Below are 113,972 nucleotides of genomic sequence, written 5' to 3' on the forward strand. Positions count from 1 at the left end.
GTCATTTGCTCCTGTGGGAATGCGGTGGTATGGAGCACAGCTTCTGCTCTCACCTGCCTGCATGCTGCTTGTGTTGGGGGCCACATCTGCAGGACCCCAGCAGCTCTCTTGGGCTGCTTCTCAGACCTTGTAACTGCAGCCCAGAGAGGCTGTTTTGGAGCGTGACTTGGAGGGGATGGGGCTCCGCTTGTGGACCAGTGTCTGAGGACCTTGGTGGAGATGGCAGTTCTCTGGGATTGTAGCTGTTGGTCACTTCTCTCTCACAGGTGCTGGAGCAGGGGTCAGGATACAGGCAGGCAGATGTGTCTTTTGCAGCTGCATCTCTTGAGAAGCAAAAAGTGCCCTTGTAGGAGGGGTTGGGCTCTGCTCACCGGGCAGCTGGGTCCTGCTGGGGTTACCTAATAAGCTCATAGCTTCTGTGTACGTGTGAGGACTGCCCCAGTGATGCAGAACTGCCCCTAGTGCCCGTTGCTGAGTGTCACTTGCATGGGGTAACTTGCATATTACGACAGTATGTGCACCCTTGTAGGTGGGTGCTCATTCACTACATGGAGAAACGGCTTCAAGTTATGCCAGGGGAGGCTGAGATTGGATCTGGGGAACAATTTCTTCCCCAAAGGGCTGTGGGGCATTGGAACAGGCTGCCCAGGGCAGTGCTGGAGTCACCATCCCTGGAGGGTTGGACAGATGGACATGAGGTTCTCAGGACATGGGGCAGTGCCAGGGCTGGGGGAACGGTTGGACTCAGAGATCTTGAGGGTCTTTTCCAACCAAAATGATTGTGTGATTCTCTGAGATGGGCTGATCTCAGCAGAAGGCAGATGAGGAGTCCCAAAGACAGGTAACAGCAGAAGCCTCTGGTCTTTTCCCCTTCCCTGTCCCTGTACCTTTACTTAAGATGATAAGCAAGGCATTTCTGGTCTGTTTATAAGCCTGCACATGGGTTGAAGTGAATACATGGGAAGGTGACAGTCTCTCTGGTGAGAAGGAGAGGAGTCCCATGGCCCAGATGTTCAACCTTGGGGGACAGACCAACTGTTTGAGCAGTGGGTGGGGTGAGGGACATCACTGGGGTTTGCAAGGTCTTGAGCCTCACTGTAACATCAACCAGCCGTCTGCCGCCCTTCATCCACACCTTATTCCTTTTCCTGCTTGGTGGGGACTGCTCCTGCATAAAAATATCCCAACAGATGGCTATGTGTGAGTTTTTATTTGGTATTGCTAAGGGCAGACGTGTTTGCCATCAGCAGCGGTCCTTGCTGAGCCCTAAGGCGTTAACAGTGTGCGGCACAACAGATCTCCTTGCAAAGATGACGGATCTGCTTGCAAAGGTGACAGGTCTCCTTGCAAAGGTGACGAGCCAGTGGGGGCATTCCAGGCAGGAGCAGCGAAGCTTTGTTCTCCTGCAAGAGCTGTGATGCCAAGAGAGCTCTGTGAAAGTGAGGAGCAGGAGAAAAGCCACCGCTGCTCTCCGGGACAATGTTTTCCTTGGCTGACAAGGAGGGGACTGATGTCCTTGCATGTGTTGGCAAGAGGGAGGCAGCTGTAGGCTGGAGGGTATGGACAGCCAGGGATGTGTCTTTGTAGAGAACAGTGACTGTGGTCCTGGGGTAGATGGAGAAAGTGCTTCTGGGCTTTGCCAACAGAGGTTGGGGCAAGTCCTGAGGATCTCCTGGAGTGGGAGTGACCCACAGATGTTTCCTTAGCAGGGAATAGAGAGCGATGGAGCTCCTGCTGGAAATGGCTCCTTACTTTTAAAGTCAAAGCAGAACATCTGGAAAATAAATGAAAACTTATTTGTGTCTAAAAGAAGCAGTCGATGCTCCTTAAATTCCCAGTGAAGCCAGTAGCCGGAGGGGGGAAAGCAGAAAAGTCATACCCAGGGTTAAAATTATCCTGGGAATGGCCAGTGGTAAAAATACTGCTGACCTCACATCAGAAGAGCCTGGAGGACCTCTTGGCATGGCCGTGATGGTGGGGCAGAGATCCAGAGAAGGAGCTCTGGGACCTGGAAGGAGGTTGTTGCCACTGGGATAAGTCAGGTATGTTGGACTGGGTCCCATTCCTCATGTTGCTTCGGCATTTTTTCCCCCAGTCTTTATTTCTTCTTGTTTAAGCAAGGACTTATCTTCGTAGTTTTTCTGCCTGCACACAGCCAGTTTGGCCATGCCATTTGTATCCTGCCAGCCTGGGTCTTCCCGTACCTCAAGGAAGGTGAAAAAAACAGAGATTTGTGTTTATAAGCCCCAGGTGCAGTGAGGAAATCAGGGTCTGGGACATCCCAAATTCCTGGGTCTGCAGACCTTCCTGGAGAGAAACTTCAGAGAAGGATGGGCTTTCCCCCATGCCCCAGAAAACTCTTTCTGCAGCTTTTCTGTTTGCTTTTCAGACCAGTTTCCATACAGACCTATTCAGGAAACAACCCACAGTAATTTCCAGATGACTTTTTCTGTGGAATCGAGCGCCACGGCGTTATCAGCAACGTGCAAGTTAGCTTTCTGAGTCGTTCTGCAATCTATCACAGACTGGGCCTCTCCTTCCGCCACTGGGCAGCCCCCGCTCCATTAGCACCTGCCTGGATTGATATCCAGTTAATCTGACACTTGGCAGAGCGAGTGAGGCATGCCGATTTAATTAGGTCCTATTAACTTCAGCAGCTTTCCTGGGACACTGGTGTCCACCTGCTTCATAGTGACGTGCCTGTTGACACCACATGCCTCCAAAAAGATGCTCAGGGCTGATGGGAGCAAGAGAAATCAGCAGCAAAGTGTGGAGAGAGCCCAGCACAGGGCCGGTGGTGACATGTTGGACTGTATGGGATCATTGCTGGCATGGGGACTGTGTCCCCTATGCCAGCACTGGGCAGAGCTCCTCATGGACATGAAGGCTGAAGAACAGCTGGATGCAGTTGGGTTCAAGTGAGAAGCACGATGTTGCTTCTGGCTATATGGTTTTTGGCTTGGGTTGGGACTTTGGCCCCAAGCTTACACTTATTTGTTCTTTAATCTCAGTCACCTTATCAGAAGCCTTTGAACAACCAAACAGGTCTCTGCTCACTTTGGGAACGGGCTTTGCTGTTTCTTTTCGGTTGGTTTTGTTTCCTTGCCAGAGACCTTCGAGAGATTAGTGTGATCCCTCACCCTCAGCTTTGTCTTGAAGCCTCTGAAGCCGGCAGTGCCGGCAGCACTCGGGCGCTGAAAGACCCATATACAGGGTGTTTCAAAAAGATAGATTCAATTTGAAATATCTCTGCAGCCATGAACTGCCAACTATCATCTTTATGTTGTCCGTACAGCAGGTGGAAGTAACACAGAGCATTTATAAAAAGGTTACAGAAACTTTGATAACTTATTAAACCATCTGTAAATTTTTGTGCAATTGTAATGCATTGCGTCCATCTTTTTGAAACACCTTGTGTTTTAGAGTGGCTTTGACATCAGACCAGATCCCTCGAGGCCTCGTAGGATCCAGGATCTTCCGAACAATTCCTGATGTCTGTCCATGCTGTCTTCTCCAAACAAAGACACCAGGTTACATGTTACTGGGAGGACTTGCTGGTCTGTCTGTAGGAAGCAGAAGTGAATGTGAGCATCCCAACTGTGAAGTGCTATGGTGGAGAGAGGCAGGTCCTGTGGGTGAATTGTGTGTGTTTTAGTTTTCTCCTGTTGCCTCTTGTCCTGCCACTGGGCACCACTGAGAAGAGCTCCCTTGTTTTCGTTCCATTGTACCAGATGTTTATACAAATCTGTGAGGTCCCCTCAGGGCTACTCTTCTCTGGGCTGAACAGCCCCAGGTCTCTCAGCCTCTCCTGGTATGAAGGATGCTTCAGAACCTTCATCGCCTTGTGCTGGACTGGTTCCAGTGAGTGCATCTCTCTTGTACTGGACACCCCAGAGCTGGACCCAGCACTGCAGATGTGGCCTCACCAGCACTGAGCAGAGAAGGAGAGGAGGCTGCTGGAGCTGGGAAGATGTGTTTGACCTGGGAATGGCCAAAGACATCTTTAGGACTCTCCGTGGCCAGCCAGAGTCCTGTGTGGCTGCATCTGACCCAGAGGAGAGGGTACGTGCTGGTTCCAGCCCTTGGCCAGCACCCAGTGTCCATAACAAAATAGTGGAAATAGTTTTCAAGTGAAGTGTGTCTAGAAAAGCTGTGTTGACTGAGGGGAACCAGGTGGAGCAGGCATTTACAGAGCAAACGCCTTTTGAAACAAATCAGCAGGCAAACAGGTTGGGGACCTTAGGGTCTGATGCCACCTCCTATTTAAGGTAAGCATGACAGGGCACCCAGATAAATGTCAATGCCTCTCCTGGTGAAAAAGAAACAAAACGGAGTGAAATCGAGGAGAGATTTTATGGTTTCTAGGAAAGCTATAGTATTGATGTGAGAGTACTGAACAGTTGCTCTGAGGTGGAGATGTTTGAGCTACCCTGACCTCACTTCTCACTGAGGTGTATTCCCCAGGTGATGGAGGGAAGCTGAGGGTCATCATCTGGAGATGATGGCCAAGACAGGACGCTCTGCTGGGTCTCCGCAGTGGGTGTCCATTGCATACCCACCCTGCTGACTGAGGTGTCTTTGCAGGGTCAACCAGTGTCCTGTCTTCTGCCTCTGATGACGAGATCAGAAGGAAAAGGTTGGCAGTAGTGGAGGGTGCTTGGAGAGATACTGCGGAGCGTTCCCGTGAGCACCTTGCAAGGAGGACATCACAGCAGGGTGTGTGTCATCTGAATATTTGTTTAACAGCCTCTTAAAAGGTTGGTTCCTTTCATATTAGGGGTACTTGCAGCTGTGATGAAATGTAATCACTGTGTGGATCATGGACAGCTAGTGTTGAAGGAGGTGTCCACAGTTAAATCAGATCTTTCCATCTTCATGTCTAGGAGGTGGACGTGATAGTTTGCTCTCTCCAAGTCCCAGCTGCACACAAGTGAGCCTCAGTTCAGTAAGAGGAAGGAGCTGAAGTCATGGGTTTGCTGTTGTATTTTCCTGTAGATCATGACAGCAGAGCTGCCTCCTCCTCATATAACAAGAGTGCTAGTTCTTGTGTGAGGCTGTGTCAGGTCTGTTGGGATCATGGAGTCCCATGGGCAAGGAGGAGAGGAGGACTAGTGCTAGTATCCTTGAAGGACTGGAGAAGGAAGAGGGAAAGGGAAAAAGCAGTGGCTATGTAGAAGTAGGACCTCAAAAACAACTATCCAGAGATCTGGGGGTTTCAGGTGGAATGAAGGACCTCTCTATGTCAAAGACAGGGGAAAGATGGAAAACATCAGGAGATGTCCTTGGACATGGCCAGCACCACTCTGTGCCATCAGCAACGTGCGTGCACTCACATTTTGGCTCTTCTGCAGCAGTTTCCATGCGGCAGATGCTGCATCTGGTTCCTCCATCCGTACCAAACCCCAGCTGGATGCTGCTGAGAGCAGTGAGTCCTCCCTGCACAAGCACCTCGGACTCCGGGAGCTTCCTGCGAGGGTTAAATCTTTGTTTCCCCAGGGAGGAGCGACCAGTCAGCCCTGATAGCTGTCCCCTACAAAACCTGCCCGTGTCCACCCCACAGCCCTTCTAGGTGAGGAAGGGATTAAAACCTCAGGGCTTTACTGCCTGTCCCTGCAGGGGTCATCAAAGCAGCGTCAAAATGGCAGGTAGCTGCCCAGAGAACAGCCACAACAGAGTGTTTCCTGATCAGAGCTACTTTTTGTAGGAAAACAGCCCCTAATATTTGCATTTTCTATCCCCGGTTGCGATGGAGGAATCTGTTGATATGTCCAAAATGTTTTCAGGGCAAGAAAAATGATTTGCATGCCTTGGAAGCACTCAAAGGAGCTGGAGAAGTTCATGGGAAGCCTCCCTTTGACCCTCTGCTTTTCCACCAGCACATGCTGGTCTGTTCTGATCAACCTCTTCACTCCAAGAAAGAAGGACTTTTGAAGTCCAATCCCCATAGAAAACCAGCCAGGTCTGAGTTGTGCTGGTCCCACCAGCTTCTTGATCTGGTCCCTGGAACTTCCATGAGCTGTGACACCTCAGCTCTGAATGAAAAGCTGATGCTCTGTTCCTACAACCTGCTCCATCGCACACACCATAGGCACAAAGGGTCCCGCTTCTCCCTTTGGCCGGGGGGACCCTGGGCTTGAAGCTTTCCTGCGAAGGGAGCTGCTTCTTTTGGAGCCCCGGTGACTGCTGATGGTTCTGTTTATTTATTCATTTATTTATTTTTGCTGCTTTTTCGTGCAATAACGCTGCTTTGGGGGGTTCATGGCTTAATGCGTAAATGAGGAGTGTTTGCTTAGAGCTGTAGGTCAGGCTTCTGCTCTCTGCTTGGTTCTGCCACAGCTCAGCTGGCACCGAGCCTGTAAATAAACCACATTCCCATCACTTCTCGCCCTCAGGACAGTGTTGAAACTGAAGGTATCCAGGGTTTGAACATCGGCCAAGTCACCGTTGTCTTTTCCAAGACCAACAAAACCCCACTGTACGATACTGTCTGAGGTTTGCGCTTGATTACGGCATACAACCAGAATAATTAACTTAATTTGGATGTTGGTGCCCTCCGTGACGCCGTGGGTTAGCTGAGGAGCGATGAGGCGGGTCGTGGAGTTGCGGAAGGAGTGTGAACCTTCCTCCTCCGCAGCTGAACAGGGACACCTGCTGCAAGCTCCCGCAGGCGCTGGAGCAGAGATGGAGACACACGATGTGGCACTGTAACCCTGCAAAGCCAGGGTGGGAGGAGGTCGTGGCGCTGCCGGGGGGGACCTGCGCCCCGCGCAGAGCCAGCCCCGGCCATTGTGTTTGAGCAAGGGCTGTGCAAACAGCGCTGTGTGCCGGGACAAGGCCGCTGCTCCTTTTCTTGTCGGCAGCGGCAGATCAGAGGTTCAGAGGGATAGATTTGGGTCCAGAGTCTATGTGTGAGGAGAACTGTCACTGGTCAGAGACGCGATGGGCTCTGGGGACCGAGAGCATCATGCCGTGATCTGGAGTTGAGAGCCAGGGTGTAGACCAGTGGGGCAGGAGGAGAGGAGGAGGTAGAGGTGGGTGCAGTGGCCTTGGGGATGTGGAGAGGAAGAGGAGCATAATCAGCTCATATCTTTGAGGATGAATGCTCTGCCCCTGCACCATCTCCTTGGCTGCCTTCGTTCCTTTCTCCTGCCCTGACATCTCTGGTGTCCTTTCTCATCTCGCTCCTGGGCCTGGAGAGCTCTCTCTTTCTTAGAATCATAGAATCACAGAAGGGTTTGGGTTGAAGGGACCTTCAAAGCTGCTCTAGTCCAACCCCTGCCATGAGCAGGGACATCTTCACCAGCTCAGGTTGCTCAGAGCCCCGTCCAGCCTGGCCTGGGATGTCTCCAGGGATGGTTCATCCACCACCTCTCTGGCCAACCTGGGCCAGGCTCTCACCACCCACAGGGCCAACAATTTCTTCCTCATGTCCGGGCTGAATCTTCCTCCTTTAATTTAAAACCATCACCCCTTGTCCTATCACAACAGGCCCTACTGAAATGTCTGTCCCCATCTTTCTTATCAGCCCCTTTTAGGTATGGAAAGGCCTTTCCTGCAGGGTCTGAGGACACATTTGTCCTGGAGGGACCAAGTGCACAATTACTGCACAAACACAGTCCTACAGCAAGCCAAGGAGCTGAAGAAGGTGTGGATGAAGTCCCTCCTGTGCCGTGGGTTTGGACATGGGTGTTTTACCAAGTCCCATGGGTGGACTTTCCTGCCTCCAGCAGAGCAAGGGCCCTCCTGGTTGCACCTCTGAAGGCTGGTGATGGTGGCTCAATGAGGGGAATGGGGCGCGCTGTGGCTGCATGTGAAGGTACAGTCCCTGACAGTTGCACAAGTGGTCCAAATACCAGTTCTTTGCAGATATTAAAACATCCCCTCCTCCAAAACTGCAGCAGTGGGGCTGAGGCAGGTGTGTTTGCTGAGCAAGCAGCCACTGTTTGCACAGAGGGGGGATGCATCGGGCTACGGTTTGGTTGAACTTTGTTCCTGGGATCAAGTGTTACAACTTGTGCCCCCCTCACCTCCGCTGCCTTGGCTTTGGATCCCTTCCTGTGTCCTGGGCCAAGGGAATGACCTTCCTCTGGGCCATTTATTTCTATATTTGCTGCTTTTATGATTCTTCTTCACGCTTATCCTCTGTGTCTTCTGCAATATGCTGCCCCAGGGCAGCTGGCAGGACACCTTGGAGCGGCTCCTGTCCCGCCAGACATGAAATAGGGTTGATGCATCCTTTGGTGCCTCTCCCTGGGATGCTGCATGGAGGTGAGAGCTGATATTTAGGAAAACAACTAATTCCCTGCGAAACAAGGCTGAGGGAAATGCAGACATTACCCAGTAAGGCCCAGCTGGGAAGCAGGGAGGAATGGAATAGAAACTGCTGCAAACAGCAGCAGCGGGACACTACATCCCAGGAGGAGCCTACCCCTGCTCACGTCTGTAGATTCCATCCTTGAAAAGGCCATTTCTGAATAAGGACAATGCAGGTACAGGTTGGGAAGGAATTAAAACATGAGGGATTGAGCCCCAGGACAGAGAGACTAAAGCACTTCAGGCTGTTTGGTATTGAAAGGAGGGAAGGGAAAAGCTGTAGGTGTACATATGGCTTAAAGTGGTCCGGTACAAATTACAGGCATGAGGTCAGTGCACAAGGAATGGAGAAGCCCTGCTGGGCTCTGTGTAGCTGCAGTGGTTTCCATCAGTCTTGGAGAGTCCGAAGAGTGTCTCTGGAGGGTGGTCTGTGTGCTCCCACGCATGGTATCTCCAGGGAGGGGTTGGCATGATGCCCCCCAAACAGCCCCTGTGCCCCAGGGAGTGGATATTAGTGTCCAGAGACCTTTGGGCATTGTCCTTCTGTTGGTGCATGAGATGTCTCCTTCCAGATTTTCTCACCCAGTCTGGGAGCGTTATTTTCCTTTGAACAGCCCAACACCAGGAGGTAGTGCATGGGGCCTTTCTCCATCTTTACATTGCTCCTTAACCTTAGCTAATCTCACTGATCTTGATCTTAGAGATCTCCCCTGCTTTCCCTTTCACCATCCAAGTCCCTGAGCAAGAGATGCCTGAACGTGAGAGTTTGACAACTGTGAGCAGGGTAAGTGTTAAGTTAAAAACCAATCAGACAACCAAACAACAGCGAGATCTTTCCTCAAATCAGGAACCCATCTTGTCATACGTTAGAGCAGCCCCAGGTCAAGCTATATGAGCAGAAAGAGTTGCTGTTCCTGGAGAGAAGGGCTGTGCCTTGTGCCCAAAATGCTGGAATTTGCCTCTTGGCTCAGCACCCTGCTGCTGAAGATTGCAGGTGCAGGAAAGCGAGTTTAGCAGGCTCAGCACCCTGCTGAAAACCTTCAGGAGATGATTATGTTCAAGGTTTGGGTTGGGTCACTGCTCCCCTGCTGGTCCCTTCAAGCCAGGACCGTGCATGCATGAGCTGGGACAGGAGCTGGCTGCAGCCCCAGGTCACCATCACAGTGAACGTCCCTGTCACAAGAGTCCGGCCACAGCACATCCTCTGTGTTTCCCCCCAACCTTTCTGCCCCCACCTCCTTTATTTTTAAGCGGTCACCTGTGACCAGAAGAAATTGCACCGCGGCTGCTGGATAAATGAGCACCCTGTACTTTGGCATTTGTGAGTACAGTCGATTTAACCCTGAGCTGCTCCCAGTGCCTACGTCTCTCCTTAAAACCAGGACAGCTTGACTTGCAATCTGTTAATCCTTTAATTCAGCTTTGATTGCTGAAGGTGGGAATAACCTCCTCTGGGCACCTGGCAAGTGGGTGGCCTCTCTAAGCCACCATTTGTGTCCTCTACCACATCCAGGGGAGACACTGTGTTGCCTCTGCTGAAGTGGGGTGCATTGGTCTACCCTGGGATGACAGATACAGCCCAGGTTTAACTTTTAGAGTGCTAAAACAGAGCAAGATGATCCCTTCTTTTGGCTTCTTCAATTTATTATTGCCACAGGCAGAGCCTGAAAGTGTTACTATTAATAATAGAAGTATTACGCTAGTGAGTGAAAAAGCTGATTGCTCCTCTGCTGTAAAATGCTCCCCTGCACAGCTGTTTGCTGCTGTGCTCTTAAAATCTGTGCTAGCATCCCTCGTGGCAGACAAGAAAGGAGACGTGGGTTGGTAGTTCCAGCTTCCCTGGGGCATGCTGTCATTACACAAGTCTGATGTCCTTGACTAAAGGCCAGGCTGGTCTTTTCATGGGGATTTCCCACCTCAAGAGGAATGTGCGAGAGGAACAAATGTCTTGTTTGTAATAGGATCTCCATAAAGCCTCTCCTGCTGTTTGTTCATGTTATTTCTCCATGGCATGTTTATAGAAGACAATGTTGATGTCACCTCAGGGCTGTGGGACTCCTTTCAGAGCCAGAACTCAGGAGAAACATTTGACTCAAGGGCAAAATCTTTACTGCTGCATACAAAAAATAATTGCCCAGGATAAAGTGGGCTGTAAGTGGGCTGAAATACAGGCTCACTACCCTGCAAGAGAGTCAGGACCTTGTTTTCCGTTCCCTAGTCCAACCAGGAGATGCCTCTGTGTTGTTTTCTCCTACGTCCCAGGATACCACAAGGGCTGACTGGTCGTGGATGAATGGGGAGCCCAGCGTGATGGCACGACTGGGCGTGCAGGAGGCTCCTCCATCGCTATCTCCATGCAAAGTGAGCAGTATGGGCCCTGGGACAGCAGCTGGGGTCAGCCCAGCATCCAGATGCCCTGGGAAGGTGGTGGTGATGAGGCAGGTCTGAGGTTGGGATGGGGTCTGGGGAGGACAGTAGCAGGGTTGGATACAGCCCAGGGACCACCAGACAGGTTTGAGGTCTGTCTGGGAAGTCCATCCAGGGCTCTGGATCAACAGGGACATGGCCAGGCAGGGGCAGAGCTGTGGTGAAGTCGGGGACGGTTGTTCCTCCAGCATTGCTTGGGCAGGGACTGGCGGGCTGAGCATGAACGGCCCCCAGGGAGGCTGAAAATGAGAGAGGATGGGGTTGGAAGAACCAGTGATGCCTTTTGGTGAGGGTTGTCCCCTGCAGCACTGCACAGATGACCAGTGTTTCTCCAAGGCTAGTTCTCACTTTCTGCCCTCGGCATGGTCTTGGTGCCCTCTGGATGTGGTGGACATCCAGGTTTGGTGTGGCAGAACAGTGGTGGGGCTTTCTGCCTGCCATGGACACCACCAACAGATGCAGGTGATGGGAGAAAGGTGCTGGTGATCAGAAGAGTGCATGTTGAAAGGCAAAACCTCTGGTGGAGGGGAGAACAACAGAGCTCAGCTCAGGTTTCACAAAGCTATGGACAATCATAGAATCATAGGATGTCCTGAGTTAGTAGGGACCCACAAGGATCATCGAATCCAACTCCTGTCCCTGCACAGGACAGCCCCAAATTCACACCTTGTGTCTGAGGGTGTTGTCCAATTGCTTTGAGATCCTCATTCACCGCCAGTGACCAGATTCACCGAAAGAGGTTAATTTTCCTTTACCACTGTGATTAGAAGGTCGGTGGCATGAAGCCATTTCTCCCATACAGCGCCCTTTGTCTATAACATGACCATGATACCTATAGAGCATAGCCATGTTCCCCCCACCTTATGCAACTCTCAGCAAAGCATCTGAAGCAAGAAATTTTTCTAGTTTCCTCCTTATTCTGGTGACACTTTCCAGGAGCTGTCGGGGTCACGTCACACTTGAGCTGGGCTTTGCTGTGGCTTTTCCCAACACAGAGGCACCTGCAGCAGCCCTGCATGTGGGCAAGGGGACAATGGATGATGCTGGGTGGCTCTGGGAGTGGGATGCTGAGTCTGGCTGGTCACCCCATCCCAGGACCAACCCCGGCAAGACACGTGCCCTGAATTCCCCACACCTTTACCTGGGATTTCTGCTCCTTTATCCCCACAGCTGGAAACGCTGAGAGGATTAAAATGCCAAAGGGAGTCTAAAAGCTCTCAGGAGGGGGCTTTAAAATCTGTTCAGTTTGGCCTTTTGCTCCCCCCTCTCTGTTCCTCCTCAGAGCTCTGAATAGTCCCAAGACTTTTATTATTTTCCACACTGCAAAACAGTAATTACTGGAAGGGACGTGGTGGTTTGAGAGCCAGGATCCAGCAGTGCCTTTGGGGCTATGCCAGCCCCGGGCAGCCACGGAGAGGAGCGGTGGGGACAGGAGGAGCCGCTCCTCTTGCATCGTATCTCGATGAGAACATCTTGACCAACAACCAGGAAACAAATTCCTCTGTTGTTTGGGAGGAAGAAAGGGAACTGAAAGGTCAAACCTGCCCATGAGCTCCTCAGAGAGCCCTGGGCAGGCGGGGGTTTCTCTGACCCTAGGGTGGTCACCGTTGCTGGCAGAGAAGAGATAGATACCTTCCCACATCCTGGGTTCAGTGTTCAGTCAGTGGTGTTGTTCTCAGCTACAGACCCCCAAAGGGTGAGATGTTTGCACGGCTTATGACTGTTGAACTGGCAGATCTGTGTTTGAAAATCTCAAGAGCAGAAGGAAAATTAATTTAACTAGAGTTCAAAGGGCCTCAAATAAAGACTAAGCCTTGCTGTTATTCCGAAGCCTTCTTTCCATTAATTCCCTTTAAAGCTGCTTTAAAATTACAAAGTGGAAGGGAATGCTGGCCGATGCATTTTGTGGTGGTTTCCAAACAACCACTATTAATCAGCAAGGAAATGTATTGGCTGTAAGAGTGTTTAAATGAGAAGGTGGCTTCAACCAGGACACGTGTAGCAGCGTGCAGTTGCGGTGACAGATTAAAAATTAGCTATTGTGAGACTCCGCATATGGACGAGAGCTTGGTATTAATGATTACCACAAACGAACTAACTGGAAAGGGGTAGAACAGCAAGTGGTAGAGTTCAGCCTGACCCACTGGTGAGCTGACCCTTTTCCCGTACATTTAATGGCCAAATCTCATTTCTGGCCAGAGCAGCTACCCAACAGCTGAACACAATGCTGGGCGAAGCGGCAGGTGGCTGTGCCAGGCTGCCTGTGGAATGCAGAGGATGATAAGAGGTTCTGTTCCTGCTCCTTGGGATGGATCCAGCACCGAGAGCTGTGCCAGTGGCCAACAACACTACCAGGCCCTGGGCTTGCACTGCCGGTGCTGCTCCGTGAACCAGTTTACCGGTCTTCCTTCCTCGGTGTCTCCCCTTGCTTTCCCTTTTTGTGTCCTTCATGCTGCTGGTCTCTGCTTCCTGCTCCCTGCTCATCTCCACCACCATCGTGCCTCTGTCCTCATCCTGGTGACCTGGGCTCTGTGTAGGGTGTTGGTCTCTGCTCCCCAGGAACAAGCACCAGGAGCAGAGGAAACGGCCTCAAGTTGCGCCAGGGGAGGTTGAGGTTGGATGTGGGGAACAATTTCTTCCCCCAAGGGCTATGGGGCATTGGAACAGGCTGCCCAGGGCAGTGCTGGAGTCACCATCCCTGGAGGGTTGGACAGATGGAGGTGGGGTTCTCAGGACATGGGGCAGTGCTAGGGGTGGGAAAACAGTTGGAGTCAATGATCTGAAGGGGCTTTTCCAACTAAAATGATTCTGTGATTCTATAACCGTGGGGGAATGTCCCTGCTTGCACCCCTACTCCATCATCCCTGGATGCGCACACAGGAGCTCGTGTGAGCCACAGCTCCCTCCTCCCCTGGAAATGAGCCACCTTTTCTCCTGTTCTCACCCAGCTCCATCCTTTGGGATGTTCCAGCATCTCCTTCTGGGCACGTGCCCCTGCAAAAACCATCTGGCATGTCCAAGGCACTGGACACAACCATTTTGTGGACAGAATTGTTGTGCAACTCCCTGCTCTGTGCCCCGGCATGGGACCCGGCAGTCCATCGGGAGAGGAGCCACACAGGGAAGCTGGTACTCCTGCCCTTTTTTTCCCGGCTATCAGTATTAATAAATACCACCAGTATTTAACCAGTAGGTTTATTCCCACAGATCTTTGGAAAATACATGGGAAGTGGGGGCGAATGTTGTCAGGCTCCAGCCGCTCTGGCTGCAAGCGTGTCTTCAGCAAGAATGATTAACCCACCGCGTTCTTCTGCCTTCCTTTCCAAAAGCCCCTCAAGAATATCACAGCTCCCAAGGTTGCATGGAGTTGCTGGTAATCCCTTTAACCTTTGGGTTAATTAAGCAAACTGGAATCCTTCATTAGAAGTCAGGGTCTCATGTAGTAGGAGCAGGATAGCAAGCAGAATTGCAACCCTGGATTTCAGCAAGGTAAACTTTGGCCTTTTCAGGCAATTGCTAAGGGAAATCCCATGGGCAAGGCTGCTTGAAGGTAAAGGGGCCCAAGAGAGTTGGTCAGCGTTCAGGGACTGTTTCTACCGGGCACAAGATCAGAGCATCCCGACATGCAGGAAGTCAAGGAAGGGAGCCAGGAGACCTGCGTGGTTAAACAGGGAACTGCTGGGTATGCTGAAGTGGAAGAGGAGAGTTTATAGATCATGGAAGGAGGGGCTGGCCACTTGGGGAGAATATAAGGCTGTTGTCAGGGGATGTAGGGAGGCAACTAGGAAAGCTAAGGCCTCCTTAGAATTAAACCTGGCGAGAGGGTCAAGGGCAACAGGAAAAGCTTTTTCAAATACGTGGCAGATAAAACTAACAGCAGAGGCAATGTAGGCCCACTGATGAACAAGGTGGGTGCCCTGGTGACAGAAGACACAGAGAAGGCAGAGTTACTGAATGCTTCTTTGTCTCTCTCTGCTCTGCCGGAGGCTGTCCTGGAGAGCCCTGTACCGCTGAGGCCCCAGAGGAAGGCAGGACAATGGAGGAGTTTGCCTGGGTTGATGAGGACTGGGTTAGGGAGCAGTCAGGCAATCTGGACATCCATAAATCCATGGGTATGGATGGGATGCACCCGCGGGTGCTGAGGGAGCTGACTGAGGTCATTGCTGGACCGCTCTCCAACATCTTTGCCAAGTCTTGGGAAACGGGAGAAATGCCTGAGGACTGGAGGAAAACAAATGTCACTCCACTCTTCAAAAAGGGCAAGAAGGAGGACCCAGGTAACTATAGACCGGTCAGCCTCACCTCCATCCCTGGAAAAGTGATAGAACGACTTATCCTTGGTGCCATCTCAAGGCATATCAAGGATAAGAGGGGCATTAGGGGCAGGCAACATGGCTTCACCAAAGGGAAGTCGTGCTTGACCAACCGCATTGACTTTTATGAGGACATAACAAGACGGATGGATGATGGCAGAGCAGTGGATGTGGTCAACCTTGACTTGAGTAAGGCATTTGACACAGTCTCCCACAGCATCCTCACAGCTAAACTGAGGGAGTGCGGTCTGGATAGTGAGGATAGTGAGGTGGACTGCGAAACGGATGAATGGAAGAAGCCAGAGAGTCATCAATGGGGCAGAGTCTAATTGAGGTCTGTATCTAGTGCAGTGCCTCAGGGGGCAGTACTGGGGCCGGTATTATTCAATATATTCATCAGTTATTTGGATGAGGGAATAGAGTGACTGTCAGCAAGTTTGCTGATGACACCAAGCTGGGAGGAGCGGCTGACACTGGAAGCTGTGCTGCCATCAGAGACCTGGACAGGCTGGAGAGCTGGGCGGGGAGAAATTTAATGAAATAGAACAAGGGCAAGTGTAGAGTCTTGAATCTGGGCAGGAACAACCCCAGGTTCAAGTATAAGCTGGGGAATGACCTGTTGGAGAGCAGTGTAGGGGAAAGGGACCTGGGGGTCCTGGGGACAGCAGGGTGACCATGAGCCAGCACTGGGCCCTTGTGGCCAGGAAGGCCAGTGGTACCTGGGGTGGGTTAGAAGGGGGTGGTCAGTAGGTCAGAGAGGTTCTCCTGCCCCTCTGCTCTGCCCTGGGGAGACCACACCTGGAATCTTGTGTCCAGTTGTGGCCCCTCAGTTCCAGCAGGACAGGGAACTGCTGGAGAGAGTCCAGCGCAGCCACCAAGATGCTGAAGGGAGTGGAGCATCTCCCGTGTGAGGAAAGGCTGAGGGAGCTGGGGCTCTGGAGCTGGACAAGAGGAGACTGAGGGGGGACTCATTCCTGGGGATCAATATGGAAAGGGGGAGTGTCAGGAGGATGGAGCCAGGCTCTTCTGGGTGACAACCAGTGACAGGACAAGGGGCAATGGGTGCAAACTGGAACACAGGAGGTTCCACTGACAGAGGAGAAGAAACTTGTTTGGGGTGAGGGTGGCAGAGCCTGGCCCAGGCTGCCCAGGGGGGTTGTGGAGTCTCCTTCTCTGCCGACATTCCAACCCACCTGGACACCTTCCTGTGTAACCTCATCTGGGTGTTCCTGCTCCATGGGGGGATTGCACTGGATGAGCTTTCCAGGGCCCTTCCAACCCCTGACACTCTGGGATTATGTGATTCTGTGTGTGAATGGCGCTAATTGCAAAGCCAAGAGGGTGAGTTTTGCAAGGAGCACTGGTTGGCAGAGCAGAAACCACTGCTGACTTCAGCAAGGGGGCTGGGGGGCTACTGGTGACTTGCTTGGGAGAGGAGGTCAAGAAAACCTGTTTCCCCATCAATACTGGACCAGCTGGTGTTGGCTGGAGAGAGGAACATGGAAAGAGGACACATGGCAGCAGCATTGCTGGGTAAGGCAGAAAGGGTCAAACTGCTGGTACCTGACTGTTGAGGTGACATTAGTTTCCATCCTAAAAATGCAAACCTGTAATGGGAAGCAGCTCTGGACAAGAGGTTACTGTCTGAGCTGGGCTTAGTGCTCTGAGCTGGGAAGAGCTGCTTAAAATTAACAGAGAGCTCTTTGTTTGCTGTGTGCAGTTTAGAAATTGAGTAATACTTAGAAGCGGTACTTAGAAGCAAATATTAGTTCAAACAACATCGATGGCCAGTTCAGCTCATCCCAGGTAGAAAACAGAATATTGCAACACGGGCAAAATCTGACACCAAGTTTTTTTTCCTAAGCAGCAGGGAAACTGGTTTGTGGCATTTCCTGAAAAATAGACTAAGTGCAATGATTCTGGAGTTGGAGCACAGCCTCAAAATTGACCTGTAGGTCCAAACAGGGGTGGAAAGCTTGTTTCTGGAAAGGCTGCCACAGCTCTCCAGGTATCTGCCAGGTCTTGGTAGCCACGGGGAACACTGGGCTGGTCCTAGTCTGCCACTGGCCACGGCCACGCTTCCAGGGCTGGCAATCCCATGAGGTGGCTTACAGCTCCTGCATCCCCATGTCACAGAATCACGGAATCCCAGAGTGTCAGGGGCTGGAAGGGCCCTGGAAAGCTCATCCAGTGCAATCCCCCCATGGAGCAGGAACACCTAGATGAGGTTACACAAGAAGGTGTCCAGGCGGGTTGGAATGTCTGCAGAGAAGGAGACTCCACAACCTCCCTGGGCAGCCTGGGCCAGGATCTGCCACCCTCACCAGGAACAAGTTCCTTCTCAAATTTAAGTGGAACCTCTTGTGTTCCAGTTTGCACCCATTGCCCCTTGTCCTGTCACTGGTTGTCACCCAGAAGAGCCTGGCTCCATCCTCCTGACACTCCCCCTTTCCATATTGATCCCCAGGAATGAGTCCCCCCCCAGTCTCCTCTTGTCCAGCTCCAGAGCCCCAGCTCCCTCAGCCTTTCCTCACACGGGAGATGCTCCACTCCCTTCAGCATCTTGGTGGCTGCGCTGGACTCTCTCCAGCAGTTCCCTGTCCTGCTGGAACTGAGGGGCCACATCTGGACACAAGATTCCAGATGTGGTCTCCCCAGGGCAGAGTAGAGGGGCAGGAGAACCTCTCTGACCTACTGACCACCCCCTTCTAACCCACCCCAGGTACCATTGGCCTTCCTGGCCACAAGGGCCCAGTGCTGGCTCATGGTCACCCTGCTGTCCCCAGGACTCCCAGGTCCCTTTCCTTTACACTGCTCTCTAATAAGTCATTCCCCAACTTATACTTGAACCTGGGGTTGTTCCTGCCCAGATTCAAGACTCTACACTTTCCCTTGTTATATTTCATTAAATTTTTCCCTGTCTACCCAGGTCCAGGGGACAAGTGACTCCCTCTTCCAGGAGAGACATGGCAGGAGGGCAGGATTTCCCCCAGGTGTTTGCACTGACCAGGTAAGCCAGCCCTCCAGAACCCCTGGACTTCTCCTTGCCCACCCTGGTAGCTGAACCTGGTATCACAGGATGGTTTGGGTTGGAAAGAACCTTTAAAGGTCATCTAGTCCAACCCTCTGCTGTGGGCAGAGACATCTTTCACTAGACCAGGTTGTTCAAAGCCCTGTGCAGCCTGGCCTTGAACACTCCCAGGGGTGGCGCATCCACAGCTTCTCCGAGCAGCCCGTTTCAGCCCCTCACCACCCTCGTGGGGAAGAATTTCTTCCTTATATCCAATCTAAATCCACTCTCAGTTTAAAACTGTTGCTCCTTGTCCTGTCACTACAGGCACTGCTTAAAGGTCTCTCTCCATCTTTCCTATAAGCCCTTTTTATATACTGAAAGGTCACAAGAGGGTCTCCCCAGAGCCTTCTCTTCTTCAAGCCAAACACCCCCAACACTCTCAGCCTTTCTCCATAGCCCTCTGACCATCTTTGTGGCCTCCTCTGGAAAGGCTGGAACAGGTCCATGTCTATCTTCTGCTGGGAACTCCAGAGCTGAACCAGCACTACAGGGGGGTCTCACCAGAGCAGAGCAGAAGGGTCAATCCCCTTCTTCCACCTGTGGCCACGCTGCTGGGAATGCAGCCCACGGTGCAGTTGTCTTCTGGGCTGCAGTTGCACAGTATGTCCAGTAGTCACCCACCAGTATTCTCAAGTCCTTCTCCGCAGGGCTGCTCTCCAACTGTTCACCACCCAGCAGCATCATTTCCCATCTCCCGAGATGGCCACCATTGCCAGTTCAGTGCCACTCTTGGTCTGATATCCCATGCTGGGCTATCAACAGAGGAGCAGGGAAGATGTTCTGGGAAAGTGGGTTCCCATCAGGCTACTCTTCTTGCCTTCACCTGCTGTGACCTGATCTATGGGGCCAGGCCAGGACTAGAACTTGAGCCCAGCATTTGCAGTTGACCATGCTGATGACTTTCTCGTGGGCAGGCTCCAGCCTTCTCCAAGCCACGGACCAGAAATTCCCAAGTCAACTCCATAGACAAACCCAAAGTCCTGATGCGTGTATATTTCCCTCTGCCCTCAGCCTATCCCACCTCGAGGTTCAATTGATTCCTTTTTTTTTTCTTCCATTTTCAGTGTTTTTTCTCCTTACTATCTCAAGGTGAGCTGACTCTTCATCACAAAACTTCCAGCTGGGTGACCCCTGGGAACAGCAGCATTAGCTCCAAACGCCTCCACCCCTGGATAGCAGCACCTCTACGGAAATAACTGCTCAGACCATTGGGCGAGATGCCTGCGTTGGTGTCATGCCTTGATCTCAGCTCTCCCCGTCCCCGGTTAATGTTTTTCCCGCATGCACACACCACCAGAGCTGGGCTCCAGCCTCCGATCCGCCGCCTTGGCTCTGGGGTGAAGCTCTGCCGTGGGGAGCAGCCAGCGCCAGGACGAAGCCGAGCGCTCTCCCAGGCAGCCGTGCCAGCTCCAACTTTACCCCAGCCCAACTACAACAAATGTCCTTCCCTCGGGACACCACCAAAGCTCCGGTCCAGCCTCGTCTCAACCACAAACCGCAGCGTAGTTTGCAGTAATGAGGGAGACGTAGAAATAAGTGGTATTATTTTACCTCCAATTTTGCTTGGCGTGGGGCCCAGCCCTGTCCTTTTCTTGGGGTTCAGATATGTTTATGCATCACCAGCGACCCGTGGTTGGTCAGAGCGTGTGTTAGTTTTTATTTCCTCATTGTTCGTGTAATTTTTAGCAGCATCGTCTTTCTGAAAACAGAACAGCCGGGATCCGCAGTGTTGCAATACAACGAACTTGTGATGTGTAACAATAATTCAGCTCATGTCCTGAAGATGCACACTATAGAAGGCTTTATGCTTTCTGGGTAACAAGGATAAAGTCCAAGAGGCACTGGCTTAACTCTGTCCTTTCTGGTAAAGTTGCTCCTGCTCACATGAGCCAGAGCATTGACCTCTGGAATTGCCATTGGTAGTAAGAATTGGCCCTCGCTGTTCAGTCTCAGCTTAGCCAGCCACATACATCCATTTGGGCATGGGAGGAGCTCTCTTTTTGCACAAAACTGTGCACCAAGTCACTGAGCTATGGATCTAACTAGAGCTTGAAGAAGCATGTGTGTGTATTTGGTGAGAGGGAGGACCCACAGTGTGAATAGGTATGCATTTTCTAACACAAAATTCGGAAAAGTAGTTGTCTGACAGACATTCAGGGGAAGAAGTTTGTTGCACCAAATTTGTCCCTCCTGGACTCCAAAAGGAAGGCACTTTGCAGCTGGAGGCCACCCAGAATACTTTGCCTTTTCCATCCAAGGCTTCCCTTGGTGGGATGTACTCCTCAGAAAGGAGCATCTTGGAGGTCTGTTGGGTCCTTTGGAGGTGAAGGTCTGAGCCTTCAAGCCCAGGTGGCCTAGAGGACACATCACCAATCTGCTGTGCTTCTGCCATTGGGTGCCTCCAAGGCAAGTCATGTGTTGGAAGAGTTTCTCCTCCACAGAGCTGCTCTGCAGCAGGCTGGAGCACCAGATCTTGGCCACAGGAGGCAAAGCTGCTGAAGGAACAACCACAAGATGGGTGCACTCCAGGACGTGAATGGAAATCCAGCATGGAGAAAGGGAGGATGTGATAGCGTCAAAAAGAGTTACAGAAGCTCCTCTGTATGTGGCTGTGACTTTCCAGATGACTGGACATCTGGAAATCCGGGAGGTTACTCGTAAAGGCTGGAGAACAAGAGGTAACCAGTAAAAGTTACTGCAATTTAAGCCTTTTCTTTCACCTCTGGACTTGCCCTCATGCCACCTGGGAGGGCAAGGGAAAGAGTTGTGGGGTGAAAACCATGAGTCACATCACAGCCGTCCCCTTGGCAGATAAAGAGTGCGTTGTGGATGCAGGTGAGATTTGAGAGGGGAGAGACAAGCAGTAGGTGGTATGTGCAAAAACAACCCAAACAAAAAGGCTGGGAACCATGTGCAGAAGGCATCTATCTATATACTATCTATATACTATCATATGGGCTCTTCCAGCAACTGCTCCTCTGTTGCCTGAACTGATCCTGCATGTTTTCCAAACTTTATTCTGCGCCTTTCCCCTTCATCTGTCATGTAGCAAAAATACCTTTATCTTCTCTGGATAGTGTTATAACTACTTAGTTTGTGGAGTCAAGATGTCCAAATACTTTCACTATTACTTGTGTTCTCAGATGTCTTCGATTTTTCAGTGGTACTGCAATTTCTAGGTGCTGTCTCAAGATATCCACTAGAAGAGGCATTTTGGAACAAATGAACAAAAAGCTATGGAAGAACCATGTGGGACAGTCTCCTGCAAGCCCTTGTGCCTCTTCTTCCCATGGACAGGCACATTGCTGAGACTGCCCTGAGTGAGGTAAGGCCTGGTGCGACCCATGGGGAGCTGGGGATGGATTTCAGTGGCATCTATGTGTCCCAACGGAGGAAGGCCTTGGAGTGCCACAGCTTCCTAGAGTAAATACTGACAGGAGATCTTTGATTAGGGTCATTATTATAAAAAGCAAGGAAGGTGGGAGCAAGTCAGTCCTCCCTCAGTTGCAATGTGTTCAGGGATGCTCTGGACACAAGAAGTGCTGCTCCTCTGGGAAAGCAGGGAATGAAAGCATGAGGAATAGGAACCGGCCATGCTGAAGGAATGGCTAAAGTGATGCTGGAACCAGCAGCATGTCCATGAATGCCTGTTGGGACCTCCAGCAGTCAGGGCCACAGTAAGGCAAGCTCATGGTACCACCACGGAGGTGGTCATTGCCTGCAGGTCTCCAGCAGCCCGTTTGCTGGGGCCCAAAGCCAGATCCTTGACCTGGCACTGGGCTCCCACCTGCATGGAAGCCACTATGGCCACCACTACCCATCTGCAGGTCACTGCGATCTGAAGGAGGGAGAAGAGCCAACCCAAGGTCCTTCCAGCCAACCTCAGCCAGGAGCCCACTGTAGGCAAGGCCATGGCCCTGCTGTGTGGAGGATGCAGGATACAGGGGAGGAAGGACCTGTGCAGGGGATCCAGAAGATCACAAATCATAGAATGGTTTGGGTTGAAGGGACTTTGCCAGCTCCCCCAGTGCCCCCCCTGCCATGAGCAGGGACATCTGCACCAGCTCAGGTTGCTCAGAGCCCCGTCCAGCCTGGCCTGGGATGTCTCCAGGGATGGTTCATCCACCACCTCTCTGGCCAACCTGGGCCAGGCTCTCACCACCCTCAGGGACAACAATTTCTTCCTCATGTCCAGCCTGAATCTCCCTCCTTTGCTTTAAAGCCATCACCCCTTGTCCTGTCACTACAGACCCTGGTAAAAAGTCCCTCCCCAGCTTTTTACAAGTCCCCTTTTAAGTCCATAAAGGCCACACCGAGGTCTCCCTGGAGCTTCTCTTCTGCAGCTGAACACCCCAGCTCTCTCAGCCTGTCCCCAGCAGAGCTGTTCCAGCCTCAAGTCATTCCTGGGGCTCCTCTGGCCCCTCTCTCCAGCAGGTCCATGTGTGTCCTGTGCTGAGGACCCAGAGCTGGACACAGCACCAGTCCTGGCTGCAGGGAGATAAACCAGGAGCGATGCAATGGGATGAGACTTATTGAGCTGCCTATTGGCTGTCATCAGCTTTCTTTGCTTGTGCAAGGAGCTGGCCAGATCAAGTGTAAGGAACATTTTCTGCTTTTCAACCCCATTGCCGTTGCCAAGAGAGCATGAAGGAGTGGGCAGGCATGCAGGGTGCTGCAAGCCACAGGGTGATGGGCACAACAGCAGCATTTACTGGCAAACATGCAAAATTCAGGGCTGGACCCAGCAGGGACTTTCTGAGATTAGGCTGAGACAAGGCAGGGGGTGGATAGGACAAAGAAAATAGCCTCTCCTGTGGTGTTTCAGCCTGCAGGGGAATTCAAATGTCACAACTTGGGAATTTTCCGTCTGAAGTACCTTGTAAAATGAAAAGCACCTTGCCCTGCTCTGACTCCTGCCCACGGAGGAGTTCAGTGCCAAAGTGAAAGGCTCCTAAAAATGGGCTGATCCAGGCAGGGGGGGCGATTTAGGAACTATTGAGAAACGAGGAAGGACAAACAGTGTTAGGTCATTGCTTCTGCAAACACAGCCAGGGCTCATTCCTCTATAAAAGGGAGAGAAAGCAGTTCCAGAGGCATCACAGACCTGGAGGGGACAGTCTGTGACCAAGGCTGCTGCACCCCCTCCTCGGCACCCACCTCCCCGCTCAAGCATGAAACTCTTACTCTCCACCGTGCTGTCCTTTGGGATAGTGGGTAAGTGTCTGCTAGAAGCAGTTTCGGGGGAAGAGTCCAAACTACCCAGGACCCCAGGCTTTCCCCCTAGACCAGGCTGGTTTAGAGCCGCACCCTGTGCCAGACCCAGGCAGCTGTTAAGGATGCAAAAGCCAAGGAGCTCCTGACAGATGCTTGCTGTGGATTTCTGTCACCGAGGATGGTGTTTGGAGCAGCATTTTTTCACTCGGGGCAGCCCGTGGAGGCTAGAGGGAGGTTTGCAGTTCCCGAGCTGCTGAGCACCCGGCTGGCAAGGAGGAGGGATGCTCGGTACCCGCTACCAGGGAGGGTCCCTGCTCCTGCTGCCATTGGGTGAAGGCAAAAATCACTCTCCCGCAAATTCCTGGAGAGGAGCTGGGGCTCAGCCAGTGGGGGAGAAACTAGAACAAGACCTCGATGCCAAGCCTGCATGCGTTGGGTTAGACCTGAAGGCAATGACAATAAAATAGAGCTTAAATAATGAAAGACTCTGCATGCTCCCCTCTCCCCTCCTGCATTGCTCCGTCCTGCTGCTGTGGCTGCGCTTTGCTCGGTCTCCTGTGTATTTTATGCCTGAATTGTGCTGCTCCAGAGCTGGCTCTGCTTGAAAGGGTTATTTCTCTCCTCTCTCTCTGCTGATGGTTTCAGCAGGTAATGCACAGGTAGAGAGATTGCTGCTGTCTGTACCCGCCCCGGAAAGGAAAGAGGGTTCCCATTCTTGGAGGAGGCAGCAAGTCTCTTCTGATCCCCCACAAAGCGTGGTGGTGATTAATGTCCTGGGTGGGAAGTGCTCCCCGTGCCACCAACATCTGGAAGTCCTCGAGCACCTTTGCTGAGTGCTAGCACACAAGGATGTCTTGTTAACGGCGAAGAGACTCTGCTCCTCCCCTGCACGGAAGGAGCCAAGAGGCTGGCAGGGTTGCAGCTCAAAAATCAAGTATGAGAGAATATTTCAGAGGTGAAAGAGAAAGTGGAAACAACACAAGTTAAACTGGAGATCTCTGGATGAGATGTGCCACGAAGGGTCTAGAGGGAGCGAGCTGTGCGTACAGTCCTGCCTGGAAGGGGTAGGGTTAAGGTGAATTGTGCAGCGCAAGTGGAACTTTAACTGCAAGTTTCCAAAGTTTCTGATGCTTAGATTGCAGAAGAAGGCATGAATCTGTGTCCACTTGAGGTCTTTGCTTTGTTCCAGTCGCCCAGAGCAGCCAGTCAGCTTCATTTTCTGGCTGGGGGACTCTAAGGAGAGAGGGCTGTGGAGGTGCTATGGCATATCTGTTATGGGTGTAGTGGAGGAGATGACATGTAAAGAGACAGTTAAATAGATCAGATCATCCAGCTGCCAAGGAGGTCATATGCGGCAATGTACTGGATATATTCTGGCCAGGTCAGAGCTGCTCTCCCTCGGTGGTTATTTGCAGAGACACTGCTTCAGCAGACTGCCTTTTTCTCTCAATTTCTGCAAAGTCTTGAGTTCAATTTCTACTCAACTGTCTGGATTTGTTCTTCTGCTCCTGTGAATGTTGCTGTGAGCTCAGGCTGCTTGATTCACGGTGCCGTGACATCCATTATCCAGGGACAGGAGTGATCCTCCCATATGTTGGACTAGGTGACCTTTGAAAGCCCTTTCCTACCCAAACTACTCTATGATTCTATGATTTCTGAAAGTCCACATGTCAGACAAGAAAGAAACAGCCTTTCTGCATGACTTACATGTGTAAGGGATATCCATCCCCCGAGGCCAGGACTACAGGGAACCAGAGACCGTGTATTCACAGAGACGGTTTTTCTCTCCACATGGTGCCTTTCTCTCTCTGAGACTGTTTATTTCTGGTTCTTTCTACAGCTCTGTGTCTCGCTGCTCCCCAGAAGGCAAGCGTCAGATGGTGCACAATATCCTCAGCAGAAGAGAACAAATGCAATAATCTACGGGAGCTCATGCAACAAGAGAGCGTTGCGTTGAGTTGCATGCAGAAATCAACGTACCTCGACTGCATAAAAGCCATTTCGGTGAGCGAGCAGCAAATATTAATATCTGTGCTGGGCACTGGGGATGTTTCAGCAGCTTGGGGAAGGTTGGGGTTTCCTTTGAGTCACTGGTTGGTGCCTGTGATCCCCCTGTAGAGAAGGACTCATCCACAAGGATCCGGGAGAGACTCCAGAGAAACGTTTTCCCTCATGTGTCCCCGCTCTTTGTTTATTGACCGAAATCTTTTTGTTGTTTAGAATAATGAAGTGGATGGTATTAGCTTGGACGGTGGTCAAGTTTTTGAGGCTGGCCTTGCCCCCTACAAGCTGAAGCCCATTGCTGCTGAGGTCTACGAACAAAGTGGAGGTACATCTTCATGCAATATTTTTAATCCAAGTGGTGGTAACAAACTGGTAGTGCACAGGCCAGCCTTTTGAAGCAGAGCTGCCACATTATTTCCGTTGGGTGTCTGAGATGTTGTCCCTGGTTTCCAGATCCCAGAGGGAAAGGGGTGGGGGGAAGTTACACCAAAATGTGAATCATCACCCATGGCCATAGAGTCGCTGCAATGGAAGGGGGAAGAGCCAGTGTCCCAATTCTGACATTAGCTGCAATGAAAGCCACTGATCCCATGATGATGTGGTGGCCAAGGGAGGAGGGCGCTGGGAGCAGAAATCATGGTCATTCCAAAGTGTGGCATAAAAATCGTGCTGGTCCCAGATATCTGCTGCTTTCAGTGACCTTGGACTATGTCAATAAAACACTGAACTAGATGGCGCAGATAACCTGCGTATCTTCCTGTGCAATCATCAAAACAAAACAAAACAAAAAGATTTTTTTGCTATGCGGGCAACAGCAAAACAGCGTTGCCATTAGTGGTTGTGGAGGAACACCCGGTTGAGATTAATGAGGCATCAGATGCAGGCAATGCACAGAAAGAAGAAGAAAAGCATAAAAAGTGGTCTGCGGCAAACCCTGCTGAGAAGAGTTTGCTCTGTTGCTCCATCCCTGGCCACTTTCTCTATGATGCTTCCTCTCCCCCATCTTCCTCTTGGGAGCTGAACAGATATTTCTCCATTTTTGTCTTTCTTGCCTCATATAATCCCAGCATGTTCAAAGCTCCCGACCTCTTCTGGCCTCTGCCCTGGAGTTCATCCTCTTTGTACACAGCATTCAGGATCAAAGCAGCACGGCAGAGCCATTCCCAACACAGTAGCTAAGAAAATACAGATATTAAACGTAAGGCTGTGGTCTCTACCACCCATAAAACTAAGTCACCTTATTCATTTGTAGCATCTGATGGAATAAGTATAGTTTTAAAGACTTAGTGTGGAATTTCATTCTTGCAAGGCTTACATGTGTACTTCAGTAGGCAACGGCATTTGAGAAAAGACTTGCCAAGGAAGATTTGCCAAAAAGACTCGTTGAAGCATCCTTACAAAAACATGGGCACATCTGACGTCTGTCCTGTCTCAAAGCACTTCGTGTGTGACAGTATTTTCAGTTCACTTGCCATTACAAGCTGTAATGCACAGCGTTGGTTTGATATTGGTAGTGTAGCTCTTCCCTAAGAAAACAGGAAAAACATGGGTCTTCGAGCAAAGTTGTTAATTATTTGGAGGTGTGGCACTTTATTCTCTGAAAGGAGGGGTTTGCCTGGATTTGAAATGTTCCTGCTTTTCCGTTGCTTTCCTACTTTTTCCTGCTTTGTAGGCTCCACAATCAGCTACTATGCCGTGGCCCTTGTGAAGAAAGGAACAGACTTCACAATTGATAATCTGCGGGGCAAGACCTCCTGCCACACGGGCCTGGGCAGGTCTGCGGGCTGGAACGTCCCGATCGGGACCCTCATCCGCCGGGGAGATATCCAGTGGGACGGCACAGACTCGGGCTCCATAGAGCAAGGTGAGGTGGGAAGTGGGGAAATCGATGGGCTGATGTTCACCCATGGTTGGTGTTACGGTGAAAACCATGTTGGCCGACCTTCTGCAGAGGTCCAGAGGTGCCTCGTAGAGCAGTGGTGTCACTGACATTTTTTGGGCATCCCCTCCCTTCCAAGTCCTTGTAGAAGTGAATTTTAGACCAACTATTGCTTCTTTCTCATCCATAGCCGTGGCCAATTTTTTCTCTGCCAGCTGTGTGCCTGGTGCCACCACTGAACAAAAACTGTGCCGCCAGTGCAAGGGGGATGCCAAAACCAAATGCTCCCGCACGGGACCTTATTCTGGATATTCTGGAGCTTTTCAGTGAGTGAAAATATTTCCTTTGGAAAAGGAACATACACGAGCGGTCATTACAGCAGGGAGGGCTGTGTTGTAACCAAGGGGTCCTGAGGAGACTGAATTGATAGAACAACTGTGAATGCTGGTAATTAAAGATCCAATTAGCAACAATAGGCAGGCAGTTAATGGGAGATGAGAGAGGCAGCTGGGCTGTACAGTTTTGCACAGAGTGAAGACTACACAGCATTAGCGTTGCGCTAAGTCCAGCTGGGATTCTTGAGCATCACTTCTCTGCCATGGCATTTCCTTCCCTGCCAGCGTAGCTTTTTTTTGGGGAAGACTATTGCTCCATGACTGCAGTTTGTGCTGAAGCAGGAGACACATCTGGTTTTTGGTTTTGTTTTGGTTTTATTTTAACATCTCCTCTGTTCCTTCCACCTGCAGCTGTCTGAAAGACGGAAAAGGAGACGTTGCTTTTGTGAAGCACACAACTGTCCAAGGTAGGCCCGTGAGATCTCCTTTGGTTCTCTCCTTTCCAGTCCGACCTCTTGCTGCCACTCCATTCTGCAATTAGTCTACACCATGCAGACTTTCCATCCTCTCCAGGTTTGCCCCAAACCTCTTCTCCTTTCATCTCCATAAACATGTTTTGCACACTGTGGGCTGACTCATCCCTGTTACTGAAAAACAGGATTGTGGTGGGGTCCACTTTTTTTTAGTTTTTATTTTTGGGTTCTTCTTTGAAGAAGGAAAACCTGCTCGATCTAAATTCAATGGTATTACTGTTGATGCTATATCTCAGAGCCAGCTGTAACATTACCGCAGCAAGGGCAAAGAGAGAAATTGTGCGGGTAATTATGCTCACCCATCCCTCTGGGAGGGTTTCTGGAGGAAATTCAGCCCAGGAGTTCCCCAGCTCTGCATCTGTCAGGTATGGAAGATGCTCTGGCATACCCAGAACACGCAGGGAGCTCAGTGAAGGGCCACCAAGATGGCCATGGAGCAGGAACACTTGTCCTGTGAGGAGATGCTCAGCAGGGTGGGCTTCGTCAGCCTGGGGAAGAGGTGGTTTTGGGGGCACCTCAGGGCAGCCCGCCTGTGCTTACAAGGAGAACGTGCAGCCAAGATCTTTATGGAGGTGGACAGTGGAAAGATGAGAAACACTAGTGGTAAGCTGAAGCAAGAGAGGTCTGGACAGCTGAGGACAGTCAGATAGTGGAATAGGTCATCCAGGGTAGCTGTGCACCCTCCATCCTTGGAGGTTTTCAAGATTCACCAGGAACAACCTGACCTGCCCCTGCTTTGAGCAGGAACTTGGACCAGAGATCTTCAGACGTCCCTTCCCACCTGAATTGTCCTGTGATCTCTGGCCTGGGCTCTGTTTTTAGCCGTGACACTGGCTGCCTACTGGCCTTCACAGACCATGTGCAGCTCTCACTTGTTCAACCCATTTGCATGGTGATTGTAAATCTATTTGTACATGCCTGGATGTCTCGGCACTACTGCCACATAAATCTTCTTACTGTTGGGTTAGTTATGACAGAGGCAGTGATAATTTCTCTTTCACCGGCACATGTTTTCTGCATCGCCTTCATATGACCACAACAACCCCACTGCCAGTGCAAAGCAGGTGTGTGCAACCTGTCTTCTGCAAAGAATTATCCCCTGAACTTCTGCATAAATAAATTAATTACAAACCTAACCCAGACTGTCTCTTTTTTTATCTGTTTTAATACTGATGTAACTCACGGTTCCTCTCTTCCTCCAGAAAATGCCCCAGAGGAGAAGGATGAGTACGAGCTGCTGTGTCTGGATGGCACTCGTCAGCCAGTGGACAACTACAAATCCTGTCACTGGGCCAGGGTGCCTGCTCATGCTGTGGTGGCTCGGGACGATAGCAAGGTTGATGACATCTGGACCTTCCTCTCAAAGGCACAGGTATCATCATCTCTCCTTCCCCTTCCTCCTTCTCTTCTGTCCTCTGGCTTTCCCTCTTCTCTCCAGCTTTCCAAGAGCTTTGATACAACCATTTCCTGATTATGTTTCCTCTGTAACAGGAAAGATTTGGCGTGGGCACAAGCAGCAGCTTCCATCTCTTTGGGCCACCTGGCAAGAAGGAACCAGCCCTCAAAGACATGCTTTTCAAAGACTCTGCTATCGGTCTGAAGCGTATCCCATCACTGATGGATTCCCAGCTCTACCTGGGCTTCGAGTACTACAGTGCTATCCAGAGCCTTCAGAAAGGTAGGCGAGACACGAAATACTGGTGTTGCGTCAGTGGGAGCTGCACCGAAGAGGTGGTTCAGCAAATACATCTAGGGAAAGAACAGCAATTTTTCAAACACAGACACTATTCTCTGCAAAATATTTCCTGTAAAAGGCATTATCTTTAAAAATCACACAGTCTTCACAGCCTTCACTTACATCAACAAAATGAATTAGTTGATTCCAAAGTCAAAATAACATCGTCACCAACAAAGGTGGAAAATGTACACACACTCCACCTCCTGTCCCTTCACCATGATTACAACCACAAAAATTGGCCACAGTTATTCAGCTAGCGGTAGGGACTGGGCATAGTCAAAACTGCTGATTAGAAAAGCCATTTGTGGGACTTAAGAGGAAGGAACACGCCAGGACACCAGGTCCAGGATTGGCCACTTGAGGGAAACAGTGTCTTTTATTTCCATCTGGACCCACCAAGCATTTACCGATGCCCAGCTGGCTTTCTGAGAGTCAAACGTTCCACAAATAACCTCTAAAATCCACTTAAAATGTATTATTGCTCAGAGGTCTCTGTGGTAGGCTCGGCTGCTATGGCGTTTATAGAAAGGAGTGCGTAGACTCATGTAGCACAAAACCAGATTATTTAAACATCATTTCACAGAAACTTAACTACGTTGTACTTTTCCAGCTCAGTCTGGTCTTACTCTCATGGTTTGTCTGGGCTGTGAGGTCTGGAGAAACACCAAATATATTATAGGCAGCAATACCAAGTACTACTAACACGTGGTTGGTCTAGTGGTTGCGATATTTTAGCCAACACGAATCAGAGTGAACAGCTTGTCTCATGCAGAAAGTCTCCTTTCTGACCTGTAAGGTGTTTTTTTTTGAGCATCCTTCAGCTTAAGAATCATCTCTTCTATTCACGTCAGTTATTAAACATGAACATCTTACTTGGGGCAGCAGTGGGTTTGTGTGTACAGATGGTTTCATGACTCAGTTTTTTGGTGGCCTTGTTGTTCTCTGGGCTTATTTTTCCTCTGGTTTTCCAGACCAGCTGAGCTCCAACCACAGGGAAAAAAAGATGCGGTGGTGCGCGGTGGGCAAGAATGAGAAGAGCAAGTGTGACCTCTGGAGCGTGGTGAGCAATGGGGAGGTGGAGTGCACCGTGGCGGACGACACCAAGAGCTGCATCGTGAAGATCATGGTATGGCTGGTGTCTTCTTCCTTTTCTTCTCCCTGTGAACCTTTCGGCATTTCTTCTCTCAGCCTGGGAATAGATTGGGCACGGAGGGGTGGAAGATTTTGAAATAAAACATTGGCAGTTTTGTGAGAAAGACCAGTGGGCAGAAACCAACCTCGTCACAGGGAAAAGGCTCGACTAGCTTTTCATCAATTAACATTTTTCAAAGAAAAATTTATTGAGGTTTCCTAAATAAAAAGCACTTTTCTGGAGTGAAGTAACTTTTTATTTGTAAAAGGAAGGCAAGATACAGGTTTTGAAAAGAGCAGAGTAAAACGGTTGCCTGTTTAGAAGACGAGTGGTTCCGTAGTGCGGGCGAGGAGGTGGCAGCTCGGAGGGCTGGGTCGGGACCACAAAGACAGCATAAAATGCAAACTTGGAAGGACAGGTGAGATAAAGAAATTTGTTTGACAGTTAAACAGGTGAGGAGAGACACATGCCAGAGCCTGCAAGTATCTGGCGAGGAACAATTTGAAAACTCCCTTTGCATCAGTGAGACATTGCCTGTCCATATGCTAAGGAGTGGCTTTAAATGTCCCCTTGGCCTCAAGCCCTTCTCCCTTAACCAATTGCTTCATTTACAACCTGACTTCTGAAAAACGCTGCTCTGGGGACATACAACGTTGTTTCATCTCTGCTCTGGGACATACAGCATCACTACTGCGCCCTTTTCATTGCAGAAAGGTGAAGCAGATGCAATCAGCTTGGATGGAGGTTTTGTCTACACAGCCGGAGTGTGCGGCTTGGTGCCGGTGATCGGAGAAAGCTATGACGGTAAGCACGGCCTGGGCTGTCCCTCCGGATTCAAAACACGGGACAAATGGCTGACACTGGAAGCTGTGCTGCCATCCAGAGACCTGGACAGGCTGGAGAGCTGGGCGGGGAGAAATTTAATGAAATAGAACAAGGGCAAGTGTAGAGTCTTCAATCTGGGCAGGAACAACCCCAGGTTCCACTGTAAGTTGGGGAATGACCTATTAGAGAGCAGTGTAGGGGAAAGGGACCTGGAGGTCCTGGGGACAGCAGGGTGACCATGAGCCAGCACTGGGCCCTTGTGGCCAGGAAGGCCAGTGGTACCTGGGGTGGGTTAGAAGGGGGTGGTCAGTAGGTCAGAGAGGTTCTCCTGCCCCTCTGCTCTGCCCTGGCGAGACCACACCTGGAATCTTGTGTCCAGTGGTGGCCCCTCAGTTCCAGCAGGACAGGGAACTGCTGGAGAGAGTCCAGCGCAGCCACCAAGATGCTGAAGGGAGTGGAGCATCTCCCGTGTGAGGAAAGGCTGAGGGAGCTGGGGCTCTGGAGCTGGACAAGAGGAGACTGAGGGGGGACTCATTCCTGGGGATCAATATGGAAAGGGGGAGTGTCAGGAGGATGGAGCCAGGCTCTTCTGGGTGACAACCAGTGACAGGACAAGGGGCAATGGGTGCAAACTGGAACACAGGAGGTTCCACTGACAGAGGAGAAGAAAGTTCTTCATGGTGAGGGTGGCAGAGCCTGGCCCAGGCTGCCCAGGGAGGTTGTGGAGTCTCCTTCTCTGCAGACATTCCAACCTGCCTGGACACCTTCCTGTGTAACCTCATCTGGATGTTCCTGCTCCATGGGGGGATTGCACTGGATGAGCTTTCCAGGTCCCTTCCAATCCCTGACATTCTGGAATTCTGTGATTTATTCTGAAATACATAAAGCAGCCTCAGCGCTGCATCCTGCAGAAAACACACCGTGCTTGGAGGCAGCTCTGCTCACACGTCTCTCCTCGCCACGGCAGTGGGACAGCCCCGAGACAGGGGACATCGACAGTCAGGAAAACAGTCACCTTCAGCTCTTCTTCTTTATTTTAATTGTGATGTCCATGTCCTTTAGCACCGGCCTCAGTAAAACTAGTTGTTTAAGCTCAGAGGAGCTGATGGACGCTGAGCTTTGTTCCGCTGATGCACTAATTTCTCCAGAAATTAGTCAGCTTGATCCTTTTTTGGTTTTGCCATATCTTTTATGTAATATCTTCTTATTTTTCCCTCCCTCAGATGAGCGCGAATGCAGCAAAGCAGCCGGAGAACCAGGTAATTACTACCAACAGGGGGATAGAAAACTGTCCTGGTGGATATAAATAGATATAAATATATATATAAGAAATAGAAATAGAAATAGAAATTATAGATATAAAATATACATGCAGTCATGAATAGAGAATAAATGGCTGATCTCCACACATAATCCTCTGTGGCCAATGTAGATATTAAATATTTGGGTGACAAATTTAGTAGTTAGATGGAAAGTCTGGGTCTGCAAGCAGATATCAAAGCAAAGTATACAGTATTGGCAGAGATTTGTGTTTAGTTGTTGCGGTCACACCGTAACAGTGCCAGGGCTGCAAACATGGAAACAGGGTCTGGGCTGTAGCGCTAGGAAATTGTTCTTTATAGAAATGTGAAGCAGGAGAGGAGGGAAGGTTTTTGCCCTTGGCTAAATAAATCATGATGTGTGATGCTTCTTGCATACCCAAGTGTCAGAGTTTTGGGGAGAAATGTCAGGTATCATAATTTCCCAGGAGCACAGTGGGAGTAGATGCATCATACCTGTAAATTATTCTGTTGTCGCTGGGTGGCAAATAACTTATAAGTGTGAAGTATTTCTGCTGCGCTCTTCATAGGTGCCCTCTCCCAGTGAGATGCTCAGATCAGTCCTTAATTCTTCCCTATTATTTTACCTTCTGAAAGCTTCCTACTTTGCCGTGGCTGTTGTGAAGAAATCTGACGGCGACATCACGTGGAACAATCTGCAGGGCAAGAAGTCGTGCCACACGGCTGTTGGGAGGACAGCCGGCTGGAACATCCCCATGGGCTTGATTCACAACAAGACGGGGAACTGCAATTTCGGTGAGTCCAGTCGTGTATCCATTTCCCCAAGCGTGCAAAAATATCTTCCCATTCTTCCTTTTTTCTTCTAAGTTTCATGTGCCTCCCAACTGGAGATGGGAAATGGAGAAGACTCTGTTGTTTAAGGTTTTACTGAGCAAAGTTTTAGGTTGTTGGTGAGCGTTTTGGAGTAAGACATGGTGCATCAGCTACTTTGGGGGACTTTGGTTTCTTTTCACATCTCTCGCTTCAACCTCGAGCTCCAGTAGAAGTTGGGGAACGAGCTGCTGGAGAGCCGTGTAGGGGAAAGGGACCTGGGGGTCCTGGGGACAGCAGGGTGAGCATGAGCCAGCACTGGGCCCTTGTGGCCAGGAAGGCCAATGGTACCTGGGGTGGGTTAGAAGGGGGTGGTCAGTAGGTCAGAGAGGTTCTCCTGCCCCTCTGCTCTGCCTTGGGGAGACCACACCTGGAATCTTGTGTCCAGATGTGGCCCCTCAGTTCCAGCAGGACAGAGAACTGCTGGAGAGAGTCCAGCGCAGCCACCAAGATGCTGAAGGGAGTGGAGCATCTCCCGGGTGAGGAAAGGCTGAGGGAGCTGGGGCTCTGGAGCTGGACAAGAGGAGACTGAGGAGAGACAACCAATGATAGGATAAGGGGCAATGGGTGCAAACTGGAAGATGAGCAACAAAGATGATGGAGTGGAGCGTCTCCTGTGTGAGGAAAGGCTGAGGGATCTGGGGCTCTGGAGCTGGACAAGAGGAGACTGAGGAGAGACAACCAATGATAGGATAAGGGGCAATGGGTGCAAACTGGAAGATGAGCAACAAAGATGATGGAGTGGAGCGTCTCCTGTGTGAGGAAAGGCTGAGGGATCTGGGGCTCTGGAGCTGGACAAGAGGAGACTGAGGGGGGACTCATTCCTGGGGATCAATATGGAAAGGGAGAGTGTCAGGAGGATGGAGCCAGGCTCTTCTGGGTGACAACCAGTGACAGGACAAGGGGCAATGGGTGCAAACTGGAACACAGGAGGTTCCACTTAAATATGAGAAGCAACTTGTTTGGGGTGAGGGTGGCAGAGCCTGGCCCAGGCTGCCCAGGGAGGTTGTGGAGTCTCCTTCTGTGCAGACATTCCAACCCGCCTGGACACCTTCCTGTGTAACCTCATCTGGGTGTTCCTGCTCCATGGGGGGATTGCACTGGATGAGCTTTCCAGGTCCCTTCCAACCCCTGACATTCTGGGATTCTGTGATTTACAGCAGCTCAAAAGCTGTTGCCAGAAAGGGGAATGCAGGCTGCCACAGGGTCCCTATGCCCTGATGCTTCTGCAGGGTGTGGAGTGGAGGTAAAAGGTGGATTTGTGAATCAGGGAAGGGAAGGCAAGGCAAGGCAAGGCAAGGCAAGGCAAGGCAAGGCAAGGCAGAGGCTGATCTTTGCTCAAGAAACTTAACGGGACTGATCTGACCACCTGAGAATAAGGAGGTAAAAGTCTACATTGATTCTGCGACTCAGAGGTTGTTCAGAAAATCGACTTTTGATATTAGGGTCCAACAGAAATAATCTGGAAATATTATCAACCGAGGCAAATTAAGCATATAATTATTAAAAGGAAATCTCTAGCCACAAGAGAAGATACACATTAGCAAGTTTTACAAGCAGCCTCTCCATCCTCCTGGCTGTATTTCCCCCCGTCCCGCAGAGCTCTGGCATTGCTGCCCAACGCTTGGGCTGGCGCTGTGCGAGCTGGGAACAGTTTGCAGCACAAAAACATCCTTCTTTTCATGCCAAGACAGTGCCTAGTGCAACTCAGCAAGAACCAATTTTCCCAGCGAAAACTGGATGCTCACAATTCGCCATCCGCTGAAGCGCTCTCCTCCTCACGGCCCGTTTCCCGTGACCACTAATACGAATTCAGCGTGAGAATGCGTTGCTTGAAGAAACTCTATTTTTTCAGTGTGGGAAAGTGATATTTTTGTTTGTTTGTTTGTTTTTCCCCTATTTCTGCCTTCAGATGAATACTTCAGTGAGGGCTGTGCTCCCGGGTCTCCTCCCAACTCCCGCCTGTGCCAGCTGTGCCAGGGCTCCGGGGGGCTCCCGCCGGAGAAATGCGTCGCCAGCAGCCACGAGAAATACTACGGATATACCGGAGCTCTCCGGTAGGTGGTGGCAACACTCTCAAGTACCCTGGGGCTAATCACAAAGTAGGTAGGAAGTACAGCCTCATCTTGACGCTAATTTGCTTTTTGTCCAGTGCTGAAGGTAGGTATATATATCTGTAACTTAAACACACGCTATACATTTTAATTTATGCGGCCTCTTGCAAAACAACGCAAAATGTTCATGTTCTGTAAAATTAATATCCTGGTGTCTCCAGGCAAAATTGTAGAGACACAAGGGTTTGGCCAGACATCCCACAATGGCAGCAATGCGAGGCTTTTAACGCGAATAAGGAGCGTTAAATGATGGGGACTCGCAAAAAATGCTGGCACCAGACACCCCCTGTTAAAAATGCCACTTGCCTTAGTTGAAATGAGCCGTCCTTTAAAAAACTGAGAGACTGAACATCAGCCCCAGCGCCATCTTCACCCACTCAGAGTCAGCTCAAGTCCAAGTAATTCAGATTTGATTTGATTTGCATGAATTTAAAGAGAGAATGAATCTTGTTTCATTTACCTCTAAGAGCAGAGACCCTGTGCCGGGGTTTGTGGTCCTTTTGGTGCAAGTTGGTGTTTTTAAAAAGCTGCGAACACGTGCAGGCATTGCAGAAAGTAACAGGAATTCTGAGCCTGGCCAAACAATGAAATGAATTGGCTACGTATCATGTGGGAAGGATACGTGTTTTTTTCCAGCATGTGTTAAAAGATTGTGCTTCAGACACCCTTAAAATACTCATGGCAGGGCTGCTAGACCTGGCTGGCCTTGGAGATTAATTTTACAAAATAAGATATAGATCAGAATCCAACCTGTGGGAAAGGGCCAGGGTTCAAGCAGCCACATCACCTGCCTTTTTTTGCATTTCCCAGGTGTCTGGTTGAGCGGGGAGACGTGGCCTTTATTAAACATTCAATCGTCGAGGAGAACGTTGACGGTATGTGTTTATTCTGTTGCACGAGACTGGACAGGGCTGCCTTGCCCTATCTGCATCATTTTTGTTCCCAGTGCAGAAGGCAATATCAAACTTTAGCTGCTCATCCTCTCAATCTCAACCCTTTTACAGGAGAAGCAAAATTCAAACATCAGCAGGTGCTGTCTGCCCGGGATGGCTCTTCCCAGGCATTTCTACAGAGACACTTCCCCACTAATTACTGTTTAATTTCAGCTACACAATTATTTAGATGGTCTCTTAACCCCAGCCGCCTGCCTCCACACCTTTGTGCAGCACCCTGGCTCCCTGCTCGCCCAAAAATTAAAGGTGCAGTTGACATTTCTGAAAGCAGCGGCTGAAGTTTTCCACTCATTTGTGAAAAAAAATGCAGGGAAGGAGATGTAACTAAATCTCCCAGTTTGACTCGTCCTGTTGATTGTTCCTGAGTTTTACTCACAGCCTCATTCGCACCTGCTGAGTGTCCCAGCACCAGGGCACACGCAGGCAGGACAAATGTCTCACGTAGGTGTGGGGAGGCCAACGTCCTTCTGCTCCACAAGGGCTCTGAACCTCCAAACCTATTCTCTTTGAAGGCAAAAATAAAGAAGACTGGGCCAAAGATCTGAAGATGGACCAGTTTGAGTTGCTGTGCACTGATGGGCGACGGGCGAATGTCATGGCTTACAGGGAGTGTCACCTGGCCAAAGTTCCTACCCATGCTGTGGTCACGCGTCCCGAGAAAGCAAAGAAAGTCCGCGAGCTGCTGGAGAGACAGGAGGTTGGTAGTGCTGGCAGCGGAAGGAACGTTCTGGGGTTGCTTCTATGTTGAGAGTAATGATGCTCGGAGTTTCACCGAGCTGGATCATACTGGCTGCTGTTGTCACGCTGCATTGGTGTGACACGAGATCCTCTGGCCTTGCCCTTGCACTTGGTCTCTAAAATGAAAAATGTTTTAAATTGTTTAATATTGGGCCCAATGCACAGTAACTTTCCTTTCTGGAGAACTCTAGTGTAGTAGACCTTGGCACCACTGCTGTTTTTTCTGACATCAGAAGCAAGACTCCATTGGGTCTTATGAGTATATATGGTCAGGTGCCCATATTCAGAACTCCCCTCACTCAGCCACAAGCAGATGTATGTGACCCCACATCAATTGTTTGCACTTACTTCAAGAATTTCTCACAAAATAAGATAAAGCTATATTTTACTATGCCTTCCAGCCTCCAGCGCACACACAGTCCCACGGCTACTGCTGTAAATGTGGCCAGGTTAAACCAGCCTGAAAACGTCAATATTTGCTCCACTGTCTGGTTTGCTGCCTTGGGAAGTCACCTTCTTTTGCTTCCAGCTCATGGTTAAGGCACAGGACCTGTGGGCAGCATCTGCCGATGGGCTCTCCATGCAGTGACGTTAAATGGTCATGTCACCACTGAGAGCCTCCTCATCTAACCACATCATCAGAAGATTCAGTCCTAAATTTCTAGAGCTCAGCTGGGGGCTCTCCAGGATGAGGGTGAAGAACTAGGACCAAGATCTAGGCTTGTGCAAGCTGAATCTTGCCAGCTTTCTACTTTTTACACACTCTTTGCCTTTGTTTCAGAAATTGTTTGGGACAAAAGGAGTCGACACGGACAGGTTCAAGATGTTTGAGTCTGAAACCAAGGACCTTCTGTTTAAAGATTTGACCAAGTGTCTGGTCAAACTCCGTGAGGGAATCACGTACAAGGAGTTCCTCGGGGATCAATACTACGCTTCAGTCGCCAGCCTCAACACCTGCAATCCATCAGGTAATGGCAACAGCCCCATGACAAACCCCGTGAATTGCAGTTCTCAGCCTCGCAGGCATGGACAGTTTCTCTTGTAGCTGCCCGTTTAACTTTTTAAACCAAAATGAGGATAACTGTCAGGGCGCAGTGCAATCTGTGCTCAATACACATTTTTCCCTGGCACCCTGAATATATTTCACATGCAACGATGTTGTTGGCATGGTGGGGTGTGTGCTGGTGGGATGAAAAGCAGGATCTGACCTTCTCCCCGTCCCTTTCCAGATCTCCTCCAGGTGTGCACCTTCCTGGAGGACAAGTAGCGAGATGGGAAGGACCCTTTGCTGGAAGGGGAGGAAACTTCAAGCCATGACTCCTCTCGCGCCCTCAGCACCCACCACCCACCCGCCGAGGGGCCCCTGCCTCCCCTGCTTTCTCTGCCCTTCCTCATCGCTCTCCAAGCGGCTGCCGGAGACTTCACCCTTCTCTGCTGCGACCACAGCAAGAAATAAAATGTTAAATCTAAAGGGGTGTCCTGAGGTTTTTCCCAACCGTCCTTATTCCTGAGTATCTCTCGCTGGAGGACGATGCTGGGTTTGGCGGTTGCATTTAAGGTTTTCCCGCCCATTAGAGAAGTTTGTTTCAATGTTTGCTGAAGCAAAATGGATTAAATACGCCCTGGAGCCTAACGAACAGATGTTTTGTACTCTCTGTGCTTTTACTTCACCCAGCTCATCCCGGTTTCTCCCCAGCAGGTGACGGTTGCCCCATGTGGTTGGGACACAGGAGGAGGGAGAGCGTTGATGTCGGGGGAGCTGGAGGGTGGTGTGAGGCAAGTTCCTTTCCCCAGGTTTCCCACAGCAGACATTCAGGCGTGGAATCCAGAAATTCCTCTAAAATAAGTAATTTATTCCCAAGGTGTAGCGTAGAGCAGCTCGAGCTGGTGCCTCCTGGACAGGGACCCTCAGCAGGAAAAGACTTGGACAATTCTACCCCCCAATGTCACAGCTGCAAACAGCCCCGTCCTGTCCCTTCACTGATCTCCAGGCCACAGCTGCCCTGGTCTTCCAGCTTGAAGACTCTGAGGCCTTTTTTACACAATGACAAAGAAATTCCAAAGTTTCACAACTTGAAGAAGTTCTGCTGAGCCAACTGACTTAGGATAAGTGGGTTCTACACAAGCAGTTTCTGACCAAATTCTGTCAGAAGCAACACAGCCAATAATTCCATAAGCTCAGGCAGTCCATGCCCTAACAGGTGGAGAAGGAGAATTACCAAACCAAACAAAAAATATACAGCGGTTGTAAGGTGGAAAGTGTGAATAGAAACCACTGGAGGCAACCCTGTGTGAGCCGAATCCTTAACTAATCGTAGGTAATTATAATATTAAAATACACCCTTTCCTTGTGAGTAATGAGCATGCTAATTAGGAAACCTCCCTAAATTTTTAAAATGTGATACCAGATGCATGGACACAAAGTGTAATCATGGATGGCAAAGGAAATTGTTATTCACGGATCAGCTGTGTCTCGTAATCACAAATATCAGCAGAATCGGGCCCACGGGGTGCTGGCTGCAATAAGTTATTTGTCCCCGATTCTGCAGGATTGAAATAAACACAAATATCAGCTCTGGGTGCAGCTTGGCTGGTTGAACACGGGCTGCCAATCCCTCATTTACCCTGTTTCCCCAAAAATAAGACAAGGTCTTATATTAATTTTTGCTCCAAAAGATGCATCAGGGCTTATTAACAGAGGATGTCTTATTTTTCCTTGAACAACAATCTACATTGATTCTTGAACAAAAAAATCAAAATTTATTCAAATATCACATTCTGGAACATCATCATAACTCTCCAAACCCTGAATTCCATCATGAATTTGTGGATTTGTCCTTTTTCCATGTACAACAATCTACGTTTAACAACACTCATGAACAAAAATCAACACTTATTCAAATACAGTCATGTCGACATCTTCTGGAACATCATCATAACTCTCCAGACCCCATCTGTCCTGCTGCATTCCATTGCCAATTAATTATATTTTTTTACATGTATCGAAGAGAAGCTGCCAAATTAATGTACACGGTGATTAAGTTATAAAAGACATACCCATCATTAACTAATTGACAAGAGATAAATGCTTTCTGACCACCTAAAAAACGAGGGGATATTTTTCAAGTTTTAGATCCTTCTCCATGACAAGAGGGAGGCAGATTAAGTAATAACATTATTTAGAAGCAGAGTGCTTAGCTTACATTTAATTAATAATTAATAGGTGTATTGTAAGTAAGAAACTAAACAATTATAACTAATGTCATCATTTGTTTCTTAGTATAGATATATGTCAAAATTTTCAAAAATTTTAACGCATATGTAATAATTATGTGAATATAAGCAACGCAAGAGTGTCCAGTGTCTGGAGCACTAATGGAGGATGATCCCCGGTGCTGATAAAATAAAGAATGACGCTTAACAGTGTAATTGACTCTGCTGTGAAGTTTAGTTCTCCGTTTCAGTATAGCTGCCTGGGCACTGTTTAAATTGACTTTTTAAATGAACTGTGACTAGGGCTTATTTTTGCAGTAGGGCTTATGTTTTGAGCACGCTCAAAAATAATTAAAAAATCATGTTTGGGCTTATTTTTGGGTGGGGACAACACATATTTCTCGCCACCAAGGAACTACAACTCCCATGAGCCCCCGCGCTCCCGCTGTCCCTTCCCGCCACACCGCAGGGCCGGAAGCGGAAGTGGCCGTAGCGGCGACGTGTGCAGGCATGGCGGGCATGGCGGGCGCGTTGGAGCCGCACATGGAGACGCTGCGGCGGGAGCTGCTGGCGCCCGACCCCGCCGTGCTTTCCGTGCTGCTGGCGCTGATCGCCGTCGCCATCACCATCCGTGAGTCGCGGCCCGCGGGAGAACCGCTTCCCTCAGCCCCACGGTGTTGGGCCGCGGGGGGGGCGGCGGGCTGAGGCGCTCCCCGCTCTCTCCACAGTGCTCTGGAGGTTCGTGCAGGGCAGGAGGAGCGGCCGGAGGGCGGTGCTGCTGCTGGGGCTCTGCGACGCGGGGAAGACGCTGCTGTTCGCCCGGGTGAGCGGGGAGCCGGGGGTGGGGGGAGCCCCGGGCGGTCTGTGCTGCGAGGTGAACCGTTTGCAGGTGTGTGAGGAACGTTTAACGAAGAACTGATGCCTGAGCCCAGCAGGGGGGAAGGACCGAGACACATCGGACTATGGATCTTTAATGTAAAACACAGTCGCTTCCTGGAATATATACTGATACCTGTATGCATACTGATACCTATATTCACAAGTTAGTTTAGGGGGAAGGACCGAGAGACATAGAGCTATGAATCCTTAATGTAAAACACAGTCTCTTCCCGGAATATATACTGATACCTGTATGCATACTGATGTGTGTATTTACAAGTTAATTTAGTTGGGAGGGTAGCCAAAGTACAAGGAATCCACACTTTAAATAGATTGACAAGGGGAAGGGTGTTGTATGTAAACCGAGGCAGGTCGGGTGCTCTGTAAACCCTGAAGTACCAACCAATGGGGAACAGGGGAGGGAAATAGCGGCTGGAATTTTGGGGGGCACTATTGTGTGTGCTGACTTTTAGGTAGAACAGCTGGTGTTGCAATATCATTATTAAAAAAAATTGCTTTGCTGAAAGATCCTGCCTGAGCCTATTATATTTTGTTTCCTACACGTGTATTCTCTTCCTTTTTAGTGACGTGGATATTCCATATACCCATAGATGGTATGTGGTTTTGTATTGTATTAGTATATTTATAGATGGCTCGTCCAGCTCTGGGTCCTCAGCACAGGACACACATGGACCTGCTGCAGAGGGGCCAGAGGAGCCACAGGAATGATCTGAGGCTGGAACAGCTCTGCTGGGGACAGGCTGAGAGAGCTGGGGTGTTCAGCTAGAGAACAGAAACTCTGGAGAGACCTTAGTGTGGCCTTTATGGACTTAAAAGAGGCCCATAAGAAAGATGGGGACAGACTTTTCAGCAGGGCCTGTTGTGATAGGACAAGCAGTGATGATTTTAAACTAAAGGAGGAGAGATTCAGGCTGAACATGAGGAAAGAATTGTTGTCCCTGAGGGTGGTGAGAGCCTGGCCCAGGTTGGCCAGAGAGGTGGTGGATGAACCATCCCTGGAGACATCCCAGGCCAGGCTGGACGGGGCTCTGAGCAACCTGAGCTGGTGCAGATGTCCCTGCCCATGGCAGGGGGGGCACTGGGGGAGCTGGGAACGTCCCTTCAACCCAAACCGTTCTATGCTTTTTTTATCTAATAAGTGCTTTTTCGGATTCTGTGGAGGGAAAAAATGAAATTGTTTTGTGCATGTCAGAGCTGATATCAGATATTTGAAGTCTGCTACCAGCATTTCAGTTTCTAGGTGGAGGAAATATGATGCCAGGGTTCCTCCAGCATCCTTTTTCTGAAAATGACTTTATTTTTATTTTATTTTTTTCCCACAGCTGTTGACAGGCAAATACCGCGATACCCAGACTTCTATAACTGACAGCTCCGCAGTTTACAGAGTCAGCAGGGACAAGGTGAGAAGCGGATTTTCACTCTACCTTTGCTTTTCTGCTTCCTGTGCCTAACTTACCTTGATGGTTTTTGTGCTGCTGAGTCCTCCCAGCCTGAATTCAGCCCCCAGTTTGGGCTGAAATGGGATTTTTCCAGGCAGTTCACACTGGGAAAGTAGGAAAATACTGAGAGGTATTACGGACTTATCATCTGTGTGGTTTGTTTTTTCTTTGCTTGTCAAATTGTGAAACCTTTTTTGACTGAAAACCACGTCTGTGTGCTGGGTTTTGAAAGCTGGGTAGCATGTGGTATTTTTTTCTATGGCAGAAAAAAAAGGAGCTTCTTTTACAAGTCAAGTAAAATGGCACAGCACTGAGGGGAGAGCAGTGCGGCTCGGAGCGGGAGGGAGGTTTGTGAGGGAACGTTGTTCTGTCGTGTTTGGTTTATTTACTTGGCAGTAATTTCTGTCTCTCCCAAGAAAATCGGAATTTAAGAGCTTTAGCAGGCTTGAAAAGAGCCTCCAGCTGAACTTCATGTGATCCCAGAAAGGATTTGATTACATTCAGCTCCTGGGCTGCCACGGACATGGTTATTTTCAGTTTGTGGCGATCTCTTTAGTTTCAGGAGAGTTTTTTCTTGTGGCGAGTGCACACATGGCAGTGAGAGCAGCACCGTACGTGCTAGGGAGCTGTCAAAGTAGAGGATGTGGCTTCTTTATGTCAATCTCCAGTAATAAAACTATTAAAAAATGATATAAACTTGAAGGGAAGTGGGAGACCTTCTCTTTTTTAAATGTATTTGTGTCTTTTTAAGGTGGAGCGGGCAGGTATTTGAAGGGGGAGAGGCGCTGGCATAATGCAGTGTGGATTGCTGCTTTTCTTTATTTAAATTGTAGGTGAGGTTTCCATTAAAATCCAGGAGCAGTGAGAGGATGAGACCTTGTGTAGCATTCTCTCCTCTCAAGAGATTCCCTTATTGTGAGAGCTGTGACGTGTCACTCTTTGGCCCCACTTGATCAGGAGCGCGAGAGCCATTTGTTCTCTTTAATGTCACTGCTGTGGAAATGGAAATGTTGGCACCTTTCCCTTAAAGTATTTTGCGAAGGCATTTTTGTTTTATTCCCAGCAGAATTTTGTGTGTTCAGGTGAACTTGCAGTTGGGTGGGTTGTGGGCCTGACTGGATAACTTGGTTCAGAGGTGGTGGGATTAGCGACAGGGACTTGGAGGACGGGAGTTTGTGGGTTTGCTGTCAGGAGCAGTGTAAATGTGCTGGTGTGCAGCGGCTGCAGAGGGAACTGCGGGTGAGAAATGGGCTGAGTATTCTCATGCCAAGAAGGTTTGTGAGGTGCTGGAGCGAGTTGAGAGAAGGGAACGGAGCTGGTGAGGGGCTGGAGCACAAGTGTGATGGGAGCGGCTGAGGGACCTGGGGGGTTCAGCTGGAGAACAGGAGCTGAGGGGAGACCTTCTGATCTCTGAACTGCCTGAAAGGAGCTTGGAGCCAGGGGAGGTTGAGGTTGGATGTGGGGAACAATTTCTTCCCCAAAGGGCTGTGGGGCATTGGAACAGGCTGCCCAGGGCAGTGCTGGAGTCACCATCCCTGGAGGGTTGGACAGATGGACATGAGGTTCTCAGGACATGGGGCAGTGCCAGGGCTGGGGGAGCGGTTGGACTCGATGATCTTGAGGGTCTCTTCCAATCAAAATGATCCTCTGATTCTGTTCTGTGGTTCTCTTTTTCTCTGCGATCGTGCCCTGTCCTCTCAGCTTGAGTGGTTTGCTGGTGTTGGTCACCTCCTTCCTGACTCCTGGTCAGCAGTGTCATTCCTCGGTGTTTCTTTTGCTGGCAGAATTATTTGGGCTGCTGGAGGAGCTGCACCACAGGGAGAGTTACGTGCTCCTCCCAGGGTGGGGATTCAGCCCCACTTCTGCCTCAGCACCAGGTTAACTGGAATCCACTGTTCTTCCATGGAAGCCAGACTGGTTTTCCATGATCATGTGTACCCCCTGATGAGGTGTTGCTAATTCCTTCTCGCTTCTGTTCCCAGAGCACTAACGTGACCTTAATCGACCTTCCAGGCCACGAGAGTTTGCGGCTTCAATTTTTGGAGAGGTTCAAGGCTGCAGCCAGGTAACCTGGAGGAGTTTGGCAGGGGAAGAGGGGACAGGTGGTGTTTTGGAGAGGGATAAACCAACTGCTGGTGCTTGGGAAGATGGTTGCAGAGCTCCAGACCCAGCCCGTGTTCTTCCCTCTTTCCCCCAGAGCCATCGTGTTTGTGGTGGACAGTGTTGCCTTCCAGCGGGAGGTGAAGGATGTGGCCGAGTTCCTGTACCAGGTGCTGGTCGACAGCACCGTGCTCAAAAATGCCCCCGCGCTGCTGATCGCTTGCAATAAGCAAGGTATCGTGTGCTGGGGGATTTGGTCCTTGAGCGATAGGGGATGCTGAATTTCTTAAGAACTGGGATTTCAGCAAAACAAAGGCTGGAGATTGGCTGTAAATTTGGACTGCTCAGCAGGAGCGATTCTGGCAGCCGTTGGAAGAATTCTTAGGTCAGGTGTGTCAAGTACCTTTGCAGAGAAGCACTGCTTGGGAGATCTGCAGCTTTTGAGGGGAGCTGAAGTGAGGCAGGCAGCTTTCTGCTTGTGCAGAACTGTCTTCTGAATCTGCAGGCAGCAGAAAACAGGATCAACTTGAGCATAATGGACTCTGTTCACACTTGTTAGCTTCAGTGTTAAAATCAGACAGCTGTTTAGCTGCTGAGATTCTGTGTTTTCTCTTGATTGGACTAGAAAGAACATCCAGTTCCAGAAAAAGGTAGATTTTCAGATCGCTACAACTTATGCAGTGGAAGAGCGGATCCCTGTGTAACAATGTGAAGCTTTTGGGCAGTACGAGGTTTGGTTTTCTTAATTTTTTCCTGCGGTGCATTAAGAGCTGCCCGAGGTGTTCCTGGCCCCACGTGTCCTGGGTTACAAAGTGCGGTGCTGCGCCCGGTGATGCCAGGAGAGTGCTGATGTATTTGTGTCTTTTTAATATGGAGCCGGCAAGTATTTGGAGGGGGAGAGGCCCAAGGGGCTGGGATGTCAGACTCCCTGCTCTGTCTGTGAGAATAAAATTCCCCATGTTATATCAGACTTTTGGGTTGCCCCCATGCACCCAAAGCTCCAGACACAGATGTGTTTGTCCTGGTAACTCTTCTGACTGCCTTTAGCAGAGGGAACCAGGTTCTGACATGACACCAGGGAGCTCATTTCCTTTTCTTTTCTCTCTCTAGATGTCACAATGGCAAAATCAGCAAAACTTATTCAACAGCAGCTGGAGAAGGAGCTGTAAGTATGAAACTGGATCTGAAACCCTCTGAGCTTTGTCTCCCTTCTCCTTTCTGTCTGTTTGAGCTCCCTTGAACCACATCCAAGTTCCTTGTAGAAAGACAACAGCCTGTTTTGTCTGTGCAGGCGTAGAAAGGATGAGAGAAGATCACTCCTTGCTAAAGTACACAAAAAAGCAGCAGGCACAGATGCTGTCTTTCCTCCTAGAAGCTGTGGGCTGGAGAAACAACATTCCAATCCTGTCCTTGTGTAGGACCCCTCTCTTGGCTCCCTGTCTCCCCCTAGGAAGGACATTCCCCTGGGATGAGGAATGATGTGTGAGCTGTTGGTAATTTTAAGTTCTAAGCAGAAGAGGAGAAAGTGGCTTGTAGGTTGTGCTACTTTGGAAGCTGCCAGCGGAATGAGCTGCTGGCAAGTCCATCTGGGGAGGGGACAAGTAGAAGATTATTTTTTGGGTTTTTTTTAGCTGTATTTAATCTCTTTGCATGAAGATTCTGCCTTTGAGTCCCATAATTGTAGTTGGATCAGATCAGCTATGGGAGAGACCCGTGCAGCTCTTTTGCTGTGGTGAATTTAGCAGAGATTTTACTTCCCAGCACATGCTCAGAACTGGATATTTCGCCCGTGGAGCCTGTTTGCTGGCACTCTCGGGGGCAGGAGTGGAGCTTTTTGCTCTCCAAACAAATGCACGTTCATGGGACACATCTGTCTTGTTGCCGATCACCTTGGCCAGCAGACGGCAGCATGGTTACTTGTGTTCTTCTAGGCTGAATACCTGACGTTCCCCGTTTTACAGGAGGAATTAGTTGCTGCATATTGAAGTTCTCCAGGAAATTAAAGCATTCCTTGGTTCTGATTTTGAGGATTTAGTGTTTACCTGTGTGTAGAAGTTGGGTTGCCAAGCGGTGTTATTCCAAGGATTGCAGAATGCTCTCCCTGCGCTGCTGTGCTTGGATGTCTTTGTGTGGAGAACCCAAGGAGGTGTGTGATCTCATCCTCAACTCACACCTCTGAGGAGTGTTGTTCTTCCCCTAGACCCTGTGAATTTAGCTCCTTTGTGTGAATAAGGAGCAGCTGGGGCTGGCAGAGAGCAAGTACTGGCGGAGCGCTCTGTCTCCTGGAGAGATGGAGTAGCCCATCCATGAGGCTCTGTACGTGACCTGGGGAACAAGAGTTGTTTGTGTATGTGCCTGCTGCAGCCCCTTGGCTTCCCGAGACTGATATTTTGGGACATCGGAAGCAGTCACACTGCAGCGCTGCTGCGTCTCTTGGGCTGTTCCAGCTCCCTGTGCTGCGTCTGCCTTGCATGTCTGATGACCAAGTGCTGGGTGCTGCACTTGGGTCACAACAACCCCCGTGAATGCTCCAGGCTCGGGGAAGAGCGGCTGGAAAGTGCCTGGAGGAAAAAAACCCCGGGGGTGTTGGTGATGGCGGTTGAACATGAGCCACCGTGTGCCCAGGTGGCCAAGGGGCCACCAGCATCCTGGCTGGTACCAGCACTGGTGTGGCCAGCAGGCCCAGGGCAGTGACCGTCCCTGTGCTGGGACCTGGGGAGGACAAACCGCCAATCCTGGGGGCAGTTCTGGGCCCCTCACGCCAAGAAAGGCCTTGAGGTGCTGGAGCGAGTGGAGAGAAGGGAATGGAGCTGTTGAGGGGCTGGAGCACAAGTGTGATGGGAGCGGCTGAGGGACCTGGGGGGTTCAGCTGGAGAACAGGAGCTGAGGGGAGACCTTGTGATCTCTGAACTGCCTGAAAGGAGCTTGGAGCCAGGGGGGTCGGGCTCTGCTCCCCAGGAACAAGCGCCAGGAGCAGAGGAAACGGCCTCAAGTTGCGCCAGGGGAGATTTAGATTGGATATTAGGAACAATTTCTTGCGCAAAGGGCTGTGGGGCATTGGAACAGGCTGCCCAGGGCAGTGCTGGAGTCACCATCCCTGGAGGGTTGGACAGACGGACATGAGGTTCTCAGGACATGGGGCAGTGCCAGGGATGGGGGAACAGTTGGACTCTATGATCTTGAGGGTCTCTTCCAACTAAAGTCGTTTTATGATTCTGTCCTTCCACCCCGCACATGGCAGGGCATTGGGATGCTGGGGAAAGCTGAAGGGCGGGCACAGCAGTGACATTGCAGCGTGGTCCTTGGGCAGATTGTACTTGATCCCCCTCTCACTCCCCAGAGGTGTCCAATGCAGTCAGGTGGCTGTGGGGTGAGCCACTGCACGGTCCCTGATGTCATGGTGCATCTCTCTTCCCAGTTAGCCCATTAAAACTAGTGCAGGTCTTGAGCTCTGGGTACTAAACCATGTGTAATTCCTGGTGTCTCCTGTGGGGATATTGGGGGAGTTCAGATGGAGGACATTACTGTGCTGTTCATTACAGAACAAAACCTGGTTAAGCATGTTTCCTTGGGTGGTCTCTCTGTCTTGCTCTCTTGAGTCTCTCTGCAGTTGTACCTTTCAGCACGTATTTAGGAGAAGTGGCCAAAGTGCTTGTGCCCCACAGGTCAAAGCCATGCGCGTGCCTCTGGGACCTTCTGTCCTTGCTGACAGAGCTGGCTCCAGCACACCCCTGCAGTCCTGGTGTAGGTAGAATCGTAGAATCACCGAAGGGACTGTGAAAGCTCCCCCAGTGCCCCCCCTGCCATGAGCAGGGACATCTGCACCAGCTCAGGTTGCTCAGAGCCCCGTCCAGCCTGGCCTGGGATGTCTCCAGGGATGGTTCATCCACCACCTCTCTGGCTGACCTGGGCCAGGCTCTCACCACCCTCAGGGACAACAATTCCTTCCTCATGTCCAGCCTGAATCTCCCTCCTTTAGTTTAAAACCATCACTGCTTGTCCTATCACAACACACCCTGCTGACAAGTCTGTCCCCATCTTTCTTATTTGCCCCTTTTAACTACGGAAAAGCTGCATTAAAGTCTCCCCAGAGCTTTTCTTCTCCAGATACTGCTCCCCTGGTTCACAGCTCTTGACTCTTTCCTTTCTCTGCAGCAACACCCTACGCGTGACCCGCTCTGCAGCCCCCACCAGCCTGGATGCCACGGGGGGCCCAGCCCAGCTGGGGAAGAAGGGGAAGGACTTCGACTTCTCCCAGCTGCCCATGAAGGTGGAATTCGTGGAGTGCAGCGCTCGGGGCAGCAAGGGAGAGGAGGGAGACGCTGACTTCGAGGGCCTGGAGAAATGGCTGGCCAAGGTGGCCTGAGCAGAGAAGGGCAGGGCTGGAGGGAGAGACTCAGAGACGGAAGGGAAAAATATGGCCTGAAGCACTCAAATCTCATTGTGCTGTAGAAAGAAGAAACTTAAGCTGGAAACCAGCATTGTGGTTTATTCCTCTGCTGCTCACGGGCTTGGGTGCAACATTACACACTACTGGTGTGATTCCCTCTGCCTGTCTCTGTCGCACTCTCTTTTTTCCCGTCTCCCCTCTTCTTTTTTCCCGTCTCCCCTCTTCTTTTGTCTTCCTCTGGGATGCTGACCCTTGGCCTTTTGAAATTCTGCATTTTCCTTAATATTTAGGCTCTTCATTCAGTAGCTGCCAGGCAAATTAGGAAGGAGTGAGCTGCAGGGTGAGTTGTAAAGATCAGAGTCTGCGTGTCGTATTCTGCTTTGGTTTAGCTTTACAACCCCGTTACCCCTTGGAGCTGTGGGTCATCTCCCAGTTCCCACGTGTTTCCGCAGCCTCTTGCTGCTGGGCAGTGCTGTGCACATCATCAGCGCTGCTCCAGCAAAGCACACAGGCTCTTTCTGTTGGGCAATCGTTGAGGTGAACATCAAAATCTGTTTATCCCCATTTCTGTGGGACTGGAGTGGTGTGTTAAATGCCAGACCCAGGCTGGCTGTTGTACCTGTGTCCTCTGGTGTGAATTTGGGTGATTTCCACTGTTGGACAGTTCTTGGGGGGTTTTTCTTTAACCAAGGGCTTGTTTCACTCTGCTTGTAGGTTTTTCTCCCACAGACGTATACACGCTCTCCAAAGGGTAAAGTTACAGTAGCGTCTGAGCTGGAAACTGCGAGGAAAGCCTGTTTTTAGGTTCATACCTACAGTACGTACATGACAGGTACTTGCTGTGTCGTCCCTTGCTCTGGTGACAGCAAGAAGCTCTTTTTGTGTGTGTAATTAGTCAGCACTTGTGGCCAAGTGCGAGGGCAAGTCAAGGCGCTGCTGGCACTAGTGTGATTCCTCCTCCTTGAGGAAGATGCTCAATGAAGAGAGGAAAGAAAAGAGATTTTTCTCAGTTTGCTCTTGTCCGTCCAATGCTGTGCTGCGGCTTCAGCTTCCTCAAATTTTTCTTTTGTTTTCTTCTCCTTTTATTTTGGGGTGGGAGACCTTTTCTGGCCTTTGCAGGCTCATCTCCTCTCTGGTTTGATTCTTCCCTCATCACTCATCTGATCTTTTGTAGTTTTTTCCTTTCCATCCGGGGCATCCTCTGCCTCCCCGTCGTGTTGCCAAGTGTTAGTAGCGTTGGGAAGAGCGAGAACAGTTTTCACAAAGACCTGTGCTTGTGCTGGGCCTTGCATTTCTCACCTTGGGAACCCTGTGGCTCTCCTACCATCCGTGCAGGAGGTGGGGAGGGTTATATTTACAAAAATAAGTTATATTCTTACATTTCCTGCAGCCAGAGCGTTGTTGGAACATGTTTGTCATGCTTTGAACCCCCCTTAGCTGGAGCTCCTTCCTAGGCCGCCTGCTTTGACTCCGGAATGCTGAAGTGAGAATATTGCTGTTTCTTTGGGTGTTTTTTCTGCTTGCAAAGACCTGTCGCCTTGACAAGCAGAGGCCAAGCACCGGCCTCTGCTGCGCTAAGGTAGCATGAGGCTGTGGCTGGTTTTAAGTTATTCTTCTTAAAAGTATTTGTTAAATAAAGTTGTTTTGCTTAAGTGCTTGTTCTCAAGTCTTGATGTCTGTATTGGCCTCTTCTCAGCGGTGTCAAACCTGCACAGACCGGGGCTTCACTTCTGCTCAACACGGCTCTGGAGATGAACCTTCCTGCTCGGTGGCCAGGTCTGTGTTGTCAAAAACCTCCTCCACACACAGGGCTTTTGGTTTTGCTCTTTTTTGGGGGTGTATATTGACTCCTTCCCCAGCGAAGCCTGCACGGGATTTTTGTGCTGTGCTCCGTCACTTGCCTGTTAAATATTTGGAGCTGTTGTTCCCCAGTGGCTGAGGGAAAAGGGCAGAACTGGAAGTTAAGTGTTGTTTTTGGGTTTTTTTCCTCCCCAGTCAGCTTTGAGCTTTATTTTTTTTGTTCTTGTGTATAGACCTTGCTGGGCATGTTGCTCCTCAGGCAGCGTGTTCAGATGACTTTGGCAAGCCCGCGAGATGTGATAAACTCAGTCCCTTCTGCTCCAGCTGCCTGACCTGCACTTGGTCACCCCACAGGGATCGAGGCTTTCACTGAACTTTAAAGCTCTTTTAGTCAATGTTTTTTTGCTATGGGTTGTGCAAATTGTCCCCCTGGGAAGGGAGAGTGTTTTTGGGGGAGATGAGCAAGCGCAGTGAGATCCAGGATAGCAGAAAGTACATGAAAGTGGAGGAAACATTGATGAAAAGCAAAAATCGCATGATGTCTGAACCCTGGCCTCCCGGGGGTGGTGGCTTTTGAGGCTCCCAAAACCAGGTGTTGCAAGTGCCACCTTTCCTGTGCTGTTGGCCACCTCAACACCTTTGGGGCCAGGAGCTTCGGCGTTGGCCCTGTTTGGGCCATGGCACCTCCTGGGGCTCATCCAGCTTGATGTCACTGCTGATGGTGGGGAAAGTGGATTTAGGGAAGGCCATGTGGGTGTTAAGAGAATAGGAACAGAATGCACAGATGTGATGTTTGTGAAGACTTGCTGGTCTGGAGCAAATCCAGGGCATCCCCTCCTCTCCCTTTTTTCCCTCCTTGCTAACTCAGGATATCTCATCTGCCATGGTCCTCTATGTGCCACAAATGTGTTTCAGCAGCCTCCTGTCCTCCAGGAACCGAGGAGGAGACGGGACCTTCTCAGATCACGTCCAGCCCTTTGCCCTTCGCTCCAGCTGGGTGAGATGAGCAGCGTGTCCTTTGCGAGGTGCTGGGGAGGTGACATTTCTGGTCCCGCTCTAGCATCTGCCTTCACCCTGCCAGGGCAGGAGAGGCACAGGGGAGGTGCGAGGGGGTGGGAGAAGCTCTGCGCTCCCTTTAAATGTGCAAGAGGTTCCCCCATCGCTGATGCCCACCGCATCCTACCTGCAGCCCCCTGCCCACAGACCCTGCCTGCAATCCTGTCCATGAATTCCACGCCGTTCTCTTGTCCCCTGCCTGCAGCTCTGCGCCTGTAACAGCCTGTCCCCTGCCTGCAGCCCCTGCTCACAGACCCTTCCCGCAGCCCCCTGAACCCTGGCTGGGGCTCCCTGCCCACAACCCCCTGCCTGTACCTGCCACCTGCAGCCCACTGCACCCCAGTTGCAACCCCCTGCCCCCCGCTGCAGCCCTCTGCCTGCAACCTCTGCCCTCTGCCTGCAGCCTCTGCTTGCAGCTCCTTCCTGCAGCCCACTGCACCGGGGCTCTAGCCCCCTGCCCACACCCCCATGCCTGCAGCCCCCTGCATGCTGCCTCCTGCATGCTGCCTGCAATCCGCTGCCTGCAGCCCCATGCTGATGCCCACTCTACCCCCTGCCCACAGCCTCCTGCCTGCTGTATTGTGCAGGTGCCATTTGGCATGGGGCTGCAGGCAGGGCGGAGGGTGGTGCAGGCAGGGTACAGAGTGATGCAGGCAGAACCAAGGACGATGCAGACAGGGTGATGCAGGCAGGGTGCAGGATGATGCAGGCAGGGCACAGGGTGATGCAGGGAGCTGCCAGCCTGGCAGTGCAGGCAGGTGCAGGGACCGCAGGCTCAGGGCTGCCAACAGGATCGAGGGAGTGCAGGCAGGGGCCCCCAAGCCAGCCCCACCTGCCCACTCTATGCAGCCCCTCATGGCTGGTGGGGCTGGAGGAAGAGGACACGTTCCCTCTGCCACTATTTCTTCACCTTTGGCGGTGAGGGACACACACAATGTCACGATGCGACCTGCAGGCAGCTCCCCCACCTTGCTTTGCCTGTGGGGACAGTTCTCAGCGTGGGGGAAGACCATCAAAGCCCCACAGTTGGAAAAGTGACCTTTATTTAAAAACAAAAACAAAAACAAAAACCCCCCTAAATGTTCTGCAAAAATAAAAACCAAACCCTTGGTGATAACTTGTCACAACACGTGTGCGATGTCCACGCTGACCTCTGCGAGGGGAGCGGACAGGGGGACGCAGGGCAGCCCCACAGGGGTGGCAGCTGTCCCCCTGCTCCTGTCCCAGCTGGAGGGCATCACCCTGCTGGGAATGTCACACCAGAGCTGGGAACGTCACACCAAAGCTGGGACCGTCACCCGCAGCAGGTACTTCTCTGGGATACGGGATGTGGCTGTGGTCCAGCCCCCATCTCCCTCCTGCTCCAGGTGCTGGGGGCCATGCCCTCCCCAAAGCGACAGAGAAACCAGTGCCAGGATGGGGCTGGCACAGAATGTCCCTTGCCAGGAGCACGGCGGTGCCACGGGCTGCAGGAGAGGAGCTTGGAGCTGCCGAGGTAAAGTCACTGCCATGGGAGGCAAAACAAACCCAAAAAAGGCAAAGTACTGGTAACATGGGGTGTGGAGTCAGTCCTCAGGGGGCTACACCAGCCCCGCTGCCTTCTCCTGCACGTTATACTCTTTGCTCCTCTTCACCTTCCAGCCGATGAGGGCGAGGAGGACAGTGCCCATCACCTTGTAGCCCACCTGCAGCCCCAGGTATCTGTGAGGAGAAGAGCAGGGAGATGTTGTGTCTGGAGGTGGCACCTCCGACCAGCACCAGGATGAGATGGGGAATGTAGAATCATTTTGGTTGGAAGAGGCCCTCAAGATCATCGAGCCCAACTATCAACCCAACACTGTCACTAAAGCATGTCTCTAAGAACCTCCTCTTCATGCTTCATGGAATCCCAGAATGTCAGGGGCTGGAAGGGCCCTGGAAAGCTCATCCAGTGCAATCCCCCCATGGAGCAGGAACACCCAGATGAGGTTACACAGGAAGGTGTCCAGGCGGGCTGGAATGTCTGCAGAGAAGGAGACTCCACAACCCCCCTGGGCAGCCTGGGCCAGGCTCTGCCACCCTCACCCCCAACAAGTTTCTTCTCCTCTTTCAGTGGAACCTCCTGTGTTCCAGTTTGCACCCATTGCCCCTTGTCCTGTCACTGGTTGTCACCCAGAAGAGCCTGGCTCCATCCTCCTGACACTCCCCCTTTCCATATTGATCCCCAGGAATGAGTCCCCCCTCAGTCTCCTCTTGTCCAGCTCCAGAGCCCCAGCTCCCTCAGCCTTTCCTCACACGGGAGATGCTCCACTCCCTTCAGCATCTTGGTGGCTGCGCTGGACTCTCTGCAGCAGTTCCCTGTCCTGCTGGAACTGAGGGGCCACCACTGGACACAAGATTCCAGATGTGGTCTCATCATGTTTGTCAAACCCCTCCAGGGATGGTCACCACTTAGTGGTAATCCCTGCCTGGGGGGCGTGGGGACGCAGGGCAGGGGTACCTGTTGCGGAGAAAATCGTTGTTGTAGTAGGCGCAGAACCGGCGCTGGCTGCACTGCTTCTGCCAGTAGATGCAGGAGGAGTCGATGAGGGCACCGAACATGGCCGGGGCTGGCAGCCAGGCTGTGCAGGAGAGAGGATGGGGTCAGGCTGCCCGCCCTGCCTGCCGTCTCCAGGGCGTTCAACACCTCCTGGAGCTCCAGCAAAGCTCTGAGCACCCACCGTCTCTCCCCGGCCTCGTTAGGAGATGGACACTCACCCAGCAGCCTCATTAGTAAAAACTGGACTCCGATGGCAAATGACTTTTCGTCCTGGTTCACCACCCTGCGGGGGAGAGCTGTGTTTGGCCAAGCGTCTTGGCCCAGTCGCACATTTAAGAGTCCCCATTGATCCCATCACATCGCGCTTCCCACTGTGCCTTGTGATTCCCGCCCCGTTGCTCACCGTAAAACCATCATGTAGAGGGGGTTGTGGGACAGGCAGGCGACCAGTGCGGCCAAGGAGATGAGGAATATGGCAGGGAGGAGCATGTGGGAGCAGCTGAGCGGGCAGGAGCCTGTCTTGGCAGAGGACAGCCCTTTCCCAGCAGGGATCAGGGAACAGTTCTTGTAGATCTGTTGGAAACATTTAGGAAAATTATAAAACAAAACAACAACAACAACAAAAACTTAAACCACCCAAATCCGAGAGGAGGGTTTTTAGTGATGCACCAAACCACATCACTTTGCAGAAGACTGACGAGAGTGTCAGCTCCAATTTTAAGGCATGGCCATTGGATCCTGCAATGGCATGTGTCAGGGTCCCCATTTCCCCAAGCAGCCTCATGGAATCATAGAATGTCCCAAGTTGGGACCCACTGGATCATGGAGTCCAACTACTGTCCCTGCAATGACAACCCCACAGGTCACCCCGTGTGTCTGAGGACATTGTCCAGTCTCTTCTTGAACACTGTCAGGTTGGGGCTGTGACACCTCCCTGGGGAGCCTGTTCAGTGTCCAGCACCTCTGGGTGAAGAACCTTTTCCTAATGTCCCACTGACCCTCCCTGGCACATCTTCTGCCATTCCCTGGGTTCTGTTGTTGGGCGTTGCAGCAACTCTCCGTGGCACCTTCTCAGGACTCCAGCACCCCTGACTGACCTCCCCGCATCAAAAAGGCTCTTCCACACTATTGCATTTGTCAGGTTCCTACAGCACCGTCACCAGCAAGCGAGGCGCAAACCATCCGTTTTACTCACCACTTGCTTGGGAGTGGAAGCGGTGCTGGTGCTGTTGGTGCAGCCAGCGAAGCAGGGGGAGATGTACTCCACGTTGTTTTCTCCGCACACGGGGTGAAAGATTTGCTCCGAGCAGTGGCACCCGCTCGGAGCCTTAACCTGCTGCTGGGAACTCAATGTACTGCCAAAAAAGAGGAGAAAACAAAATTTAAAAAATTAAGAAATAAGACATGAGGAAGAAAAATCCCTCTTAGTCGTTAGCCAGTTTCCCCATTCCTATTTGCGCTGGGACACTGCCAGCAGCAGGCTGGCCTTGTGCCAGACCCTGATGCCTGCAGGTACCTCTGCAAGTGTACGGGGAACTCACCAGTAATTATGTTATGTCTGCAAACAAGTACTCACACACTTGCTCCCCTCGAACCCCCCCAGCTGAGAACAAATCAGCCAAATGCCTGGAGAAATACATCTGGGCTCCATCCAAAGCTGCACAAACAGATGTGCAAACAGCCCCAGCTGGAAACACCATTCAGACAGAAACTGGAAGCGGGATCATTTCCAAACAAGCCTGACGACAGCGAGAAAGTCAAGAGGACAAACCCAATTATCTGTCCTGTCTTGCCTTACTACTTAAGGGAGTTCATCTGCTTGGTTCCCAGAGGAACCAAGACCTGACAGTGACAGCAAGGGGTGAATGCAGTGAGGCCAAGGTGTCACCCAAAATGTAGCACTTGCAGCACTTGAAGCTGAGCTGAGAGATCTCCTCACATTTGGACCCTTGGGCTCATGCAGAAAGCTTGAGGTGCCCCTGCCTTGGTGGACTTCCATACGCTCCTGAATTTGCAGTGCATATCTCAGAGCAAAATATAAATGTGTCGCTCACACATGAGTTTGCAGAGTGCTGTTGCTTTCGCTCACGGTTATTTAAGTTGGAGAAGCTCATGGGCTGTCCTGTCCCTCACCCACCCATCACACCCCTGGGACAGGAGGCTTGTTGCTGGTGAAGGGCAACATCTGTCCAGGAGCCCCTTGCTGGCAAATGGGCACAATGCACCCGACAGTAAGACGGGGGTGGAGTCTAAATGTTGTTTTAATCTTAAAAAGACATAGTAAGAGCCAAAAGTTTCCACCCGGGTGAGGAGAAGGGTGATGTCCAGCTGGAAAAACTGGAGTGCATGAGGTGCACATGTGTGAGGTTAATGTGGACATGGGCACTAATATTACTTACTTCCCCCTGGAAATCCAGAATAAAAAGTCCACCCTGCATGTTTGGTACAGAAAATCAGCAATAAATGCCTTTCTAAGAATTCTGTCCTATATAGCACTTAGATCTCCTCCAGGCAGGTGAGATCAAGGAGCAAGCGTGGCGATGTCTGCTGCCTCTTCCCCTCCACCTGCACGTATCCCTGCATGGGACCCACCTGCATGGACAACCAGGTCAAGGAGCTGGAAATAACCCAAGCGCCAGCATTACCTGGGGGGGTAGATCCCATCGATGCGCCCCGTGGAGCAGCCCATGAAGAAAATAGGCAGGCAGATAAGGATGGAGAAGACAAGCACCACCACGGCAAAGCGGGGGATGGCCCGGAGGGAGAAGGCGAAGCGTTTCATGATGATTCCTCCTAAAAGCATCCCGAGCGCGGCTGCTGGCAGGTTCACAGCTCCTGTGGAGGAACAAAGGCGTCAGCTGGGTGTCCTGCCTGCCAAGCACCTCACTGCTGGCAGGGGGTGGAGGTGGTGGCTTTGTGGACCTTGTGGTGGTTGAGAAAAACCACAGACCACATCGTAGAATGTCAGAGATTAGAAGTGACCTGGAAAGCTCATCCAGTGCAATCCCCCCATGGAGCAGGAACACCCAGATGAGGTTACACAGGAAGGTGTCCAGGTGGGTTGGAATGTCTGCACAGAAGGAGACTCCACAACCTCCCTGGGCAGCCTGGGCCAGGCTCTGACACCCTCACCCCCAACAAGTTTCTTCTCCTCTTTCAGTGGAACCTCCTGTGTTCCAGTTTGCACCCATTGCCCCTTGTCCTGTCACTGGTTGTCACCAGAAGAGCCTGGCTCCATCCTCCTGACACTCCCCCTTTCCATATTGATCCCCAGGAATGAGTCCCCCCCCAGTCTCCTCTTGTCCAGCTCCAGAGTCCCAGCTCCCTCAGCCTTTCCTCACACGGGAGATGCTCCACTCCCTTCAGCATCTTGGTGGCTGCGCTGGACTCTCTGCAGCAGTTCCCTGTCCTGCTGGAACTGAGGGGCCACAACTGGACACAAGATTCCAGGTGTGGTCTCCCCAAGGCAGAGCAGAGGGGCAGGAGAACCTCTCTCAATCTACCATTACCCAAGACAGAACAAAACCCGAGGCAGCTGGTACCTATGAGAAACCTCAGCCTCAGTAGTCTGGCTTAGTGATGCAAGATCAAGCTTGGTGCATAATCGCCTGCTCTTGACTCTTCATTAATCATCTGAGTGATCCAGACCCACTTCACCCATGTGGTGGGACTGCACATTTGCAACAAGACCAGTTGCTGGCCCAAAAAGTGAGCAAACAATTCTAGACAGTATCTGAGACAAGACAGCCTGGCCTCTCAGATCAGGAAAATCACCAACCACTGAGGTGATCCTGAGGTTTCAGCTGAAAATGAGTTTCCAAGGACTTTCTCCCACAGAATTAAAACCCTTGGGGCACACGGGCAGGTGGCTCCTGGCTGATGGATCTTTTCGACCCAGTTGTGCTCACCGATGAGAAAGTTGGCGTAGGAGGAGGAGGCGCCGTACTGCTTCTCCAGGAACTTGTTGAGGAATGTGGACAGACCCGCGATGACTGAGGAGAAGCTGCACTGAGCCAGCACCAGGAGGATGAAGAGGGGGTTGAGGAGTAGCCGGAGGAAGATCTTTGGGAATTCTACAGCGAAACAGCAGGAAAAATGTGTTTTGGACATGTGAGCCTCAGGTCAGCAATTTGCACCATGAAAAAAAGCCACATTTAAGCTGTTCCCAGTGAGTTAATGCAAGGGATGTCTGAGGCCATAGGAAAATCAAAGAATCATTTTGGTTGGAAAAGCCTCTCAAGATCATCAAGTCCAACCGTTCCCCCACCCCTGGCACTGCCCCATGTCCTGAGAACCTCATGTCCGTCTGTCCAACCCTCCAGGGATGGTGACTCCAGCACTGCCCTGGGCAGCCTGTTCCAATGCCCCACAGCCCTTTGCGCAAGAAATTGTTCCTAATATCCAATCTAAATCTCCCCTGGCGCAACTTGAGGCCGTTTCCTCTGCTCCTGGCGCTTGTTCCTGGGGAGCAGAGCCCGACCCCCCTGGCTCCAAGCTCCTTTCAGGCAGTTCAGAGATCACAAGGTCTCCCCTCAGCTCCTGTTCTCCAGCTGAACCCCCCAGGTCCCTCAGCCGCTCCCATCACACTTGTGCTCCAGCCCCTCACCAGCTCCGTTCCCTTCTCTCCACTCGCTCCAGCACCTCAAGGCCTTTCTTGGCGTGAGGGGCCCAGAACTGCCCCCAGGATTGGCGGTTTGGCCTCCCCAGGTCCCAGCACAGGGACGGTCACTGCCCTGGGCCTGCCGGCCACACCAGTGCTGGTACCAGCCAGGACGCTGGTGGCCTCTTGGCCACCTGGGCACACGGTGGCTCATGTTCAGCCGCTGTCACCAACACCCCCAGGTCCTTTTCCACCTGGCACTTTCCAGCTGCTCTCCACCCACCCAGCACAGCCTGGTGCTCCCAATCACCCCCATCATCCAGTGCCAACTCTTTACTTTTTACAAACTCCAGCAGGGAGGTTTCTTCAGGCGTCCCCTTCTCCATCTTCCTCAGCATCCCAGCCTCTGCCTTTGGGTCCTGGGGAGGGAAAGCAGAGTAGCAGGTGGTGAGGGTCAGCACCAGGACCCTCCCGGCACTCAAGGAGGCTCAGGGGAAGCAGAGTCTGTCCCAAGTGCCCCTGACCCCCAGCCAAGCATGATGGTTTTCTGCCTGTTGTAGAAAAGCTGTCACTGCTGATGACACTGTAGGTGTCAGGGGAGTGTCACCTTGCAGAGGATGTTGCAGTGGAGGGGTTAAGATACAACCATCACCAGCAGAACACCCCAGAAGGGTTGAGTCCCCACAGACAGACCTCTACCAAGGAAGACTGCGTGCAGAAACCACAAGAAGACACACAGTAATAGAATTACAAAACAGTTTGCGTTGAAGGGACATTCCCAGCACCCCCAGTGCTCCCCCTGCCATGAGCAGGGACATCTGCACCAGCTCAAGTTGCTCAGAGCCCCATCCAGCCTGGCCTGGGATGTCTCCAGGGATGGTTCATCCACCACCTCTCTGGCCAACCTGGGCCAGGCTCTCACCACCCTCAGGGACAACAATTCCTTCCTCATGTCCAGCCTGAATCTCCCTCCTTTAGTTTAAAACCATCACCCCTTGTCCTATCACGACAGGCCCTGCTGACAAGTCTGTCCCCATCTTTCTTATCAGCCCCTCCTAAGTCATTGTTCTGTCCCAGGGAAGACACAGGTCTACCCAAAACCATCCCAACAGATGCTGTTGGCACAGCCAGTGGGAAGGGCACAAGGTCTGGTTTTGGTCTGCTGAGCTGTGGTGGTTCCGGCTCTCCAGCTGGTGGTAAGGAAGCAAAGGGCCTGGTCCTTCACATGTTAGAGGTTCTGAGCTGGTTTGGAAGACTTTTCCCTTGTGGGAAGTTGTAACCACATCTGAGAAGGGTTGCTGGGCTCCCACCCCTCTCCCTCCCTGAGCGCAGCCCCAGAACCAAGATGTTCTGGCCCTCCAGAGAGGAGGTCTCACCTGTCCTTTCACCATGTACCGAGGGAAAAAGAAATACGGAATGGATGTGAGCACCAAGCAGCCTGAGGAGATCAGCAGTCCCAGCCACCAGGCTCCAATCCACCGCTGGTCCCTCGGCGTCAGGGCCACTGTTGCTGCAAGACATAAGGAGCCATGATAATTGCTCTGCTCCTGCACACCTGAGGGTGAAAGTGGCAAATGTCCCTGCAAACACGGACTGCTGGGGCATGAAGGGTCCGTATAGGTACAGCCCAAGTGTCTTAGAGCAAATGGATGGAGGTGGGAGCACCCACCGGTGCTGGTAGCAAGACCAGCCCTGTTTGTGTTTGACGTCCTTTCCCCTAAGCCAGGATCCTGCACCGACACTCCCCATCCAAAGTGCCCCGAGCCTGCCGAATGACTGCGGGATGGATTTCGTCAGCATGAAGTATGCTGGTGGCATGGGTTCAACGCTTCCCAGCTCAGCCAGCCAGCAAGGCGGCAATGACGGGGCCCCAGCTCCATCCTCCTCCGCCTGGTGCGTACAGTGGGTTTGGACCACACTGCCTGCCAGGGATGCTGAGACAGGGACCGGGAAAGGGCACAGCCACCTTCCTGGAAAAAGTGTTCTCCCATTGTTCCAGGCTTGCAGAAACCAAGGGAAGGGCCCGTGCCGGCAGAAGAACATTGTTAATGCGCCTGGTTTCCGAGTGGATGAAACTCTGGGCGCCTTCTCCGGAAAAAGGAGGAGAAGGTGAGAGCCACTCCGTCTCCAGCACAGACATCCTTTGGCTGGGCCAAGTGATGCTCACAGGAGGGTGACAGATTGCTTGGCTTGGCATGGGGACCACATCTCCCCATGGCTGGGATGTTGCAGCTGAGAAAGGAACAAGCAGCAGCCTCTGGGTGGGATCCCTGTGCCAGGATGCGGCAGGAGAAGAGCCCACGCCCCACTGAAACAATTGCCCCGCTTCCCCAAACAGGACCATTCCACTTGGACGTCATCACGGAGCGACCGGGCAGAGGTTGCTAAATCCGTCTGCCGCCATGGAGAGCGAGCCAAGGCTTTTTGCCATTTCCTGCCCCAAGTTCATTTATTATTCTTATCAGGCACCGGACAAAAATGTCAGGCAAGCTCTGATCTCCCTAAGGAAACACAGGAAAAACCACATTAATGATGGAGCTGGGAAGAATTCCTTAGTGATTAAGTTACCAGAAATAATAAGCACACACCGCAGATAAAGAAAATAAGCCCTGCGGTGGTGTTGGCTTAGTCCCTCACTGTGCAGATGCTGGTGGAGGGTGGTGGGGAGGATGGGTAGACTCAAGCCTTCCCATGCAATGGTTGCCCTGTGGTTGTCTTCTCCATCCCTGGATGCTTCAGGTGTCCCTGCTCCTCTTCCCCACTGTGCTGGAGTAGTGTGATACTTAGTGTGGTGGGCAGACCCCAGCAATGACTGCCAGTGCTTCAGTGCAGCACCATGAGCAGGACATTGAAATGTCCCTACCGCAGGTCTCTGCTTCGGTGGTGGCTTCAGGAGCACCTGTAGCCTTCTTCATGGGGAGGTGGAGTGGAGAAGTGCACTGGGGGTGCCATTCCAGGTCAGGTCTTTTCGGGATAGCAAGTTTTGTGGGTCACAGGACTGGTAACCTAGTGACCTTCTGACTCACTGGAGACTTTTAGGAAGACCACTGCTACATGAGAAATACTCACCAATGTCAACTCTTCCAATATCCACAAAGAGCCGCAGCACCACGGAGCCCAGCAAGTACCCAAAAGCAGGGCCGAACACGGCAATGGCGAAGAGGATGGCTGAAAAAAAGTAGCAGAGGGAACCCATGTGAGCAGGAGCTTCACCGCAGATATGGCTTTTGTCTTCCCACGTGGGCTGGGAATAGTGTTACAACATGCAGAGGAGATAAACCATCTTTTACCAAGTGGCAGATGATGAGAAAGTCCTTAGGTCCAAGCAAAAAGCATTTGGTGCAAACTTCAGGGGAGGTGAAAGATGCTGAGGGCAAAGAGGCCAGCAGGTCACCCTCGGTTCAGCTGAACTATCCCGCCCAAGAAATAGATAACTTGGACCTAACCCATAAGGTCAAAATGTTTCCTTTCGACTCCTTTGGAATGAAAAAGCATTCAAGTTTCCTCCCTGAAAGAACCTCCTTGCACAACCTTTTTAAGACATGCAAAAGGAGACAGTTTGCTTGCACGGCGTTGACCATTTCTGTGCATTTTGCTGATCTGACGCTTGCGAGCACGCTTGGTACAAAACTGCCTGATCCCTCTGCTGTGCCTCAGCTGTGTAACTATTTTAAAAGCTTTTATTGCCTTTTTTTTTTTTTTTTTTTTTTTTTCTTCCAGTTAGGCAAGGCAGCACTTTTGTTTTTACAACATAAACCTAAGTATTGATGGGCAGGGTCTTTAGATCCTTCTCTAAGGGATGTATTTAAGCCCATACCATAGATGGTGGCGTTCCCTTTCATAGGAGGATGCCGAGACCTAAACCAGAACAAGACCCAAAGAGCAATGCTGTTTATGTTGTATTGCAGTAATCCAGACCCGCCATAGCAATATCCCCTGCCACGGACACTCCCACAGCCCTAAAGTGACCACCAACATTATGAAGAACAAGCCAGCCTCATTTTCCCTCATCACAAGGGTCTGCAGGTTTGGGAATCCAAAGGGCACTCAGGGAAGAGTGACCCCGCGTCACGGAGGGAAGACGAGGATGAGGATGCTCTGTCCCTCCTTTTGCCAGCCCAGACTACTATATTTAATCAAATCTCTCCTCACAGGAGACATTCTGCAGAGCTCTGAGGAGGTGCAGCAGCCCTTTCCAGCAGGAGCTTGGAGCAGAGCACACCTGGGTAGGTCTGGAGACCCTTCCAAGCACTCCAGGGCTTGTACAAAACCTGTCCTTGGGAGTTGAATCCCCAAGGCTTTCCCTTCTCCTGCAGCACTTACCTTATTTTGGAACATCCGCCTTGACTCCTAAATCACTCTGACACCTTTGGCTGCTTTAAAGACATTGTTCGGCACCAGAAGAAATCAGGTTTTTAAATAACTTGTGGGCTGAGCTCAAAGCTCATGTAGGCATGCTGGCACCAGATCAGCTTTGCCATCCACAGGTTAAAAAATGCAGTTTAACATGGAAGCCAGCACGTCTCTCTTTGCAATCAGCAAGTCCTCCTGCGCCTGGGAGGCCCCACCAGTCAGGGACCAATTCCATGGCAAAATATGTCAATTTTGAACCCTTGATGCAAAATCTGGGTTAATTGGCTCCCACAGGCTGTTGTACCTCTGGTTAAATCATGCTCAACTGATGCTCAAGAAGAGCAGGACATGGCCTCTGAGAAGATTTCCTTACTACTCTTCCCTGCCATGGATGGCATAACTTCTCACAGACGCAAGGGAGAAGCCCCAGCTCATCCATATCATCTCCTTGCCCTGATTCTTTGGCTTCCTAACATACACACCATAAATATAACCCTATGGAGAACAGCTGATGATCAAGGGAAGAGAAGGACCGGCCTTTAAACAGGGGAGGATCTCATCTGAGTCCCACTGGCTGCTCTACCCATGTCCACCAGTTCCTCTCCAGATGAAGCACCCCTACATTTCACCTCTAAGGTCTGGAAGAAACAATACAACATAAAGCAACGGTTCCACTTACCAACATATAGTGGGGAATTGTTTGGTTCTGCAAAGTCATCTACGTAGGATATGCCGAAGGGCTGGATGGGAACCGTCCCGATCCCAGCCAGCAGCTGGGCAATGACCATCATTGCCCATATGCTACTGGCCTCCTTCTGGGGGTCCTGGGTGGCATTTGGGCACATGAATTTATTATCTGCGTAGCAAAGTTCAGCCTGGGCCTGGGTCTTGTTGCCTGAAAGGCAGAAGAAGATAATTATTGCATTCAGAAGGAGTCGCGAAACTGTACTGAAGTCAGGCTTAAAATAGCAAATTAAGCCTGACTTAAACCTTAAGCCTTTACCTCCAAACACTGAGTTTAAATTGTGTGTGTGCTGGATAAAATCCCTTTTTTTGGGTACGGACAGGCAACCCAGCCCAGAGTGTCCTTGTGCTGGGCCACCTGATGGTGATAGGGGTGGTGGGACTCACCGGCGCTGAGCGTGGTGTATTCGTAGGGGTCTGATAGGAAGTGGGGCAGGGTCACCAGGAACGCACCCAGCGCCAGCAGCAGCCCCCCCACGCCAATCACCCGCGGGCGGTGAACTCGGCTGCCGAAGTAGCTGACGAAGATGATGAGAACCACGTTGCCAATCTGGAAAGGGCACAGCGAAACGGGGAGAACGTTAGAAGACATCACAGAGGAAGTTACGACATGATAACTGGTCCCCCATGACTTTGCCTGTGTGGGTGGAGGGGTCTCTTATCAGGCGGCGTTTGACCCCCACAAGAGCAGGAACAGGACAGCAAGTCCTTCACCCTGCAAGTCAGTGCTCCCTCCTCATCCAAACCAGCGAGCCAACTCCTTGGCTTCTGTCCCCTTTGTTGTCACGGATGGCTTCTGAACCTCCCGGTCATCTGGCTGGGGCTTTTTCTCAGCACCCACACATGCCCCTCAGCCCATAGGATGTGGCATAAACTAATCTTTCCCCCAAACACAGCAAGAAATGAAGCATATGGCCTCCATTCCTATGACTCTAAGCAGGCATGAGCCCAGATACAAAGTCCAGCTCAATGCAAATGTTTGTGACTCTGGACATTTGCAAGTGCGTATATGATTAGCTAAAAGAGATATGAAAACATGCAGCTTACTCAGGCAAGTAGATGAACACCATAAAATTACCATTACATGGGTTTTGTCAGCCTGGGGCAAGCTAAATATTATTTTACCCTCGGCACGTATGTCTAAGAACACTTTTTACGTATGTTTACATGGGCTCCCTTGTTTATCTCTCTGTGGTTTATGTTCTTAGAATTGCTGCAGCTGTCAATGAGAAAAGATCGTGATCCTGGGCAGGCAGGGGAGCTCACACAGAGCACGAGTAAAGCACAGAAATCTCTCCCGTAAAGCAGAGAAATAAAGATAATTCTGTTGTCTGCACTCTGTTACTCTTTAAGAGCGTGGATATGTCCTATTTCATCCTTTTCCCTTTATATTCTTGCAGTAACAGACTTTTACATTAAGTTTGCTTTGGTATTACTTCTTGAGACACTAAGTCTCATGAGCATAAGGACTAAGTCTCATGAGTGTAAGTCCTCTAGTGCATAAGAGCACATAGGTTACAGTTTTGGGTACTACTCGTAATAAAATGTTCTTCTTCTTCACAAAAGCTGTAAGAGCTGTGATCAATGGAGAAGAATCTCATTGTGTGTTTTCTGTCTCCCAGTCAAGTCTCTGCTGGAGATGTATGACAACCCAGGGTGGAGAGGTCTCCTCTGAAGTGACCTGCTTTCTGCTGCTGTCCTCTCTGAGCCCGGGTCCTCACCACATCACCCTACGTTAAACCTTCCGGCAGAAGTGAAGTGTGATGAGGTGTCCACATATAGACATGGCTGAGGAAGCACTGGGCTATTCTGATCCTTTTCTGGAAAGGTCCCCCACATTGTGGCCACCCCTCAGGGTCCTGACACAAGTGTCTCACCCAGTTACCTCATGCAAGCTGGAGATGAAACCCGAAGAGAGACTGGAGAGCCCAAAGCGCTTCTCAATGGTGGTGAGGCTGCTCTTGAAGTTGGCGCTGTAGAGAAGCTGGGAGAGCTGGAGAAGCCCGTGGCACAGCACAAACACCTGTGGGCAAAAAAGCCATGCCATCCCAGTTAGTACCCAGTTAGTGCCCTGCTGATGTGTCACTGATGGAGATCGTGCCCAGTGTGAGGGATTTGAGAGTCATACACATGTGGACTCAAGCTGGCCAACTCAGCGGCACCTCTGACATGGAACAGATCTACTGAAGGGCTCAGTCCAGGATCCCTAAGTAACTTGGCTTTGCAAAATGAGCAATGCAGCATTCAGAAGAGAGGGTGAGGAGCTCTGTTCTTCTCTTTCCTCTGTTTTACCATTATTAATTCTAGCCTGGAGAACAGGAGCTGAGGGGAGACCTTGTGATCTCTGAACTGCCTGAAAGGAGCTTGGAGCCAGCGGGGGTCGGGCTCTGCTCCCCAGGAACAAGCACCAGGAGCAGAGGAAACGGCCTCAAGTTGCGCCAGGGGAGATTTAGATTGGATATTAGGAACAATTTCTTCCCCAAAGGGCTGTGGGGCATTGGAACAGGCTGCCCAGCGCAGTGCTGGAGTCACCATCCCTGGAGGGTTGGACAGACGGACATGAGGTTCTCAGGGACATGGGGCAGTGCCAGGGGTGGGTTATGGTTGGACTCAACCATCTTCCAACCAAAATTATTCCATGGTTCTAATATTAATTGGTATTTTCACTGTGGCAACCCTTGTGCAACCCTCAAGAGCAACTCTCCAACCCAAGCAGGACCTGTTGCACTGGGAGTTGTACGGTGATAAGTGGGACAGGTCTGACTGTGCATGGACCCAGCTGGTCCACTCACAGACCATGTTAGGGCCAACCCTGGCGCTGAAAGGAACCCATACTGGTTTAGACTACCTGAGATCCAGTATTTCCAGTTGTCCCCTTGGATGCACTCAGCTGTAAAGCCAATTAACAGAACCTGCTCCAAGGGGTGTTGCAAGAAAAAGTGGGAAAAAAGGGTTTTAAAAGTCCCAGAGGGAAAAGATGAAATATGCACAATGTAGTCTCACGACCGGAGAACCTCTGTAGTATTCTAAAAACAGCGTCTTTCTCTTGAGCCAGGTTATGAGCTGAGCCAGAAACCAAGCCTAATGGAGGCAGAGCTTGCCTGGAGCAGAGGAGGGAATATTATGGGGCAGGGCAGAAATGTGGTCAAAAGCGCCCGGGTGGCCTGGGAGAGGAAAGCGCTCTCAGCCGGGGATGCAAGAAGCAGCTCACAAGTGTCTTTTGATCTATATTTAGTGAGAACAGTTTTCCTTTATTTTTATTGGAATGGAATGCATCCACACGGTGCCAAAAGTATTTAAAAATCATTTAAAAAAAAAAAAAAAAAAAAGGAAAAGGTATTTTTATTTAAATTCAGAGGAAATCAAATATTTGCTGAATACCGGAAGCGTGTCCCACAAAGATAATGGCGGGAAGCCCAAGATGATGAATGAGGGATCAAAGGTACTTCAGGGCTGACAAATTCCTTATGTCCTTGGCTAGGAGAGCAGCAGTACTCATTATTAGTATTTCTTTGAAATGGTAGTAGTGTCCAGAAGCCCTGACCCATTGTGTGGAAGAAAAAAACACCACCCAAACCAGAAAAAGAATGAAATTGTCCACCCGACATGGAGGATTCAAATGCCAGAGGTGGGTGGAGTGGCTTTTTGGGGACAAGGGGAGGATGCAGAGGCAGGTTAAGCAATTGCAAGGGAATTTGGGTAGGAGAAGATGGGCAAGAAGACAGGTGAGAAGACGGGTGAGAAGATGGGCAAGAAGATGGGTGAGAAGATGGCTTCTTGGGAAGCTTCTCCTGGAAGGGAGAACAGCACCAACCAGAGCTGGGTATCCAAAAGTGTAAGAGATGCAAGAGATGGTGACAGATGTGGGGGAGAGGTGGACTAAGATGAAGGGGAAGGAGAAAGTGGAGCCCTGGCAGCATGGGGACAGGCTGAGAACAACCTAGAGAGCACGGAAAAGTAGCAGTAGAAAGACAAAGACTATAAAAGAGGGAAGCTGCCATCATGGGGTCTCCAGACACATCTTGGAGGGGTGTCAGCGGATGGGCTGACATCAGCCAAACATCTGGCAACTGCAGTCATGGAGCAGGAGAGGACGAAGTCCCAGGCTGGGACTTTGCCCCGACAAAAAGCCGCCGAATGACGACGTGGGGTGTAACGTGGGAAACCCTCCCAGACAGACAAAGTGGAAGTGAAACATGTGAACGTAAACTCCTGAAGCAGAATGACCTCTACACCCTCCAGCTATCAGCTCTTACATTCAAACACTCATCTCAGCACATAGTCTTGCAGGCAACAGCTGGATCCACCACCTTCTTCTTCCCCAGTCCTGACCTGGGATCACCATGTAACTAGTCCCGCCGGGCTGGTCTGGAGCAGAGAGGTGACTCCAGCATGGATGAGAAGTGGAGGGGGGATCTTGCTGCCAGAGAACATTAATTTTTGTTCCCGCAGCTTTGGCCAGACCCTACTGAAATCATTGCAATAAGGAAGCGTTGGCTAAACATCAGCGGGCCGGGACCGCCCGAGACGCGGAGCAGCTGGAGGGGGAGCCCTCCCGGCGTGAGGCGGGAGCCGGAGGAGCCGAGCTGTTTACCAGCCGGGAGGGAAGAGGGTGGATAGTCGAGGCTGAATTTAGCGCAGCAAACGTCAGCCTAATCCCAAGGCAGATGGGGAGATGAGATGTGCTGGGGAGAGAGGGGATGCTGGCAGGGAGGGAAGAGGACAGGCAGATCGAGTCCCCAGAATGCTGGGGTTGGCAGGGGATGGGGAGAAGGTCAAGGCATGGATGGACCATGGGGAACCAGCACTGACTGTGCTTCATGAAAGGATGGCGAAGGGACAAGCTGTGGTCAGAGAGGACAGGGAGGATGGGACAGAGCTGGCAGGAGGTGGCCCGAGGTGGGTTTGAGCATTGGTGACAACCTGAGCAAAGCAGAACAGCCTTTGCTCCAGGACTTGTACAGCTGGAGCTCAGCTTTTCCAGATGCACTTTGACTGTCTGAAGGTGAGAGCCTGGTCTCAGACTTTCCCTGCATTCAGCAGACAGCTCTAACTAAAATAATGATGGCGCAAACCTTGAAGGCTCTGAGTGCAAATAGCTGGGAGAGAGCTCCCCAAAAGGAGCCCATGCACCCCCTGACCTTGGCACAAGCTGAGATGCTCCAACTGGGAAGACCAGATCTCCAAGACTGGTGGAGATGAGGGGCACTACGTGTCCCCTCGGAGATCCTCATGGGTCTCCCATCCCTGTCGCTCTCCCCATGCTTCCCCATCCCCACATGTTCCTGCTGACCACCCACAACCCGCTGGTCCATGGAAACCTGCGCCAAGCTGGTCCCTTCCAGCTGCAGAGAGCACCAGATGTGCTGCGCTGGCCCCACGCACCCGCCGAGCAGCCCCAGCGGGGGAAGGAGCTGCTGTCATCCATCTTCCATAACACTGAACGGAGAAGGAGGTTTTAAAGAAGAGCCAAACACATTCGAAGGGAGGTTTTGCGGACGCAAAGCAGGCACAACGCACCGAAGGCAAAGGCACGTTGGGAGGTTAAGGAATCGGGGACACTCCCACGAATACAAAGCGCTGACCCTCCGGAGCAGATGCTCCCATCGGAGCTGGGTGTATTTTTGGAGCTGCAGGACAGCAGCGGTCCCGGGCAGCCAAAGGCGTGCACCCACACGCACCCGCATACCAAATCCCCTCTTAATCATCCCCATGTTCCCCTCAGAGCGTCTGAGCGATCCTGGCTCCGGGCTGTTTATACAAGACACTTGACTCTTTTCCAAGACCCACTTCATTTAAAAGGGAAGCAAACGCCTGGGGGAAAGTCCCTCGCTGGTCCCCCCACCCAGTTTGTGGGGACAGGCGGACACCTCCCAGGGCAATGGCTTTTTTGTAAGGAAGATAAACCCACCCCGTTGCAGGGAAGCCCCTCCATGGCCTGGACAATGTTTCCCAGATTCAATCAGATCGAACCAACCCAAACCCTTCAGAGGAAACATTCAATAAATAGTCGACCCAGAGGGCTGGTGGGGCTGAGGGGGGGCAGGCTGGGCTGCAGGCAGTCCCCGGGCACGAGGATCTTATCCTGGCACCAAGACATCCCCGTGAGATGCCAGGTATGGCCATGGTGGCTGGGCCACTCTTGGGGGACAGCTGAGAAGGTGTTTCAGTCCTTGCAGCCACCTCGCAAGACCCACTCGCACCCTTCTCCATTCCCCTGCAGCTCACGGGGAATAAAATAAGACTCTGGGAGGGGAGAGGGAGTCTCCTAGAGCCAAAAAACAGACAAGGATGAGGAAGAAAGAGTCAGGGGGAAAACCATCCTTGAGGTGAGTGCTCTCGGGGTTGGAAGCTTTTGAAGTCAGAGAGAGGTTGCTGGTCGCAGCTGGATGGGTGCACCAGGAGCAGACAGGGCTGTGGGCATCTGTAGTCCCTTATCTCTCTTTCCACTGTTGCTTAGGTAAGATCATCCACTGTTACTGGCCTTAACAAACAGCTCCTAAAGGTACACAGAGACTGGACTTTAGGGAAGTTTATTATGAGAGATGAGCTATTTCATAAGAGTTTTTTTTAGGGGGTAGAGTGGGGGACCATCCCTTGGTCACTAAGGCAGCCAATAATAAAATGCTCAGCAAGTTGGGCTAAATAAGAAAAAAAAGCCAAACTTGAAGTGCTTGATAACCCCGGCATCCGTGTGCAGGACACAGGTCAGAATCAAGGCCAGGTAACAAAGTTCTTTTAGTTTCCAAGGAGTGAAGTGCCTCTGTTGGGAAGATGCTGCTGCGTGTGGCATTGCCACTGCCCTGTCCTCTCTGCCACCCGGAGGGGTGAGTTAAGGGTTAATTCTCTGCACTCCTTCCCCAGCTTCATGCTATGGCAGCCACACTCATGTCCAAAGTCATCCCTCACCTCGTTTATCAGTGTCTCCACCTTGGCAGCCCTGCTTGGAGATAGAGAAGGTGGAAACCTTGAGCTGTCGTTGCAGGAGGATGCAAAATGAATCTGTCTGGAGTAAATATTTGGAAAGGACTAGGAGGAAGGATGCGCTGTCAGATCTCTCCCTCTGCACAGTACTGTTTGAGTTGACTTCTGGGCTCAGGAGGGCCAAAGCAAAATTGTCTGACCTTGGTGGAAAGTCACGGCCCCAAGCAGGAGACCCCAACCTGCCCATCTCTGTAGACTTCTTCCACTTTACTCTCCTGAGTTGGCAAGGGACATAAAGAAGGGGAAGGAGGAACTTTAGGAAGTTATAAGAGCATCCCCAAAATTATAATGGTCAGGGAGAAGATAGGCTGTTTATTTTGGAGCTGGTATATGATCAACACTCACTACACTAAGAGGTCCTCCTGCAGAGGGATGGCTGAGATCACTCAATCCAAAAGGAAAATATCAGCTGGAAATGGAAAGTATACAGACATACATGGGGAAATGCATCCCTCCTTGGCATATCTTTCCTACACTTAGCTGCCTAGATTTATAGATCAAAATGCACTATGAAAGATGAAAGAAAAAAGCAACATATCCACAGAAGAAATCAAACACCCTGCCATGCAGCACGTCCCTTAGCATAAAACCTCTGAGCCTGGAGGAGGGTCCAATGGCAGAAGTTGGCTCCTGAGTTTTATTTCTACTGCAAAAAACTAATAAAAGAATTAAAACGGCTAGGGATTGCCTGAAGCACACCACTGCCTAGAATATTACTTGTAATGATGACTGTCTGCTTGCTGAGTAACCCTTGCTTTACGACCCCCAATTGCAAAAACAATGTTTGCGCTTTTTGCAATGAAATGTACACATGGGATTTCCCTGCAGTTACCCCTGTGCCCTTGCAAGGTCTGTGCAAACCCTGCTTTGCTCAGTAAAAACCTATCCCTGCCTTAACGTGCAGGTGCCCGTGGCAGATGTCAGCAGGAAAGGAGGTTTTTGGCTGCAGAGATTGCTGAGACCAGCCCCTCGGTGTGTAAGGTGTGAGGGTTTGCTGCTTCGCAAGCTGCTGAGAAAATTCTCCTGCCTGCAAAACACAATGCGCATGGTGAAGCAGCTTTCTTCATCCTGCAACCAGGGTGCGCAGTGGTGCTGAGCGGTTGGGTGTGGGGGACTACGGTGGGTCCGTGGATTCCCTGACGGAGGGCATGGGAACAGAAATAAGCCTTGAAGATACGAAGGCCTACCCGTGAGAAAGATGGGAGTAAAGGAGTATCCGAAGATGTTAAGGATGTACCCGTGAGAGAGAAGGGAGTAGAAGAGTAACATTGATTATAGCAAAAATAGCCAATGACATGTTACTGCTGTAACTTGTAACCAATAGTGAAGAGACACACGAATTGGTAAAACTGTATAAAAATGCACTTGTGGCAATAAATGGCATCTACTACTTTCATCCTGGAAGAACGTGGTCTATGTCGTTTGTCCGTCTCAACCACGACAGTTGGGTCTTTGCTCCTTTGTTTTTCTGAAGCTCTCTTGGCTTGGCAGTGCATCAGGATTTCCTTGAAGGTAGCTTCAGCTCGGCTCTGTTCTCCCCGACCCGCAAGCGTGTGTACACACTCCTCCCGCACGTCCACGGCCCGGCCGTGCCTCCTGCTCCCTATCAGCAACACTCCTCCTGATAATCTTATCTACGCTGACCACTCCTTGGTTGTGTTTGGGCATGGAACCACCTCGCCCCTCATAAAATTGCCTTGTCTCATGTCTCCTAGACCTTGATCCCACTAAACTTTCCAACTCGTTTTACCGTCTGGCTCTTCCCCATCTTCTTCCTCATCCCGCTGCTGGTGCTGCTGGTGAGCACCAAGTGGTTCTTCCCTTCAGAAACATGATCTTAACAAAACCAGACATAACCATGGATCCATCCAAACCCAACCTTTGCTCTCTGATGTTGGGACCATCACCACAAATGCTGGAAGACCCCAGTCACAGCAGGTCCTTCTCCCCATGCCACCCCACTTGTCCTAAGGACCCTGCTGGTTTCTTTGCTACAAACACTCATCCAGCTCATCATCTCTCCTCGCATATTGATTTTCTTGCTTAAACCAATAGTCCTAATCAACAATGACTGTCTCTTCTCAGTGCTTCCCCCTCCAAACTTACAGACATTGACATGTTGAATCTCCTGATCTTGCTACCAGCTAAATCAAGCAGTTCATAATCTTTTCCAACAGGATGTGAGAGCACAATTGTTACATCTCTGGGATTCTGAAATACACTCCTCTCAGCAAATTCCTTTAGTCCCTTTAAAGAAAGAGACAAAAACCTTGTCCTGATGCTTTGGGACCTCAGATCCCAAGGCAAGGCTCCTGTTTCTTCTGCTCCCCACTCCTGGCCATTGCACCCTGTGTGCCCCCAACATCTTCACCCTGGGATGCTTCAAATCCTGATCACACCCTGAGAGCCCACAGTCTCCTCCTGATCTTGCTGTCCCCTCTCCTACACTCTTCCATACCACCCCTTTCCCTGCCCCAATACAGCACCCAAGTTAAATCCATCCCTAAGGCTTCTGAATCTCCTCCTGGACTCCCTCCAGCTGACATAAGTGACAATAACTCTCTGTTATCCTCCTGCTTCCAACCATTACGCGCTGCTCCCCTGCGCTCTCCAGCTAACTGGCTTCCAGCTGAAACCAGTCCAACTCAGCAACAAAACATTCATAAAGCTCTCCTCCTTGTCGTGTTTGCAGAGATCCCAAACAAGCAATTAGCTATCAATGAAAATTGCATAAAACCACAAAAGAAACAATAAAGGGGAAGAAGCCAAAACATTTTGGGCAACACAGATATAACACCTTGGAAACAATCCTTTTTCAGTGGCTGTCTGGGCAAGATGGGTATATACATGGTGACAGAAGGCAATGGTTAGGACTCTGGACCGGGAGCATCAATGGGATCCACAGCCATGCTTGGGTATCACAAAGACCAACCATCCACTTCTCCTCCACCTTTCAAAGTTGTTTTGTTCCTCTAGGCAGTAAGGTCCTCAGTGTCCCCAGTGGCAGCAGGTGCTGGCATCCACCTGAAGGTTGGTTTCATCCTATGTTTTCCAAGCAGAACAACTACAACCTCCCCATGCCAGCCAGCACAACCCTGCAAGCTCTGGTGAATGTCAGGGTTTGGGGTTGTCCTTGCTCTTCACCCATCTCCACCATGGCTGTGGGATGACCAAGATGCTCCAGGCTTCTCGCAGGGGACAGTGCTCAGCAGCAACCTCCCAGCCCCAAAGACTGAAAACCTCCTGCATCCTGCTTTCTCACTTCAAGGTGATTCAAGACAAACAGTCAACTTCTGGAAGGGTTTGAGCAATCCTGTCCCTTCTGAGAGGGCGCTCACAAGCACAAGCACAATGACCTGGTATATTCCAGCTATGACATACGGTGCAGACAGCAAACACTTGGTTGGCTGAGCCAGGTGGTGCCTGAAATATCCGTGTAGACAGAGCCGTGGTGCCGGCCGGTGTAATCGCAGGACTGGCTACGGTCGGTAATAACCACGTATGACAGGGAGTAACTGCTACAGCAGCAATGCGGAACTGTCACCAACTACGTTCCAACGGAATACAGAGAGCAGCTGTAAATCCTGCTGTGTCAGAGCATGGATATGAGCCAGCAGGGCAACATCTCACTGAGAACCTGCTTCTGCACTGGTCTTCCTGCATCCCACCAGCACCTCCACACCATCCATCCGTCACCAGTCCTCCTGCATCCCACCAGCACCTCCACACCATCCATCCATCCATCCATCCATCCATCCATCCATCCATCCATCACCAGTCCTCCTGCATCCCACCAGCACCTCCACACCATTCACCCATCCCTGGTCCTCCTGCATCCCACCAACATCTCCACACCATCCATCCATCCATCCATCACCAGTCCTTCTGCATCCCACTAGCACCTCCACACGATCCATCCATCAACAGTTCTCCTGCATCCCGTCAGCACCTCCACACCATCTATCCATCTATCCATCCATCCCTGGTCCTTCTGCATCCCACCAGCATCTCCACACCATCCATCCATCCACCCCTGGTCCTCCTGCATCCCATCAACACCTCCACACCATCCATCCATCTACCCCTGGTCCTCCTGCATCCCATCAACACCTCCACACCACACATTCCCAGAGCTGCTGGTTCCATCCTGCTCTTCATATCCCTGTAGACCCACCAAAACCACTGCTTTCCACCAGGACTTCTGATGCCCATCATGCTTCCCACCTCCAAACATCAGCAGTAATGGGGCCAGTGCCAAAAGCCCCCTCAAGGGCAATGGAAACCGGTGCAGGGAGACAGTGGTCCCTGTCATGGGGAACATGGAGGAGAAAGATGGTTTGCATGGAAAAATAATTTGTTATTTTTGGCCCCAGCCCTGCAAATGATCCCAGTATGTGAGAGGGAATAAATACAAGGTTCATAATTAGGACTTGGAGCTGGCTGCAACCAGGAGATTTTGTTGTGTTGGAAATACTGTCCTGGCCAGAAACTGTCATCACTTATAAGAGGACGCTGCGTCTCATTAATTTAAACCCCTTTGTAGTACCTGTCTCTGTGTGAGGTGATGCCAGCAGCTTCCCACACAATCAAGTGTTGGAGGAAAACTTTATATCATCTGTTATTCGCAGCACCAGGGGCTTCTCATACAAATGAGAGCTCTAAAGCTGTACAGAATGAGATCCCTGCCCTCTGACAACACATTCACAGCAAAACAACTTCCCAAACCTGGAAATCCAGTTGTGACACTTTGGTTCGCTACTAATTTGAGGGGACTGAGAGGATTAAAAACTGTGCACAGTATTCTGCTTTCCTACCATGAAGCAGGGTTTTTTTAATGTATATGTATTTTTAACACAAATGTCACAGCACAGGAAGAGTGAACAGGTCAGGAAAGGGTGGGCGATGTCATTGCCTGTCAATTTATGCACATCTGCTCTTAAAGGCAAGAATTTTTCACCAAGGGACAGGTGTCTTGACTCCCCATCACCCCAGAGGGTGGATATCACCCACCTGATGCCAACAAGCATATGTTGATAGAGCCCGAAGTGCTCCTCAACAGCGCCAGTGTCAGGCTGTGTTGTTGCTCTCAATTTAGCAAAAACCTGCTGACATTTTAAAACATTTAAGCTTTATGTCCTGAAAAAGGCATTGAGTTTGGCAATGCTTTTGCATTTCCAGGGTATTTTTGCACGCTGCCCTCTAAGCGCGCAGCTGAAGGGAAGAGCGTGAACTGCAAAAAGCGCTCTGGTTTTGGGCGACTTTACTCACCCTGAGCAATGGTCATCGCTGCAGCAGCCCAGATGGGGTCAGGACCACCTTTTGCACCCCCAGCAGAGAAGAGGTCAGGTCATCAGGTTCCCCCAGAGGCATGTCAGAGTAGCCCATAAGCAGCCCTAAATTACCCAGAGTAATCTTGAGCCCTTCCTCCTCGAGCTCACAGCCAGAAAGGGCCACCATGTCACCTGCTGGCATAACCCAGTCTGGGCAGTGGGGACCTTCAGGGATGTGGGGCTGGAAGACACCATCTGAAATGATGTTCCCAGCCCTGGGACACCCCACCATATCACCTGTTCACCCCAGCGAGTCCAAAGCTTTGCTGCTCACCCCACCGTGCTGTGTGGAGGAGCTACACCATGGTAGACTTCAGCAGCCCCCAGTCACCCAGCAGAGATGCTGCAGCCACACAGTTCACTGAAACTTTTGCTCAGAGTCACAGAATCACAGGATGTTAGGGACTGGAAGGGACCTCAAAAGATCATCTAGTCCACAGAACAGTTTGTGTTGAATGGACCTCCTCAGCTCCCCCAGTGCCGCCCCTGCCATGGGCAGGGACATCTGCACCAGCTCAGGTTGCTCAAAGCCCCGTCCAGCCTGGCCTGGGATGTCTCCAGAGATGGTTCATCCACCACTTCTCTGGCCAACCTGGGCCAGGCTCTCACCACCCTCAGGGCAAACAATTCCTTCCTCATGTCCAGTCTGAATCTCCCTCCTTTAGTTCAAAATCATCACCCCTTGTCCTAGCTCAACAGGCCCTGCTGAAAAGTCTGTCCCCATCTTTCTAATTGGCCCCTTTTAAGTCCAGAAAGGCCACACTAAGGTCTCTCCAGAGCTTCTCTTCTCCAGCTGAACACCCCAACTCTCCCAGCCTGTCCTCCCAGCAGAGCTGTTCCATCTCCAAGCCAGACGCCAAGCCCAAGCAAGCAAAGCCCAAAGAGGGGTGGGCAGTGCTGTCCTCCATGCATAGTGAGGAAAGACGGGTGGCAGATGAACTCCAAAGCCACCTCAGACAGCGATGCTGCATACTCCTGAAAACTCGCTCATCTGGGACACGCTGGCAAACCCTCTTTGGTGGCAAACACGGGCTCACATTCACCAGCACCAATGGCAAATCACACCCTGGCTCCAGGCACAGCCAAAGCTGCTCTGCCCATGGGCAGGTGCTGCCGGGAGCCGCTGCTCCCCAAAACTGCCCCTGGCTGCCGTGGATGCCAACATGCGGCAGTGCTGCTGAACGAGGCACAAAAATCCCCCCCAGCCTGGGTAATCCTGGTGAAAACAGGCAGAGATCACAGGGATGGGAACCAGCATGCGCAACAGACTCGGTGCCCATCCAAAAATGGGCCAAACTGTGCTGCATGGGGGAAAAAATATGGGGCGAAGAGTGCAATGGTCAGCAGGGTTTAAAACCTGGGTGGCTGGTGTTTTCTCACGCAGGCGGTGAGATCAGGAGCCTGGAGCTCGGGCAGGGACCAGTTTTAAGGTGACAACTCCTGCCTTGCTAATAGGGGCAGGTGAGTAACTGGGCAACCAACACCAGAAAACCCACTTCAACCCGCCAAGATTTCGCTTCTGTCACTCCAAATGCCCTGCTCACCCCGGTTTTTAAAGCAAGGTCAGTGTTGTTATAGGGCAGTGTTTTCTTTTTGCACCAGGATGTGGTTAATCATTCCCTAAGCAGCAGCACACTCTGTACCGGACGCCGTGGGTAAGAAGCTCCACAGCCCACGGAGAGCTGCCCACGGAGAGCCACCCACGCCGCTTCCACGGGGCACAACACCCCCGCACCAGGCAGGGTACCACCCCAAAACCCACCGAGCGGGATGGACCTCAGCAGCGTTATCCAGGGCCGCCCGAGGAGTTGGGATTCAAATTTTGCATCTTAGCAAACACCCGTAATTTTACTGGCAGTTCGTACCGGGGATGTGGGGACCTGTGGGATGGATGGGGGTCGCTCCCTGCGTGAGCATCCTCCTGCTCCCCACCGGGGCCATGGTGCATCCCTGCCAGGCACCACTCCTTACCTTGATGTTGCAGAAGATACTCCGGGAGCAGGTGCTGGACTTTTTGGGGATGTCAGCTGGGGGTTTGCTGGCTTCAGGGTGGACTCCCATTGTGGCAGCTTCCCGGGGAGCCCCGAATAGCTGGGCTGTGCTTGGGCTGCTGTCCCTCTCCAGCCAGTCCCACCTCCGGCAGCACACACGGTCCGTGCCGAAAAGTCTCCAAGCCCGCGAGTGAGGCGGGAAGCCGGAGCGCAAAGTTTTTATAAGTCTGCTCCCGGGAGCGATGATGAAACCCTTTCTCCTCCCTCTTTTGCTTTGCGCGCCGAGGGAACTTTAAAGTCGCAGGAAACCGGTGCGTGGGGAGCAGGTGGGAGCCAGGGCTCGCCAGTTTGGGGATGGGAACAGTGGTGGGGTGACAGTGCTCGCCCACCCGTAGGGACACCCAGCTCCCCTCTGCTGCGCTCGCATCCGAGGCTGCAGGACAAGGCGCCAGCAGCGCAGCCTTCCCGCAGGAAAAGAGACTTGGAGGGGCGAGAGGAAGGGGAGGCACCTTTCAGCAAACTGAGACTTGGCTCCCAGGTGGTGGGAGAGGGAGAAATTCGGTGGCCAGACAGAGAAACCCCTCCCTGGGGTAAGGGGTTACAGAATAAAATACTTCTCCTGCTTTCCTCTCATGGAAATACCAGCATTTGTGAAACCTCCTGAGTGCTAGTTTTTCACAGACACCTCTCTGGGGCTTTGTTTATGCAAAGCATTGATTTATCTTGCAGGCTCCTCACAGGGAGGGAAAGTGTCAGAGAGAGAAGGGCAGGCTGATCTCAACCTGGGGGGAAAGCCAGCTTCAACTCTTTTGTCAAAATTATTGATTTCCCTTGCATAAAAGCAGGGAGAGGAGAGAGAGGTGGGGGCAAACCCATGAGAAACAGTGGTTGCCCTGAACCTGGAGAAGGCAAATCCCAGCACAGCCCGGTATGATGCCAAGGAGCCAAGTCCCCCTCGATGGGCACCCATGGGCACACTCGTGTCCTGCCCGGGGCCACTCACCACGAGAGGGTGCCTTGCACCCATGGGAGAGGCTCCTTGGGTGCTTCCTTCCTCCAGCATTGCTGAGCTGTCCTGTGACAGGACCCCCAGCTCAGCATCTTCGGGGGTCCAGCATTGGCTTGATAGCAATGTGACAATTAGCCTTGATAAGATAAAAAGAGCTGATGTTGGCTGTCAGCTTCCCAGTTTCCTAACCTTGTTCCAGAAGCCCCACTGGAAGGCACAGATGGGTATCACTGGTCTAGGAATGGAGATAAAAATGAAAAGCAACCTGTTTTCCCATCTCTCTTTCTCCACTCCATGCCCAAATTTCCTAGATTTGGGGTAAGGATGCAATGTGAAAAGTCCCTTTTCTCCTGTCAGATTTAGCCGAGCCCTTTTATCCACCACTCAATGGCAAGAGACAGAGAGTTTCAGCCTCACCGACAGAAAAGCTCGAGCAAGCCAACATCTCTGCTCATCTCCCGTCCTCCCCGTGAGCCCGACATGCCGCTGAGCTCATTTTTCAGGCGATGCCTGACCCGCTCGCTCACATCCCTGTCTTCTCAGTTTATTCTGCACAGACCCATGACGCTCACTTTGTTATAACAACCACCTCCACGCAGCAGCTGTTTCAGCCACTAACTTCAACTTTTCCATACAAATTTATCTTCCACGCAGCAAAACGTAGCGGGGAAGAGGCGTGATGCCCAACAAGCTGGTGTGGTGCCTGGATGGGCAGAAATGCCCCTGCCCTGATGCCACATCCCATGGATGGGGCTGGAGACCCTGTGCCGATGGGGTTAATCCCCCTTGCAAGGGGAAGAAAAAATCTGCGATGAGTCAAAAAGGAATCAGAGCTCCCAAAGTGCAGCTTCTGGGAAACACCCTCATGGGCTGGATGTCGCTGGCCCATGGGGATGTGGGTCCTTGGTGGGAACTGACCCACATCCTGGCTGGCCAGGGAAGGGACAGAGGCTGGGGCAGCCCCTGACGTGCTCCAAACCAAAGGACCTGGGTCTCCAAGCAGCCCCCACACCTGGCCACCCCCCAGCAAACCCCTCCTAGGGCTTCAACACAGAGAGATGCCCCAGCGGGGCCGATTTGCTAGAGAGCATGAAGAAAACATGCTGGCAACCCACATTCTCAACCTGCAGCTCTTGCAATATTTAAGGGAAGAGAACACCAACTTAATATCCAGCTGGGGGTTACTCACAACTCTGGGGACATCCCCGTGGGGCTGTACACCTTGCGTGCCCGCGCCATGCAGCGTCTTGGTCAATAACCTTCCAGTGAACATTTTCCCAAGCAAGGAGCATTGCCCAAGGTTTGGCAACTTGTCTAGCTGTAGTAAACAATAAAATAAAAGCTGAGAAATCCGAATTTTAAAGTCTAGTCACGATGGTTTTGGTTATTTAAGAGAGGTACAATTTAAGGTACAATTCCAGCACTTGGTGTTCTGCAGCATCTCTGTGAGGTTCCTTGTGGCCAGCACAGGCATTTTGTTTTGCAGAACAGCAAAGGTCTATCCTGAGCAGGCTCTGTCCACCTAGATGGGACCATCAGCGAGTGCTGCTGACATCTCCCAAGTTTTTATCCTGCTGGAAGAGAAATTCCAGCCCTTGGACACAAATTCAGCTCCAGCTTTCTTATACTGACATCGCTTTTAGATTACAGACCTTAGACACCAGACTGTGCAATGGGATTAACAAAATGAGTTGCACATGAAAAAACAGGACTCTTGCCTCTTTTTTGAGGATTCTCTGCTGCACTTTCATTCCCGCAGGGTTACAGCCTTGGCAAGGAAGGGTTCGTCCTGCAGACGAGCGCGCACGAGGAAAATGATTTATGGTGGCGCTGACAAGGGGAGGCGAGTTTAGTTTTAAATTCTTCTCATCTTGCTCTGTTAGGATGATACGGTTGATGTGCCTGGCAGGAAAGATCACACATCAACAGGGCTTGGTTCGTTTTACACGGCTCCTGGTGCTGCATTTCTTTCTCAGCCTTTGAAATGAGTTCCTCCTCCAGTAGTCACGCTCCCCTGACCGAGACTTTGGCTGGAAGGAGAAGATCTCAATGTCATTAGCTGATTGGGAACCAGCAAAGCTGAACCAGGCCCACGGGTCTCCATGGACATCAGGAGTTCCTCCTCTACCCCACCACCTCATCCAAAACAAGCCAGCAATTGACACCGGGCATGTTTCCCACGGGCAGATCGAACTTACGCTGGTGTAGCTATGCAGGAACTGGGGCAGGTCCCTCTTTGCTACCAGGGGATACTCACCTTGTTCACAGAACATCAGAACCCTCAAAAGCCACTTTTTGTTCTGCTGGAGAAGTGATTGGGTCAACCTCTTTCAACATGACCACAGTGCTTTTTCCCCCGCATCATTCTCCTTCTTTCTACCAGAGAATCAAGAAAATCTGGAGTTGGAAGGGACCCATAAGGATCATCAAGTCCAACTGAGACTCAGCTGGGAGTTGAGACTCAACTGAGTCTCAACTGAGATTCAACTGGGATCTTCCTGGATCCCGGGAAGGCTTGTTACTGGTTGAAGAGATATTGCATCCCAGCATGGAAGATGATTTCTCACTGTGCTATGCACAGTAGGACAATCCCTGCTATGTTTAAAGCTGGACTAGCGGTTCCTTCTTAAAGGAAGGTGTTTCCTTCCCAGGAGCCTCCTCATCAATGACTTAGGACTAAGCCTTGGAATTTTGCCTTCAGTATTTTGTTTCAGATGGACTTGCCTGAAGTACCATCCACTGCCTGGAGCCAAGGGAACAATGGGCTGAGGAAGTCATTGCCCTATCTTGGAGGTGGCAAAATGTGAACTGTGTGGTCAGACATCCCAAAGGACCTGGTTCCTGCTAGGTCAGAAGTTATTTCCTCAGATCCAAAGGTGTGGATCCAGAAGCCTAAGCTGCCTACTAAACCCTTTGGTGGCAGGAATAACAGGGAAGCCCACAGCAAGCCTGTATGCATCCCCCAGCCCAGGAAATCCTGTTACTGGGTAAAACTAGAAGGTGGAGAAGGGACCTGGACCTCAGGACCCCCTGGCTCAGCAGAAGGAGGGCGGGAGATGTGATCCAAGCAAATTTCTGGTCTTTTCAAACATAGCAGTGATGAAGATCCTACCACAGACATCAGCCATGGGAGGAGATGTGAGGATGGACAAACAATCATGTTGGGAAGACCTGTGGAGGGTTCACAAGAGAGAAGAAGGAACAAAGGCAGGATCAGAGCCAGACATACAGCTCATAAAAACAGCAGCCCTCAAGGTTATATCTTGAGATGTTCTACCGCAAGCAGGATTAGGAAGGGAGCGAAAGGAACCTCGCACCGCTTAAAAACAAACTTCCCAGAGCCACCTGAGCCCCAGTTTACTTGCTGCACCCTGGTCCTGGAAGCAAAGACAGAGCCCCAGGGCTCCTGGAGGGTTTCAGACTTGCAAGTTCAAACATAGCTCTGGGAATGCAGATGGAAAACAAAACCCCTCCTGTGTTCCCAGAGCCGGCCCCTGGGGCTGCAGGACCAGCACACCAAACCCACCCCCTGGAAGCTCCAATTATCCCTCCAGGTTGGTGCTGCGGCACAGCCGGGGCTGGGGACCGACGGGGATGGGACAGGCAGCGTGCACCAGCGGCTCCTGCCAATGCCCGTGGTTGAGATGGAAATTATAGCCCATAACAGACCGGGTTTCATTTACCAGCAACGTATAGTTGATCTGGAGCAGAAATACTGGTCAGAGGGAGGTACACAGCCGTACCTGAAGAACAGGCTTGGCTGGCTCACAGCCCAGGATGGAGTGTGGCTCACCATCACCCAAAGAGGTGATCCAGCCCTCAGGAGGGGACATCATTGTCCCCACAGTGGAGAGGGGCTCTTGGGACACGCAAGCTGAGTCCCAGAGAAAGACATGACACTGCCCACCCTCTGGCCGAGGCCACCGCCAGCCCTGTGGGGAAGCCAGCTGTGCCCAGAGGTTAGGAGTGAGGTCAAAATGGGAAAGACAGCAGGTAACTCACACTGAGGATGATGGCAGAGGTGCGTGTCAGCACTAAATCAGCCCACAACCAGCTCACCCGAAGCGGAGGATATTTGTCTGCGCAGGTGATTAACTCACGCGTTAAGCAACTCCGCGGTGCTCTGCATCCCATACGCAAACCCAGTTAACCCAAACTCTTGCAGGGCAAGAGGAGGAGAAAAGTGCGTTCTGGAGGAATAGGTTGGAAGGTAAGTCTTGCAGGGATGACTGCAGAGCCTGGAAAGCAGGAGGCTGCGAGTTTGGCAGGCTGAGCCCTTCAGAAGAGCAGCGGAGAAAGCAGAGAGCTCCTCCACTTCTAAAAGCACTATAAGCAAGCAGAGGAGTCAAGGAAATGCTTTTAAATGAGCCCTGGTGAGGCTTCACATCACATCTCTCAAACAGCCGCTTTCTTTTCCTCTGCCTTTTTTAAGTGAGTCTTGTTTATAATTGAGCCACTTGAATTTCACCATCAATTGAATCTTTGCTGTAACACACCACAGGCTCCCCAGTTCACCTGGAGTTGACCCAATGTGTGGATTATTTTGGTGGGTCGCTGTTGGGCCAGCCACCCCTCCTGTCTTCTCCTTTGTCTGTAACCGCTTTTGGGGACACCAGCCCCCAGGTGTCACGTTTGGGGCCATTTGCTCATCACGTTGCAGAGCAGAAACCATGATGGTAGGTAGAAGGAAGAGATGGGAGATTGGAACTAAGATTATTTATTACGCACACACACACCCCCCCCTCCAGCTACTGTTGTTTGCACGCACACCAAGTGCTGTCCCACCATAAATCAGAGCAACCGCAGGGGTGGAAGATGACGTGCATCCCCCAGAGCTGTGTGGGTTTGGGCAATACCAGGGGTCAGCACCCAGCAGGGCTGTGCCAGGGAGGACCCCGCAACCTTCGCACCCTCCATCCACCATCCTCAAGCCCTCCTGGCACTCACCGAGCACAGAATTTAAGATAACCAGATGTTTGTAGTCAGGCCAGAGCCCTGGGCCTTCACTGCAGGATGTGTTCTGCAAACCCAGAACAAAGAGACAGCCCTTGCCTCGAAGGATTTGCAATCTAAAGCATCAGTATCCTGTAGTAAAAGCAATTAAATGGGGCAGACAAGGATCTGACTGCGCCATTCAAAGCAGGGTTATATTTCCTTGAAATTGCTTTGAGTGATCATGATGAGACAGTCTAATTTAACTCTGCCCACTGCCAATAAACTGCGCAGTTGGTAAATATTTCAGGAACAGTGCCCCTAAGCAAGACTTCTGCAGCCTAAGAAGGTAGAGAGTCAAGTATTTTTGTAAAATTCCTTAACCCTGGTTCCTCCATGGACGTACATAGCCAGGAGAGAGAGACTTTGCCAGGCTTGAAATCGGTTGCGGGGCAAATCTGTTATTTCACACCAAAAGGACTCCGTCCAGCAGCACCAAATCCTGCTGTTTCGTAGGTGGGTTGTTAAACCCTTGGTAGCAGGTCTACAAAGACACCATCCTAAGGGCTGAGAGGGAGATGTGCAACCGAATCAGATCCGGAGCGGCTGAAGGAGGCTTCCATCCAGAGGGATGTCCCATGGCCTGGCTGCTGGATGGTGGCACATCCCAGCATGGAGAAGAATAAGGCAACATCTCAGCATCACCCACCTCAAGAACTGCTCTGTTGGGTGCAATCCATAAAATCATACAACAGTTTGGGGTGAAGGGACATTCCCAGCTCCCCCAGTGCCCCCCCTGCCATGAGCAGGGACATCTGCACCAGCTCAGGTTGCTCAGAGCCCCGTCCAGCCTGGCCTGGGATGTCTCCAGGGATGGTTCATCCACCACCTCTCTGGCCAACCTGGGCCAGGCTCTCACCACCCTCAGGGACAACAATTTCTTCCTCATGTCCAGCCTGAATCTCCCTCCTTTAGTTTAAAACCATCACCCCTTGTCCTGTCGTAACATGCCCTCCAGGAGAAGAGCTGGTGGAGGGCTCCCATTGCAGTCTCCTCCTTCTGTTATGAAAATCTGGCAGAAGATGGGTGAGATGCATCACCACGAGCGATGAGACACCCTCTTAACTTATTCACTCCTGGTGATGAGTCTCTACCCTCTCACAAACAAGAGATGAACACGACCAGAGTCCCCACAAAAGCCCCGTGAAGGGACAAAAGGACCGAGACAGGCTTCATGGTTTTGGAGATGAGGAGACCCACATCCATCATGTCCCAGTGGAAATCTTCACCTCCTCGAAGAGCTGATGTTTGTTGGATACATTGACCATTTTGGAAATCATTTAGCAGCTCTGCCACCTCTAAAAAGACATGAGAGGGCTCTAGGAGCCACTATTTGAATGGAATTTAAAAAAGAAATTAAGTACTCAAAAGTTTTAATGAATATTACTCCATTACGTGAAAGGATCTGGTCCAAATGTTGTGCAGAGATCATGGCTCCGATCTGATCCCTCCTGACATTGTGGTAAGGACAGTTAAACCATGAAGTTTGGATGCTTGTCCGCTTCCCTCTGGAAAAAAGGTTAAATTCAATAAAAAGAGGATAAAAGAGAGTGAATTCAGCACATCTCGTTCCACAAGACTGTGCTCATACCACTGCAAGTCCTGAAGCTCTGGGCACTATTAAATACGGAATGAGAGTTATGTGTTTGCAAGGAAGATTGTTCCATCTCTGCTAATATGCAGCAAAATATTTTTATTATACTCTATATTGACTTATTTAACGATGATGCAACGAGAGTGCCAATAAAGTTGCATAATCATCTAATTTTTATTTTTTTTTTCCAACTACTCAGAGTTTTCATAAAAACTCCTTGTTTGGTTCGAAATCTTCCAAATTTCCCTGATACTGTGAGGCCATGTGCCTGTGGTTTGGCTGTCGCCGTGTAAGGGTCAACCCACTACATAAAACAGCCTGAATTTCAACCCAAAACAAACCAATAAAAGCTGTTCTCCTCTGGCTGGATGCGAGGCAGAGGCGGGGGTGAGTAAGACGCTGAGACTGAGCAGCCCCCAGCTCCTGCTGACACGTTTTTTGTGGAGCTCTACTGATAATTGGCTTTGACAGAAGCATTTTTATACGCCCAGAGTGGGTCAGATCTCTTCATCCCCCTCCTCATCCTCATTTCCAAGGAGAGTCCGCTGCCACATGCGCTTCACCAAAATACCATTGCAGGGTTCCTCTTCTCATGGGCTTCACTTCAGCGTTGGCATTTAGCACATTAGAAGCCCAAATTAAGGTGAAGTTTTGGCCATACCTTCCTGCTGGCACCTCTGGCTCCATCTCAGTCTGCAGTCCAAGAAGAGGACCTGGGCGTCACCCAGGGCAGGATGGAAACCTGCAACACCCGTCCTACAAAAAGTGCTGGAAACTCTGGAGAAGCTGGAATAAAAGCAGCAAAAAGGTTTTTGATCACGACAAGATCCTCTCCCAACTCTGACTGTGCGGTAGGAAGGGCTGGTTTTGAGCTGGTATCAGCATTAGCCATGTCGAGTCAAAATGTGTTTGTTTTCTTTGGAACAGTCAAGTCGAAATGGAACAATGGCTGGAACTGACACTTTGCAAGGGAAGATTTTGCTTCATCTTGAAATGCTGAAACACCTTGAAATATTTTCCAATGGAAATGACATTTTGTTTCTGCTGATGCACATGGGACTCATCCCATCACAGTTTCCATCCTTCTCAAGCCGCTCCCATGTCAGGGAAGGAGCCACCGAGCACACACACGGATGGACCGAGAGGGATGGAGAGACACCCGACCATCACATCCAGGGTGATGGAGACCAACCCAAGAATTACGTTGGTGCAAAAGGAATTGCGGTTTTTGCATTGTTGAAATTTGCCGCTTGATATTGGAACACAGTCTTAAATAAATGTGGTTATGTTATACATCTTTTTATTGTGCTTTTCTCGCTTTACGTTATTTTTTGCTACTGACTTCGTACTTGCTGTTTATTTTATATTTATTTTCAACTATGGAAATTATGTTAAACAAAAAGCCAACTGACTCCCACTTGTTCAAGCATCTCAACAACTTCTTGCAGCGAAAACACTTCCACAAGCAGCAGGATGCGGAAAATGCTTTCCAAGAGTTCATTGAACATCAAGGCACGGATTTTTACACTACAGGAATAAACAAACTTATTTGTCATTGGCAAAAAGGTGTTGATTTTAATGGTTCCTATTTTGATTAATAAAGATGTGTTTGAGCCTAGTTATAATGACTTAAAATTCATGGTCCAAACCAGCGATTACTTTTGTGCCAACCTAATAGTCACCATAGACACAGGTCAGGAAAAAACCCGTTTTAATGAAAATGCAGGGGCAAGATATCCAGTGAGATCCGGTTTAGTCCAAGTAGGGACAAAAAATAAAGTAATTCAGATTCTGAGTCCAGCTTTGCTGTAGTCTCAGGTTTCTCGTACCTGGAGAGCTCGATCAACCTCAAATCTCTCTCATTCCAAATCTAGACCAAAAAACCCTGTTCTTGAAAAGCTTCATCAACAGAGGGAAGTTTCAATCTCAGGTCAGTTGCAACATTTCCCTCTCACAATTTCAAAACATTTCCTTTCCATCCTGGCTTTTTTCGTGCTGTGGGGTTAGCTCACATTCCTAAACAATCATTTCGGAGCAAACTAATCTGCCGCTGTTTCCTTTAAAAAATGGTCTGATGATTCCGAAGTGTCTTTTTTTTTTTTTTTTTTTTCCCCACATACTAAAAGTTTCGGGTTTGAAACAAAATGTGCCTTTTTATTTTTTTAAAATACAAGACAGAAAAAAAAAAAAAGGCTTTCACAGTCCAGTAGGTTGGAAACAGGATCCTTTCTTTCCTGTTCTGCTTTATCTTGTGAGGACAAGCTAAGGGGCTCCCAGAGGCGCCTCAGGCTGGGGAGATGCTTGGGGTCTATTGCTACGGGCTCCAAAACAGCTTGTTGCCACAGCCAGCACTTCCCTCCCCTTAGCAACTCTTGATCTGGATGCTCTGAGGGCACACTGATGGCAGGATACAGCCATGTGTGTCACCCCATGGAGAATAATCACAGCGGGGTTTGCAGAAGTGGTGGACCTGAGCCTTGGTGTGCTGCTGTTCATGAAGAACCAGAGATCTGAGCCCCAGCAGGGCTTCCTCTCCCACTTTCATTTTCCTTTTTTAAGCAGACGACCGAGGTTTTTGGCCAGGATCTGAAGTTCTCAGTACCCCTGAGAAGAAGCTGCCCCAAGTGTTCCCTGAAAACCACGGCGGGTGCGTCACACTCTGACATCCCTCCAGGAACAGCCCGATGGAGAAACTGCTTTTGCTCCCTAACCACCTCGTGCCTCGTGGACCACCGTCCCGCTGTGGCAGGAGTGACTCAGCCACCGCATCCTTGGACCGAGTCCAGCCAACACAACCTCCTGGGTTTCAGCACTACCAGCCAAGCTTAGATTTATAATCAGCAGAGAAAACTTGACTATTTATAGCTGCTCCGAGAAGAGTAACGATCATTGACTGACACACAAACACGGAAGCTGAGCATCAAGAGAGAAACACGTCTGGTGAAGAGCTGTCAGCTCTGGTGATACTCACAGTATGTCTTCACACTTCACTGGTGCTTGCTTCAGATCCATCCCATCGGAGGACTGATTGACTTCTCAGTTAGGTATGTCTCTGCCATGGCTGCTTAACTTCACCCTAAAACACAAGACAAATATTTACTTTTTTATGGGGAAATGAGTAAATTGTTCTGACAGCCATGATGGACCACTCCTACCTGAAAGAAATCCTTTGGCCAAGACAGACACCACTTCCTGACGGGGCTGAATTTTCTCACCTTAGAAATTCATTGTTTTGAATCGGAAACATTGTGTTCCTAGTCTGTATCTGACAACTGTGGCTGAACATTAGGTAGAGGACCTGCCATTAAGTTTGAACCCCAGAGCACAAGGCACGGCTGAGATCCCACCAAGAGGACCCACACTGGCTGGCTGCACAGAGACCCCTCTGCAGCCCTCTGACATCTCAGCACAGAGCTGGGAGCTTGAGGAACCCTAAGGGGAGGTATGCTCCAATGTAGAAGGATGTGGTCAACGGCAGTTCACTGAAAACCACCCAAAGTCAGTCATATTCAGGCCAGACATGAGGAAGGAATTGTTGTCCCTGAGGGTGGTGAGAGCCTGGCCCAGGTTGGCCAGAGAGGTGGTGGATGAACCATCCCTGGAGACATCCCAGGCCAGGCTGGATGGGGCTCTGAGCAACCTGAGCTGGTGCAGATGTCCCTGCTCATGGCAGGGGGGCCACTGGGGGAGCTGGGAACATCCCTTCAACACATCTGTGATTCTGTGATTTCAAGAGTGACCTGACAGCTCAGGCAGTAAACTGCCTGTTCTCGCTTGGAAGTGGTTGCAAGTGGCATTTTAAATAGTTTCCCTGCACCCTGAACAAAAGGAGAGGGACACGAGATGCTCTTCTTTAGAGAAGAAACTCCCTTAAGCTCCTGACCTGAAGGGAGGACCATGTACCACCACCACATGGGTGGGATGGCAAAGGCCAAGGGGGTATTTAGAACTGCACAGTGCTTGTGTAGCTTTCTTTTTTATTCATATTTTCCTCATGAAGCTGGTGTTAAGAAGGAGTAGCTTCATCTGGCAGGGTTGGTCAATGCCTGGTAAGAATGACGGAAGTCTGCATGGACAATGCATTTCTTGGGGCCAGCTGTTGAGCCCTCCACATACAGCCTTTGGGACGACGTGAGTGGGGTTTGTCCTGCGTGCTGTCCTTCCTTCTATGAAGAACCACTGAAGTTCTCATCCCCCTCCTCCATGAGGCCAAAGAGATGCCAGAAACCCCACACCCTCCTGCTCAGCACCACGAAAGGAAAATCTCTGACGCACGCCAAACAGCATCTCACCCTTGCAAGTTCATTAATTTCAGCAAGGGATCGTTTCCTCAATGCCTGTTCCTGTTGTTTGACCCCTGGCCTTTGCTTTTCTTTCTTTGCAAGGACGGCCCTTGGTCCAGGTCACAGCAGTGAGAAATGTCAACCCAGTTCTGGGAACTGCTTCCCGAAACGCGTCCGTCTGTGTTATCTGTGCGCAGCCACGCTTCTCAAAGAGCCTCTTGACTGGAAACGCTCAACTGGGAAGAGAAACGGGTCATCCCATCCCGCTCCTGCCTCCTCCCTGCTCCTTTGGGGAGCTGCTGTACGAAACAAAAACTCGTCCCTCGCAGAGAGGATGACCAACCAAGGGTGGGATGGGGCTGTTCTGGCACGAGGTCTTCATCACACGATGGCTCGTCTCACTAAACGTCAGATGACACCTTTCCTCGTGTGACTTTTGTTGTTCCTAATTTAAAACAGGACACAGTCAGACTGCAAACACAAAAATAGCGGTTTAAATTTAGGTAGAATAGACCGAGAGGCACCATCGATGCTTCCTCTTCCAGCGACGGGAGGAAGCAAACAAAGCAGGGGAAGCCAGGCCAGCTGTAGGACGCAGTTGCTGAGAAGACAGCCAAGGAAAGAAGACCTCATGATGTCTGTCCCGTAGAGACTCTCTGGACAATGACTGACTCATCGCTCATAGGCGGTATCTCTGGGCTTGAGCCGTGTTCCCCGCTTGCCTGAGAGAGGCAGGGGCTGCAGCATAGCTGGAATAGGTGGAGCCCAGTAACAGTTCCTCTCTCGCATGACTCAGGCTGTGAGGATACCTCCTCCCATCCCCAGAGGCCATGGTGTTTGGGGTCTTCCAGGGACCCAACTTGCCCTCTTCGATGGCTCCCGATGCCAACAGAAGGCCAAAGGCACCTGGAGACCCATCTCCATCACCAGGAGATTTGCTCTCAGATGAACAGCACCGACTCTAAACTCAGCCTAGGCACAAATGAAGCAGCTGTGGTGGGAGGAGAAGATGCCAGGAGGAATTAAGACTGGCTGGGCCCTTCTCTGCTTCCACAAACAGCAGTGTAGATCTCATTCAGGCCATCCAAGCAGCAGGAAGCAGGTTCCCAACTCACCCAAAACTAGGAAAAGTTAACCCCTGCAGAGGCTGCTGGCACTGGCTGCTGGTGGGGAGCACAAACACAGATTAACATCCTGCTGAAAGAGGAGACTATTTCTGGTCAATGGAGTATCAACCGGCCACCACATGCATGGTCCCAGTGCCCTGGTGCTGAGCTCCAGCCCAGTCACAAGGCCCTGGTTCCTGGTCGTGTCCACATGAACCATCATCCAAAGCCTGAACCAGGCTGGGAAGAACAGTCTCTGGTTAGGATTCAGTGTCCTGCCTTGAGTGCTGCTGCCCCTCCAAGAGGTGGGGGAACACCCAAGAAGAGGGACATCAACCACCCTGGTTATGGACTTGCCCTGCCAGCCAAGAAAACTCTCAGAGGAGACACCAAGGGTGCAATAAAATCTGAGGATAGGCAGGAACTAGAGAGGCTTTAACAATTCATTACATCTGGGAGAAAGAGGGGGAATGTTCCAGCCTGGTGGGAACACAACCCATTGAATGAGCATCCGCAATGGGTACAGGCAGCAGGTTCCCTGCACAGCAGAATGTACCGTCCAGATGGACAAAGTATCCAGGTTGTCTGCAGTCATGGGGTGGTGGTGTGTCCTGGTCCACCATGTAACGGTCCAAAGACAGTTCTTTGGGAAAATAAGTGTTATATCCCTGATATAAGAAACTGGGCATCCACTTCACATGTCATCGACACAAGAGCCATTGGAAGGGCAGGAGGACTCCTTGCAGAGGACTCTGCTCCCCAGGCAAGAAGCCCCCAGCCATTCCCTGGCCCCTGGAGCCAGCCCTCACCAGATCAGCCCAAGCTTGGTTCAGCCAAGATGTTTCACAAGAGCACCCAGCAGCGCCAAAATGGGAGAAATAATTCTGTAAACAGCCTGACGTTTGCATCCCCAGCTGGAAGCTGGCCCGGGACTCCCCATTCTGCAACACAGCCTCCATCGCCAGAGATAAGAGGCCAAGCCACTTGCTGAGCACTGAGCAACAGCCAACATCTCTCCCAGAGGGACTAGTCATGGGAACCTCACCTTCAGCACCCAAATCCCTTGGGTTGTGCCCCTCACTGTGCCTGTGGTGAGGTCCCATCTCCTGGGCACCAGCCGTGGAGCTGGGGGCTGCATTTCTCCCACCTGCACCCACTGGGTCATTCACCTCCAGGAGCTCATGGCCACCTCCCCGAGTGCTCCTGGGTTCTTCTGCAGGGAAAGGACAACCGTGTTGGGCATGTAGTGCTGGGCTGGCATCGCACAGGAGCGTGTGCTCTTCCAGCCATCTTTGGGACAGTCTGACAATGCTTAACAGGGCAAGTCTGGTGCAGCTACAGCATCCCAGGGTTGCTGCAGACAGACTGAGGAGTGTGCAAGATACTGTACGTAGGTTGCCAGCTTGGTCTTGCAAGCGCTGCTGGGTGTTGCATATGGACAGCACAGACATAAGACCTGGAGTCACACGTGCCATTTGATTTAATGTACTCTGTATTTGTACCTGAGAAGGTTCTTTTATAAGCAATTTCTCATTTGTTGTACAACATACCCTGGCAAATCCAGCCCCTCTCCTACTCCATACAGCCAGAAGCACAAGGTATCTCCGGTGGGTTCCACACGCCAACATTTCCCTCAGCACAGAGACCCTTCCCACTGACTAGACAACTATCCACAGAGGCAGCATTGTATAACATGGAGTAAACCCGACGTATAGAGGGTGAGAAGTGGGAAAGGAGAACTGCAGCTCGTTACCGTAGAGCCTTCCCCACCACGCAGTGCCAAGTCTCAGATGTTTCTCACCCTCTTTCACAATGCTCATCCCAGAAAGCCTCACCTGTGCTGCTGGCATCTTCTCGGCTCAGCAAAGTGCCAGGACAGGGTCTTACTTCAAACCTTCTCAGAGTGATTCCCCTTCTTCTCAGGCCAGGTGATGCTGGGACATCTCCCACCATTTTGCTGTAGAGTCCAAGAAGAAAGGTAAACAGGACACTTGTCGGGCTCTCACAGAGAGCGTGTGCCCCGCATCAGAAAACATTTTGGAAAGGATGACTGGAATGCTGGTATGGTTTCCTCTGTTTGTCTGATGGGGGAATTTCCCCTTATTGCTGACAGGGTTTGGACCAGGACCAGACACAGCTGGAGCTGCGCAGCTGGGGGTTGGGTTTATGTTCTTTCACCAATACATGTGTGCGATAAACACTCGTGAGAAGGGTGCTCCTCAGGAAGGACTCGGCACATGGGGCAAACATCCATGATTGCAGCAGAGAGATACCCAAACCACGGGTGCACCCAGGCAGAAGCAGGTCTGAAGAGGCACCATTTTGCCCCCCCAGTTTAACTCCCCAATTAAATGGGAATGTGCTGGAAAACTGCAGGAATGAGATTAAAAAGAAACAAACAAACAATGGGGGCAGAACTTAAGGAAATCAACGTGAGCACACGTAATTTGGAAACAAGTGCCGTACATTCAAGGAGGGAGGATGAAGATGGAAACCAACGGCCAAGAAGTAGAGTGAGACATGACCAAGGATCTACCACCACAGTTATGTCTGTGCCAGCTGGATGTCCAGCCAGGGTAACACAGATACCAGATGGAAAATCCCTTCTGTCCCCAGCAGAACACCTGATGGCTTCCAAAGCCCAAAGGGACAGCCCCATCCACAAGTAGGGTGACCAGGGTGGACACCTCTCACACCTCCATGCCATGGGGCTCCAGGACCTTCTGGTCTTACCTCCCAGTGCTGGACACTGGTGGCTCCATCCAGAAATGTGACCCTGGACCTGCTCTGCCTGTGTCCCACCCAGCTGGTCCAACCCCACAAGCGGGGAACATGCAGGAGATGCACAAGGGAGTGAGCTCCTGATGTAGAGAGGGAGTGATGCTGATGTCCCTGTGTTTTCGGTTGTGTTGCGCAGCGGGCAATTACACCCGCTGTTCAAAAGTCTCATTTCACATAGGGTTTGAGTTTTGCCTGCCAGAGCTGCTGGGCAGGTCACCTCCCCATCCTCCATAGAACCAGTGAATGTCCTGAGTTGGAAGGAACCCACAAGGCTCATGGAGTCCAGCTCCTGTCCCTGCAATGACAACTGCACAGGTCACCCCGTGTGTCTGAGGACGTTGTCCAGTCTCTTCTTGAACACTGTCAGGTTGGGGCCGTGACACCTCCCTGGGGAGCCTGTTCAGTGTCCAGCACCTCTGGGTGAAGAGCCTTTTCCTTCACCCTGTGAACTTTGCACAGACACTTCTAGCCATTGAGATCTCCTTGCTGAACCAATATTTATAATATCTATGTCAAAACTCGAGATTCATTTGGAACTAATTTTACCAGAAATATTTATAAATACAGTGTATAGCAGCCCCACATCATACACTAGGTTGTCTGACAGCATGACAAACAAAAATGGAAGATGCAGATATACACATACTTTGAAATTTACTGAAATAAACATATTGTAGGCAAAATGTATTCATTCATGAATTTACCCCAACTTTGCATTTAGAACTAGGCTTTCAGCTTTCTAAAATAAGCTAATGGCCATCTTCTAGTTAAAAAGATAAAGAGTGGGGAGGTAAATGAATACTCAACTTTAGATGTTCACCCAACAGGTAAGGGCCAGGAAGACATACAGGGATGTGATAAGAAATATCTGCATGCCATTAACAGGGAGGGGACACAGAGTCTCCGGCAGCTCCTCCAGCCTTTCCTCTGCCACCACCGGTGGCCCTGATGGCCATGGGCCACCACAGGGATGTAGTCCAGGAGAAGACATCCCCCACGGACCAAGGCTGCAATGCTGCCGCCTCTGAGAAGCGAAGGCCTGGAAGCAATCCCAGCATTATGGGTTTTTTGGGGGGTGGAAGATGAAAACATATTGCAGACAGAATATTTTAAACTCACTCCAGCCCCTCTTGCCAAGTCTGGAAAATCTCTGCGCAGCACAGGGAGTCTGGTGGTCCCGTTCTTTCCTGTGGAGTATGGAAACAACTATGGTGCAAGTAGGCTATTTTCCCTGCTTCATTGTTTTCGAGCCATTTCAGAAGCCAAGCGAGTTTCCAAATAGAGGGGTGGATTGGCATCACCTTAATGAAAACTAATTAAACGTAATTATTCAGCCTGTCGAAAATATTTGTGCTCCACCAGGAACACCCTGCAGTTGGCTACGGATAGGCAGGAAGAAAGCACTTTTTCCAGAAGCAGCTCTTCGTGTCGGTTACTCCGCTGGCTGAAGCTTCTCACCAGGGCTTTTCATGCACCGAAATACTTACCGAAATCAGGTTGGCAATGAGTCTGCACAACCAACCTGAGCCTCCAATTTTTGGGGGTAGGGAACTCGCTTTCCCACACAGTTTCACAGCCTTAGAAAATAAGAAAAGTGGGTAGAGTGAGTGGTACAGCTTCATCTCCACCTTGTGTTTTTTCCTTTTCAGGTAAAAACAGGGTTTGGAGAATAGTATCATTGTTTTCTGCTGGATTTGGGGTGAATGGGAGGGGTCTTTTTTAGAACCAGTCAATTCCTCCCAAAACACATTCTCTGCTAGAACAACTCAAGAACTATGTAGATATGCAAACAATAAGCCACAATGGCGTCATTTTGAGTAAATCAGTAGGTTTTATCGGATGACCTCAGTTTACAAGGAAGGCCATTTCTCAGAAACCAAAGGCCAGGGAGCCATCAGTTTGGAGAAACAGATGAGCCTCGAGCTAAGCGATTAGTTATTAGAAGGATTAAGAAGCCTGGTTTTCAACGAATCTGTGTTTATATACATCACTTTCCTCCTCTGCTATCCCGCAGCTCTGCCCTATGGTGCTTGGATCAGGAGCAGGGACCAGCAACGGTTGGTCGTCTGGGCAGCAAACGATGGTGAGATCCTCCTCACCTCTCCTTGGGATGCTTCTCCGTCTCCTCCCGCCACTCACCCACTTGGTTTTGGGGGGCTGAATTATCCCCAAGCCCTTTGCAACTCCATCAAGTGGATCTCGCGACAACCATGTCCCGTGTTCCTGATGGAAGGACAAGTGTGATGTGATGGGGTTGGTGCTGGAGAGCCCAGCAGCTCAGGCCGAGGAGAGGGGGAATGAAAGAGAGAGCCTGCCCGAAACGGAGGAACCATGAGCAGAAAGGCCGGGCTGGGTTCCTGGCACCAGCCCTGCTCTTCCCAGAGCTGAAATAATGAGAAAAACTAATTGTGTGTTGCAAAACCACTGGGATGCGTGGGCAGAGAGTGACCCGGCCTCGGACAGGCTTTGACCAGCAAGACCCCCAGGACTGGGGCGAGCGGCAGCAGAGCCCAAACCCACAGATTCTCGGATCTCAGGCTTTTCGCAATCTGCCTCCCATGAAAAATGTACGATTTTTAATGGAAAGAAGCCCGAAGTCACCACCACTTCAACACCCGTGGCTGGTTTGGGGCAGGACCTGCCCCCCCACCTTCTCCAGAGGTCTCCAGCTGCCCCAGTCCCCTTCCCTTCAAGGCCACCAGTACCCTGTCCCCATGTCCCTGCAGCCACTGTCTCCTCCTGTCCATCTGATCTCACCCCAGGCACAACTTCCCTCACTCTGGGTCACAGAAACCATCCAAACTGTGGCCAGTTCCCCATGGTTTCCTCCTCATCTGCTCCTGGAGGCTTCACAACAGCTGTGCACATGAGAAGCCTCTTGTTCCTTGACCATTGCTTAGAGCAAAAACACCAAAGCACGTCCACAGAGGGGAGGAGATGATGCTCCAGCATAGCACATCTTCCCTCCTCTGATAAGCCTACCTGGTTACTGCTCCAAGGACTTCCAACTATCTGACCCATTGATATGTGCACCTACTGACCGCTGGATGAGCTTCTGCGAGAGTTTCATGCTGGCTTGCTTCTGAGAGCCCTGTTAAAAATGGGTGAAAATCACAAAAATAATCAAGTTTCTAATACTACTACAAATAGTAACTTCCATCTGGCTTCTCTGGACCAGCTGCTGTATCCTTGGAAAGCAATGGAGCTCTTGAGGGCATGGCCAAGCCAAACCTCCTCTTGGGCTCTGTCCACCACTGGGCTCTAAGAAGACCTGAAGCAAGGCCAGTGTCTCATTCCCAGTAGAGATCTGCCCCACGTCCCTGGTAAATCGGTGGGTCCTGGTCCTCACAGCCACCAGGCATTTGTCAGCAGCTGGCAAAGCAGAGCGTTTTCCCACCACACCTCAGCTGTTAGGAACAAGCTCTCCTCAGCAGGACTGGTTTTACAAATGGGGACCCAGCTTCTCCACGCACCTCCAGCATCTCTTCCGAGCCACGTGAAGCGGGTCCTTGCTGCGGGTTCTTCACCAGCGCCAGCTACAGACCCACTGAGGAGGCTTCTCCCAAGACAGGTGGATGGCCACCATGCAGTTTGCCTGCCCAAGCCAGCACCCTGAGTCCTGGACACCCACCCACCTTCAGCCAGACACTCCCTGGCTCCCAGGGCCAGAGAAGCATTGGCAGCTCCTTTGCAAGTAGAGCTGAGGTCATCTTGGAGAGCATTTGGGCAGCCAGCATTTCACAGAGAGGACTGGGACCACCAGGGAGATGGCATCTGCCACTGTGACTCAGGGGAAAAGCCAAATCCTGGTAAGACCTCCACTATTCAGCGGTAGAAGTGACTGAGTGATCCTGCCTCCTGTGTGATCATCAAGCCAAGGCTGGTGTTCCTCCTGGGGAACGTGTAGGCTCAGCCCAAACCCAGGCTGGGGCGTGTTTTGGAGAGGGAACAGTCTAGGATCCCCTCAGACTCTGCAAACCCGGCCGCACCAGCAGCAACTCATCCCCTGCAATGTTCGATGGGGCGTCAAAAGAAGAGCCAAGAAGAAAACGCGAAGCACAGATCCCACTTCTCAACGAATGACAGGGCTCGCGGGGATTCAAGAGACGACCACGCAAGTTCACGGAGGAACTGCAGCAGTGTTGGAGCTGGGGACGAGCATCATGGCCTGTGGTTGTCTGTGAAGAGAAGCAGCTTGGAAGGGAGTGTGGGACAAGGTGGGACAAGGTGGGACAAAAGGTGGGACAAAAGGTGGGACAAGGTGGGACAGGCAGGAGGACCTGGGCTGAGCTTCTACAGCTCCTGCGTGGATAACGTGGTGGCCTCACAAGGCTGCAGACAGGCAAAGAGGAGCCAGCTGTCATTGCCATGTCCAGCCCAAGCATGCAAATCCCACAAGCTTGGCCCTCAAACTGAGGGAAAAGGATGTAAAATGAAGCCAGACCAACCGATTGCTTACTTGGGTGTTTTTGAAAACGCTTATCTGATCCTGTTGTCACCGGTCGCTCCTGTGCCATGAGGCTGGCTGCGCCTGGTCAACGTGGTCCCCATATCAGCTTCCCTGATGCTTCAGGTGAGAGCAAAACCGTGTAAATCATGGATAAAATAACAGCACTTACCGACACCGGTGTCATCAGAGCAGTGAGGTCAGGTCTGGAGAAGAAAACAACATCTTCCATTAATATTTCTAAACAAAACATCACCTCTCCTCTTCCCTTAAGCCTTGTCTTGCTAAAGGTGCGCACATAACTTCCCAGAAGTCTCCCCAGTTTCGTTGCTAGGGAAGCTTCTGGCACGCTCCTGGTAATTTCTTCCAATTTGTTAATTATGCTGAGATATCCATCAAGCTGTTTTCTGGATGGCCGTGGGTTTCCAAAGCTTAGGCTGGGCAGCTGGAGCATGTCCCACGGCAGCATTCATCCCCCCGGCTACAGCCTCGGCGTGGGTGTGATGTCCACACCGGTTTGGAATCGGGTCCTCTGGGTACATCTGTTCTTTGTCCCACGGCATCTCCACGTCCCACCTCGTGTGCCCACAACGGGAACGCGCCAGGAACCGTCACCCCAGTGCTCATTAATAGGTGGGGAACCCATCCTCAAAAACTATTCTAAGAAATTCAGAGCTATATTAACTAAAAAACATTGGGTTTGCCTTGGATCCCTGTAGCTCCAGATGATGCACAGGGGTCAGGCAAGAAGATACCGCGATACACGAGGGGATGCTGGGGGTTCACATTGTCTTTCTGAGGGCTATGAACTCACGTGCTGTTTTTCTTAAGCGATCAAATAAGTGGGTTTTTTGTGATTGAGCGTGTTTTTTATGTCTACGAAGAAAAGCTTGAGTTGTACAGCCCAAATGTACCCTCCAGGCCAGAATTTCAAGCAGGAGAAACTCCCTGCATAGTTCTGGATGGCTCATCTGTTGGGGGAGGGCTGAATCACAAGATTTGACTAATCGCACCGAGGAATTCAGCTTTCTCCAGAAAAACTCACCATGGCACAACCTCTTATTTCCACCCCCCCAGACCAAGAAATAGTCAATATATTTCCCCAGAGATCTGAAAACTCAAATACTTCACTAAAACTCTTGCCTGGTGGATATTAGCCAATTTTTAGTTTCCAAGGCCTCAAAAATGTGTAGCCAGGAAGGAAAACAGCCCAACAACAGTGGTGCAAATGTAACATATTAAGATATTAAGTACTTTGCTCGGATAACTACTAACACGCTTTGACACTATCCAGGGGTGGGGGGCAAAATAAAACAACTCAGTTTGAGGAGTCAAAGCAGATTTAGAGAGTTTTGACCTACCTGGCCGCGGGCATTCAGCTCTACGCACTGAACTGAAATGGCTTTCAGGGTTTCCACTTCCCTGGTATGACCCAAGTCGATCTTTAGGACAGTTTCCACCAAGTTGCTTTCTAAGCCAGGAAAGCAAAGAAATAAAGAGAATCCTTTCAAAGCTACTTATGGCAACTCCCGGCTTCCTCCTCTTTTGTCTCCTCACTCCTCAGTTTGCTTTTTTTTTTTAATGAAAAATATTTGAGGACATTAAAGCCAGTCCCGCCCAGCGGCCGAGCCCAGGGAGCGGAGCGGCCTGTGCCAGAGCCGGGTGAGAGCAGTTTCCCTTGCGGGAAGGGTCGACTGAGCTGAGCAAAGACCTCGAGCTGCTTGGGAGTGCGAGTCAGGGCAGACAGGATTTCCAGCTTTGGAGAACAATTGCCACCAGGATGTGTCATTAAGGTCGCCAGTGGAAGCCGAAGTGCCGGCGGCTCAGCCTGGAAGCCACGGTCTCCATGTCAAGGCTCCCCAGAGAGCCCTTCCCAGGCTCTGCAGCTAAGCCAGGCTTTACAAGACTGACATGTATGAGCTGGACCATTTCGACAACCAGCATCAAGGGATGCTCAGCTCAGCCTCCCCCCAGTGCAGGGAGCGCAATGGATCACGCTTCACATCTGCTGATGTGCAGAGGAGAGATCAGCCCATGGGAGACATGGGGTGTTGCTCAAATAATTTCCAGAGCTGTTTCTCTGGGAGAGAAGCAGCAGAGCTGAGCAGAAGTTGGCCAGTGACACAAGTGACCTGGGCACGGCTTCCAGGGAGCATCCTGAAATGGTCCCTTGAGGCAGGACGGGGATATCCTGAGCTGGCACAATCCGGACAGGGCTGAACAGCTTCTTTAATGGTCTATAATAAAGGAAGGGGCAAAATCGCATGCCTACCCTAGGCTTTGAGATGAGAGGAGAGCAGCAGGCACCCAGCAGTAGAGACAACATCTATCAGCCAACATTGGCAGTCTCTGCTGGCTGGAGGAGACGGGATTGCTATCAGAAAGGCACGTGAGATGCTTACGGGGCATGTACAGACCTTCAGTACGGGCAGGGGAACCGAGCAGCACTTTCCCAGCAAGCTGGATGCATATGGTGGCATTTTTCCCCCCGATCAGGGACGCTGCCCGACCAGGTAGACCCAGGTGTGAGTCAAACAGCAGCTCCTGGGGCTGGGCCATGCGGCAGAGGGGCAGCGTCCTGGAGACGGGCCCCCTCGTCCTTTCTTCTGCTTCTTCTCCCCCTCTCGCTCTGCGGTTTCAGCGCAATGTTTTTGTGCTCAGCCTGCAAGCACGCATCCGCGGAGACTTGCCCATTCCTCCCCAAAAAGCCCCCTAAGCCATGGGATTGACGTCAGCAGAGCGCCAGCTGTCAAACAACGGAGATTAAGGCTTGGCGAGCGCCCGTGCCTCCCCGGGCAGGTGAGCAACGCTCCTCGCCGAGCAGGAACAGGCACATTGCATCAACCCTGCACCTGGACACAAGACGCAACCTGATCCCCGACGGGGGCCAAGTCACGCCTGGGCAGCCCAGGGCCCCCAGTTATCCCCGTGCGCCCCGTGGGACCCCCCTGGGGCGAGGACACCCCTGCCGGGCAGGGGCAGAGTCCTGGCGCTGGCTGCTCGTGGCTCCAGCCCACGTAGGAGGTGAAACCTCCTGCCAAGAGATGTCAGTGCCGGGAACAGGCCCCAGGCGCCAGCCGTCCCCGTTCTGCCCAGCGCAGGGACAGGGGCGATGGATGACATGCTGCCTCTTGCAGAGCTGCAGCTCAGCACCAGACAAGCCCTCGCTCCACCCAAAGCTCAAGAGGTTCGGCGCCAGGGGTCTGGACCTTTTCCTGGGTCTGCAGGACCTGCGGTGCAGACTCACAGCAAGACCGGAGCATTGGGGAAGGCAGGGGACACGGTCAGGCTGGCACCAGCTTTGGGGAACACCTGGAGCCTTGAGAAAGGGATCAGAGATGCTTGACCATCCCATGGTCCCGGCTTTGGACACAAACTCACCCATTTCTGCCGCTGGCACTGCCAGGATCTGTCTTTTCCCAAAACAGAAGTGGGAGAACAGCCAGCACTGCCTATGGGAACTCCTCTCCCCACCACCCAGCTCCCAGGCTGGGCTTGACCTGGATCTGGTTGGAGCTGGGGGTCCTTGGTGGCCGGGACAGAGACAGGAGAAACACCCCTGTGACCAAAGCTGAACCCGAGGAGCAGAGCAGCAGCTTTCCTCTCAACCTGAACTTCAAACAAGCCAACCCAAGAGGGCATCTGAGGTTAAAGCAACACAATCTACAACGCCCGGAGATATGAACGCTCACGGATTCGACAGCTCCAGCAGGAACTCCAAACCCTGCTGGGCTCGTGCCCTGTTCACTGGGAAGATCTCCCAGGTTGGGGTGTCTGCAGCACAGGAGACGCACCCGCTCCTGCGGCAGGAGCTCCATGATGAGCATCACCTCACCAGGAAAGCACCTGGTTCCCAGGTGAGACAGCCCTGGGGACGAGGGCACAGCACGGACATGGACAGCCAGTCCGGGTCCTTTTCCCTCCCTCTGCACCAGGCTGAGAACCTCCAGACCCTGGGGCAGCTGCTGTGTCTCCTTGCACTGGGCAGGGCTCCTGTCACACACGGGAACACCCTTTGACAAGGCCCTGACGCTAATGACGGTGACATCGCAGCGTGACACACGCTGGCCCACGCTTCCTCAAGGAGGAAGAGGAGGTGGTGGTGGTGAGGCAGGGCCAAACCCAGAGGATCCTGCCCCAAAGACCCCAGCCTCTTAGGATGAAGGACGTGTCCCTCAAGAGCAGCCCTGAAGACCACAGTGGCCTCACACCCCAGAGTTTAATGAGGCACACGGCTTGGAGAAGCCATTGGTTGGTGGCTCAGCTGGTCTTTGTGTCCCAGAAGATGCTTCTCTTTCCGTGGCTGGCCTTCTCCACCTCCAGGGACCAGGACAAGGTATGGAGAAGTCAGACCCCATCTAAAGTGGCAACTTTGCTGGAGTCCCTGCCCTACAGCCCAGCTGGGGTGGGCTTCGGGAGGTCCATCAAGAGCAGAAGGCAGGGGTGCCCAGGGCACAAGATGTTCCAGGGGCAGCAGGTTGTGGGGACAGCAGTTTGTCACATTGAATTCTGCTCCCCAGGATGAGTCCCTGGTCTGGTGGGATTCAAGAGGCCCCTGCCCTGCACACTGCACCTTCTCACGCCCTTCAAGCCAAACCTTCTGGCACACTTTGCCCGTCACCCAACCTTATCACGGGGCCTGGCCCAGCACGGCCGGATGGGAGGGGAGCAGATGGCCTGTTCAAGTCCTTCCCAGTTGTTCTCCCTCCAGACACTCTCAAAGGAAAACCCTTGAGGTCATTGTTCTATTTTCATCAAGCAAGGGCATCCAGCGCGACTCGCGTTAGGAGGGGCTGAGCTGAGGGCAACCATGCAAGGAGACCAGAGCCTCAGACGGAATGAGCAACCCAAAGTCCAGTCAACCATGACCACATCTCACCCACCTGCCTGGAGTATCTGCCCATGGCTGGTGAGACACCTTAAATGCTTCACATCACCCCCACCAAGAAGGAAAAAATAACCCCAAAGCCCCATGTGTGCCCACGGGAAGCCCTCCTGGCAGACCCCTCTGCAAGTGTCAGTGGAGACGGTACTGGAGTGACGTGGGTGGCCTTGCAAGGAGCTCTGCTGTGCCCCACACATCAGGCTCGGTGGGCACCAATGGGTCAGGCTGCCTCTGTCACTCCCACACACAGTGGTCTGTAACATTTTGGCTGAGACAACCAACCTGGAGTGTCCATATTGAACCCCAGCTTCTCTAACCACTTGGTGCTTTGCTGCTCCTCACCAGGGCCTCAGTGAGCTGGGGCTGTTGAGCTGGAGAAGAGAAGCTGAGAGGGATCTGATCAATGGGATCAGTATCTCAGGGTGGGTGTCAGAGGATGGACCAGACTCTGTTCAGTGGTGCCCAACGCCAGGGTGAGGGGCAACGGGCACAGACTGAAACACAGGAGGCTCCATCTGAACAGGAGCAGAAACTTGTTTGCTGGGAGGTGCCAGAGTCTGGCCCAGGCTGCCCAGAGCGGGTGTGGAGTCTCCTTCTCTGAGACATTCAAACCCCCTGGACCCACCTGTGTGATCTGCTCTGTGACCCTGCGTGAGCAGGGGTTGCACTGGGGGGTCTACAGAGATCCCTTCAACCCAACCAGGCTGGGGTTCTGTTACTGCGTCCCATCAGGTTCCCCCCAGGAGTTACAGGCCTCAATAATAGACACATAACAGCAAAAACAGATTTAGGATCCCCAGGCCTGCAGACCATGACACAGTGAACATGCCAACCCACCACGAAGACCGAGCTGTAAGTAAAGCACCACTGTGCCCACCGAGCCACCGTGCAAAGCCCAGCTCTGTCTTCTTGCCTCGGCTTTGGGTCATCACAAGGTCCTCAGCACCCCAGGAGACCATGTTCCCCACCACCACCGCAGCCAAGAGGACTTTGCGTGCCTGGATGGAGATCCGTACGCAGGGAGGGACCAATGCCCCATCCTGACGCCGCAGCACAGCAAACACCAGGCTCCCGCCCGGGCGTGGTGCAGACAGGTGGCAGACAGCCACCAAACGCTGCCACCGCGTCACCCGTGTCGGGCCACCGTGTCACCCGTGTTGGACCTTGGCTGCTCCCCAGCCCTTCCTGCATGTCCTTGGCGCTATCTGAATTTCTCCCACGTCCAACTCTGTGTTTCCCTCCTGTGTTCCCCACAAAAATACATCTACGAGTGGCTCGTGCTCACCCGAGTTGTCTTGCATCTTCCAGGCTGGGGTTTTCCTGCTGGCCCCAGGAGATGGGCCCATTCCAGCCCTGGGCAGTAGATCCCACCACCACCACCTCCACTGAAGCACCTCTGCAGAGCCCAAGCCTTCCCTGAGCCCTCCTTTTCTTCCAAAAGCACAGCTTTCCAGGAAAAAGCTTAACCAAGGTCTGTGGTAACACTGACTTTGGCCAAAAAGAAAAAAAAACCCAAACAAACCAGCATTTTCACTACAGGGATGGAGAAAAGAAGGAAAACAGTTTTCTTTAATTCACCCAGGAGTTGCACAACACCCCCACGTGCACAGAGATGTCTCCACACTGGTGAGCTCACGCCAGACTTATCTTCGTCAGCAAATAAACGAAGCAGCCGCCAAAGAGTGTAACGGGGAGGATGTTCTGCAGCTCTTCCTCACCCCTGGGCACACAGCGAACCCCTCCCGCTGACGCGAGCCCCGTCTCCCTCCCGCAGGAACATGGAGCTCGGTGCACATCTCCCGTGCCACCCATACCCATGAGACCACCTACTGTGACACACCAGGGACATCCCCTGGGCCTGGAGCAGAGATCCAGTTGACATCTGCTGGTTCTTGTGACCCCAAATCTGACTGTCCCAACGCTGCTGGGAAGGAGCGGGAAGACTGGTGGTGCTGCAGCGAGTTGAGAGGAGGGAACGGAGCTGGTGAGGGGCTGGAGCACAAGTGTGATGGGAGCGGCTGAGGGACCTGGGGGGTTCAGCTGGAGAACAGGAGCTGAGGGGAGACCTTCTGATCTCTGAACTGCCTGAAAGGAGCTTGGAGCCAGGGGGGTCGGGCTCTGCTCCCCAGGAACAAGCGCCAGGAGCAGAGGAAACGGCCTCAAGTTGTGCCAGGGGAGGTTGAGATTGGATGTGGGGGACAATTTCTTCCCCAAAGGGCTGTGGGGCATTGGAACAGGCTGCCCAGGGCAGTGCTGGAGTCATCATCCCTGGAGGGTTGGACAGACGGACATGAGGTTCTCAGGACATGGGGCAGTGCCAGGGCTGGGGGAACAGTTGGATTTGATGACCTTGAGGGGCTTTTCCAGCCAAAGTGATTCTATGACCCCTCTGCTTGGTGGGGCAGCTGGGAGAGATGCTGGGAGGACACAGCGTTTCCTGAGCTCCCTGCAGAGCAGGGACTGATGTGCTGTCTCCGTGCACTGTCCCACCATCCTCTCCTCTCTCACAGGGGTTCCTCAGGTTGTGTTCGCAGCACAGGGGACTGTGCCCAGCTGTTGGCCTGCTGCAAGAGCTGTAGGACAGTCCAGGACCTGACATACAGAAAGTGCTGCTGCATCCTCACCGCGCTGGCTCTGGAGCAGCCCTGGACACCCAGCACTGTGCTGAAACGCAGGGCACATTTAGGAAGCAAAGCCAGGTCAACTCTGAGGGCAAACAGAAGGTGACATCAGACAAGCTTTGCTCCTGGCCAGGACAGTCTCAGGAGCACAGATACAAGGTGCCTTCAGCCCACGTCACAGAATCCCAGAATGTCAGGGGCTGGAAGGGACCTGGAAAGCTCATCCAGTGCAATCCCCCCATGGAGCAGGAACACCCAGATGAGGTTACACAGGAAGGTGTCCAGGCGGGTTGGAATGTCTGCACAGAAGGAGACTCCACAACCTCCCTGGGCAGCCTGGGCCAGGCTCTGCCACCCTCACCCCAAACAAGTTTCTTCTCATATTTAAGTGGAACCTCCTGTGTTCCAGTTTGCACCCATTGCCCCTTGTCCTGTCACTGGTTGTCACCCAGAAGAGCCTGGCTCCATCCTCCTGACACTCCCCCTTTCCATATTGATCCCCAGGAATGAGTCCCCCCTCAGTCTCCTCTTGTCCAGCTCCAGAGCCCCAGCTCCCTCAGCCTTTCCTCACACGGGAGATGCTCCACTCCCTTCAGCATCTTGGTGGCTGCGCTGGACTCTCTGCAGCAGTTCCCTGTCCTGCTGGAACTGAGGGGCCACAACTGGACACAAGATTCCAGGTGTGGTCTCCCCAGGGCAGAGCAGAGGGGCAGGAGAACCTCTCTGACCTACTGACCACCCCCTTCTAATCCACCCCAGGTACCATTGGCTTCCTGGCCACAAGGGCCCAGTGCTGGCTCATGGTCACCCTGCTGTCCCCAGGACCCCCAGGTCTCTTTCCCCTACACGGCTCTCCAACAGGTCATTCCCCAACATGTCATCTTGTCCCCAGACGTCCCTCAGACGCTGCCACGTAGGTGGTGCTTTGTTTGCCCAGGGCACGTGGCACCGTCCTCAGGGCGTGGGGGACCTGCCCTGTGGGTCACTGGAGACATGTCACCTCCTCCGGCTTCACTCCGGGACCTGCCCAACTTTCAAGCTGTTTTGTTTCTGGTGGCCCTTACCATAAATGTCACAGCTCCCATCCCTTTGTTTTCTCTGGGGTGACCTCGGAGCGTGGCGAGCGCTTCCTTCACCAACCACCTGCCTTTGTTTGAACAAGCGAGACGAAGAGGTTTGGCAGGGCCGGAGCCGCCGGGCTGGCACGTGTCAGCCACAGGGACGGCTGCAAAGGCAAAGCAAACTTTGAAGATGTTCCCGTACCTCTGGTGCCACTAAACCCTCTGCAGCAGGACAGGATGCAGCTCAGCGGGGCAAAAGTGAAAAGCTGAGACTGGAAAACTAAATTAGATTGACAGCAATTAGTTGACATTTAAAACAATTTCCTCTGCCAAATGGTAGCAAAGATTACAGTATTTTTGCAGCTGAACACGGGGCAGTAACAATTTCCTGATTTCCTGTGCTGGTGCTGTCCAAGAAAGGATTGACGCGTTACCGGTATCTGCTCCACGCGTGAACGAAAACACTTTAACATGGAAAGACAGAACAACAACAAAATGAAGGCTTACCGTTGAAATTAAGATGTCTCCCCAGTTTTTACTTCTTCAGGGCCAGAAACTTGCTGCAGTACATTGAGGAGATGTTCTCGTAAGGGCAGAACTCCCAACCTCAGGATTTTTAAGAAAGCAGATATGAAGAAATACTAAAAAGCATCATTTAGTTTGCTGCTTTGTAGCTTCCCTTCTGCTCTGTGCAGAGCTCACATCTGTGCCCTGGAGCTGCCATGGGCAGTAATACATGGTCACCAATCTGGGCTCTGTCCCTGAGTGACCTGAGCACAGGGGGACAGAAAACCCCCCGGTCTGAGGCACAGAGACCTGTCAGGAATAAACAGAGAACCACAGAATCATTTTGGTTGGAAAGGACCCTCAAGATCATCGAGTCCAACCGTTCCCCCACCCCTGGCACTGCCCCATGTCCTGAGAACCTCATGTCCGTCTGTCCAACCCTCCAGGGATGGTGACTCCAGCACTGCCCTGGGCAGCCTGTTCCAATGCCCCACAGCCCTTTGGGGAAGAAATCGTTCCCCACATCCAACCTCAACCTCCCCTGGCACAACTTGAGGCCGTTTCCTCTGCTCCTGGCGCTTGTTCCTGGGGAGCAGAGCCCGACCCCCCTGGCTCCAAGCTCCTTTCAGGCAGTTCAGAGATCAGAAGGTCTCCCCTCAGCTCCTGTTCTCCAGCTGAACCCCCCAGGTCCCTCAGCCGCTCCCATCACACTTGTGCTCCAGCCCCTCACCAGCTCCGTTCCCTTCTCTCCACTCGCTCCAGCACCTCAAGGCCTTTCTTGTGAGGAGATCCCAACAACCCTCTGGACGCCATTTTGAGCCCTGAGGTGATTCTGGTGCCCCTGGTGCCACCATTTTGAGCCCTGAGCTGAGGGTCCCAAAACCGCCCCCAGGATTGGCAGTTTGGCCTCCCCAGGTCCCAGCACAGGGACGGTCACTGCCCTGGGCCTGCTGGCCACACCAGTGCTGGTACAATGCAAAAATAAGCCCAAATTGAGTTTTTAAAGCAGTAAAAGGCGATGCTGCTTGGCTGAGGAACCAGCAGCATGTTTCTCCTCGGGTCAGTTCAACCAGGACAAACACGAGGAGGTGTCTACATGTACCAGCCAAATATCAGCTCTGGACACAGTCCAGCTGTGGAGCAGCACAGCTGGAAAGCGCGGGACACAGGACAAGCCATCCAGCCACTCCGCACCACCCACAGGACACCAACCACTGCACTTGGGTCGGCTGGAGATGCACCAGCACCGACGGTGCGATGGGGAACAGCTTCTGGGGGAAAATACGAGCCTGTTGCCAATTCGCATCAGATGAACTTCGGCAGGGCGCAGGAAGGAGATAAAAAAGAAGCGGTAGCACTCAAGCTTCCTGCAACCACACGGCACCTCCTCACCGACTCGCCAAGAGGAAATCTATGGGTGGGAGGAACGACGACCGCTCCTTCCTATGGCTCCAGATTGTTCCCGCGGGATTCGGCGTCAGCGAGCAGACACGCTGAGAAATGGGGTTTTAATCCACTAAAAGCCGAACGTCGGAGTTTCAAACCGCTCCGGTCCAAATCAAACACATTTCAGGGAGGGGAAGAGTGGTAAAAAAGATCTTTCCTTTTTTAGCCATCACAACATAAGGATGGAAAGCAGGGGTTCTGCGGGCAGCCGTGGGGCCTGCTACCGCACTCAGAAGCACCACGTAAGAATACATAGAAAAACTGGTTTAATTAACTTAAACTTTTTTCCTTAAAGCTCTCAGATTTCCAGATTAGAGAAATACACCCAGAATGGCTCTGGCTCTCCTGAGGAACAAAGGAGGTTTGAAAGAGTTATGTCTTTCTATGGACTCAGAGACAACATCCGCAAGTCTCTTCTTGCAGCAAAACTTAGAGCTCTGCATGTACAACCAGGGTCATTAAGCTTTTTATTACTATTATTGTTAAAAGTGAGGTTTTCTTTAACTGCTTTGGGAGTCATATTTAAGCTTCCTAGCACAGATAATTGCTTGTGACGAGCCACGCTCCTCAGTACGTGAGTGTTACACAAGGAAAAAGGACAATCCCAACACAGCTCAGCAATTAGGCATTAGAAACAGTATTTTAATTTATCCCCAAAGACTCAGAGCGCTCCCAACACTTGGTGAAGAACATCAGCTTGCTCCTTAGTGGCAAAGCAAGTGCTTTATCATTGCTTTATCTCAAAAGGATTAGCGTGCTCTTCTATCACACTCTGCAACAGCCTGAAAGGAGCTTGGAGCCAGGGGGGGTCAGGCTCTGCGCCCCAGGAACAAGCGCCAGGAGCAGAGGAAACAGCCTCAAGTTGCGCCAGGGGAGGTTGAGGTTGGATGTGGGGAACAATTTCTTCCCCAAAGGGCTGTGGGGCGTTGGAACAGGCTGCTCAGGGCAGTGCTGGAGTCACCATCCCTGGAGGGTTGGACAGATGGACATGAGGTTCTCAGGGACATGTGGCAGTGCTGGAGTTGGGTTATCATTGGACTCAATGATCTTGAGGGTCTTTTCCAACCAAAATGATTCTATGATTCTCTGACTCCTGCCATATCCTGGTAGGGTTGATACAATTTGCTCACTAATGCCAAACATAAAGGGAAGATATTCCAGAGAAAGCATCAAAGCACCTGAAAAGGGGAGCTGGCATCACCCCCACGAGGCAGGTGGAAAACACGCAGTCCCAGCAGCACCATCGCTGAGTTAAACCCCAAATCACGCAGAAGATACAACACTGAGCATCTTCCGCAGGTCCCTGACCATATGGAAAGGCCCTTGGAGAGGCAGTACAGCTTTTCCCTCTCATTACTCCCAAAAAAAGCTGTCAGCAATTCCTTCTCCATGTGTTTTATTTGCCCTGCTCTATTACCAATTAACTGACAATTCTACCTGATTAGAAACTGGGAGCAACCACCAGTTTTCTTCTATTTTACTGGGGGTCCTGACTGGAAGGAAATGTCAGCTATAGAGCTAGTCCCAGCCTAAGTGAGCGCAAGTCTTAAGATCCGCAGCACCAAGGTGAAGGCGGTTTGTTCCAACCTGGGAAGTCCTCCTGTTTCTAGGATGAAGTATTCACGTTGCTCCTAGGCGCATCTTTCTGGTTTAGAGTCTTCAGAGGTAACAACTGGGGCTCCAGATGTGTGTGCAGCCAGATGTTGGCACTGCAGAAAGAACCTGGGTAGGTGACAACATCATCCCGAGCTGCATCAGTGCCTAGTCGGGTATGAGTTCCCCGAACACAACTACCTGCAGGAACAGTAGGAACAGTCGGAATAGTCTTGGCAGACAGGACCAAAATATCCCCATTTAAAATAACATCCCAGAAGGAAAGGGGACTGACCTGAAGCAGCCTAAAGTTCAACACATCCCCTGGGAACACCAGCGACAAGCAGCTGGGATTTCTGCTGGACACGCTGATACCAAAAGCACCTTTTTTGATGGAGGTGGCCTCGATTCGCACCCAAATTGCTGCCCCGACACAGGCTAAAAATGGTGTTTTCTGAGCTGGATGCGATAGCTCCCAGCATCATCCCGCCTGGAGAGAGGATGGACCTGGATGAAAACAGCTTTACCAGCAAATTTTTCATGGGGTTTCCATCATCCCAGCGTGTTGTCCTAAGAATTCAAGGCCAATGGTCTCCATCAGCCCCTTTAATAACCTGCTCCCCTTTGTTTCGGAGGTGAAATTGGGTGGTTAATTTATGACGGGATCCTATGGAAGGTCCCTCGGTACAGGTTTTCCATTTCATTACTCCCAGAAGAAGCTGTCAGCAATTCCCTCTTCATGCAGTTTATTTCACCAATTAACTGACAACTCCAGCCGATTAGAAACTGGGAGAAACCACCATTTTTCTTCTATTTCTTCCTTTGCACAACACCCCTGTGACACAGGATGGCGCTTTCCCAAGGGGTAACCGAGGCCTCAAGGGTTTGGGTGACTTATTTAATGTGGCAGAAGCATGGAGCAGAGCAGATAAATGAATCGAGGTGTCTAAATCACCCATTGGCTAATTTTCCACCCCCTCTGCCCTTTTGCCTATAGCACACATGGAAATTTCTGCTCTTCCCCATCTCTGAGCAGTAAATTTATCGCTGATGCACTTTGCTACATCAGCTCTGCCCTTAGACTTGGGCTGTGCAACCCACCTTCCTTCCTCCCTCCTCCTGTAAATTCTCCAGCGAGGCAGCCTCACGTTTCTCTTTCAATTACGTAAAATAAAGGAAAAAATACCAGTTTTAGACCACAACCTTGTCCTTAGTCACTGCTGCTTCTCGAGAGCCTCAACATTGCAACACAGGGAACGGTTTGTCCGTCAGCACTTGGTTCCTTCTCAAAATCCTCCTCTCTTCAAAAGAGTTTTAAAGCAAGTGAAAGGAAAACTAAGACTCTCTAATCTGCCCCAAACCCTCCTTTGGCCTTAAAGATATTACCAGTCTGAGCAGGACGAAGTGCAAAGACAAAACAAGCTTTACAAGAGCGGAAAGCCTGAATTATCACAGAACGACTGAACACGGAGATATCCACACGGTAGCACGATCTGCCCCTAAACTTCAGAAATATTTGCTCTGCGCTTTTATCTGTTGGCAGGTGAGTCTCCACCAGCTGGAGGAGGGCATTGAAAACTCAGATTTTAGCCCTCTGGCCAGTGTTCAAACCGGGAATGAAGGCCTGAAAGCAGAGCCTCGGAGCACGTTGCCCTCCTGACACGCTTTGCTTTTTTCCTTAAATCACTTTTGTTTTTATACAGTCCCCCTTTTCAAAATTAAGCACTGGTTTTGTTTGGGTTTTTGGATGCGGGATATTGTTTTGTGGGTGTTGTTTGGTTGTTTCTTTCCCCGCTTTGCTCTCTCGTGTTTGCTGCCCCAGCAAGGACTGCGGAGCTAAACCCAGTTTGGTCACTGGTGCAGAGCGGCTCTCCGGTATTGTAAAATTCCTGGTCCTGTGCCTCATCCAGGACCAGGTAGAACTGGTCTTTAACTGGGGGTGTCCTCTGCATGGAAACAGCCATTTATGCACCAAAAAGAGAAACTCCAAACATGACATTTCTCTAGCACAACATACCTGTTCTCACCCCACGTGTGACTGTCCCGCTCACCATGCTGGTTTCAGCCTTCCCTCATGCCCATCGCATCAATATTCCCAGTCAAAACCAGTTTGCTGCCTCTAGGCTTACCCGTAAGACAGTTTTGCAAAGCGGAGTTTAGCCAGGCCACCACCCTATTCCCTCAAGCCTTCTCTCAAGCACTATTATTGCACCTGTTCTTCAGCATTTCCTAGGGAGATGTTGCCAACATCTGCCCCGTTTGCATCACTGAGGATGGAAAATTTTCGATCCTAGAGCAGGAATCAGCCCCAGAACTGCACTTTCCCTATCTGGGGTTTCTCTCAGCTCTCGGTTGGAAAAGACTCTCAAGATCATCGCTTGCAGCCGGTGGTTTGTGGTTGCTGCACATGGATGCAAAGCACGGGAAGAGTTCTTGGCCCCTGGAGGGTCACTGAAAGAGATAACGGCCTCAAGTTGCATCAGGGGAG

The 113,972-nt window shown here is 51.4% G+C and overlaps 3 protein-coding genes across 6 annotated transcripts; 2 read left to right on the forward strand and 1 right to left on the reverse strand.

Moving 5' to 3' along the window:
* Positions 1-23,297: 23,297 nt before the first annotated feature.
* Positions 23,298-39,008, forward strand: TF (transferrin; the record flags this gene model as incomplete). Its single annotated transcript, XM_080350037.1, has 17 exons — positions 23,298-23,340; positions 25,181-25,344; positions 25,561-25,669; positions 27,017-27,208; positions 27,414-27,549; positions 27,970-28,025; positions 29,294-29,463; positions 29,583-29,769; positions 30,801-30,955; positions 31,672-31,765; positions 33,010-33,045; positions 33,703-33,861; positions 35,849-35,993; positions 36,861-36,925; positions 37,516-37,700; positions 38,523-38,709; positions 38,971-39,008. The coding sequence occupies 17 exons, from the start codon at positions 23,298-23,300 to the stop codon at positions 39,006-39,008; spliced, it is 2,121 nt and encodes a 706-aa protein (XP_080206163.1).
* Positions 39,009-41,452: 2,444 nt separating this feature from the next.
* On the forward strand, positions 41,453-53,154 carry SRPRB (SRP receptor subunit beta). 4 transcript variants are annotated; one of them, XR_013922501.1, is made up of 11 exons: positions 41,453-41,585; positions 41,683-41,777; positions 43,177-43,254; positions 45,276-45,358; positions 45,491-45,627; positions 46,504-46,558; positions 49,549-49,750; positions 50,498-50,600; positions 51,174-51,266; positions 51,480-51,559; positions 52,502-53,154. XR_013922501.1 is itself a non-coding variant. In XM_080349416.1 (9 exons), exons 1-8 carry the CDS (start codon positions 41,465-41,467, stop codon positions 50,585-50,587), a joined length of 861 nt encoding a protein of 286 aa, XP_080205542.1. In that variant the 5' UTR covers positions 41,453-41,464; the 3' UTR covers positions 50,588-50,600; positions 51,480-51,552. The 4 variants fall into 4 exon arrangements, 3 of the variants coding, with proteins under 3 accessions (XP_080205542.1, XP_080205541.1, XP_080205543.1); XM_080349416.1 differs by lacking the exons at positions 51,174-51,266; positions 52,502-53,154 and having other exon boundaries at positions 51,480-51,552; XM_080349415.1 differs by lacking the exons at positions 51,480-51,559; positions 52,502-53,154 and having other exon boundaries at positions 50,498-51,429.
* Positions 53,155-54,219: 1,065 nt separating this feature from the next.
* SLCO2A1 (solute carrier organic anion transporter family member 2A1) lies at positions 54,220-79,229 on the reverse strand (the record flags this gene model as incomplete). The annotated part of the gene is made up of 14 exons (XM_080349437.1): positions 54,220-54,340; positions 55,119-55,239; positions 55,376-55,440; positions 55,561-55,730; positions 56,353-56,512; positions 57,803-57,992; positions 59,066-59,230; positions 60,095-60,176; positions 61,134-61,267; positions 62,827-62,925; positions 64,790-65,005; positions 65,242-65,404; positions 66,740-66,877; positions 79,140-79,229. The coding sequence occupies 14 exons, from the start codon at positions 79,227-79,229 to the stop codon at positions 54,220-54,222; spliced, it is 1,914 nt and encodes a 637-aa protein (XP_080205563.1).
* Positions 79,230-113,972: the final 34,743 nt, after the last annotated feature.

The sequence above is a fragment of the Nesoenas mayeri genome (assembly GCF_963082525.1).
Source record: "Nesoenas mayeri genome assembly, chromosome: 9".
Lineage (NCBI taxonomy): Eukaryota > Metazoa > Chordata > Aves > Columbiformes > Columbidae > Nesoenas > Nesoenas mayeri.

Coding starts and splice junctions, on each gene's coding strand:
- SRPRB (XM_080349416.1), top strand. CDS start 41,465: ATGGCGGGCATGGCGGGCGCGTTGGAGCCGCACATGGAGACGCTGCGG. Junction 45,628..46,503: donor GATCGCTTGCAATAAGCAAG/GTATCGTGTGCT, acceptor TTCTCTCTCTAG/ATGTCACAATGGCAAAATCA. Junction 46,559..49,548: donor CAGCAGCTGGAGAAGGAGCT/GTAAGTATGAAA, acceptor CTTTCTCTGCAG/CAACACCCTACGCGTGACCC.